General features: G+C 41.0%; 3 protein-coding genes and 1 pseudogene across 3 annotated transcripts; all 4 read right to left on the bottom strand.

Moving 5' to 3' along the window:
* Positions 1-42,536: 42,536 nt before the first annotated feature.
* Positions 42,537-58,455, bottom strand: LOC118855774 (annotated as a pseudogene).
* An 18,845-nt stretch (positions 58,456-77,300) lies between these two features.
* Positions 77,301-93,138, bottom strand: LOC118856626 (triggering receptor expressed on myeloid cells 2-like). Its single transcript, XM_036767028.1, has 6 exons — positions 93,008-93,138; positions 92,025-92,366; positions 90,867-90,990; positions 83,094-83,212; positions 81,289-81,347; positions 77,301-78,397 (listed from the first exon to the last, which is right to left on the bottom strand). The coding sequence occupies exons 1-6, from the start codon at positions 93,057-93,059 to the stop codon at positions 78,200-78,202; spliced, it is 894 nt and encodes a 297-aa protein (XP_036622923.1). The 5' UTR covers positions 93,060-93,138; the 3' UTR covers positions 77,301-78,199.
* Positions 93,139-101,076: 7,938 nt separating this feature from the next.
* On the bottom strand, positions 101,077-117,700 carry LOC118856625 (triggering receptor expressed on myeloid cells 1-like). The gene is made up of 6 exons (XM_036767026.1): positions 117,532-117,700; positions 116,492-116,833; positions 115,337-115,460; positions 107,124-107,242; positions 105,341-105,399; positions 101,077-102,237 (listed from the first exon to the last, which is right to left on the bottom strand). Exons 1-6 carry the CDS (start codon positions 117,581-117,583, stop codon positions 102,040-102,042), a joined length of 894 nt encoding a protein of 297 aa, XP_036622921.1. The 5' UTR covers positions 117,584-117,700; the 3' UTR covers positions 101,077-102,039.
* Positions 117,701-135,034: 17,334 nt separating this feature from the next.
* LOC118856624 (natural cytotoxicity triggering receptor 2-like) lies at positions 135,035-140,500 on the bottom strand. Its single transcript, XM_036767025.1, has 5 exons — positions 140,345-140,500; positions 139,327-139,668; positions 138,153-138,276; positions 136,150-136,271; positions 135,035-135,613 (listed from the first exon to the last, which is right to left on the bottom strand). Exons 1-5 carry the CDS (start codon positions 140,394-140,396, stop codon positions 135,561-135,563), a joined length of 693 nt encoding a protein of 230 aa, XP_036622920.1. The 5' UTR covers positions 140,397-140,500; the 3' UTR covers positions 135,035-135,560.
* Between the last annotated feature and the right edge of the window lie 3,679 nt (positions 140,501-144,179).

Below are 144,179 nucleotides of genomic sequence, written 5' to 3'. Positions count from 1 at the left end.
GGACCATGAAAGGAAAGGAAAGATCTTTTCCCTTAAACTCTGAGGGCAATATGTATTTGAAAGCCCTCTCACCAGTGCAAGCTTTAGATCAGAGGTTCCCAAACTTATTTGGCCTACCACCGCCTTTTCAAAATAAAAATTACTCACTGCTCCGCTAGAAGTCTACTTCCTTTAACCCTTTAAAGGTTTTTTTTCTAAATGAAATTTGCATCATTTCAAAAAAACAAAAGATATTTTTTTAAATGACACATCTTAAATTTAAAATTTTTTTTGTAAATTTGTGTTTTTTTTCCTGCATTGAAATGTTGATGATGCAATATCACCTCATGTAACTGTATAGTACTATATTGTAAACAAGTCATTACACCCCCATTCCTGCTGATGCATGCTAGACTTCCCTACAAGGTATGACACACTTGCCTGCCAACACTTGCTTGTTAAGTTCTGTCAGTAGACTTGACCACTGATCAGTTATAACCTGTATTTTATGTGTTTATTTGGAAATAATATAAATGCTAAAACTTTAACTCTGTTACAGAACAGATGAAACATGTAAAACCAGTTTTCCAAATTTTCCTCTTTCCTTATGCTTCCCCTGCCCCCTTATTTTTATTTACCATTCCCCAATTGCACCTGAGGGTACTACTGCCCCCTTGGATCATTACAGCACCCCAGGGAGTGGTCTCACCTTAGGAACCTCTGTGGAGTTTAGATCTACAAATCAAGTTTAGGCCATTACCCACCTGTCCCACACTGGCTCTGGCTTTTCCTTTTGTCTTCCTTTCTTTATGCACAGAAGAAAATCCCTTTTGTGGTTATTTAGTCTCACTTTAGAGGAATTTGAATTTCACTTCAACTGCCCATTAAAATAATCAAAGGTGACTTTCTCTCACCAACTCTTCCACGCTATAGTTCTGGGCCTTTGGTAAGAATTTGGTAAGAACTGGGTGCTCAAAGAGAAAACTTCTTTCCTGATTCCACCTCCAAAACTCAAAAATTAACCTTTTTAAACAGATAACCTGGGGGGAGTCTCACTCTGGTTTTTCAGTACCTCCACCTAGCAAATGTAGGCTATATCTTAAAGATAAGGACAAAACACAGACAGAATACTCCCACAATTGCCCCAGTTCCAATATTTAACCCTTTAAACAAAACTCTTCAAAGCTCCCTTTGGCAGAACACCATAACTCCTAGAAATTAAAGGCTTTCAATAGAACTCTACCTGCAAGAGACTTTGGACCATGCTTGCTTAATCACAACAAGACTGAAATGCTTCAGGCTTCTGATTCCAAAGCAAATCTAAGCCTAGAAGGAGGCATCTCAATAATATCTGCTGATGAAATTAACAGCAACCCCTCTGCTTTGGGCAAATGGGCTGGCCAATGAAATCATAACGTGTCTGAACATGCATAGAACTTTAAGAAATGCCTCTGGCTTGCATATCCCTGATTATCTCTTCTCCCTGCCCACAGGTATGTTCCTTCTATAAGAATCTCCAGCTTCTCCTGGTTGGTTGTTGTCTCCCTTAAGAAGAAGAGCCCATCAGGTGTGTCACCCCAACTAAACACCTTTACTAGATTTGGAGACAGCCTAAGCTTGAATTCTTTGAGAAGGCACTGTGACACACATGCCTTGCACCTCAACATTTTGGTGCCCCATAAGGGGGACTGTCTCAACCTCTGGCTCTCTCCAACTCAAGGTAAGCCCATTACTTTTACAGCTGTCACCCTAGTCTGGCTGCGGGTAGTTTGTGGGCCTCTGCATCCTGCGGTGAGTCTCTGAGCCCTCTGATAGGTCCCTGCACTCTGTCTGCAGTTCTCTCTAAGCAGATGATGCCCTGCCTGGGAACCCTGTGCTTTTCCCCTCCCTGTGGGATGCCACATGGAGAGGTCTTTCAACAATCTGGCTAGCAGCTTCTGTGGGGGTGTAAGATTCACCCACAGCCAGCACCCAGAAAGCTGCCGGCACGCTGGGAGAGCACAGGTTCTTTTGATCTGCTTAACCAAGGAAAGCAAGGTGAAGGGGTTGACAAGTTTACTTTAATCCAGAATACAGACAGCATTCAGTTAGTTCAGGGGAAAAAGCCAGCACCCTCAACTTCAGAACAAATACAAACAAATTACAAGCATCAACAGACAGACCAAATACAGATTCATTCACTTACTTCAGGGGACGAGACCAGCACCCTGAACTTCAGAACATTCATTTAGTTCAGGGGAAAAATCCGGCATGCTGAACTTCATAACAAAATACAAATAAATTACAAATATCAACAGACAGACCCAATGCAATTCATAGTTACCAACATCTAGGTTCAGCCTGGGAGCTCAAAACAAGGGCTGGCCCAGAGTCACGCGTCACCACTGCTGCCACAAAGAGCTCCAACAGAAAAGGGATCTTCAAGCTGTCTTCTCTCCTCTTATAGAGCTTTTGACATAGTCAAGCATTGTCTGAATGAGTTGGCCCCTCCCCCCAGGACCCTGGGAGGCTCACATCCACATAGATTAGGTCAACACCCAATAGGGCATGGCTCCGGAGTCAACACCTCCCCCTAGCCAGCCCCATCCTGGGCCCACCCCAGTCACCAATCTGCACCCACATAGGTTCTACACCAAATACGGTTCTGGGCCTGGGGCCCAGCACCCAGCAAGGCTCAATGAAATACACCGAGTCACTCAAAGAAAACAAAGGCCATTTTGCTTACCAACACAAGAGGCAGGTGGATTGAAGGGAATGTGAATTATACTGGGCTTATAGCACAATAGGGTAGTCCCCTTCCATACCAAGGGACTCACTGTTAGGCTCTCCTTTACAAAATTGGAAGAAACTCAGCCTTCTGGACCTTCAAAAAAGTAGACTTAAATTCTTTTACAACATAGCCTGGCCTTAAATGATCTAGAGGATTAGAAAAAGTGGCCTATTTTCAAGTCCCTTAACTATAATACTATTTTGCGAGAAGGAGAATCCTCCTTCCTCAGAGTAATAATAGCTTATTTGTGATGGGGATTTCTTTTTTTTCTTTTTTACTATGTTATTTTTTCCCTAGTTACATGTAAAAACATTTTTTGACATTCATTTTTAAAACTTCGAGTTCCAAATTTTCTCCCTTCCTCCGTCACCATGCCCCTTGGGAAGGCAAGCAATTTTGATATAGTTTATATATACGTTGTCATGCAAAACATATCCATAATAGTCATCATGTTGTGAAAGAAAATGGACAAAAACAACTTAAGGAAAAGAGAGCAAAAAAAAGTATGTTTCAATCTGTAACTAGATGCTATCAGTTCTTTCTCTGGGGATGGAGAGCATTTTTCATCCTCGGTCCTTCAGAGTTGTCTTAGATCATTGTACTGCTGAGAATAGCTAAGTCATTCACAGCTGATCACCTTACAATATTCCTGTTACTTTGTACATAGGATATTTCACTTTGCCTCAGCCCATGCAAACATTCCCAGGTTTTTCTGAGAGCTTCCTGCTCATCATTTCTTAGACTACAATAGTATTCCATCAAAATCGCATGCCACAACTGGGCATACACTCAATTTTTAATTCTTTGCCCCCAGAAAAGAGCTGCTATAAAAATTGTTGTACATATAGATTCTTTTTTTTCTTTTTCTTTTTTGGGATACAGACCTAGTAATGTTTTTTGCTAGATCAAAGGGAATGCAGGGTTTTTATAGTGCTTTGGGCATAGATCCAAATTGCTCTACAGAATAGTCAAATCAGTTCACAACTCCACCAACAGTGCATTAATGTCTCATTTTTCCCAAATCCCCTCCAACATTTGCCTTTTACCTTTTCTGTCCTATTAGCCAAGTTAATAGGTATTGTTTTAATTTGCATTTCTCCAATAAATAGTGCATTAGAGTGTTTTTTCTTATGGCCACGCATAACTTTGATTACTTCATCTGAAAACCGATCATATCTTTTGATCATTTATCAATGGGAAATGGTTCTTATTTTCATAACTTTGACTCAGTTCTCTATAGGTTTAAGAAATGAGTCCTTTATCAGAGAAATTTGATTCAAAATTTTTCACAGTTACTATTGCTAACTGCATTTCTCTCCATCCTATTCCCTGCTCCATTCTATTCTCTCTCTCCTTTCACCCTGTCCCTCCTCAAAAGTGTTTTGCTTCTGACTCATGATGGGGATTTCTAAGAAGCCTCTCTGAGTTTTCAGACTACCCATAATCCCTGTCATTATCTGTGCCTCTCTTTGAATTTGTTTTGATGATTTGCTCTATGTTTGTGTCTCTGTGTGTTATAAATATCTGAGTCTGTTACCTTGTAAGATTTAAAATGCAGCCAACCAGAAAAACCTCTAAGTGTTGTAGCTAGAGAAAACACAGAGAGATTAATAAGCTTTCCTGTTATTTTGAGGTCATAGCTGAAAAGTGGGTGGAAGAGAGAGAGAGAGAGAGAGAGAGAGAGAGAGAGAGAGAGAGAGAGAGAGAGAATATTTTTACTTTAGGTTATGATTGGTAAAAGCAGGTAGAGGAGGGTAAGAGAAGGATCAGACTAGGAAAGAAATAAGACATGTCCACTGTTTTTTTTGGAGGGGGGGGCAGGGCAATTGGGGTTAAGTGACTTGCCCAAGGTCACACAGCTAGTAAATGTGTCAACTGTCTGAGGCTGGATTGGAACTTAGGTCCTCCTGACTCAAGGGCTGGTGCTCTACTCACTGTGCCACCTAGCAGCCCCTAAAACATGTCCACTCTTAAAGGGGTTTTAATCGAAGTCCACTAGAGGGATAAGTAGAAAGAAGGAAAGACAAGAAAGTTTAAGCATGTATGAATGAGAGGAGCATGGGTAGGAAGAAAGTATAATCTGTTTGCTTTAACAGTGTGAACAGAGGGTTTGAGAATAGACTGTTTGGAAACTTTTGGAAAGAAAAATTGTTGGTAAAAATTTCTTTCTCTCTCTCTACATTCCTGAACTGTGGCCAGGTTCTAGGATGTCAAAGGACAAACAAGAAAAAAGGAAGGGGGGATCCTTTCCCCTTAGACTTAAGAGAAGAGGGTTGCTTCATTGAGTATAGAGAGCTTTGAGTTGCTTTGAAGTTTGTGGAATCCAGATTTGAACTAAATTAAAACAGCTTTTAATTTTGATAATTGGGGTAGATTAACTCTTAATATTAGACTGCCTGTTTTACAATCTTTGGCAGTGGATTGGTTGGAAATAGTGGAACCCATAATGTAGAATGTTTGGAGTAAATAGCATTTGTGTAAAATAGAATACTACAGTCAGTGTTAAACCATAACACATATTCTGTGTAATACCGTTTGGAGTATACATCTAAGTAAGTGAACTCATTCTGGTCTCATCTGAAGTCAAATATGTCTCTCCTAATTTGATCTTTAAGAAAAGTCAGAGTTTATTATGCCATTTGGCACTGAGACAAAAGGGAAAATGTTTAGCTCTGAAATCTGTTAACTGGGTGACCTTAAACAAGTTACCTCACATCTATTTTCCTCAGTTTACTTCACATGAGTGTAAAGTGTCTAACACAGGCATTGACCTGGCAGAGGGCAGATACTATAAATGTTAACTATTATTATCATTAGTTCCTTAATCAGATTTGACCAGTATATAATGCCAATGGTGATGAGATATCTGATTTTCTGTATAAGGTAATTTGGAAATGTATTCAACAGAATTGGAGTCACCTAATTGGTAATGGTTTGTTCCAAGTTTCAAATATGTAATATTGTTTCAAATTGGTAAACTTTTGTATCAATTATGTTGAGCAACTTTTCATAACTTTGATGTAATTTGAGTATGAACTGAAAGAAATTAAAAGACAGTGCATATTATTTTGTCAGCCCTGGTAACCATGTCTTATAATGTGTTGTAACTGCTGTTTAGAAAACTGTGGATTTCCACTTTTGTCTATAGTTGAGATGAAGTTACAGCTCAAACAATTTGGCTATCACTTATGAAAATTGGAAGAAGGTTAACTACGTTATTTGGGGTCATTGTTTTAATGTCAAAACCCAAAATGGATACTTGATTATTGTGTGTGGAAAGGAGAAGATGAGGTGAAAGCCTTATCTGGATTGGTTCTGCCCATGCAGTCTATTCCACCTTGGAGGAGGGGTGGTGGTGTCAAAGAGCACGGTCCACAGCAACTCTAAGGATAGATGGGGTGGATACCCTTGACTTCCCTCCATTTTTAAGAAGATGGCCAAGGTTGCCTCTGATGTAGAGCTATAACGGGGGATTGGAGGCCCCATATGCCAGTTACCATAGACTTGGATCATAAAAATTAACAAACCATGTCCGCTCTAGGAGATGCCAGTGCAGAATGCATGATGCTATAGGGGAACCCTCAATGATCCTGAGAAGTTGATAGTCTTGGGAGGATATGGGGGAAATTAAGTCAGGGCAAAACAAACTAAATTAAGACTGAAAATAGGGCGCTTGTCATCCAGAAAGTATGTTGTTTACATCAGTCTGGACGAAGAATATCATGGGGTAGACAGGCAGGGGCATCAAAATCAGTCCCTTCTTTGGGGTCCCTGTTGACTCTCCTTATTTTGTAAACTTTCTAGGTTCCTGGAAATCATCTGTGTGGACAAGATCATCAGCCCTGGGAAAACAGCTTGCTTGGATTACGGACTTCCTAAAAAATGAACTTGGCTTGCTGAGAATTTGCAAATTCACATATAATATAGAAATGATTTAGAATAATTGATCTTACACAGGATAAATTTAAACTTGAGAAGGAAAGAAAAAATAAATGAAAGACTTTAAATGAAATCTCTTATGTATGTGAATCCCGGAAAATTTTTATTGCTTATTGCAACTTCATGAGAGTAAAAATAATTGTATCTAGCTCTAAGCTGTGATTAGTGAAACTTGCCATTTGGGATGGTAACTGATTTTATTTTGGTGTTCAAACAGCATCCTCAGATAAGAAGCCAAAAGAGAGTCAAGTCTTCTCAGGAAACTTGACTTAAGGGATTCTACTGAGGCTATCTTTCCCTTCCTGAGTTTGTATGTGAACCCTCTGAATGTTGTTTAATCTATAATTGAAATTAGTTTACCTATAAAGTCTGCTTAAATAGATTGTTTTCTTTAGGAAACACATAAAATTATGACTCTGCTTAACCAAGTTTGTCCAACTTTTATAACATTGAAGGAAGGATGGGATTATGAATCTGTCTTAAAAACAAAAACAAAACTTTTGTAGCCTAAAGGAATGTACAAGATTGCAATGTGCAAAAGAATGAGCTCTCTGCCTCTCTGACATAATTTTCTCTACAAAAACTTTGCAAAAAAAATTCTAATCTCTATTCAGGGGTTATTTTTCTACCCCTCTGAGCCCATTAAGCGTAATAAAACCTAGGCTTTTACCTCTTTAATTTCTGCATTATAGTAGAGGTATTTTGGCAGCAGTTACTTACCACATGAACTCAAAAAGGTGATATTTCTACCCTAACAGAAGCCCCGTTGGACCTCAGTTTATCCTGACTCCAGGCCCAGCAGCCTATCTACTCTGCCATACCACCTAACTCCTAGAGAACATTTTGGATCCTATTTTCCCTCCTCTTTCTGGACTATGGCAGTTCTTAATCCTGTGAGAAATAAGGTTCTAACACATGAGACTTTTCCCTTCAGAAGCCAGAAGGCATTCATTTTAGGAAGAGTGGGAGTATCTGGGACCATGGAGGAAAAAACTGAAGAGGTTCAGTCTTGATGTTATAGCCACATTTAGGCAAGTCGGTGAACTTCTGCAATGTTTCCAGGCTTCCTGTGTCTACTAAGGCATGAGTGACTGACTGAGTTATTTCCCTTTTCTCGTGTTTTTGGAGAAGACTTAAGAAAGCCAACAAAGTTCAGCTTTTCTCTCTCATCAGTAAAGAGGGGCAGGAGAGTAAGCAGAAAGATCAGATTTCACTTTGAACAGGGGTGGAAAACTTGGACTTTAAGGAGTGATGATGCCCCCTGCGGTTTTAGACTATCTAGGTTTGAAACTTAACCCTATCATGTTGATCAAGTCAAATGATTTTGTTTCTTTTACAATATGAAGTTTAAGCAGTTTGTTAAGGGAGGAGGAAGGTTGACAGTAGGCATAGGTAAATTGAGCTAATGAAAATATATTGAATCTGGGTCCCAAACTGAATTCTGAGGGGGAAGGGGTGAGAGTATGTATCTATATGGTGCCTACTATGTGCCAGGCAGTGTGCCAAGTGGGTTTCTTAAATAAAAATTATCTCACATGATTCTCACAACTCTGCAAAGAAAGGTTCTAGTTTTATTCCTATTTCACAGTTGAGGAAACTGAGGCAGAGGGTCAATATCTTGTCTGGGGTCACACTAGCTGGTAAAGGATAAAAAGGGTATAATGAATTGGGTGGGTGTGGCCCTAAGTTTCTGAAAATTCCAGCTTTGTTCCTACCTAACTAAGCTGCTATGCAAGGCAACTGGGTTGCTCAGTATATAGAATATTGTACTAGAAGTCAAGAATAAGGGGGCAGCTAGGTGGCACAGTGAGTAAAGCACCAGCCCTGGAGTCAGGAGGAACTGAGTTCAAATCTGGCCTCAGACACTTGACCCACTTACTAGCTGTGTGACCTTGGGCAAGTCACTTAACCCCAATTGCCCTGCCTTCCCTTCTCCAAAAAAATAAAAAGAAATCAAGAAGTCATCAGTTCAAATCCAGTCTCAGACACTTACTGGCTATGTGACCCTGGACAAATGAGTTAACTTCTGTTTGCCTTGGCATACTCATCTATAATGATAGCACCTAACTCCCGGATTTGTCGTGGGGACCAAAAGGGAGAATAGTTGTGAAGTACCTACCACAGTACCTGCACATGGGTAATTATATATAACTGTAAATTATTATAATTATTAGCTATTATTATTTTTTTAAAAAGATAACAATATCACCTACCTCCCAGGGTTCTTATGAGGATCAAACACAACAATATTTGTAAAGCATTTTGTAAACTTTAAAGTACTGTATAAATGCTAGCTATTATATATATTTATATGTGTGTATATGTGTATATATTTGAATGTCTAAAAACTGCCTGGTAAATTGTTAAGTCATACAAATATAAGGATCACCATTATTACTCTTTCTAAGTAAAATTCATGGGCTTGCCTTTGCAATTTTCTAAGAGAATCCATAATCATTGAGCTATGTGGTCTCTATCTTCTTAGATCCTTACCACTGGTGTTAAGTAGGTTTTTTTGCTTCCCTAGTCATATGATATGGAATTGTGTGGTGGTAAAAATGATTCTCTATGGGGAGACCCTGGAGCTCTCACTGTCTTTGAGGCCACAGCTATAGATAATGTGTGGGGGTAATGTCATAGGAAGGAAGGCAAATATTTCAGGACATATGGTTCCTTGTGGAATTAGAAGACAGAGATTAATAGAGCACAATCACAAGTGTTGGGGTCTATGACAGGCATACAAAGCTAACCCAAAATAGAACATAAAGATATAAGTGGAATATATATGCATAATGCAAATATGAATACAGAATAAAGTATGTGACATGTATTTATGAATCACAGTACATAAATTGGGGTGAGTAGATAATAACAGTAGGAGGAGCTGTGAGATCAGGTGAGGAAGAGGCCATTGAGGGCTTCATGGAGGAAGTAGTGTGTGTGTTGTGTATGGAGAAGTAGCTGTGATGGCAGCAGGTGAAGATGAAGGGGTGTTATGTTAGGCTAGAGCAAAGAGCAAACTCCAAATAAACACTGATTAAAACACCTGCTATATGCCAGGCTCTGTGTTAAGAGTTGGAGTCATAAAGATAAAAGCCAAAAAGTTTCTGACTTTAGGGAGATTACAATCAATCTTGGGAGGCAACAGGTATATACTGCAAACCATATTTAACATTCTATATATAGAGCTTTTCAGGCATAGGTAGGATGGGCAATGCAAAGGCACCAAGGTGGGAAATGTGATGTTGTGCATGGAATAGTTAGATAGATTGACTGTAATATAGAACACATGGAAGAGAGTATGAGTAATAAGCCTGGAAAGGTAGGTTGGGGTCAGGTTTGGAAAGGTGTGAAATGTCAGAGGAATTTATATTTGATCCTAGTGGATCCATTGGAGTTTATTGACTGAGGGCATGAAGTAGTCTTGACTGCTACATAGAAGATAAATTGGAAAGGGATGATACTTGAGGGAGGGAGAACAACTAGGTTACTACAAAAGTCATTCAGTCAGTGACCAAGAATTTATTTAGCACCTACTATGTGTCACAGGTTCTGCTAAGCTCTGGGGATACAAAGAAAGGAAAAAAAGTAGATCCTCCTCTCTAAGAGCTCACAATCTGAAGGAGGAGACAACATGTAACCAACTATATTTGTATGAATAAACAATATATAAACAGAATAAATTGCAGATAATCAAGAGAAGGGAGGCACTAGTATTAAGGAGGACTGGGAAAGGCTTCTTCCAGAAAGTAGAGTTTTAGCTGGGACTTGAAAGAAGCTAGGGAAGTCAGGAGTGAGTCTGAGGCATGGGAATAACCAGTGAAAATGTCCAGAGTGAGAAGATAAAGTATTTTGTGTAAGGAACAGCCAGGAAGCTGTGCCATTGGATCACAGAGTATGTAGGGGTATGTGGGAGTAAGGTGTAAGAAGACTGGAAATACGGGGTGGGGGAACATTGTGAATGGCTTTGAATAAGAGACAGTCTTGTATTTGATTAAGGGGGTAAAAGGGAGTTTATTGAGTAGGAGTTGACACAGATTCATTTAGGAAGATTGCTTTGATAGCTAAGTGGAAAATGGGCCGTAGAATCTAGTGAGGATTCCTAAAGACAGAGAAAACTAAGATTGTTCATAGTCAGTAAAGAAGAAACTAGTGGATAGAAGAGATTGAAAATTAGAGAAATAAAGAGGATGATTGTTAGGGCAATCTTCTGGAGACAATAGGAAGGGATAGGATCAAGGGGTCTTGTAGAAGGGTTGGCCTTGTTAAGAAAAAGGATATTGGCACAAAGTAGGAGAGAATGGTCAATTTGTCCCAGTCCTGAATGGTTAAGAAGGGTCCTAGCATCTGGACAGAGGGATCAGAGATTGTGGTGCTTGGGCTCTTAGCTCAGATGGGAGTGTTTCACTGTTTTTTATGGCCTGGGATGGGTTGGGGACATTGGGAACAAATGGTACTGTTTGGGAATTCACTCTGAAAATGTCCCTTTTCATCTCCTCTGTTCCTGCAATGTCTTCATTGGCTTGAGGAAGGAGGAAAAAATTCAGAAAATGGAAAGACTTTATCCATGACCATGCTACCCACCACATCCAACCCTGCCCCACAGGCCAATAAAATCCTCACCTTTCTTCTTTCAACCTGGTCATCTTTCCTCCCTTCATTCTCTTCCCCTTTCTTTGCCTACATCAGAGGTCCAGGCAAGATCCACAGATCCAGGGAAAGAATGTCACAAGAAGGGAAGGTCTGTCACATTGTGTTCAAGCTATCACCATCCTCTCCCCTGGATACATTCATCCTCCCCTCTTGCTTTTAGAATCCAAGCCCATTGTATCCCATATAGCCCCTATTCTTGTCCCCTTCCACTGGAATTTTTGTCCTCAACCCAGAATTCAGTCCTAGAAACTGTTAATTATGACGATGCCAACACTCCTTTGCGTTTATACATTGTGTCTCCAAAGTCCTAGTGCAGTTTTAAGATTTAATAGCTTAAAGCTACTAAATAGCTCTTAAAGCTATTTAATATAGTGTGTCCCTAAAGTCTTAGTGCAATTGTAAATTTGAATAGCTATTAAAGCTTAAAACTTCACTAAGATTTCGTGAACACTGTATCTCGTTCTAGATTTTTGGAGTGTTCTCCTGCTTTACCTTTAGAATGGTTTTAGGATGGGTGCTTTGGTAACATGGGACTATTTTGTTGGGAGCCTAGGGAGGTGCCTCTATCCAGAGGTTGATAAAGGAATGTTATGGGTCCATTTCAAATTGAGGTCCTCACTTGAGCCCTTACTCACCTGGTGGTACTGCTTCCACAGGACAATAAGCAAGCCCACAAATACTAGGCCCTTAACAAGAAGGAGGCCATAAACTATAGCATCAATGGAAGACATTGGGGTCCTGGGTAGGGAAAACAGACAAGGTGAGATACGACTCCCGTTCCTGTAGAGCCTGTGATGGGATCTTGTTCATATTTTCTGTTTAAGTTTTAAATGACCACAGATCATTAGAAGGGATTCTTGGTTCCCAGTTAAAACCTATCATTCAGTCAACTAGTATTTATTAGAAGACTAATATATTAAAGGGCTACTGCCTGAAAGGGATTAGAGAGGTGACTTCTCTGATTCTTCCAGGGAAGGGAAAAATGACTTTGGAGAAAACAGAGCAAAGGGAAGTTCATACCTTGCAAGGAGGCAGAGGATACTTAGTGAAAGAAAAGAAAAATGAACTTAATATGAGCTACTGATCAGAAAAAAAGGACTACTGGGAGAGCCAGGGGAGGGGGACAGACATAAAGCCAATAGACTGAGGTCCCCATGAACATACCCAGTGAGCTGATCCATAGTCAGCTTTTTCTGGAATCTCCTGACTCAGGAATTTACCAAGGAGGAAGTCTCAGGAGGGTTTCTCATATCCAGAAAAGAGTTCCATGCCCTCTGAAGGGTGGCACTCTCAATCAATCCACTGCTAACTGATTTCAAAAGTCTCTTCATTAAATCTCAATCCAGATCTTTCATGACCTGACTTTCAGGCTGATGAATTTGAGGGCATCACCATGGCTACAGTAACTTCCAGGTTAAATATTCCTGCTATTCTTGGGCAAGGAATCAGGTTCCTTTCCTAAATGAGGATACCTTGACAAATGATTGGATTGGATTCACAATGAACTTGCCCAAGTAGAGATACCTTCTGCAGCATATTTCACATAGCCTCTAAATAGATGGCTAGCCATGGGGAAGCTAAGTCCATGCTGTTAGTGGGAGTCCCACATTGGTTGAATTTCACGACAGGGAGGAATAGCAGGAATAGAATCTCTGCCTAGACAGCATTTAGGTGGGACATTACTGGCCTAATGGTTATCCTTCAACCCACAGGAGTAAAAGGCAGACAAAACCATCCACATTCCTTATTAAACAACTAGATATTAGAGCCACCATTGGTCCAGCCCCTTGCCTTAACTTTATTTCATCCAGCCATCTTCATCTGCCAGTTCAACTGATGCTTCCTAAATGCCAGATGTTAAATATGTAGCTGCTTATACATTCTGGGGACTCAAGCAATTTTATCAGTTAATCAATTAACCAATAAACATTTATTAAGTGCTTACTATGTGCCACCCATTATAGTGAGGACTAAGGATACAATGAGAAAACCAAAACAGGTTTTAACTTCAATTAACCACCTTACATCATAATGGGAGAGATAACATATATACATAGATAGATAGATAGATAGATAGATAATAGGCACATACAGGATACATACAAAATATAGGGGAAAGGATTAATAGCTGGAGGGACCCAGAGAGATCTCCTGAAGAAGGTATCTTTTGAAATGATTCCTTAAGGAAACCACAGATTGGAAGAGATAGCAGTGAAGAGAGAGAGAGAGAGAGAGAGAGAGAGAGAGAGAGAGAGAGAGAGAGAGAGAGAGAGAGAAAGGGAGAGAGAGAGAGAGAAAACATTGAGGAAAGACTGTATAAAATCACATAGACAGGAAATGGAGCATTGTATATGAAGCATGGCATGTAGGTCAGTCTCATTGAATTGTGAAGTATGAGGAAGGGAACAATGTGTGAGAGAACTGGAAAAGTAGGAAGAGTGAGGTAGATGATTGTGATTAGACTCCTATTTCATTCCAATTGGTGTAAATCACTTTGATGTGATGCCACAGGGGTAGTGATTGTAAGTTTTGTATATTAGGACCCTGAGCTGTGAACTTCAGATTTGAAGTTCCCTTGCTTAATCATAGGAGCCTGAGTAGAGCATCCCCACCCTTGTTTTTGCCCTATTGTGTTGATTAAGCACAGTGTGGCAGAGGTGACTTAATGAAGTGAAAAGTTCTCCAGCTATTTTTATTGACCCTCTGTCTCTCTTCATCCCTCTATGCCCAAGAAGGAGAGATGGCCGTGAGCGTTTGGCCAATAAGTGACCAGGTTTGCCTGTCTCTGGCCTGCCTTTCTACTGGTCCATCAGCCTACATGGATGCTTTGACATTTGTTTATCATCCCAGCCCATTGGTCTGCTTGTTGCCTTGGTAAGACATCCTGAAAGGTGAAGATAGGTTTGTCAAGGTCTGCTCATCAGCTTGTCAACCAATGGGATGCTGTATTTTATGTTGTCTCTCTTGGAAGATCACGGTCAATGCCTATCAACCAACAAGACTCTGCATTTTTAGTTTGCCTTATCTGTATCATCGGGGTATCGAGCGCTACAAAAAAACAAGGGTCTGGAAGAAGTGGGTGTCTCAGATAGTGAGGAAGATCTGAGGTCCCCTTCATTGAAGGATCCTTTAATAAAATGTTATTGGCCCAGTACTCTGCCTTAATTTCTTTTATTACAGAGTGGATAATTCTGAACCCCACAGGGAACAGGTAATAAGGAATGTCAAAGGGCAAACACAGGACTTCATATTTGATTCTGGAGACAAAGGGAAGCTAATAAAGATTATTTAGTGGTTGGATGACATGGTCAGAACTGATTCAGTAATTGTTTTATTTTTTGTTCCTCCTTCATTCTCAGAGGACCAATGACATCGAAGGTTGAAGTCTTGACTTGAGAATGAATTAGATTTAAGTGACACAGAGCTGAGCCAAATTGTCAACCTCACTCTCCCCTCCAGAGTCATCAAAGTCTGATGGTGAGACAAAAGTCAAGGTGACTGGTGAAGGCCCTGGATGGAGAGGATGACCTCGGCCTTTCTACATTAAAGTCTTTCCCAGGACTCAGTTTGTTTGAGGCAATGCCCATTCAATGACAAAAGACGGCCTAACTTAAGCTTCAGAAACATATCAGTCTGGGAAGGGAAGACTCTCAAAGTTTCTGACCAAGAGCAGAAAACAATTGCTATTTACACTCTTTTTAAGTGATCAAAACCTAAACAATGAACCATAGGAGGTTGGACTAGGGGCTATTACTGTGCATTCACTGAAAGCCAGAGTGAATTGGGTTTAAAGGCAAAGTCAAGTAGCTCCATTTGAAACATAATAGGCTGGTCCAGAGAATCTCTGGACTCCTTTAAAACCATTTTTAAAAGCCTGTCTGTTTTTGTTTTCAGAGCTATATTTCAAGAAATCATAATGAAAACTTCACAGTACAAACAGCAAATTGTGCATGCTTTTAGAAAAAAATCTGTACCCCAGATTCTAAAATACATTACAAAATATAAACAACCGAAAATTATATTCTTATGGACAGAGTACCCATAAGGATATAGAACCCCAAGTGGAAAGAAGCACCACACATGGTAAAAGGCTGTAGTTATGTGTGGCTGCAAGGGAGGCAGAATAGACATCTCTAGCCTCATGTTCCCCCACCCATCTCCAAGATAGTCTTTCATTCCTGCCAGGTTTTATTCCCCTAGAACTAGTTCTAGTTCTAGAACTTAATAGGGGTCTAGGGGTTTTTAAGCCCTCAGGCCTTCCAAGGTGGCACGATCCAAGCAGAAATGTGGTCACCACTCTCTTGGCCTGTGCTTTGGTCTGTAAGCAACCACAACCGCTCTTCTCTATCTTGGAACTATGATCAGGATCCCTATACCCCAAATATAAAATATGTATAACAATAACACATACCTCCCCGGGTAGAGTGAGTTAGCAGGTGTTACTGAATAGGCTGAAGCTATCAGTGTTCTGCTTGAAGATGTCCAGGTAGGGGAACACACAAAAGAGAACGTCAAGATAAGTAAGAAGGAAACTCTCCTTATATATTCAGGTGTGGTGCTGGAGAAATGAGTTATTGCTAAGGAGACCCCTGCCCCACAGCCCCTGAGAAAACCCCAGTTTGCATAAGAAAGAATGGACTCAGACCTTTTGGCATTTAGCAAATGTCCCTGGGGCTCTGTGACTCCTCCAAGGAATGTCAATAGATAAGATTATCCAACTTAACGATAACCTGTCAGAATCTTTGATCTGTCAGGACCTTTGTTCCTGTTCCCCCAGACTACCCTGTGACCTGGCCCGTAAATTTCAAGAGATAATTAACCACTGCACCCTGTTTTTCCTGTATAAATATGACTTCACCCCAGCTCTGGGCCATTCTGATTTGGGTTGAACCCCGAATGGTCGCCGGCTAATAAATTCTCTATTTAAAACTTATGCTCTGTGGCATGTCTAGCTCGCTCTTAGTATAACATAATGGAGGCCCCAGCGAGATAGAGGCAGTATTCCGTCTTATCGCCCTGAAGACACCCAGAGAATTTCGGACCTCAACAGGGAGCCTCTGCCCCAATCCACCTTCTCTCACTTCGGAGGGCCGGCACCTGGGATTTCCTTTCCTAGGACTCTGATGTTGGGTGACGGCCTTGGGGGATGGGCTCTTTGCTGACTTGTCCTTTTTCAGCCTATGGAGAATCTGGTTTCAGACCTCTAGAGGTAAGGTTTCTGTTCTGGGCTAGCCATCTGGTCTCTGTTAACACGCTACCTGGACGCAGGGACATGCGTGTGCAGACGGTGAGGACGGGACGTTGTCTCTCACTGTGGGTGTGAGAAAGAAAAATAGAAGGCCTTTGTTATCCCTAAAGAGGAAATCTGGTTTATTTTTTCTTTCCTCTGAGGGGACTTGGTTTAGCTTTGAATTCGACTCACACATTTGGTTCTGTTCTGTGTTCTGTATGTTCTGAATTTGTCTGTGTCCGTGTGTCTGTGTCTAAAAAAAATGTGAAATGTCTATATTTTGGTAAAATCTGAAACGCAGGCAGCCAGAGATTTCAGGCTGCAACTAGGGAAACAAAGACTCTTTTCATTGTGCTTCCTTGTCTGGCTAACTTGGAATTACAATGGAAATAGGGTTAATATTTTTGGCAAATTCTAGGTTTTAATCACTAAAAAGTTTGGAAACTGGTTGTTTCCACAATCTGGCTAGCAGCTTCTGTGTGGGGTGTAAGATCCACTCACAGACAGCAGCCAGAAAGCTGCTGGCATGCTGAGAGACCACAGGTTCTTTTGATCTTCTTAACCAAGGAAAGCAAGGTGAAGAGGTTGACAAGTTTACTTTAATCCAGCATACAGACAGCATTCATTTAGTTCAGGGGAAAAAGCAAGCATTCTGAACTTCAGAACAAAATACAAACAAATTACAAATATCAACAGACAGACCCAATACAATTCATAGTTACCAACATCTAGGGTTAGCCCGGGAGCTGAGAACAAGGGCTGGCCCAGAGTCACGCTCGCCACCGCTGCTGCTCCAACCGAAAAGGGATCTTCAAGCTGTCTTCTCTCCTCTTATAGAGTTTTTGACGTCATCAAGCGTCATCTGCATGACCAGAGCCCAGGCTCTGGTGATTGATTCTTGAGTTGGCCCCTCCCCTTAGGACCCTGGGAGGTTCCATCTTGGGCCCCACCGCAGTCACCAATCTGCACCCACATGGGTTCCGCACCTAATAGGGCTCTGGGCCTGGGGCCCAGCACCTAGCAAGGCTCAATGAAATACACTGAGTTACTCAAAGAAAACAAAGGCCATTTTGCTTACCAACACACTGGTTAGTTGGATTTTGGGAGAGAGAACTCCTGAAACTGTAAAATCACTCCAAGAGCTCACTCTTGCTGAAACACCTACTCTCCTCCCAGATCAGATTAGAAGAGAATGCATAAGAACTGTAGGGAAAACTTAAATCACCCTTCCCCACCTGGCAAAAGGAGGACAAGGACAGAAATTCACAGACTGATAGTCAGTCCTGTGCCCCTGGGTAACTTTGTAGCCCATCCTTTTTTGCAAAGCTTGGAAAAGACACCCAGGTCCTATGCATTCTACCCACCCTGTCCCCAGCTGCTGCAAACTGCCCTAGGCTCAGTAACTTCTGCAGTTGTGGGGGAAGGGAAAGATGAATGGATTGGGCCTGTGACTAGCATTTCCTAAGCTCTGCCTCAAAAATTGTCTTCACTGCGAAACCAGCCCCTGCTCTCAGTTCTAGGTAAACTTCACACTTCTTTGTTCCAGTTGCAAAACTGTATTTTCATCTCTATTTGACCTGTTTCCTGATTTGTAAAGGGAAATAATAGTGATGGTTGTTTATATTTTAGACACAACATTATTATTATCTCTCTCTGATTTAATGTAATTGTTAACCTTTGAAGTGATTTTTGAATACCAAAAGTAATAAGCTGAAAATTTTCTATATGTGATAATCTGGAAATGCAATTGGTGTCATCTGAAATTTATTGTTTCTGTATTTCTAAAATTGCATTGTATTTCCAAAATTCTCTTAGATTGTGAAATTTGAGAAAACCGTTGTGTGGTAAGAAATGATGTTATAGCAATTTTAATGAGATTTTGATATATGTCAATTGGGTTTTTAAGGGATGTGAAAAAATTTGACAATTTGGAACTGTTATATGTGATTATAACAAGTGAGTAATTAATAATACTGATATTTAACCATGAGAACAGACTTTCCCTGTGAAAAAGTTTTTATTATGAGAATATATCTGGTGGTTTAAAGTTATAGTTTCAAATGATGAGATGAAAGATTCTCTGTGCATGGAGATTTAGAAATGCGCTCACCTAAATTGATAAATGGGTTGTTTCAAGTTTTTAAAATGCATAATTATGTTTAGGGAATTGTTACATTTCTAAATTGTATAATTTGACAAACAGATGTATCAGCAATATTGAAAAAATGTGGTTTTATAAGCAACAATCTTTTCTTTTACAATGCTAAGTATTGGTCCTTAGAAATTAAAATGTTACCACTAGTGGTTATGAATCCAGATTTGATTTGCTTATCCAACTCAGTTATGATCACTTGATTGGTAATTAATTAGATTCTGTTTCAAGTTTTAAATACATGATAATTGCTTGTGGTGTACTTATATTTCTAAATTTGTTATATTATGCAAATTGGTTAACATTGCATTACGTATGCTATTAGAAAAATAATTCCTCTTACAATCTGGATGTTGTTAGATTAAGAATTGTACTTAATTAAGAAATTGAGGTTGTTAACCATCTAGTCCTGAATTCTTATGAATCTTGTGTAAAGCTTTCTGTGTAGAGGAATTCCTATGAAAAGTCTTTAAAGTTCTCTTAAATTTTGTTATTGTGATAAGGTAAATTTAATTGGGTATGTAATTATAGAAATTATGTGTCCCCTACATTACAACACCTTTTGACTAGGGAACTTTGTAATATCTAGGAATTCTTCGCAATATTTGAGAATGAGGGCATTTTCCACCAACTTAGTTAATGAATTCCAGTGCTTAAGGGTTAATTTGCTTTAAGGAAAGAGAAGGAGATGTCTATCATTCTAAAACCTTCTAAATAATTCTCATCAGAAAGGTTTAGTGAGTATTCCTTTTAACATCAGGATAAAATTTTAAACTGTTTTAAAGAAGGGAAAATACTTTTGAAAAATGTTCTGTTAAATCTTGTAAGGAGGTTCGAAATGGCGGTCTGCATTCCTTACTCCTCCCTGCCCTTAGTTTAGATAAGAAGAAAGAATTTTACCCTAGCCCACCTGTCAGAAGGGAAGGAAGGGGAGGAGCAGCAATTACTGGGATTTGAGTTTTACTGAAAATAAGACAATGGTAAGGGTCAGAAGCCTCCAAACCTGGCTTCTTAAAGTCAACAGAACTGATAAGATTAGACTAAGACTTGAGATGGGTTTGGTTTGGTAGTTTTATTAGTGAAGTCTGCCATCTGATGGAGAAGAACCCACCCTCAGGGGGAGATGAGATGGCAGATCTCTTTAATAAGTGTCCCTTTCCTCCAGAATGAGTTAACACAGAACACAAATCCATCAACCTGTTGAGGTCAGTCAACCTCTTTTGTTTGTTTAAGAAGCTGGAATGGGATTCCAGTATACACAGTCTTGTCAGTAAAAAGTATTAACTTATGAGTTGTTTCGTCTTATGGTTGAAATGTAAAAGAAGACTGAGTAAAGGGTTTGAAAGATTTGGAAAGGTAAATTAAGGTTAGGCAGATAAGAAAGCTTGGGGACAAATGGGAGTTAGCTAAGCCTCTCCTGTCCTGAGAGAATGATAGTTTCAGATGGTTTAAGTAAGTTGGGAAAGAGTGTGAGGAAGTATTTAGAAGATGGAAAAGTTATGTAGCTTGATTTGATAATTATTAGCTCAATGAAATTTGGACAGTCTTATCTGAAGGATATTTATTTGCTATTTAAGATTTCAGGGGACTACAATTTAATATTGTTTTAAGCTCTGATTACAGGAATAGGTCACATGAAGCCAGTAGTAGTATGGCAGCCATTACAAGCTCAGAACTTTAAAGGTGGATGTCTGTGCCTGGGAAAAGTTTTTGAAGATGACCTTGGACACAGCCTAGGTATGATCTTCTTGACTCTATTTCCCAATTCTGCTATTTCCTTTCTGAAAAGGAAAATCCCCACCTGGTTACTCCTAAGCCCTGCTTTCAGCACCTGGTGACTATAAGATTGGCTATCAGATATGACTCATACCTGGAATCAAACAGAGCTAAGGAAGTTCTTTCCTTCTGTTAAGATATATGACATTGTCCCTCTTTTCTTTCATAGCAAATTTATATTATCAAGAAGTTTTGTAAGCACAATGCTAAATCTGTTAGGTAATCGATGAATATTGAAATATCTCTGAGTTATTATAATAGGATGCAGGAATGAATAGCTTACAATTTTAACCTATGTTCGTGGCCAAATAAAAACATTGAAATAATATAGAGATAACATCCTCCAAAAGGAGGAAATGATTAGACAAAGCAATAAGGCAAGGATGTAATGTGAAAAATGTCTAATAAAAGAAAGGGGTGTGGCCAGAATGGCCTTTGTTTTCTTTGAGTGACTCAGCTTACCTCATTGAGCCTCTCTGGGTGCTGGGGCTTCTCTTCTGGGGCAGGAAGCCCAGCGACCATGCCTGGGAACAGAGAACTTCTTGTGTGATGAGTCATGGGGCTGGCTGAGGGGAGGTGTTGACTCCAGAGCCACGCCCTATTGGGTGTTAACCTAGGGGAAGGGGCCAACTGAAGAACCAATCGGCCCTGGTCATTAAGGCGGTGCTTGGTGATGTCAAAAACTCTATAAGAGGGGAGAGGACAGCTTGAAGATTCCTCTTTCCTTTTCCGGTTGGTGTGGGAGCAGCGGCAAGTGTGACTCTGGGCCAGCCCTTGCTCTCGGGCCGAGCCCGGATGTTGGTAACTATGAATTGTATTGGGTCTGTCTGTTGATATTTATAATTTGTTTGTATTTTGGTTTTGAGGTTTGGGATGCTGGTTCATTTCCCCCAAACTAAATGAATGTTCTGAACCTCAGGGTGCTGGTTTTTAGCCCTGAAGTAAGCAAATGAATCTGTATTTGGTCTGTCTCTTGATGCTTGTCTCTTTGCTCCCCTGAACTAACTGAATGCTAACTGAGTGCTGGCATTCTCCCCTGAACTAAATGAATGTTGTCTGTATGCTAACTGAATGCTGGATTAAAGTAAGCTGGTCACCCCCTTCACCGTGCTTTCCTTGTTTAAGCAGATAAAAAGAACCTGTGCTTTCCCAGCATCCCGGCAGCCTCCTGGGTGCCAGCAGCCTCCTGGGTGCCAGCTGTGGGGGGGCAGATCTTACGCCCCCACAGAAGCTGCTTGCTGGGTTGTTAAAACAAGGGGATAGCAAATTTTAAAAAAGGCAATAGGATCAGATTGATTCCCCTAAGAATTATATACAGATGTGTATGATTGGCTCCAAAATTTATCAATCCTGGAAATTCAGGCTGATAAGTATGTTTTGGTAATAAGATCTTAAATTTGGATGTTAGCACAAGAAAATTGTATAAGATAGTAGTACAAGTGAAATTATATCTCCTTTGCAAAGTATCTGTCTGATAATTTTAAAGGAAGATGAGTTCAATTTACGGTTGGACCTTCCTATTTTAAAGGATTCTTGTACCAGGTACAAAATTTAGGTAAGGTTAGAAACAGTAGATGATGTATGAACTGAAATATTCTGAAGTTTCAAAAAAAGGAGAGACAAATTTAAGTGATTGTAGTAAGTTATATTAAGTTAGAATTGTCTGAGAATTTCTAGATCTGAACCAGAGAAGCAAAACTCTCTTTTACTATCTAGGGACCAGATAACTACAATTAGGAATCTGGGATTTAAAAGTGCTGCTTTAAATGGACATTGTGAATATGTAACTGTGATTTAAAGTTACTTTGTATACAAAATGTGCAATTAAGTGCTGGAATGAAATAAGAAACATTTTTAGCTTTGTGGCTGCAGTGAATCCCAGGGATAGCTTTCTACCAGACTCCAGAGGTGGTGATTTCTCTTCCCCAATAGTAGGAGCCCTAACTCACCCTAGAATGATCACATTCCACTTTGCACTTGCTGCCCTGCCTGGTTTTAACTCCATGGAATAAGATTTCCCTGTGCCAGGCAGGTGTCCCATTACCCTCTTCTCTCACCACCCCCCTTTCTTGTCTTCTTTTGAGTGTAGTCTTCCCCTTTGGATTATAAATTGCTAAAGGACAGGGACTATCTTTCTTTGTTTTAATTGTATCCCCAGCGTAGCACATAGTAGGCATTTAATAAATGTTGATTGGATTGGATTAGAATCATAGCGAAGACAGCAGGGAAGAGTTGGGGGAGGCAAAGAGGGAGAGGAGAAAAAGTGAGAGGTAGAAAAGGGGAGGGAGGCAGCTAGGTGGCACAGTGAGTAGAGCACCAGCCCTGGAGTCAGGAGGATCTGAGTTCAAATCCAGCCTCAGATACTTGATACACTTACTAGCTGTGTAACCTTGGGCAAGTCACTTAACCCCAGCTACCCTGCTTCCCCCCCTCCAAAAAAGAAAACAAAATAAAATAAAAATAAACAGAAAAGGGGAGGGGTTATTCCACTACTCCCCCCCCCCCATCCACAGGAATTTCAATTCCCCCAAGAAAGAGTCTTGCACTTAATCCATGTTTAGCAGATGTTTATTGAGTTGAATGGGCTTGAGCTGGAAGGGGACCTGGGGACGCCACTAGGTAGAACCTCCTGAGGATGACTTTTTTCCTCTCAGAAAAGTCTGGACAGCCTGGGCCACCTTGGGCAGGAGATTATCCACTGAGGCAGACTATGTAGGCAACCAGAAATGGCAGATTCAACTTTGACAGGACAGAAAAAATCACTTTTCTTCAAAAGCCCATAGATGAAGCACCTGATATTCTTTACAAAGTAAGGAATAGCCAGCTCAACTTTCTCTCCACCCTTCTGTAGAAATAAAATAAGGATAACTCTTGTTTCCATTCCAACAAATGAAAGTGGAGAAAGGGAGTAAATTATAGCCCCTGAAGTAAAAATGAAGTATATTACCTACCCAATCATGTGACTCTCATTGTGTATGCAAAAAATTTATCAAGGGGGCAGTCAAATTGGGTGCAAGGTGTGCATGTGGTGTGTTGTCATCCTCAAATCATTTGCTCAGACTGTCTCCAAATAAAGTAAAGGCATTTATTCTGTGTAACACGAGCAGGTTCCTCCTTAAGGGAGGTCAAAGCCTCCAAGGGTGGGAGCACCCAAGGGAGACAGCCCCTTAAGGGAGACTGAGAGCACCATAAGCCAGGAGCTAGAGATTCTCACAGAGGGAACATGCCCTGTGGCAGGGAGATGAGGAAATCAGGGACAAGAAGGTGAGGTAACCAGGGACACACAGGTGAACAGAGTTTTGCATATATCTAGGCACACCATTATTCCCATTTGCAAAAGGGTCACTGTCAATTTTGGTATTTTATTGACCAGCCCATTTGAATCTCATTATCTCATTGACCAGTCCATTTGCCTAGCGTGGAGGGCTCCTGTTTTTCTCATCATTTCCAGAAAGGCTTCAGCTAATCTCATCAAAATGATTGGGAAGATGGTGGAAGATTTGCTTTCCTCACTCCCATGACAACCCAAAAGGCTTAGGGGGGAAAAAAAGAATTATTCTCCACATACAGAATAATTGTAGCTGAATCCTCAAGATGAGACAGAATCACCACTAGGTAAAAACCTCATGAATAAGTGAAAGACAACTTTTATGCTTAGAGTTACCATTAAATGTCCCCACTCCAAACTCATTCTGTATGTCCCGTATAATAAGCACAAGCAAACTCATAGATTTGTGACTGAGTCTAGTTGTAAAGATCCCTAGCTGTCCCCTCTCATTTCTCTCCTGGCAGTGATTTGGCCAAAACCCTGATGACTGCAAGAGGTAGAATATGCTGATTCTTACCAGCCACATGAAGGAAAGTGAATAGAAGTGTAGGAAGTCAAAGCAGGGAAGAAGACACACATGGGTGCTCAAGCTATAGGTGAAAGAACCTGATAGAAAGGAGATTGGAAACCCAGATGGGTTCAACTTTTCTCCCAACTCCCCTCCCCTATTTTCTCAGTACAGGCTGACCTCAGCATCTGTTAGTATCCTCATAATGTGAGAGACTTAGCATGCTCTTTGTGGGGAGAGGTCAATGTAAGACGTGAGAGGAGAGGAGCCAAAAGGTGAGAAGGGAATTCTGTAGCAAGGGATTGGGAATACAAGAAAGAAGTGAAAAGATCAAGAGTTTAAGAGGGAAAGCCTGAATAAAAACACAGCCCATAAGCAGATAAACCAGAAGAGAGGATCTTAAAAATAGAAGACTGTAAAATTCAAGGACACAAAAGCACATTGATCAAAAATTAAAATATGAAGTAAAACAGAACCAACCCAATGAAAGAAAACACTGACTGCTTAACGAAAATCTTGGAACAACAGCAGGAAACTTAAGAATGGCTCAAAAGTCAAATATAAGTTTTAAATGAAGAAATTAAGAGTGAATTTAAGTTAAAAATCAGAATTCTCAACGCAAAATTAAAGATGACACATAGAAGAATAAGAAAAAATTGAATGCATATGTAACCCAAGACTGGTCAATAAAATACCAAAATTAACAGGGTCTCTTCTGCAAATGGGCTGAATGATGGAATAATGTTGTGCCTAGATATGTGTATAAGACTGTCTTCATTGATGGGGATTGACTATCCAACTCTCCCTGCCTGATTGAATGACAGAGTTGGTGAGAACTTGGGAGGAAAGAGATCTTAGGTTTCTGGCTTCCAGCTTCGAGAGGGAAGATGCGTTGTTCCAGATTCTCTTCAAATCTTTGCAGAGAGAGAAAGACTCTGGGAAGAAACTGACATGTAGAGAAGCTGGTGCTTTGATTATGTCTTTATCTCCAGCTTATTACACTAGAGTGTTTAGGGAATTTCCTTTTGAGTGAGATCTGAGACTCTGTCTCTGTCTCAGTCTCTCTGTCTCTCTGTCTCTCTGTCTGTCTCTGTCTGTCTCTCTCTGTCTCTGTGTGTGTGTGTGTGTGTGTGTGTGTGCGCGCGCGCGTTTGTGTCTCCCTCTCTCCCCCAGTGGGAGCGCTCATTTGCCCTGTGTATTGTTTTCTTATGTTCTCATCTGTATCCTTCTCTGATTTACAATTGCTATTGACTTAGTTAAATGGATTTATTTGCCACATGACTTCTTTATGAAACTAGTATTTGATGGCTTGAGAGTCAAGCCTTGGGTATTTAATTTAGGGAACTCTTTCCCCTCTAAAGGATAGCAATCAGGAACTCACCTTAAACTTAAATATTTTATCCCCAGACTAATAATATTTAGAGAGGCAGATAGATATAATTTTCAGCTGGCATCCCCTCTCTCGGAGAGGACAGCCTCTGGCCAATTTCCTGCTTTTCCTCTTGGTAGGTACCAAATTCTTCCTTGGAGAACAGTGGGTGGAGAAAACTAAAGATATCTATTCATGCCTCCCTTTGAGCCATATCTAGACAAATCCATGTGTATATAACCCATATGGGCAAGCACACATATTTTCTACATGATAGAAAGATTCTACAAAGAAGTAGAATCCCTGAGAGAGGGAATAATAGATTTGGAAGAAAGTTTAGCTAAAAAGAAAAAAAAAGCAGTAATGTTATATAATGTTACATAATAATTATATGTAAATCAGCGTTACTGATCCTAGGTGGGATGTGCAAATATAAGGGCAATAAGTCTCCAAGAAGAACCTGATTTTTAAAAATCTGTATTTGTAATGCAGAAAGTAACATATGAAAGCTATTCAAAATTTCTAAATATGAACTATAAAGCACTGATTCATCTAAATCAGAGAGCAGTATCAGGGAAAAAAGTTTTTCTTTGTTTTGTAATTTTTAAAATTTTAAACTTAAAGACAAAATAAGAAAGGAAAAAAAGAAACAAAAATACTAAAAACTAAAATAATACAAAATAAGAAAAGAAAAAAAAAAGCATTGCCATGTGCACAGCAGAACATGAAAAAGAATTCAAAATGTACAGCAATAAATTTCCATTTCAAGAAAGCCTATGTAATAAATACTACTCATCGTGTTGAGAGCTGTTCATCTTTTTGCTTTCTTATAAGTTTTCTTTTCTTCTCTGATGGGCATTTTTTATTTTGTTCTTTTTCTCTCTTCTTCTCCCCTGCCCCTGCCCCCTGCTACAATTAAAAGCACACACACACACACACATACACACACACATTCAACAAGGATGAAAATATTATCAAGATCAGCTCCTGAACTGATGGTAAATTATTTAACTTGAAATGACTACAGGCCAACACTATAGTGGAAGCAGAGTTGGTGTAAAGTTTTTTGTTTAAAGATGATTGTGTCCTCAGTGCAGTCTCAGAAGCTGAGATGCAACAGAGTATGGATAGATTCTCTGCTGCTTGTGCTAATTTTGTCTTAACAATTAACACCAAGGAAGCACAGGTTCTCCACCAGCCAACACCACACCATCCATACGTGGAACCATCAGATACAGCAAATGGAGAAATATTGAATGCATTGGATAAATTCACTTACCTTGGCAGTAAACTTTCCAGGGATGTACACATAGATATGAGGTTGACTCAGTGTTTGGGAAACTGAAGGAAAGCATGAGACAGAAGAGGTATTAGACTGCCTATCAAACTAAATGTCTACAGAACTGTTGTGCCGACCTCATTGTTGTATGCCTGTGAAACCTGGACAGTTTACCAGTGCCATGCCAGGAAACTGAGTCTCTTCCTTTTGAATTATCTTAGGAAGATTCTGAAGATCACCTGGCAAGATAAGGTACCTGACCCTGAAGTCACATGGCTATTAAGTATTTACAGCCAGATTTAAACTCAGGTTTTCATGACTCCAGGGTCAGTGCTCTATCAGCTGAACCACCTTGAAGTCCCTAGAGGTGAAAGACGATGTTAACTGCTACAGAAGAATCAAAAAAGATGAGGATTAAGAGAAGACCATTAAATTTCATAATTAAGAGACCAATGGTAACTTTAGAGAGAGCAGTTTCAACAGAATGACTGGGAAGCCAAACTGCAGAGTTGTTGTTGTTATGGTTTTTAAGGTGAGAGGAGAAGCAGCTAATATAAACAACTTTTTAATGGGGTTTTTCAAAAAGGGGAAGGCAGATGACTAGTGGAGGTGGTAGGTCTAAATGAGGGTTTTCAAAAGGATGACAGGGTAATTTTTATAGGCACAAGGGCAGGAACCAGAAGATAGAGTTTGAAGGTTATAGAAAGAGTGGAAATAAAAAAAAAATTTAAAAAAAGAGTGGAAATGATAGTTGAAACCATCTGCTGGAGAAGATAAGAAGGGGTGGGAGGAAGGAAGGAAGCAAGCATTTTTATCTAGGTCCTTTATCTTGATATATGGTATGAGGTTTTAAGCTAAGCCTAATTTCTGTTGGACTACCATCCAGGTTCCCAGCAGTTTCTGTTAAATAGTGAGTCCTTCTTCCAGTAACTGGCAGCCATTTAGCTTTATCAAACCTCTATTTGCTTATAGAATTACTAAACATAAAAAAACCTCATTCAGTAGGACAAATGATGCTGTTCCCTGCCACTACTGATGTCATCGAAACATTGTTTGACAAATCATGTGTAAAGCAACTTCAAATGGCTCCACTTGAAAATAATGTGGTAGGCAAAGGAGTTACCCACATACCTAAATGAGTTTTATGATGATTTGAGAAACTAAAATCTTTCTCTTTTGAATCCCAAGTGGATGAAGCACCAGATGTAACGAAAGATTTGATTATATGTCATACCTACTGTAAAACTGCTACTTTATAAGCCTATGAATAACAATGCCTCATCAATAAGAATTTTCAACATAATTGATAGATTTTAAAAATGAAAATGATGTAATGTGGGAAAATTATATTGATCCTTACACTGACTGAGTTCAGTTGATACGAGAACAAAATACAGGTCTCCAAGCACTGGTTCAAAATAGGCCACCTTATGAAATATGTACACATTGTCTGCTTTGCAGATAATAATTTGCAATCCGAAATATGAATCAGGAACTAAATATTATTTTTTATGTTGCTAGAAAATGAAGCAATCTTATTTTTTGAAAAACAAAACACACATTAAAAGGAAGGCTCTTTGCAAACACAATTTAAAGCATTTATTTATTACTGCAAAACATGATGGCTTCCTCATGCCAAACTACTTTGGAGTGTGTTTATTTATTATAGAACAATAGTACTGATGGAGCAAATTTATCTAATAAGAAAATTTTTCTTCTGAAATGTATATTTTATATGTTGTTTTGAAAACTTAAGTACTCTAAATAAATAAGCGCATTGTTTTAAAGTTCATATGTTTATCTGGAAACGTAAAGTAACTACCTTTATAAAAAAGCACTGAGGATAATAAATATATAAAATAGTATTTTATATGATTCCCAATTTGAAAAAAAGTTCTACAAATGAAATAGAAGGAAGTAAAATATGCATATTAATGACATGATTTGTATATACAAGAAATTGTCATTACATTTCAAAGACCTAGGTATTTATGAATATGAATAAATAAGCAATTAATTTCTCATGGACAACTATGTTATTTGGTCTTCTTTCTGAACAAGAACAACACATAGACTTGTATTGTGGTAGCATGTTGGAAAAAAACTATTAGAATATAAACTTCTTATGCATTTGTTATGAGTGAATAAGTCCTTTGGTTTATCAAACAGAATAATACCAATTTTTATACTTTTCATAATCTTTTTTTGTATGATATGGACTTTCTCATTGTTAATAAGGATAAAGTATCCTTCTGAATTAATGTCTGAAAGGGAATGATGAGTAGCAATATGATCAGGGCCACCATAAAGTCTTCAAAAACTTTGTGCTGAAAGTAGTATCCATCACATTAATTAAATAAAATTTATGGTTATTCTATAAGTTATAAATGTGAACATTGCCAATGATTTTGATCAATCATTAAATATCCTTATATGTCATTTTAATTCTGTTTAAGATTTATCAGTATGTTTTCATAAAACCCTAACAAGTTCTTAATTTTATGTGACTGAAACAAAAGTTAAGAACGTTATTTGGATAAATTGTTTTCTAAAAAGCATGGCATGGGATGCAACATGGTGTTTTGTTTTATTTTTAGGAAAGGGCATGATGCTCCATAAAGTTTGGAAACCAAAGAGAAAAGGAGTCCTTCTCCAAGTAATTTATGTTTGTTTTAAGTACATGGAACACAGGGTCATTGCGTTCCATTGTCTCTGAGTCTTGCTTACCTAGTATGTTCCAATTTTTACTTTGTTTTTGACCTTTACTAAAGTATATTGAGGATCACACTTTTATAATAAGATTTGAAGTCTTGAAGTCCCATCCCCTCATTATTTCTACTTTGTTTCATTATTTCCTTTGAGATTATAAAAATTTTTGTTTCTACCAATAAATTTTGTTATTGCTTTATTTAGCTCTACAATATAATCCTTTCCTTTAGTTGTCTAGATATAGCACTAAGTCTGTCAACACGCATAGGTAATATCATTTATATTGACCATGACCCTGTCATAAACAATGAATAGCTCTCCAATTATTTAACTAATTGTTTATTTCTTTAAAGAGGTTTTGGTTGTTGTACTTTTGTAAGTCTTGTACAGTAGATTAACTCTCAGGCATTTTATTTATTTTGCAGGGTTTTTAAAATGAGATTTCTTTTTTATTCATTTTTTCTTTTGGCCACAGACATGTTAATACTTTTGATAATTTATTTTCTTTATTGCTACTTGTCTTAATTAGTTTCTTTGCTGATTCTCTGAGCTTTTCTACATAAATTCTCATTTAGGCTGCAAATAAGGCTTATTTTGTCTTTTCTTTGTCAATATGCATGACTTGAATTTCTTTATCATTTGATTTCTAGCACAAGCTTTTCTAGTTCAGAGAGGTAGATCTTTGCATTACACTTTTATTTGTTTAGAAAGATTGACTTCTTTGAGTAAAGGAATGCTAGCTTTTTCTTTTTTATTGCATAATTTTCATTTTGTAATATTTCCCTCCCACCTCCTTTACTGGTGAACTGTCCTCTTGTAACAAACGTTTTCTTGTTGTCTTCCACACCCACAACACCCTTTAATCAATGCATTTCTTTTATCACCCTACCTTTGCAACTTTCAGTCAGAGTTCTTCAATTTCATGTGATTGGAACTATTTCTTTTAAATTCCATGAGAGATTTTCTCATTTGATTTGGAATTTTTCCTCTAATCATAGCTGTAAATGTGCCAGATTTCATTCTTCTTTTGGAATTTTTTACAGGTGTGACCTCCAATATTTAGTTCCCATATCCATTATGAGTTTTATGATATATGATATTCATTGGACTTTAATTTTTACCAAACTGCCTTCCAGTGTTTCCAGCTGTTCAGATCCAACAGGGAACTTATCCTCAAGTATTCTATGTCCTGAGGTTTATCAAACACCAGGTTATTGAATCTTATTTTTTGTTTGTTCATATCTAGTATGTTCTGCTGATTATTCTTCTATTTTTAGACAGTACCAAATAGTTTTTTTAATTTTAAAATTTGTTTTAAACTTAAATACAAAATAAGAAAAGAAAAAAAAACGTTGTCATGTGTGCAGGAGAACAAAAGAGAGGATTCAATTTAAAGCTATAAATTTATGATATATGATATCCATTGGACTTTAATTTTTACCAAACTGCCTTCCAGTGTTTTCAGCTGTTCAGATCCAACAGGGAACTTATCCTCAAGTATTCTATGTCCTGAGGTTTATCAAACACCAGGTTATTGAATCTTATTTTTTGTTTGTTCATATCTAGTATGTTCTGCTGATTATTCTTCTATTTTTAGACAGTACCAAATAGTTTTTTTTAATTTTAAAATTTATTTTAAACTTAAATACAAAATAAGAAAAGAAAAAAAAAACGTTGTCATGTGTACAGGAGAACAAAAGAGAGGATTCAATTTAAAGCTATAAATTTCCATTTCAAGAAAACCTAGTAATAAATACTACATTGTTTCCAAAGCTGTCCAGCTTTTTTTTGGTTCCTTGTAGGTTTTCTTTTGTTCTTTGCCATGTACTTTTTTACTTTATTTTTCCCCTCTCCCCCAGGAAGCTACAATTAAGCATGGATACACACACATACATATACATACACATGTATACACAGATACATATATATACACACATACTTATTCACATATGTGTAAGATTGTACTATGATTATTTCCACTTGTCACCTGTTTCTCTGAAGGTGGATAGCATCTTCCTTCATATGACCAAGTCTTTTCATGTTTTTCTTTTTTTTTAATTTAATTTAATTTTAGACTTAAGGGCCAGAACACAAACACAGAATAGAGAAAAGAAACAAAACATATCATAAACTTAAATATTGAAACTTAAATACAAAGAAAGAAAAAAAGGCATGTCGTGTGCATAGCAGAACATAAGAGAGGATTCTAAATATATAACAATAGATTTTCATTTCAAGAAAGTCTATATTATACATGTTGTTTTGAGAATTGTCCATCTTTTCTTTGATTCATTGTGAGTTTTCTTTTGTTCTCTGCTGTGCACTTTTTTACTTTGTTCTTTTTTTTTGGTCCCCCCACCCCACCCCTGAAGGCTACAATAAAGTTTAGATATGTTTCTCTATAGCTATAGATATATACATACACATACACACACATATATAGACATATACTTAATCTTTGTTTTTATATTTGTGCATATCTCTTGTTTCCTATCCCTCCTGATTCCTCTACTTTACTTTACTGACTACCTTGTCCTCCTATTACTTGTCTACCCCCCTCCAAGGACCCCTACCCTATCTTCCCATTCCCATAAATCTAAACATCCTTCTATACCCCCCTTTTACCTATCCCATCATTCTCCCCTCTAAAAATCCCTCCCTTTTCCTCTCCCCCTCACTATACCCCTACCATTTTATTTATTCTAAATTTAGAAGATTTTATACTCTTATAAATATATATGTATTGTTCCCTCTTAAACCCATTCCCAATGAAAGTAGATTACCAGAACTACCAGGTCTTCTCCCCATCTAAATCCTCTGTATCCTTTCCTCTTCTTGCACCTCTTTTGTATAAAATAGTTACTCTTTTTAGACATTTCTAAATAGTTTTACTTTTTAAATTCATATGATATGTTTATCCCCCTCTTTCTTATGAGCTTGACAATTATTAATAAGAGTCTTAGACATACATTTTACATTTTATGTTATATAGAAGGTAAACAGTCTGTCCTTACAAATTCCTTATAATCAGTCTTTGGTATATTGGTTCTTGTATGTTGTGTCTTCTAATAAGTTGAGGATTTTTTAAAACAAAGTCTTGAAAGTCTGAGGGTTTGTCAAATGTCCATTTTTTTTTCATTCAAGATAATATTTAAATTTGAAGAGTATGATATTTTTGGCCAGAGTCCCAGGTCTTTTGCTCTTCAATATATTGTGTTCCAAGACCTGTGTTCCTTTACTGTCTCTGCTGCTAGGTCTTGTGTAATTCTAATTGTGGCACCATCATATTTAAATTGTTTTAATCTTGATGCTTTTAATATTTTATCCTTGAGCTGGGGGTTTTGGAATTTGACTATGATATTCCTACGAGTTTTCCTCATAGGATCTCTTTTAAGTGGTGATTGATGGAATTTTTTTTCTATTTCTACTTCCCTGACTTGTTCTAATGCTTCAAGACAATTTTCTTTAATTATTTCTTGTATTATTGTATTAAGATTCTTTTTTAATAATAACTTTCAGTTACTCTGATTATGCTTATATTTTCTTTTCTTGATCTGTTCTCCAAATCTGTTGTTTTTATTATAAGATGTTTCACTTTTTATTCTATTTTTTTCATTAGTCATGTTTTGTTTAATTATTTATTAATCTCTTATAATTTCCCTGGCTTTACTTTGCCCAATTCTAATTTTCAAGGTGTTATTTTCTTCCTTGAGATTCTGAATCTCATTTTCTAATTGGTTGACTTTCCTTTCACAACCTTCTTGTTTTTCTTGGATTATTTTTATTTTTATTTTTTTTTATTTTTTCCTCCATCTCTGTCATTTGATTTTTAAAGTCTTTTTAAAGATCTCCTATAAATTCTTTTTGGGCAAGTGACCATTTGACCTTACTCTTTGGGGGTTTCTTTACTTCAATATCCTCCTCTGAAGGTGAACTCTGATCATCTGTATTCCCATAATAGGTTTCTATGGTTGGATTCTTTATCCTTTGCCTGTGCATTTTTTTTGTGGTAATAACTTGACTTTTGTAATCACCTCTAGCTCTGGGGTATAGGAAATGGTGCCTCTTGCCCCAGATCTTCCATTCTCCCCTCTAACCTGGAACCAAAGCGAGACCTCCAACCTCCTGTAAGTGCCCACAGCCAGGGGCTTTCTGCCTCCTTGCTTCTGCACTCACCAGGCATGTGCTGGCTCCCTCTCATCCCACCGCTCTTCGCAGCACAGCTGGGTCTGGCTTTCCTCCTCAGCAGAGGTTCCCTCAATCTTCCTGGGCTCAAATGCTTGACTCCCCTTACTATCCTGGGGCAAAAAGTTCCAGTGGCTGGGGCCGAGGCAGCCTCTCAAGCCAACTAACCCCAGGGCTTGCTGCTAGTTGTTTAAGGGGCTTCCCCTGCTTGTTGTTAAACCGGAACCTAGCCTGGAGGTGTTTACTCCTTGCAGAGACCAAACCTGGTCCTGGGATTTTTCTTCAGATCTTCTCAAACTGTCCCAGGAAGATTCTGGTTGTGCCCCTATTCTTATCTCTACCCACACTTTGTTCACTCTGAGGTGCTATTTTAATGCTTGAGGGGGAAAATCTTGAGAGTTTGGAATTTTCTGACCTACTCCACCATCTTCCCAGAATCCTCTCTTTTCATGTTTTTCTAAATCAACAAGCTCATCATTTCTTCCTACACCACTTCCCCCCAATTTTCTATATTTCTTCTATTCTTGGATGCATAGGTTTCATTTATACAAGAAAATTTTAATTTAAAATAATCAAAATTATCCATTTTACACTCAACAATGCTCTTACCTTTTAACATGTTTTAAGGTCTGATATTACTGAATCTGTTTCCTTCACATCTTTTCACCATGGTTTCCTTGAAGTTCCTGACCCTCTGTTCTTCCAAGTGAACCTCATTATTTTTTCCAATTCAATAAGATAATTTTTTGGTAATTTACTTGGAATGGTATTACATAAATAGATTAGTTAGGTAAAATTGTATTTTTTTATTATATTGTCTTTATCTACTTATGAACAATAAATATTACTTCAATTACTTAGATCTGATGGGGTGCTTGGGTGCCTGTGCTTGGACCCTAATTCTAACATCACGTTTCTCCTTAGCCTCTGCTTGGGTGGCTGTGTCTGGACTACAATTCCAAAATCACATCCAGTTCCAAAATCACATCTCTCCCTAGCCTCAAAATACTGCCTGAGATAGTTCCTCTCCAGTTCAAGGGCAGCATGCCTTAGGAAAACACTTACCTATCCTCCTGATACTGTGGCCAGCTGCACATATGGAATTTATTGGTCTGACTCCCTGTGTGTGTGCTAATAGGCTGTGCATTGGGCCATAATGATATTTACTACTTACTGAGCTTACTGATACGTATCCTCGACATAGTCAAATGTATACTCCCTTACATTCATCTTGTCTAACAAGACATTTGATGGAAGTCACCTAGATATTTCCAGTCAGCCCTGACCATTAGTTGACTTAGTGATGTTTCACAGTCAAAACCACACCTCCAGGTCACCTCCACCTGGGCTATTTCTCAGTGACCTCTGAGTAAGATACCTGCTCAGTAGATGCAAAAAGTGCGTGTTTCTTTAAGAACTGACCACCTCTTAACCACTCCCTAATCCCACCACAAAACACCCAATTGACAGGTTTCACCCCCAACTGTTGTATAAAAACTTTCCCTGTAGCCCTGCAAGGTTGCAGGTTCCCTAAGAACTCTTGCCCTCTGTAAAGCATAATAAATCTTTGCCAACTTGACTTAAAGAATGCTTGAGATCATGAATTCATTCCAGACAGTCCTGACTCTCTCCAGTACCTGGGATCTTGAGGGGTACTCCCCCTCAATGACCCCATCTGGGAACTCCATTCCTGGGAACTTGAGTTTTGGGATTCTTGAATCCCTGGTTTTCTCTCCCTCAACAGATCTAACTTTATTTGTTTAAAAAGTGTTTTGTATTTATGTTCGTATAGTTCCTGTGTCTGTTTTGGCAGGTATAGTCTCAGGTTTTTTTACACTGTCTAGTTATTTTAAAAGGTCTAAACCAATATTGAATAGTATGACTGACACATAATGTAGTTTTCCCATTTTTCTCTTATGATTAAATCTATTTTAGCTTTAACTTTGTCTGAAATCATGATTACTACCCCTGCTTTTTCTTACATAAAATTCTACTCCTGACCTTTATTTTATAATTGTGTCTATCTCTCCTTTTTATAGCATTTCCTGAAAGCAACATGTTGTTGAATTCAAATTTTTAACGTGCTATCAGTTTCCATTTTATGGGTAAATTCATACCATACACATTCTAAGCTAAGATTGCTTGTATATTTTCCTCCTCCCTATTTTTCCTCTCTCTCTTTCTCACCCTATTCCTATCCTTCTTCACTCCTCTGCTTTACTTCTACCTGCTACCTTGCCCTCCTATTCTTTAACCTACCCCATCTAAGAATCCTTCCCTTATCCTCTTTTCCCCCACCCCCTTGCCCTCTTGTTTCTTTCTTAATTTAGAAGACTTTTATATCTATATCTATCTACCTATGTTGTTTCCTCTTTAACTTATTTCCATTAATCTACACAACCCTCTATACCTCCCCCATCCTGTTCCCTCACTTTCTTATTTTTTTTAATTTAGAAGACTTATTCCCATCTAAATGTATATGTTGTTCTCTAACTCAGATCTTATGTGAGTAGCATCCAGCACTAACAGCCCTCCTCTCCCATGTGATTCCTCTATCAGTTCTTCCTCTTGCACCTCATTTGTAAGAGATAATTACTCTTTTTATCTTTTCCTGCACCACTTTATTTTTAGAATCACGTCATACACAGCTGTACTCCAATCTTACTTTTGAATTACCCAATTATTAATGACAATTTTATGTATATAGTTGACATTTTCTTGTATAAAAAGTCAATAGTTTGTCCTTATTGAGTCCCTTGTAATTGGTCTTTGATGTTTACCTTATATTTCTCCTGTATCTTATATGTCAAATTTTCTATTAAATTCTGGTCTTTTTGTGAGAAAATCCTGAAAGTCTGTCAATTAATTGAATATCTATTTTTTCCCCTTTCAGGATTATACTTAACTTTCCTGGGTATGATACTTTTGGTCACAACCTCAGTTCTTTTGCTCTTTCATATATAGTGTTCCAAGACCTGTGGTCTTTTAACGTAGCCACTGCTAGGCCTTGTGTAATTCTAATTGTGGCCCTGCCATATTTAAATTGCTTTTTGCTTGTAATATTTTCTCCTTAGCCTGGGGGTTTAAGAATTTGGCTATGATATTCCTGCAGGTTTTCATACTGGGATCTCTTTCAGGTGGTGATCAGTAGCTTTTTTCTGTTTCTAGTTTCCCTTCTTGTTCTAAAACTTCAGGGCAATTTTCTTTAATTATTTCTTGTATTATTGTATCAAGATTTTTTTTGATCATAGCTTTCAGGTAGTACAATTATTCTTACATTTTCTCTTCTTGATTTGTTTTCTAGATCAATTGTTTTTCTCTTCTATTCTCTTCTATTTTTTCATTCTTTAAATTTTTTTTTATTATTATTCATTAGTTTCTTATAACATCATGGGTTTCCCCTTGTCCTATTCTAGTTTTCAAGGAGTTGTTTTCTTCCTTAAGATTCTGGATCTCCCTTTCCAGTTGGTTGACTTTCTTTTCATAAACTTCTTGGTTTTCTTGGAATGTTCTTTTTTAAAAAAAAAATTGCTCAATTTTCCTTATTTGATTTTTAAAGTCTTTTTTGAGTTTCCTAAGAATTCTTTTTCAGCAGGTGACCATTTGACATTATTCTTTGGGGTAGGAGAGGCATTTTTTTTTGCTTCAGTATCCTCCTCTGAAAATGAACCCTGGTCTTCTCTATTTCCATAGTAATTATTTATGGTTGGGTACTTCCTCCTTTGCTTGCTCATTTTTTTTCAGCAGCTTGTTATTATAATCAACTCTAGTCCTGGGGCATGGGGGATGGTGCCTTTGGCCTCAGGTCCTTCTTACTGTTAATTTTTGAGCTTTGTCCAGGGCCCAACCTCTGCACCTCTTTCCCCCTCTGATCCACAGCTAGGGCCCCCCAGCACATTATGCTGGAAATGCTCTCATTCTCTGAGAACCCTCTAGTGTCTATGACCTGCAGTTCTCCCCACTTGCCTGGAACCAAAACCAAGAACTCAATTCTCCTGTAAGTTCCTACAGCCAGCAGCGTCCCTGCCCCACTGCTTCTGCACTCACTGGTAATATGCTGTTTCCTTCTCCCCTGGACCACTTCTCAGCAGCACAGTTGGGCCTGGCATCCCTCAGCAGCAGAGGTTCATTCAATCTTCCCCTTCTCAGATGCCTGACCCCTTATACTGTCTGTGAAGTGAGAATTCCTGTGAGTGAGGCTGAGGTTACCTCTTAACCCAGCTGCCCCCAGGGCTTGTTTCAGCAGAGATAGCCTGGAGGGGTTTACACTTCACTCAGGCATATCTTCTATCCTGGGGTCTTTCTTCAGATCTTTTCCAGTTGTTCCAGTAGTACCACTGTTCTGCCCCAACTTTTGTTTATTTTTGCTGCTCCACATTCACCCTGAGGCACTATTTTGTCTTGTTTGTGGAGGAAATCTGGAGATTTTGGAATTTTCTGACCTATTCTGCCTAGTACCAAATTGTTTTGAAGATTACTATTTTATAATTGCTATTTCCCCTTTGATTCTACTCCCCTCCCATTATCCTTGATATTTTAGCCCGTTTGTTCTTCCAAATGAATTTCATTATTATGTTATCTAGACTTATCGAGTACCCTCATGTGGTTAGCAAAGAGTGATAATTTTGTTCCCTTTTTGCCAATGTACAAGCGTTTAGTTCATTTCACTTGTCTTATTGTTATTGCAAACATTTCTTGAATTATGTCAAAATTCTAGTGTTTCCCCATTACAAATAATGCCATCTTTCAGATTTAGATATATGTCTTCATGATATATGAAAAAATGCCCTTTCTGTTCCTATGATTTGTTACATTTTGAATATAAATAAGTATTGCATTCTGTCAATGGCTTTTATTTTTTACATTTAATGCTATGATCATATAATCTGATGAATTCTTGCTTTTTAATATACTTAACTATGTGGTTTGTTTTCCTAAAGTTGGATCAACCTTGTGTCCCTAGTATGAGCCCAATTTGACCACAGGGAAAAATGCATTTGTATTTTTGTTAACATTTATTTAAATTTATTTTTTTTTCTACCAATAGTCTTTAGGGATGTTGGTCTATAATTCCCACATTTGCCCAAACCATATATTGAAGCATAAACACTGAAGAAGAACATTTTTAATAGATGCTGCCATCCCAAAGACTCATAGTTTCCCAGGAGATCTCTGAGGAGACCAAAGTCGTAGAAGAAAAGTATGAAATACACATCATCACCACCATCCTGTCTAGTCTTGGAGTTCTGTTTAGTGTTCTTTCAGTGAGCCTATAGAGGATGAGCTTTTGTTAATTTATTATCATTATTATTTACTTTCACTCAACTATAAAAGAAGTTATCTTCTCCACTTGAGCAATATTACATATCTTATTGAATACAAAGGAATGACAGTAGATCAGAACCTGTCCCAAGACCATTTCTATCTGACCTACACTGAAAAAGATAAAAGTGAGATAACAGGGCAGCTAGGTGGCACAGTGAGTAGAGTACTGGCCCTGGAGTCAGGAGGACCTGAATTCAAATCCAGCCTCAGACACTTGACACACTTACTAGCTATGTGACCTTGGGCAAGTCACTTAACCCCAATTGCCCCCCTCCAAATAAAACAAGAAAAGTGAGATAACAACAATAAAAATAGTTGAAATTTACATAGCACTTCCAGATTTGCAAAGCACTTCAAATACATTATCTTCCTTGATATTCACAACCACTCTGTGAAGTGGGTGCTATTATGATTATTACTATTTTATGGATGTGGAAATTGAGACTGAACGAAATAAAGTTAATGCCTAGATACTCAATACAGGGTTTTCTGACTCCAAGTTGAATGTCCTAGATGTAATACAATACAAATGAAAGAGGGGTTCCTTACGAATGGCAAAGTCCTTCAAATGTCACTATTTGTGGATGATCTTGTGACTGTCACATCAAGTCTGGAACATAGCATGTTCCTAAGTGACATCCATAATCCTTCAAAGAATTCATCCGAATTATACTAATTAGTGTGTGTGTGTGTGTGTGTGTGTGTGTGTGTGTGAGAGAGAGAGAGAGAGAGAGAGAGAGAGAGAGAGAGAGAGAGAGAGAAGGAGGAGGAGGAGGAGGAAGAAGAAGAAGAAAATGAACAAGAAGAAGAAAATGAAAAAGAAGAAAATAAAGAAGAAGGAGGAGGAGGAAGAGGAGAAGGAGGATGAGGAGGATAAGGAGGAGTTATGGGAAATATTAATTTCTGAAGAATTAAAACTGTATGCCACCCAAAGGGAAATGGAGAAGTACATGATGGGTATGGGTAGGCTGCAGTATCTTTATGTATCTTGCAGAACCACTGTACATGACAATGCTCTTGGTCCAGAATTAAACCAGATGAGGAGTAGGTTGGATTGTTTTGGGGAAATTGCATAGTGTGGCACATTGGTTGACTCTGGCTGAACTTTCTCAGGACCAGGCTTGCTATGTTTTAACCTGCTCTCACACACACCCTGATCTCCAGTACCCTTAGGGGTTTGGGTAGTCTCTCTTCTCTGCTCTTGGCTCAAGCCTCTACCACGTATGTTCTCCACATTTTAGGGCCTCAGTGACTAGCAACCCAAATCTATTTAATTATTTATCATTAGATTAGCTTTTACAAAGGAATATTTACTTCAAAGATTTAGGAAGAACAAACATTCACACATTTCCCTGCAATACCTTGGGGGTAGGCTCACAGTTTAGCTCAGTTTTTATACAATATTAGTCTCATCAAGTTCAAGTCCAAAGTCACTTCAGGCTAGTTTCCTGCACCCTTGTACCCCATCCCCTCTTACCACCCAGGGTTTGCTCTCAGTTTGGAAATTCCAGTTCTGGGACAGAAAAGAATGAAAGAAAATTTCCAAACTTCAGGCCCATTTGTTGAGAGCATATGGCCTAAGACGGTGGGAGAGAGGGAAGAGGAGGCCCCTCGAGTCTTCTCCCATTTACTGCATGGTTCACACATGCAGTTTTAATGCTACTGACAGCCCCAGCTATGTGGTCAGTGGAAAAAAGCTCTTCCTAACCACTTAGCAGTCAAGCAGAGAATGCTCATGTATGTACCAATTAAGCAGGTCCCCAGCATATTCTTCTGGGTGACATCATCTTAGGTGGTCTAGGTATGGACCCAACACCCATTACAAGAGCTTTTATTTAGTTCAGTACTCCCTATCTCACTCAGGCTAGAAGTGTAGTAGCCACTCATTGGCCCAATTTTGATTCTGATTGGCTCAGAAGCTTTTACCTGCTCCATTTTCCTGACATGGGCCAGTTCATACCTTCTCAGGCAACCTAGTGGTTCTGTTTCCAAGGGCTCAACATGTAGGTCCCAGACCAATTGGCTTTAACCCTACTCCAACTCAGAACTCTTGAACTCAAGAAATTCACCAGCTTCACCTTGTGTCATTAATTAGCTTTAATTTCTTCCTGGAAACAAAGGCCCATTTTTAATTAAGATTATTCCAGTGATGATGTTTGACAAGGAGTTCTGGGGAAAAAAATACAATTTCTGAAGAATTGAAACTGAAAACCACCCAAAGGGAAATGAAGAAGGTACATGATGGGTATGAGTAGGCTGCAGTTTATGACCAAACAACTAATGGGCAAAGGAAGTGGTATGAAGTGCGTTGTCACAGAGATTAAGGACCAGAAAAGAAAGTGGGTCGGTCATGTGACAAGAGTGAAGAATAACAAATGGACAACCCACATACTCTGCTGATAAGCACAAAACACTGGGAAACCTAGAAGTCCTCCAGAATGTTGAGTTGACTCCCCACAGAGGACTTTCTGGACAAGAAGGACATGATTGACATAGGATGAAAGGTCATGGATGAGTCGCTATCTGCAACAATGGAGGTACTAGTCAAATTGTTGAGGTTTAGTCTCTGCCCACCTAGGGCCAAAAGCTGTTGCAGTTTCGTGATGTTTTGTGGTGGAACCATCTCAAAGAATTCAGTCAGACCACCTCTAATCCAAGAATAGGCATTTATTGAGATTGACGCCTCTCATGGAGCAGGCTAAGATCCAAGAGGAACCAGCAGCTTCAGAGAATGCAAGATGTATTTTTATAGGGTAAAGATGCAATTACACAACAGAAATTTACATAGAATACGGGAATATGATTAATATTAAAAAGGCAGGAGGAGTTTGTTAAGGGATTAGGTAATGAAGGAGGGCTCCTAGCCTCAGCAGAATTGCACAGGTGCTATCGTAGTGTGGGCCCCTTCTACAGTTTGGTGGTCAAGCATTCTGGTCATGCTGCTCTCCAATTGGCTAGCTATTGTGGTTCTGTCTGGTCAAGATAGATGATGTGGTTGTGACTACACACCTGTTTCATGAGAAAGGGTTTCTGTGGGACAATGCTGGATTTCTGTTTCTGTGGGAACATGCCTGTTGTTCTAGTGAACAGTGAGGCATAAGTTAGGACACTGATGGGGGGAAGGGGTGACAGGTAGGTACAGTGAGTCTCTAATGAAGTTAGAATATTGGGGCTGGGGGCAGCTCTACTAGAACTCCATCAATATCAATGAGATCCTAAATCCGTGAATACACCTCCTCCTTTCTCCCCAATGCCAATCTCTTGCCCATCAGAAACACATACTAGGCTTAGCACAGAGCTTTGTGCAAGGTAAATGCTTAATACATAAAAAGATATTTTATTCATGCTAGGGTTTTTTTACAATGCTACCCCCGCAAAAAACCCTATAGAATCCTCTCCCACAACAAAGAAATATAGCTAAACAAAACAAATCTATACATGGTTCGTGTCTAATAATGTATTTCTCATTTTCATACATTTTTGTTCTACCACTTCTTTTCTGGAGGAGGCATACTTCGCCAATGCTGCTGATAGCGAACTTTCCTAGTCCCTCCACATTGGATTCTGAGGAGCATTTAACCTGGGCAGTTGACATCACTTCTTTGTTACAGTGGCATATTCCACAGCCTCAACAGGAGTATGAGTTTTGACACTGATCAGCTCTCCGGGGCTTCTCTCAGACACAGTGGCATAATGGATGCCCTCAGCATCCTCCTTACTGTCCATTTCCATGGCAGAGCTCTAGAAGCCAGGGGAAGAGAGATTGTATCAAGGTACACTGGGAAGGAAGAAACACTGACATGGTAGGGAGAGGGTGGAAAATTCCTAGTAAGCATCTGTGGGGAATGTCACAGATTCATGTGTGCAATGCCTGAGTTAGAAGAGACCTTTGAAATTATCTAGTCTATCCCTTCATTTTAAACATGAGTAAATTGAGGCCAAGACAAGGAAAGGGACTTGCCAAGATCACACGCAAAGCTAGTGGCAGAAGAGGAACTAGACTTTAGATGCCCTGACTCCCAGTGATCATTGTAAGCTTCTTGGGGGTAGGGACTGGTTTTTGCCCCTTTTTATATCAGAAGCACTTAGCACAGGACCTGGCACTTAGTAGGTGGGGAGGAGTGGTGCAGTGGAGTTCATTGTTAAAATTTACCAGCAAATGCCTCAGAGTGGTACTAGGGAACTCCAATTAAACCAATATTAGAGAATCCAAAATGAGTTACTACAGTCATCCTGTACAACCTTTTTTTTGTTTGGAGGACAGACCAGTTTTATGGCAGACCAGGTCTGTCTGTCCTCTGAACCCAGAAAAGAAAAAAGGGGCCCTCAAAATGCCCTACTGCTCTGCCAACTTGTTTTTATAAGCCAGCAGAGACGGCTACCTCCTCTGACAAGTCTGCCTTCCCCACAGTCCCAACCAGGAAATCACTTTCAAGATAGCTTCAGTTCCTAAATCCCAATTAGGAGTCAGCTCCAGTCCTCTCCATTTGGCACCAACGGCCATGCCCACACTCTCAGTAGGGAGGAGCTCATCCCTTGCCCCAAAGGGTCTCTCGCTGCTCATCACATTGATTGAGGAGATCATCACAGGGATTAGGGAATTCCCCTGATCAACACCCCACTCCACCCCACCCCCATAATATTGATAATTAATAACAACATATTTCAAGAGCATTTGGGGGTTTAACAAAGCACATCCTTCACAGGAAATTTGTAAGGTAGATAGTACAAGTATCCTAATTTTAGAGTTGAGGAAACTGAAACTCCAAGAGGTTTTATAACCCCATTGGCTCATTCAGCTAGGATATGGCAGAGATAGAACTAGAATCAGGCCTCTTAGCTATGAGTCCACTGCTTTTTCCATTATACTAACCAATCTCTAGTGACTAATACATTTTTGAAAATGAGAGATTTTTTTAATGCTTTGATGATTTGTCACAGAGTTCTATATTTGTCCTATCTCACTTGATCAATTAATCAACAAACATTTATTAATCACCTACTATGTGCCAGACATCATGCTAAGCAAGAGGAGTACAAAAGGAAGCAAAAGACAGTTCCTGTCCTCAAGGAGCTAACAATCTAGTGTTCCATTTCTTGCATTTAATAGCTGTTTCTGACTTGCAGTAACTGCTGATCTGACCTTCTCTGAATAAAGGAACCTGCAGAGTTGCTGCTCCCTCTGCCTCGATTATTCAGTGCATTGGCAATTCACAATATAATGGCCTCTGAACATTTTGGGTCTCTACCAAGTCTTCCTCTGATGATGTCTCATTGAGGGATGGCAGGTAACTAACCCTGGGATCTCTCAGACTATGTTAAAAAAGCAGGCCCTGGTAGTTTCTGTTAATCTGGAAAGATTAGAAAGGAGCACGGTGTCTGCTGTCCAAGGACTAGCTCAACCAAGTACAGGGAGTTCATGACCACCAGGTAATGAATTCTTTGGTTATGGCATCCCGTGAAACAAAGATAAAATAAACACATGCATTTGTAACTAGGATGGTATGACTGGGGCTTCATGCCTTGGTGTCCACTGTCTAAGGGGTATGGGAGCATGCTTCTCCTCTGAGCTCATTCTAGCATTTTCTACCTAACTCTGTTGGCCCTACGCTGACACATGCCATATCTTGCTTCATAGATAAGTCACTCTAACCTTCCTCCTACCCTAACTGTATCTTCTTCCTCTTTTCCTCCTCCTAGAGGTTTTCTTCAAGGCTATACTTAATGGGGTACACTATTTTCTATGACTTCTCAACTGCTTCACAAAGTTCCAATTTATTTCCTAAGGCCCATCTTCTGCTAAGAATTTCTACTCCATTCCTATGGGTCTCCACATTTTTCCTTCTTTATTTTACAGGACAGATCTCTGGAAGAGTTTGAGGAAAGAACTATGATAGGACATGTAGATGATATAAAAACAAAAATTGTCAATTAAGATTTAATTAAAAAATATAAGTGGAGTTATAAGTAGGATGGAGTGACTGGGACTTTCTATCTGGCTGCCAATCTTTCAAGGGGCATGGGGGTATACTTCTTCCCTGGCTCCATCCTCACAGTGCTTGGACCTCTGTGGGTCTTATTGCAAAAGACAGCACCTTTCTTGCCTTATAGGCAAGACCCTAATCCTGATTCCCACATGCTTTCTTCCATGTCCTCTTCTTCATGAATTGTCTATTCAAACTGTTGTGCCAATGGTTTGAAATTTCTTTTACATTTCAACCCCTACTTGCACCACAAGGTTCCAGCCATTCTCCTATGGCCCATGAATATATCCACCTCTTCCAAATGACTGTGGCACCAGAACTTGTCACATCCCCTTTCTCTGGTGGGGGTTTCCCACATCCAGCCAAACTTCACTCAACTGGGTAAAATTATCTTCACACCCTTCCTTCCTCCTTTTCCTGCCCACACGCTTCATCTTCTGCCTTCCCACAGTATTGGGTGGGCCAACGCTCTGACTTCTCCAACTCTGACAACATTGCCCCTGGCACCAGAATTTCTAGTTATAGCCCTGCATATAAGGTCATAACTTTATAAAGCTGAAAATGTAGTTTCTCATTTCAAACGCAATCATTATGATCTATGACACAAATTCTGCCCCTTTCTATTTCAAGAGATCTTTTAGACTAGGACAGATAGATCTGCCTATCTGTGCTCTTGAGAGTAGGAAGGGAGAGGAAATTTCCTGTCAAGAGGCAAGGGAATGACTTCTTGGTAAATGGTCTGCATTCTTTTCTGTCGTTGGGCAATGTGTATATCATAGTATAAAGGGCATAGGGTAGGGGATCAGGAAGTCTGGACTGGAATTCCCACTTTGTCACTAACTCACAGTGTAATGTTGGTCAAGTCTCTTGACCTCTGTGGACTTTGGGGTCTTCCCTTGCAAAATGAGTGGGTTGAATTAATCTGTTCCTTTCCACCTCTAATCATCTAGAGCTGGAAAGGAACTTATGCTTATGTGAAGAGTAATAAAAACTCTACCCTGTCCTCAACACAGGGCTGTGGTGTGGGTCAGATGACATTACACAGGTGCATTATAGATAAAAGATAAGAAGTCTTACTCACCTTTGGCTTCTCTCCCTGGGTCTCAGAGTCATCACCTGTCAAAAGAGACACTCTTAGAGGAGTGAACCCCCTACATGGAAGTTAATAGAGGGATATTGCCCCAGTTGCCCAGCTCTGCTCTTCTCTACTCCCAGCTTAAGGTTTATCACCATGGATAGGGTTCCATTCCTTATCCTCTTTCCTGCTACCCCAACACAACTCAAAATGTAGCTACCATGAGTTCCATTCCACTTCTGGGACTTGAAATGGCTACTTACTGGAGGATTTAAGAGGAATCAATGAGGGAAGCTTCCTGGTATAGATATTTGTGCATTCATGGTTATAAGTTATTTAGCCTGGCATTTGAAGCTCTGTGGAAATTGATTCCACATGATCTTCCCAGATTCATCTCTTACCGCTCCCTCTCATTTATTCTATGTTCCAGCCCAACTGTATTCTTTCCTACTCTATGCCCAGAATAGCATTTCACGGCCGCAGCCCCATCTCCATTTGCTGTGGTCTCTCCCTTGTTTTAAGCCCCAAGTCAGGCATTCTCCATTCCTACTCCCACCTCTTGAGCCCAGCTGAAAGAGATCTCTCCTCCCTCACACTCGTCATAGCGCTATGCCAGGGCCAGTTTTGTACTCATCTCATTCTCTCATAAAACTTATTTACGTACAAATCCCCCACCCCTTCTCCTTTAGTTTGTAGTCTCCTTGAAAGCAATGTCTGTGTCACATCTGTTTCTGTGTTCCCCAGCACCTAACACTGTCTTGCTCACCATATGTGTTTAACAAATCTCTATTGAAATAAATTGAATTGAATGGAAAATTCAGTTGAATTATGGTCAGTGACATAGAGAAAAGAAGAGAGAGAAACATTCATCTCCAAGCATCCATTCGTTCAGGGTACATTTGTTGAACACCTACTATGTGCAAGACCCCTTTTACTGAGAGAATAGAGGAAGGAGTTACAAAGATGAATAAAACAAAGTCCCTGCCCCCACGAAGCTCATGATTGACTAGGGCGATTGGAACATATATAGTAGAATGAGATGTGCCATAGAGGAGAGAATAGAAGGGGATTAGGCAGCAACCTGGTACCATAGTGTTCAAAGGGTATGTAGAATCCTGAACTCTCTTTTGCTAGCCTGAGATCACAATGTTACAGAGGTAGGAGATCAGGGAGATTGGGAGCACGATGGAATGTATAAAAGGGTAAAGATACCCCATTTCTCACCTTCCCCTGCTTTCTGGTAGATCTTCCTGGCACAAATGATGCCCACAACAAGAAGCACTGATAGGAGAAGGCAAGAAAGGACCACACCCAAAGTGCTGAATTTCTTCTCTGAGGAACTTAGAGGAAAAGAGATGTGAGATATGAGAGAAAGTGGGTGGGGTGGGAAGAAGTAAACCACCCTGGGGACCTGATTTGCTCTGTGCCTAATGTAATAAAATGGAGGGCATTTTGGCAGCAAAATTTGGCAACAAAACCTCAGAAGTTTTTGAGTATTAGGACTCAGGAAGAGGGTAATTTAACAGTAGCACTTTCAGCCAGATATTAGGCTGCCGAATCATTTGTATCCACCAGCTTTTTCCCAATATTTGAGGATGTGGTAAGATAAAGGGAAGACTTAAATTGTTGCACTGATCAATTGGAGCAAGAGGTCAATTTGTACACTCTATAATTCTCTGTAACGATTTTCACATTTATAGGTTCATAGGATACCTGGAAGACACCTTAGTGATCATCTTGTCTAATACCTCCAGTTTTCATATGAGAAACTGAGGTTGCACCAGACATTATTTAAAGTGTCGGGACTAGGTCAGATCCTCTTTAAGGAGGATTGGATTTAATCTTGTTTATATCTCTGAAATGAGAACAATGAAATTTAGAACACTTACCCTTGACCAAGTGGTGTAGTGGATAAAGTGCTAGACCTGAAATTAGAAAACCTGAGTTCAAATCCAGCCTCAGACACTTGCTAGGTGTGTGACCCTGGGCAAGTCACTTAAACTATTTACCTCAGTTTCCTCATCTATAAAATGGGGATAATAATAGCATCCCAAGGGTTTTGTGAGGATCAAATGAGAGGATAATTGGGTTTACTCTTATTTATATCTCTGCCCATCTAGAAAATGATAACAACGAAATCTGTAACACTTACCCTTCATCAAGTGGTGTAGTGGATAAAGTGCTAGACCTGAAATTAGAAGACATGAGTTCAAATCCAGCCTCAGACACTCACTATGTGTGTGACCCTGGGCAAGTCACTTAAACTGTTTGCCTCAGTCTTGTCATCTATGAAATGGGAATCATACTAGCATCTACCTCCCAGGGGTTTTGTGGGGATCAAATGAGATGGTAATTGGGGGGGGCAGAGCCAAGATGGCTGCTTGAAAACAGCATCTTTCCAGAGCTCTCTCACAAATTCTGTCAGATATCTCTAAAAAAGTGAATCCGAGCAGATTTGAGAGAGTTAGAAGCCACTAGTAGACTGAGTGGGGCAGGAACGCCAGGCATGTGGGGTGGCAGCAGACCGCACCAAATGGGAGCAGCTGCAGAACCCAGCCAGAGCACTGGGCTGGGAGAGCGCTGGGTGTGCAAAACACAGGAGCAGGAGCAGGCCCAGGGCTAAAATACTGGCTACAGTGGTGATACCCAGGCCTCCTAGCCCAGGATGGGATTCTACAGGAGACGCCAGCCCAGTGCCTGTGGCCATGGGAGCAGCTATCCCTGAGGCCTCCAGCCCACAGTCTAAAGGTTTGAAAATCACCTTCTTGACCACGTAAAATGGCTCTCATCCCTCCCTTCCTCACTGAGATAATACTCCCTTGGGAAAAACCCTGAAATAGAGGAGCTGGAAGTGGGGCTGCAGTAGCCTTTTAGCTTGGGAAATTGGGGAGAGGGCCCTTCCTGTGGTGGTGGAGGGAGACTAGTGCAGGAAGAGAGGTGTCACAACAGGCCCCACCTCAGCAGAACAGTGGGAGTTCCTGAGCCCCAGGGGGTGGAGCCAGCAAACTTCAGCACCAGGACCCCAGATGTGCCTTTGAACAGCCAGAGGAAGTGGCAAACACCAGCACAGACAACAGCTGAGACCACCCAGGCTGTGGCCCAGCCCCAGGGGAAGAGATTTCCAGCAGTCAGACCACCCCTCCCCCACACCTCACAAAAACCAGAGGCCACAGCACATAAAGCCAATGAGCAGGCTCACAGTTCCCAGCACAAGAAGCTTGGGACAGAGCCCCCTGAGCCCCAGAAGCAGAGATCCACTTTAGAAGCCAGGAAAAAAAGCACCATGAAAAACAGACCAGAAAACCAAAGACTATTGATTCCTATTACAGAGACAGGGAAGATCAAAATACTCATTCAGAAGAGGGCAGCATTGGCACTATACCCACATCAGAAATCTGAATGTGAGCTGGTCTCCAGCCCAAAAAGCATTCCTGGAAGAACTCAAGGGGGATTTTAAAAACCAAATTAGAGAGGTAAAAGAAAAGAACAAATCTTTGGAAAGTAAACTTGGCAAAATGGTTAAGGAGGTTCAGAATATAAATGGAGAGAATGGCTCCTTAAAAAGTAAAACTAATCAAATGGAAAAGAGATACAGAAGCTAAACGAAGAAAACAATGTGTTAAAAATTAGAATTGGGCAAGTAGAAGCTAATGACTCTATGAGACATCAAGAATCAGTCAAGCAAAATCTAAAGAATAAAAAAATAGAAGCAAATGTGATATGTCTGACTGAGAAAACAACTGACCTGGAAAATAGATCCAGGAGAGATAATATAAGAATTACTGGTCTACCTGAAAGCCATGATGAAAAAAAGAACCTGGACAGTATCTTCCAAGAAATCATGAAGGACAGTTGTCCCAAGGTCCTAGAACCAGAAGGTAAAATAGTCATCGAAAGAATCCACCAATCATTCCCTCAAAGAGATCCCCAATTGAAAACTCCAAGGAATATTGCAGCTAAATTCCAGAATTATCAGTTCAAGGAGAAAATACTGCAAGCAGCCAGAAAGAAACAAGTCAAATATAGCAGAACTACAGTCAGGATCACACAGCATCTTGCAGTGTCTACAATAAAAGACAGGAGAAATTGGAATATGATATTCTGAAAGGCAAAGGAGCTTGGCCTACAACCAAGGATCAACTACCCAGCAAAACTGAGCATCATTTTTCAGGCAAGGAGATGGACATTCAATGAAATAGGGGAAAATTCGATCTTCAAATACAAAACTTAAGGGACACAAAAAAGGTAAACTGGGGGAAAAAACAAAACAAAAAAAAGAGAAACTATATTCTTCAATAAGGGAAAATTGTTTACATTCTTATATAGGATTATATTGATTTATATATGTGATTGATATATATATGTATATATATATATATATATGTCAATCTTGAGAACGGTACAGTTATTACGACAACTGAAAGGCATATACATAGACTGAGGGTGTCAGTATAAGGTAACTGATGTAATGATAAAGAACATAATTAAGGGGTGAAAAGGGGTTGTTCTGGGAGAAGAGGTGAGGAGGAGGTAGAAAAGGGTAAATTATGTCACATGAAGAGGCACAAAAAGAGATAGAAAGAGAAATTCCATTTAAAGTTACTGCAGACATTTTTTTGGTAGTCTGTTTGGGAGTCTATCTGCCAAGACAAACCCAGGGCCTACATGAACACAATTATGAAACGCATTTCACACAAATAAAGTCAGATCTAAATAAATGGAAAAACATCACTTGCTCATGGCTAGGCTGAGCTAATACAATAAAAATGACAATTTTATATAAATTAATTTATTTATTCAGTACCATACCAATTGAACTACCAAAAAATTATTTTACAGAGCTTGATAAAATAATAACAAAATTAATCTGGAAGAACAAAAGGTACAGAATATCAAGAGAATTAATGAAAAGAAATGCTAGGGAAGGTGGCCTAGCCATACCAGATATTAAACTGTACTATAAAGCAGCAGTCATCAGAACTGCTTGGTAGTGGCTAAGAAACAGTGTGGTGGATCAGTGGAACAGGTTAAGTACACAAGATACAGTAGTCAACCACTATAGCAATCTAGTCTTTGATAAACCCAAAGAACCCAGTTTCTGGGCTAAGAATTCACTATTTCACAAAAATTGCTGGGAAAATTGGCAAATGGTAGGGCAGAAACTGGGCATAGACCAATATCTTAACACTGTATACCAAAATAAAGTCGAAATGGGTTCATGATTTAGGAATAAATGCTGATACCATAAGCAATTTGGGAGAGCAAGGAATAGTTTACCTGTCAGATTAATGGGAAAGGGAAGAATTCATGACCCAACAAGAGATAGAGAGCATTACAAAATGTAAAATGGATAATTGTGACTATGTTAAATTGAAAAATTTTTGTATAAGCAAAGCCAATGCAACAAAGATTAGGAAGGAAGTAGAAAAATGGGAGAAAATCTTTACAACCATTGTCTCTGATAAAAGCCTCATATCTAAAATTTACTGGGAACTTAGCCAAATTTATAGGAATACAAGTCATTCCCCAATTGAGAAATGGTCAAAGGATATGAACAGGCAGTTTTCAAAGGAAGAAATTAAAGATATCTGTAGTCACATAAAAATGCTCTAAATCACTATTGATTAGAGAAGTGCAAATCAAAACAACTCTTAGGTACCACATCTCTCCTGTCAGATTGGCTAACATGACAAAACAGGAAAATGATAAGTGCTGGGGAGGATGTGGAAAAATTGGAACATTGTTACATTGTTGGTGGAATTGTGAACTAATCCAGCCATTCTGGAGAGCAATTTGGAAATATGCCCAAAGGGCTATAAAAATATGCATACCCTTTGGCCCAGCAATACCACTTCCAGGGCTATATCCCAAAGAGATCATACAAGTGGGAAATAGACCTGTATATACAATAATATTTGTAGCAGCTTTTTGTGGTGGCAAAGAATTGGAAATCAAGGGGATGCCCATCAATTGGGGAATGGCTAAAGAAATTGTGGTATATGAATGTAATGGAATACTGTTGTGCTATAAAAATGAGGAGCAGATGGACTTCATTATAACATGGAACAACTTATATGAACTGATGCTGGGTGAGAGGAGCAGAACCAGGAGATCATTATACATGATTACAGAGACACTGTATCTGTAAGGACCAACTTTGATAGACTTGACTCCTTTCATCAATGCAAGATTCAAAGACAGCTCCAAAGGACTCATGATGGAAAAAGCTATGCACATCCAGAGAAAGAATTATGGAATCTGAATGCAGATTGAGGCAAACTTTTTGCTATCTTTTTTCCTTCTTTTTTTGGTTTCATTTCTCCTTTCTCATGATTCATTCCATTGGTTATAACTCTTCTTTGCAACTGGACTGTGATGTAAATAAGTTCAATGTGAAGGTATATGTAGAACCTATATCAGATGACATTCTGTCTTGGGGAGGAGGGGGAGGAGAGGGAGGAAGAGAAAATTTGGAACCCCAAAACTTGTGGAACTGAGTGTTGTAAAGTAAAAATAATAAAATAAATTTATTTTTAAAAATGAGATGGTAATTGTGAAGGTCTTGCCATAGTGCCTGGCCCATAGTAAGTACTATATAAATGTTAGCTGTTCTTATAGTTGTTATGATAGTATACCATGTGATGTGATAACAAAAGCACTGGCCTGAGAGGCAAGAGATCTGGGTCCTTAAACTGGTTTTTCCATTATCCCCTAGGAACTAGGTTAGCTCCTTGGTAAGGTATAAGATCTTGCATTCAATCTTGTTTTTAACCTTTGTCCATCTAGAAAATAATAACAATGACATCTGTACATAACACTTACCTCTCAGCAGGTGGTGAAGTGGATGAAATGCTTGGCCTGAAATGAGAGGACTTGAGTTCAAATGCAGCCTCAGACACTTACTAGCTGTGTGACCCTGGGCAAGTCATTTGAGGATGTGCTAAGAAGAGTGGAGTGTTGTACCAGTTAGCTGTGTTAACAGGTTCACTTGTATACTCTGATTCTCTATAACAGTTGTCACCTTTAGAGGCACATAGGATACCTGGAAGATATTTTGGTGATCATCTTGTCTAATACCTCCATTTTACATGTGAGGAAACTGAGCAAATTATTTGAAGTGTTAAGCAAAATTATTTGAGGTGTTAAGTCTAGGTTGGCTCCTCTATAGAGTGTAAGGTCTTGCATTTAATCTTGTTTTTAACCTTTGTGCATCTAGAAAATTATAACAATGAAATCTATAACACTTACCTCTCAGCAGGTGGTGAAGTGGATATAGAGCTAAACCTGGAATTAGAAAGACCTGAGTTCAAATCCAGCCTCAGACACTTACTAGCTGTGTGATGTGGCCAAGTCATTTAACCTGCCTCGGTTTCCCAATCTGTACAATAGATACAACAATTGCACTTAGCTGCCAGCATTGCTATGAGGTTAAAATGAGAATATTGATAATAGCTATTGTTAATATTTACGGTTTCTTTCTAGACACTTTTCCCTCGTAGTGATTGCTCAAGGAACATCAAGCCCTTGGATTTCAATGAAGTTTCTTTAGCCAAGGTTTAATAGGAATGTAATTCTATGAGAATATCATGAACTTTAGAGATCTTAGGCATGATACAGCTCAACTCCCTCATTTCACGGATAAGGAAATTGAGCCCCAGAGGGAGATAACTGTTGAGAGGACTACAGATCCCAGTGATGAAGAGAACCTGGAACAGCATCCCCAGGAGTAGTCATGGCTTTAGATCTACTTTCCTGGATCCCAGGATTTAGAGCTAGATAAGGCCTCCTATGTCATTAAATTCGACAATTTTATTTTATAGATGGGAAATTGAAGCTGAAAGATGGAAATGACACGCCTGTGTTCAGACAGATAAATATGAAGCAATGCAGAAATTAAAATTCAGGTCCTCTCTTGAATGCCATGGTCTTGATAGCTTCTAGGGTTTTTCCATCTCATGGGGCCATGTTGATGTGGTTCCCATTTAGAGGTCTGAGAACCCCTTGGGAATTCAAGATGAGAGTCCAAGAAGTTAGTGCTAAAATTTTTTAAATGCCCCCCTAGCAGTAATCAATTACAGATTATGAGTAGTATATTAAATTTCCCTAGGGTTTCACAACACATATTTTTTGTTGTTGAATGGGGTTCATAGAATAAAAGAAGTTGGGAACCACTGAGATAGAGAAATAAAGAGTGCTATGAGGACACTGAATGCCATGTAGGCACAAAACAGAGTATAGTTTTGGAAGGCAAAATTGTGAAGTTCAGAAAATTTGCCTTTGGTAACCCTATGCCTCTTCTCCTTGTACACTATTTTGTACTTTCCATCAACTCATCTTTTGCTAAGCTTTGGCATATTGAAGTTTGGGGGAAATCACCTTTTGGTGGATCAAGGCCCTCCTTGAGACAAGAAGGCAGTGTAGGGGCTCCCCGGCTTGGCCAAGAGAGAAGCTCTTTTGTCCCAGGTGGTTAACTAGTGACCAGCTCCACAGCTCAGCTGACTCTGGTCTATGTGTAATATTTCTCAAGATTAGGAAGATTGATATGCAGATAGTTGGAGGAGAAATGGGGAGAGGAAACGTCAAACGAACCACACCGGCTAGGGCTAAAGGATTTCAGATCTTAGGCCACAGTAAGCATAAATTTGAGAGAAAGTGAATTTATCCTAGGCCCACTGCAGCCCTGGGCTCCCCGTGGAAAAGGTCAGTGAATCTTGGAACATGGTCAGTGCATACTAAGGTTTGGAGACGTTTAGATGTAACACACAGACTTCTGGGAGAGAGAAGGAAGTTTTTGGAAAGTAGAGGTACCTGTTGGTGGCCGGGTTGCTGGAAGTGACCTCTGAAGTAGTTTGCATGTCTTCAGTGGGGCTCTGTTCTTGTACTGCAAAGAGAAGAAATTGAGGGAAATGTGTACTTGCTATCTCCTGATACTACCCAGGAGCTGCCAGCACAGGAATGCTGGCCCTGTAAGGGAATAGCACTTTAAAAAATACAATGCCTTGTGTGAATATAATTTATGATACATCTTATGTGCTGTATCAGGTACCATTCAATATATAGTCTCTAGGATTCTATCCTACTGTTCTTGCTGCTGTCATTCTGTGGCACCTCAGGGGTCCTTCCTCTGCCAGGCCATTAACAACATAGTATAGTATGTCTTATAGGCTGTTCTTTCCTCAGGAGAAGGCTAGAGCTGTTGTCACATGAAAACAAAACTTCATCTTCTCCTCCCCTAGCTCCAAGTGTGCCACTGAAGCTTCCTATATAGAAAGGATACAGAGACTACAGGAATAAAAAGAACAAATTTTTGTCCATGTACTGTTGTGGGTAAGTGTACGCACATATGTGTATATGTATAAATGAGCCTGTGTCCCTGTATGAGTATTTGAGACACCCCATGAGTATGTGGGTCTCCATGATCTCCGGGGGTAGCTTCTTCCCAGTCTTGGGAAGAGGTCATTTACCTTCCCCAGGGACAGGAAACCTAACACAGGCAGCTAGGTGGTACACTGGGTAGAGTATGGGGTGTGGAGATGTAAGTTCAGATCTGGCCTCAGACCCTTACTAACTGTGGCAAGTCACTCAATGTCTGTGTTCAATTACTTTGTATTATAAAATCCAATGACTTTTTCTCAATCCTCATTCTCCTTGACCTCTCTGTAGCCTTTGACACTATTGATCGTTCTCTTTCCCTTGGTACTCTCTCTTTTCTAGGTTTTCATGACCCTGCTCTCTCCTTGTTCACCTCCTACCTATCCGACCATTCCATCTCAATCTTCTTTGCTGGATCCTCATCTACGTCATGCCTTGATACCCTAGGTATCTCTCAGAGGCCCTCTTCTCTGCTACTTCACTTGGTGACCTCATCACCTCCCATGGTTGGAATCATTTTCTTTATGTTATTGATTCTCAAATTCATCTATCCTGCCCTAACTTCTCTGCTGACCTCCAGTCTCCCATCTCCTACTGCCTTTCAGACATCTCAAACTGGATGTCCAGTAAACATCTAAAGTTTAGCATGTCAAAAACTGAACTGATTATCTTTCCACCTAAACTCTTCCCACCTCCAAATTTTCCCATTACTGACTAACACAACATAATCCTTCCAGTTTTCTGGCCTTCGTCATCTTTGAATCCTCCCTGTGTCTCTCTTCCCATATCCAATCAGTTGCTAAAGCCTGTTGATTTTACCTTTGCAACATTTCTCAAATGTGATCCCTTCTCTCTGCTGATCCTGCCACCATCTTGGTGCAGGTCTTCACTCCCTCACACTGTAATAGACTGCTGGTGGATCTGCGTGCCTCCTCTCTTTGCCTCCTCAATCCATCCTCCGTTCAGCTACCAAAGTGGCTGGACACAGACCCAACTTTATCACTCCTCTACTCAGCAAACTCCAATTGTTCTCTATTGCCTCCAGGAGCTAATACAAAATTCCTAGTTTGTCAGCTTAGCCCCCTGCACCACCTTTCCAGTCTTCTTACACCTTAAACCCCAACAGATGCTCTTAGATCCAGTGAAACTGGACTCCTTTCTTTTCCTCAAACAAGATACTCCATCTCTTGGCTCCAGGCATTTTCTTTGGCTGTCACTCATACCTGGAATGCTCTCTCTTGTTATCTCTGCTCCCCGGCTTCCTTCAAGTCCCAACCAAAATCTCACCTTGTACTGGAAGCCTTTCCCAACCCCTCTTTCTTCCATTTGTTCATTATTTCCTATTTAACCTTTATATAACTCATTGTATATATTTGTTTGCTTTTTGTCTTCCCCATCAGATCGTGAGATCCTTGAGGGTAGTTAGAATCTTTTGGTTCTTTTTGTATCTGTAGGGCTTAATGTTTAACATAGTGTTAGGGACCTGGCACATAGTAGGAGATTCATAAATGTTTATTGACTCACTATGTGCCTGCGTTTCCTCAGCTGTAAAACAGGGATAATAATAACACTTACCTCCCAGGGTTGTCACAAGAATAGAATGAGACAATAGCTATAAAGTGCTTAGGACAATGCCTGGCACATACTAAATCCTTAATAAATGCTTATTCATTATTCTTAACTCAGCTTAGAACACGAGTTCTTAACACAGGCCTCAATGACTCCCAAGGGGTGCATGAGTAGATCTCAAGTGAATTTAGATGCAGAGAAAAAACACATTTCTTTTTACTAACCTCATACTGAAATTCAACACTCCTTTCAATTATTTAAAAGCATTATTCTGAGGTGGGATCCATAGGCTTCACTAGACTGGTGTAAGGTCCATTACAGAGAGAAGGTCAAAAACCCCTGATGAAAGAGTGAGTGTGGGGAGTGGGGAAGAGCTGAGGGGAATAAAAGGAGGGACTAGAAAGGATGAAGGGCTGTCCGGAGATCCTGAGGAGGTCCACTGTCCCCTTGCAGGGGCCTTCACTTAAGTATGTGATTAACAAATGTGTTGAATTGAACCTGCTCTACTCTACCTGGAAGGGACGTACCTGGCCACACCTTGAGGCGGAGTCTCCTGAGGACTTTTGACCTTGTAGATTCCAGAGGGATCACACACTAGTAGTCACCTGAATCATTTGCCCTGAGCTTAAACGTGATAGTGATGGTGATGGTGCCATTATCATTTCGGTAAGAAGAGAAGTATTTATTGTCTGACACAAAAAACGTGGAGTTTGTTTCTGAGGGTGGTGTATTACAAGCTACTTCATTCTCTTGCTTTTTACACCAATACATCCATCTGTTTTCATGTTCCTGGGCCTTGTAGGAGCAGTTCACACTGAATGTCTCCCCTTCCTGTCCTCCGTGCTGTTCCTCAGCCCAGTCTTCTTGTCCCTTGGAGCCTGGAGATGTTGACCTCACCTCCTCATATTGGGAATCCAAAGTTCTCCCTGGCTTGCCTGGGGGATAAGAGCTTGAGTGGGAACCTGGTCTCCTCAGACGGCAGCCTCCTCTGCCCTCCCATAGACAGAATATGCCATAAAGAAGCAGTTCAGGGAGCCTCCCTCTCTTCCCCATCCCTGGACACCCCATGGTCTCCAGCTCTTCCCCACTCCTGAGCCTTCTCTCCTATCCCTCCCCTGTTTCTCATTATCATTCACCCTCCCTCAGCCCTTCCCTCCTCATGCTCAGCTTTCTCCCCTCCCCCATCCCATCCTTACCCCACCTGAGTTGCCCAGTGATAGCAGCAACAACAGCTGTAGGATTTCTGGGGCCATGCTGGTCCTCTCTTGTTACTCAGAGGGAGACAATAGAGGGAGCTGCCAACCCTCCGTCTGGCCCCCAGGGAGATAGGAGGGGCAGGGCCCTGATGCTGCTCTTCCTCCCTCTGAGCCTCTATGAGGGAAGAAGAACTAAATGTGGGGGATGGGGGAAGGGCCCCAAGGGGGCAAGTGGAGGGCAGTAGAAGGAAACACAGAGCTCAGAGGGGAAGGGCAAGAGAGCCTTTCCACGGCGGTTCTCACCCACTCAGATTTGTGCTAAACCAATCTGACTTTTACACATACCCGCACTACGGGAATTGCTAGTCAATTTTGCTCCTCACTCTGAATTTTAGAATTGAAAATGTCACTTGTCAAACCTCTGAGCCCTAAGAAGGTTCCAGGATCCCTCCTACTGAGCAGCTAAAGTCCTAAGAGGATGTGGTCGGACTTACCACTTCTTAGTCCACCAGGGTTTCTCCCACTGAACAGTTTAAGCCATAAGAGGATGTGGCTGCTGTTTGTCATGTCTTAGTCCATCCACGTTGTGTTCTCATACCACAGTATCCCCAATATATGGACACCCAGGATGGCAGGGGAGGAGGGTACCAGTTATAAAGCTTCGGGTTGAAGTTCAGGCAATTCTTGGGAGCCTCAGACTATGTCTCCTGTGAGATGTGTAACTTCAGACCCTTAGCACAGTCTGGGGGTGGGAGGGCAGAGGGATAAGAAAGGGTTCAAGGAGAACCTTCTTACCGTCACCTGCCCTTTTCTCTGAGTCTTTCCCTATGGCTAAGAAGCACCAAAGATGCACTGAGATCCCCCTCTTTCTTTTCTAGAATATAGAGAAGCAGAGACTTTGAAAGTCGTCAGTTGTATTGCTTCATTTTATAACTGAGGAAAGCAAGGCCCAGAAAGGAGAAGTTACTTATCCCCAATAATATAAATAGGAATCTTCCTCATGATATTTCTAGGTTCTCATCCACGCTTAGTCTGTCTAGTGTCAAGGGACAGGTTTGCCTGAAGGAGGTAGGGAAGAGGGAATAGATCAGTATAGGATGGATAGTCCTAGGAAATGGTTAAGGGTGCTTCCCTGGTACCCCATGTTATTTAAGGGGTTAGGGGTGTTAAACCTGAAAATTTGGTTGAAGGAAACAACAGAGTTAGGTGATAGAAAAATCCATGTTGTTTATTATTTTCCCTTAAAGCATAGCGCAGCTAGCTTACTTGTACGTACAAGGAGTCAGAGTATAAACTCTGGCTGCCTGAACAAAGCAATGAGAAAACTTATATACGTTATTTTAGCAGAGCTAGCAAGCCTGTATGACCTCATTTTTATGACCCCCATGTATGTTTAACCATGATACAAGAAGAGGATTTTCCTTAATGGAATAGATTGTAAATACAACAAATTAGATAGTTGACAAAGTGTCAATTGGAATTACAACTCAGGATCTCTGTCTCCAACTTTTGCCATAACTCTTGAAGCTAGGAAGGCTCAAGATATGGTAAAAGTCATATAATTCAAGATAATGTCTAGGGTCAAGGCTTCCATCCTTAATGGCCATGGACAGACTGAGAGATGTTTTAGCTCAGTCTTGTTGATATAAGATAGAGACATCTCTGAGCTTACTCAGAGAACAAAGAAACTGTTAGGATCAGGCTTTTCTTCTGGTTAAGTAGTTCAGGCCCTGAGCCTTATTGAAATTACAAAAATGATATAAAATAGTATAATATTTTCCACATTTCCTCCTTTTGGTCAAAGGTAAGCTGAAAGCTTCACCTGAAGACCAATTAAGGTATGGAAAAACCTCTATCTTAAAAGTTCTAAAAATCCTTATCTAAGTGGATTCAGGTTTTTTTTTTTCTGTGTTTGGACATCCCCAGAGATGCACAGTAATTATAAACCACTTGTAAACAAGCAGGGGGAGCAAGTTGCAAGGGGTATCAGTAGGGAGCACAATGGGGAAACTAGAACACCTAAGTAAAATAAGCTAAAGACACCAAAGGTACAAGTAAACAGTCTTGGGAACGCAACAGACTCAGAAAGGGAAAGAGCAGTTCTTCGTTCAGGTTCTTGTCCGGGCTCTTGGGAAGGTTGCCTGCGTCTGATGCTGTCCCCTTCAGGCTCTTTGAAACTGGAGGGCAAGGTGTCCTATGGGCTCAGATGTCTACTCAGGATCAAGGGCAATCATCAGATGTGATAGAAGGATCAAGGAGTCCATATCCACATGTTGGCAGCTATAGAAGTAATCAGATCTGACAGAAGCTCCCAGAACACATGTGATTTGATAACTGAGAGAAAAACAGCACAACATAGGTCCCAGCCATGCAGGGCTAAGTTCAAACAGTAAAAATACAATAAATGGTTCCGTATCCCAGTTACATATTTCCAATATCCATTTAAAGTGGCACTTTTTTCCTGAATCCCAGATGCCTGATTGTAGTTATCTGGTCCCTAGGTAGTAAAAGAGAATTCTGCTTCTCTGGTTCAGATCTAGAAATCCTCAGACAATTCTAACTTAATATAACTTAATCACTTAAATTTGGCTCTCCTTCTTTTAACTTCAGAGTATTTCAGTTCATATATCATCTACTGTTTCTAACCTTACCTAAAATTTGTACCTGGTATGAGAGTCCTTTAAAATATAAAGGTCCAACCATAAATTGAACTCATCTTCCTTTTAAAATCATCAGACAGATACTTTACAAAGGAGATATAATTTCACCTGTACCACTATCTTATACAATTTTCTTGTACAAAAATCCACAATTAAGATCTTATTACCAAAACACACTTATTAGCTTGAATTTCCATGACTGATAAATTTTGGAGCCACATCATTATATACACATCTGTATATAATTCTTAGAGGAATCAATTTGATCCTATTGCTTTTTCTCAAAATTTGCTATCCTATTTAATTAGACATTTATCACATTACTTTGTCTAATCATTTCCTTCTTTTGGAGGATGTTATCTCTATGTCCTTCTAATCTTTATTTGGTCATGAACATAGGTTAAAATTGTAAGCTATTCATTCCTGTATCCTATTATAATAACTCAGATATTCCAATATTCATCTATTACCTAATAGATTTAGCATTGTGCTTACAAAACTTTCTGATAATATAAATTTGCTATGAAGAAAAGAGGGACAATTTCATATATCTTATCAGAAGGAAAGAACTTCCTTAGCTCTGTTTGATTCCAGGCATGAGTCACATCTGTTAGCCAATCATATAGCCATTAGATGCTGAAAGCAGGGCTTAGGAGTAACCAGGTGGGGATTTTCCTTTTCAGAAAGGAAATAGCAGAATTGGGAAATAGAGTCAGGAAGATCCTACCTAGGCTGTGTCCAAGGTCACCTTCAAGACTTTTTCCCAGGCACAGACCTTTCAAGTTCTCAGCTTGCAATGCCTGCCATACTACTACTGGCTTCACATGATGTAAACCTGTAATCAGAGCTTAAAACAATACTAAATTGTAGTCCCATAAAATCTTAAATAGCAAATAAATATCCTTCAGATAGGACTGTCCCAAATTTCATTGAGCTAATAATTAACAAGTCAAGCTACATAACATTTCCAGCTTCTAAATACTTCCTCACACTCTTTTCCAACTTGCTAAAACCATCTGAAACTATCATTCTCAGGACAGGGGAGGCTTAGCTAACTTCCATTTGTCCCCTAACTTTCTCATCTGCCTTTTGTATCCCCTCAAGCTTTTATTTACCTTTCCAACCTATTACTCAGTGTCCCTTTACATTTCAACCATAACACAAAACAACTCATAAGTTAGTACTTTTTACTGACATAACTGTGTACACTGGAATCCCATTCCAGCTTCTTAAACAAACAAAAGAGGTTAATGACTGACCTCACAAGTTGATGGATTGTCCCTGTTAACTCATTCTGGAGGGAAAAAAAGAACACTTTAGGAATTAAGTCTTTTACACATTGTTAAGCTCTAACTCTCGCTTAAAATCACAAAAACATTTTCCAAAATACTTCTAGAATTGTTTACCTAAACTGAAGATGTCTCTGATTTAGTCACAGTAATTAATTACACTATTTGTGTCAATACCTAATTGCTGTTATATCACTTCACAACATCCAAGAACTCTATCTCGCATAAATACAATACAACTTTAAAATCCCAGCCCTAGTCCATGGGATAATGATTCAACCCTACATCATAAAACTTCTCTTCCCTTTCTAATTATTCTCATTAACACTTCAGAAACCATATTATCTTTCATTTGACTATACAAGAGTACCAATATAACCAGTCATTTGATTAAAACAACAAGATTTTACATATTTGCATTTATCCAATTTCCCATTTTTTTAAAAACAATTTCTTTCACAATGGTAACAGATTCTGGCAGATAACTTCCCTTTTGTCACTACCTGCTTATTTCTGATTAAAGAGATCTGCCACATCATCTCCCCCTGAGGGTGGGTTCTTTCCCATCAGATGGCAAGCTTCACTAATAAGAACTGTATCCTTAAGACCCACATCCTCCTCGAAACCCAATCTTATCCTAAAAACGCATCACTTTTGCTGACTTTAAAAAGCCAGGTTTTTTTAGGCTTCTGACCCCTACTGTTCTTTCTCTCAGCAAAAACTCAAATCCCAGTAATTGTTGTCCCTCCCCTTTCCTTCCCCCCTGACAGGTGGGCTAAGGTGAATCTTCTTATCTAAACTAAGGGTGGGGAGGAGTAAGGAATTCAGACTGTTGTTTCCAACCTCCTTACTCACAAAAGAACCTTGAATAAGACATTGAATGGGCGCTTCTATAGATAAGCATTAATTCTAATAATTCTAATTAGGTTCTCACCCAGAAACTGCGAGAACTCACAATAGTTTTGAACTGCAACCAATTGGCTTACAGGTGGAAATTCAGCGGGCCTTCTAAAATTATACAAAAAGATTTTACAGAACATTTTCCAAAAGTACTATCCTTAAAGCAAATTAATCGTTAAATGCTGGAATTCATTAACTAAGTTGGTACCAAATGTCCTCATTCTCAAATATTGCTCAGAATTCCTAGATATTACAAGTTCCTTAGTCAAAAAGTGTTATAATGTGGAGGACACTTAGTTTCTATAATTACATACCCAATTAATTAGCCTTATCACAATAATAACTTTTATGAGGACTTTAAAAAGCTTTTTCCAGAGTAATTCCTCTACACAGAAAACCACACAAGATTGATAAGAATTCATGACTAGATGGTTTCAAAAGTTCTTGTTTCAGTTAAAAACCTCAATTTCTTAATTAACTACAATTCTTAATCTAACAACATCCAGATTATAAGAGGAATTATTTTAATCACTAGTGGTAACATTTTAATTTCTAAGGCCCAATACTCTTAGCATTGTAAAAGATTACCACATTTTTCAATATTGCTGATACATATGTTTGTCAAATTACACAATTTAGAAATGTAACAGCGCCCTAAACGTAATCATGCATTTTAAAACTTGAAACAACCCATTTATCAGTTAGGTGAACATATTCCTAAATCTTCATGCACAGAGAATCTTCATCTCATCATTTGAAACTATAACTTTAAATCACCAGACATATTCTCATAATAGAAAACTTTTTCACACAGGAAGTCTGTTCTCATGGTTAAATATCAGTATTATTAATTATTTACTTGTTATAACCACATATAACAGTTCCAAATTTTATCACATCCCTTTGAAAACCCAATTCACATATATCAAAATCAGATTAAAATTGCTATAATATCATTTCTTACCCCACAATGGTCTTCTCAAATTCCACAATCTAAGAGAATTTTTGGGAACACAATGCAAGTTTAGAAACACAGAAACAATAATTTTCAGATGACGTCTATTGCATTTCAAGATTACCACATATAGAAATTATTCAGCTTATTGCTTTTGGTATTTAAAAACCACTTCAAAAGTTAACAGTTACATTAAATCAGAGAGAGATAATAATAATGTTGTATTTATCATATACCAGACTTTATGTTACGCATTTTACAATCATTATCATTTTGATCCCGTAACAACCATCATTACTACTTTCCCTTTAAAACTCAGGAAACAGGTCAAACAGAGATTAAAATACAGTTTTGCAATTGTAACAAGAAGTGTGAAATTACCTAGAGAAGTTACCTAGAGCAGAAACTAGTATTCCAGTGGTGACAATTCTGGGAGGCAGAAAGCCCAAATCCATCTACCTCACCCTTCCCCCACAACTGCAGAAGTTACTGAGCCTAGGGAGGTTTGCAGCTGCTGAGGACAGAGTGGGCAGAATGCATAGGACCTGGGTGACAATTCCAAACTTTGCCAAAAAGGATGGGCTACAAAGGTACCCATGGGCACAGGACTGTTAGAATACTGTCAGTCTGTGAATTTCTGTCCTTCTCCTCCTTTTGCCAGGTGGGGAAAGGTGATTTGAGTTTTCCCTACAGTTCTCCTGCATTCTCTTCTCCTAATCTGATCTGGGAGGAGAGAGGTTTGTTTTAGCTACTCTAACTTTTACTGCAGCTCTGGCTTGGTCAGAGACAGGACAATGGTGAAAGATCTCAATGATTGTAACTCAAGTAACTTCACCCAAGTGATCAGCATTGGGAGGGTGTTTTAGCAAGAGTGAGCTCCTGGAGGGATTTTACAGTCTCAGGAGTTCTGTCCCAAAATCCAACTAACCAATTTCCAAACTTTTAATGAATAATCAGTCCCAGAATATGCTAAAATGTTTCAGCTCTATTTTTTTCTTCAAGTTCGGCTGGCCAGGCCAAACATTGAAAAAGGAAATAGAGTCTCTGTTTCCCTAACTGCAGCCTTAGAATTCTCTGGCTACCTGCATTTCAGATTTTACCAAAGTATACACATTTCACAGCACACGCTCTCACACAGACAGTTAACAGACAATTAACAAAACAAATACAGAACAAATACAGACTGAGCTCAGAGTTTAAACAACAGAGAATTAGAAGCTTTCATGAGTTAGCTATTAGCACCCCTATGGTCTTTGGGGAAGCCTTGGCGTTCTTGATTTTTCTGACTCTCCATATCCTATCCCTTAGGGAGGGGGAAAGGGGAGATGGAGGAAGCAGAACAGAGTTACCTCCTTCAGGATCAGAGCCCTTCCTGAGAGGCAGAAGGGGAGGGAAAAAGCAAAGTGCAGTGTTTCTCCCCAGGACCAGAGCCTCCAAGCGAAGGAAGAGAGGGAGTGGAGGAACAGTTGGACTTCTAATTCTAGTTTTTGACTGATCCATAGTTAATTTTCTAGATCAATCAGTGTTTCCAGGGGATCTATGTGCCTTTGTCTGCAGATCTGTGTTTTACCACAGATTTGATCCCTGCCCCCAGAGCTAGCTTAAAGGGAATTTTTAGACTTCAACCAATTTTGTGGGAGTTCTTTTTGGAAGCTGGGAAGAGAGACAACTTACCCCACCTTGTCAAGGCCAAAATTCCAGGAAAAGTTAATCCTATGGCGCCCAAAAGCATTGGCAAGGTTGGGCTGCTTGTCCCGTTTCCATCATTTTCATCCGAGTCACGGCACCATAACTGTTAAACCTGAAAATTTGGTTGAAGGACACAACAGAGCTAGGTGATAGAAAAATCCATGTTGTTTATTATTTTCCCTTAAAGCACAGCGGAGCTAGCTTACTTGTACATACAAGGAGTCAGAGTATAAACTCTGGCTGCCTGAACAAAGCAATGAGAAAACTTATATACGTTATTTTAGCAGAGCTAGCAAGCCTGTATGACCTCATTTTTATGACCCCCATGTATGTTTAACCATGATACAAGAAGAGGATTTTCCTTAATGGAATAGATTGTAAATACAACAAATTAGATAGTTGACAAAGTGTCAATTGGAATTACAACCCAGTATCTCTGTCTCCAACTTTTGCCATAACTCTTGAAGCTAGGAAGGCTCAAGATATGGTAAAAGTCATATAATTCAAGATAATGTCTAGGGTCAAGGCTTCCATCCTTAATGGCCATGGACAGACTGAGAGATGTTTTAGCTCAGTCTTGTTGATATAAGATAGAAACATCTCTGAGCTTACTCAGAGAACAAAGAAACTGTTAGGATCAGGCTTTTCTTCTGGTTAAGTAGTTCAGGCCCTGAGTCTTATTGAAATTACAAAAATGATATAAAATAGTATAATATTTTCCACAGGGGATAAAGCTAGAACTTCCTCCTAAGGATTCTATGGGTTTATCAAATATAAAATGTTGTCAAGAAGCCCAGACTTGGCCTCAGCATACCTGACTTCAAACCCTAGCTTTAATCTTTCCTACCTATGTGAATTTGGGTAAGTCAATTAACCTTTTAGGCCTCATTTTTTTCATCTGTAAAGTAGCTGGTTTCTCCCAATGTTTCCCTCTGGATAGCTGCCTATCTCATAGCAGTCCTCCAGTCAGGTGGGAGCTTTGGACCTTTGGCACCACTGCCAAATGAAGTGATTAATTAGTGGTCTTGGATCTAAATGGTCTTGTTTATTTCCATACTTTAAATAGATAAGAAGCCCAGCTCAGTGGCTCGGAGCCATGGTATGGAATGTGTGTGCCTAATGGGCCACCATTTGTAAACTGAACTGGCATTGTAGAATGAACCCAACACTGGGCAAAGGACCTTGATGCTGATGCTCATTAGTCCCCTGAGGAGATGCAAATATTGTGTTATCACCAGTTGTCTTTGACCTTCATCTTGGTACTGGAATTTGATGACTTTAGGGGGAAGGTGGGACTGGCAACTGTATAGCAATGCTGTCGTATTCATCAATTTCACATGCAAGTAATGATATCACCTTGTGATGTCACTGGTCCTCTTTGAAGGACAAACAGTAGTAAAATGAGGGCATTGGATGAGATGATCTCTAAGGCTCTTCCAATTCTAAATCCATTATCTCAGGATTTATCCCAAGGCCATCTAATCCGACTTCCAGTATAACAAGAATTCTTTCCACAACCTGCTCAGTGCCCTGTTTCTCACCTTTGTCACATGGGAATAAAAATGACTCAGAAGTGTTGTTTTCAAGAATAAACCCCAAAGTCTGAAATAGCTTTAGAAAGAAATTTATTAGGTCATTTGGTAGAGGACAGCAAGCCACAAAGGAAGTGTGGCTCCCTCTCCTAGGCTGTGCAAAGTTTATGTTACCTAGAATCTAGACAAGAATATCCACACCTGAACCATACATACATAGTCAATTTTGTAGAGAGGACAACTTGAAAGCAAGGTTGATTGAAATGGATATGAGTAAATGTAAACATTCCGTGAAATTTGGGCAAAGCCAAAACTCAAAGAGAACATAAAACACAAGCTGGGGTGAACTGAAAATAAGACCTATGTGTGGTGACCCAAAACAAAAACATTTTGGGTGGGTTCAAGACCTGGGAGGCCCCTAGATTCCTTGTATCCATCTTCAGCATTCCTAGAAAGTGACTGAGCTCAGGGTGACATTCTGGGTTCAAACAACTCTAGTAACAAAAGTTAGATTTATACAGTATAATAATTAATAGTTTTCTGAATAATATAATAAAAGACAAATAATAATTCACAGAAGAATGAACTGATGGGCTTTTCCCAGAAATGGAGATGATGAAATCATTTTTCTAATTACTAATCCTTTAAATAGAACTGCCTTTTCCTTCCAACTGGGGCCTACATTTAGAATCTTCTTCCCCCTTGTTTCTAAGGCTTGCACAAGTTATAGGAGGTGGTCCAATGGATGGTGCTGAGGCTCGAGTCAGGAAGATCTGTGTTCAAATCTGGTCTCAGACAACTTCCTAGTTCTCTGAGCATGGGCAAGTCATTTAATTCTTTCTGCTTCAGTTTCCTCATCTGTAAAATGGAGATAATACCTCCCTCCCAGGGTTGTTGTGAGGAACAAATGAGATAATATTTGAAAAGTGCTTTGCCAGCCTTAAAACACTATATAAATGCCAGCTGTTATCATTACAGGAATACTGATATTTGATTTGTCAGAAAGAAAATAGGGGTTGAACATTACTATCACACACAGAGTCCAAGTTCTAGAGTTTTTCACATCTATATACAATCATCATCAACACACACACACACACACACACACACACAAACAGACTTGGGGCTTAAGGCAGACTTGAAGTTAAGAAGGAAAGAAAAAAATAATAATACACATTTAATTTATTTTTCAACTGGTCATTTCACCTTTCACCTAAAAGCAAGAATAATGGGGAAGACAACTTTCATTCCAATAATCTAAAACAGATCAGAGCCAATTTATAGTCCTAGATGTGAAAAAAATGAACAAATTGGCAAATCAGTCATGACATTCCCATCCTATAAGCAAAATATCAACCAGGGAAGAAAAATTTAATTAGTGAAGGAGTAGAAAAATTAATTTCCATTCAGTAAAATTGTATAACTTTTTTAATTGGTGAAAGAGAACCTAACTGGCTGTTAGGTGTTGTTTTTGTTCAGTTGTGTCCAACTTTTTGTGATTCCATGGACCATAGCATGCCAAAGCTATCCATGAGATTTTCTTGGCAAAGATACTGGAGTGGTTTCCCATTGTCTCCTCCAGAGGATTAAGGCAAACAGAGACTAAATGACTTGCCTAGGGTCACATAGCTAGTAAGTATCTGAGGCTGGATTTGAATTCAAGTCTTCCTGACTTCAGGCTGGGCACTCTGTCCACTGTGCCACCTAGCAGCTCTAGAAAGAAGTTCAGAAGGTGACAAAACCAAACAGGGCAATGTTGGAACTAAAGTGCTAACTTTGAATTATAAGCTGGAGAATTGTGAGCTGGAGAAGGAAATGGCATAACACTCCAGTATCTTTGCCAAGAAAATCCCAAATAAGGTCACAAAGAGCTGGATGTGACTGAAAAAAACCAATTGCACAACAACATGCAAAACAAATCCATACACTGCCTATGTCTGAAAATATATGTCTTACTTTGCATTTCTAGTTCATTGTCTCTATGACAGCAAGTAGGAAGATGATTCATTGTCAGTCTTTCAGAGAGTCATAATTGGTAGTTCCTTTTTGTTTGTTGGCATTTAATTTTTTTCAGTGAACGAAAATCTTATTAGCCACCACAACTGTCACCCATACAGGGGATCTTACACTCATTTCTTCTACTTGAGCAAGAATGTCCTTCTCTTTGGTGGTGTGTCTCCTGAAACCACAAACAAAAACAATGCACCCAATAGGAGCCCATTAGAATGATAGTTACTTGGCTGTCAGTGTCCAGCAGCCAAATACATATTCAGTGCCAGTCCTTTCTCCAGGCCATTGAGGTTAGGCATATGGCCTCTGAACCCCTCATGGTTCTACAGCTATTATGCTTTCAGTCTCCAGAACAACTCAGGCTTGGGTGTAGGGAGTCTGATTACTACAAGGGATAGGAGTTTTAAGAGTAAACTTGAGTGGGGCCCAAAGACTTTTACTAACTCAATCCAAGATGTCATGATTCAGTTTTATTTACACCCTCATAGCTTAGTGATCAATTGCTTCCTTATCAAACCCACGTTTGAGAAGCCATGCCCAAAGTTCCCTTTAGGAAAGAATTTTATTAACCTCTGCCTACCTAGGAGGGCAACAGGCACTATGCTTCCTCCCTCCAGGTTGAGAGAACTGATTTGCCTGAAGAACCACATTTTTCTGGACTGTTGCTGCTGGCCCTGTCTCTAGCCTTAATTTCACCAGCTGATCTACCCACACATATATGGTAGAATGGTAAGATTAAGCCTACACCTAAAGCCTGAGGCCATTGGAGTGGGGCTTCATCCAGAAGGTGGGATTTAATTATCCTCCACATAAATTGTAAATAGGCTGGGATATATAATCCATTTTACTAAATTTGTCTCTTTTAGGAACTTTACCTCCTTTGCAGACTTCCAGGGAAGAGCTGGCTGCAATTGGGTTTCATCTTTATGGGTCCAGGGATGTGTAATTCCCTCTCCTCACCGCCTATAAAGGAACAAAAAACGGTTCCCAACTGGAGCCTCTAACTGATTTAAGTGACTTTGCAAAAGTAAATCTTAAAGCTCCCCAAGTTAATGAAATTGTATTGTAAAAAGGACCTTAAAAATTGTCTGCACTAGACCACACCCTGATCAGGGATTGTCATCAAATTGCTATTTAGTCGTTTTCTACAATCTCCTTAATTCCTTAGTGGTGAGATTTTATCTTCTTCTCACCCTACTGAGGAGGAAATTGTGCTTTACAGGATAGTAATCAGTTAAGTGCAAGGCTTTCTTGTGACATGATATTTCCTAACTCCTACCCTTCATCCCAATTTCATTCTCTTTCTTTACAGCCATTATCTCATTGAGATTTAGCACATTTTTAACAAAACTTCCAGGTTGGATACCATACTTGCCACCTTTGACCTGTCATTTCTTGCCCATGACCTGGATATTCCCATTCCCATTAGCCTTGCCTCTTTCACTTGTGCTGTTACCAAGTCCCTTCAGTTGCCCTCATGGTGAAGTCCTTCAAAATCCAGATCTGTCTCTAGTTGCTATTAGGCCAAATTATTCTAATTATTCTTATGAGAGTAATACAATTTCTCTAGGGCCATTAATGATAACTAGAAAATGCTTGAACTGGTGCTATTTTTTTCCTCCTTCTTGATGAGGTCAGGGAACCATGCTTTTAGGAATGCTCGAGACCCCAAAATAGCAACACGGCAGATTTTGCTCGAATGAATTTAGACTCTAGTCTTCTCACAGCCAAAGAGGAACAAAGTTTATTACAGATTCCCCGTATTGGGTTGTCTTAAGAAATCTCACCATTTGTAATGCTCATTTTCACAAGTGGACCAGATTCCATCTGCGGTAGATGGAATCTGAGCACCTTTATGTTGGCAAGATGAAACTTTTATACCCAAAGATTGTGGGAGGATCTAGGGTGGTCCTGGGCTGATGGGAGGAGGGGTTTAGGGAGGGCCTTGAGGAGGAGTCTGAAGAGGAGCTTGATGGGACTGGGGTGAGGTCAGACTCCAGGAACCAAGAGAATGGGATTAAGGGTGGGAAGTAGCTGAAGGCTACCTGGAGATAACAGACAATGTAGGGCTAGACTAGTTTAAGGGTAACAGATTTAGGCATAGACACTTGGATAGGATCAAGGATGGAAACCAACCAGACAATGGAGGGCTTGGCTAGGTTAAGAGTAATCTAGGCTAGAGATTTGGGTCTAGTGATAATGAAAGGCTTATGGCCTCAGGCAAGTGCCTCCTCTAGTGGGAAGATTCAAGGAGAGCTCAAGGGGGCTTCCACAGTCTAAACCCCATCATTTTCTTCTTTTCAGTCTTCTTTACCCTACTATACAACCCTACAAGGGAAAAAATGGATTTTTAATGAAATGGGGGACTTCTAAGAATTCCTGATAAAATGACCATAGTTGATTAGAAATTTTGAAGTTCGAAGACAAGAGTTAAGAAAAACAAACAAAAAAGGAAACATGAATGAATAATAAAAAGGGACTAAACAAGGATAAACATATCCTAATGTGGGCAGATATACATGTGACACCTCTGAACTCTATCATCTTCAGACCTGAGAGAAGGAGCCTAATTAAACAAGGCCTGGATATGTCTTGGAGATCTTAAGTGAAGGATGGAAAGACAGGGAAGAGGAATACACTAGGCAGGGTAGGAAAGGAAGGTTAGAGAAAATTATCTCACATAGTTATTGTGCACAAGAAGATACTATGAAAATAAAGCTAAGGGTATGTGGGGACTAGTTGGCACTTGAACCTTATTCTCCTCTGAACTGGTAAAAAGAGGGAAGAATACACACACACACACACACACACACACAAACACAAAGAATTGGGGTACAGAAATACATTTCACTCAATGGGGAAATAGAAGAGAAAGAGGATTAAATAGAAAGAAGAATGGGGGAGTTATGGGAGGGATAGATTAAGGATTACTCCTAAGTAAAACAAACTGTAAAGATGTACAAAAATACAGCTCCTTTTGAGAGGTCAAAGAATGGGAATCTGAGGGAGTACTCATCCACTGGGGAATGGCTAAACAAGTTATGGTATATAAATGTGCTGTAAGAAGTGATGAAAGGGATGGTTTCAGAGAAATTTAGGAAGACTTGTATGAAATGATAACTGATACAGAGTAGAGTGAACAAACATACAAGGAGATCAATTTATACAAGGACAACAATACGGTAAAGACAAACAACTTTGAAAAAAATCAAGTACTCTGATTAGCATAATGACAACTATGATGCCAGAGGACTAATGGTGAAACATGCTGCCCATTCCCTCAAAGAGAAATGAAGCACTGTGAGTGCAGAATGAAGCATTTTTTTTTGATGTGGCTAATGTGGAAACTTGTTTTACTTGACTATTCATGTTTGTAACAGGGTTTTTGTTTTCCATTTGTTCTCAATCATGGTAGAATGGGGAGGTTAGGGTAAAAGCAAGAGAAGAAATTTTTGTTCAGTAAAAATAATAAACTATAATTTTTAAAAAAGAACAAGTATGAAGCCAGGAAATAAAACATTGTGTGTGAGGAGCAGCAAGGTCAATGTCACTGGATAATAGAGAACAGGAAGGGGAAGTATAAAAGGACAAAAAGTAGAAGTAAGCCAGGATGTGAAATGCTTTAGAAGTCAAAGAGAGGATTTCATATTTGATCCTGGTAGTAGAGTCGGATGATAATGATGTTAGGTCTGTACATTAGGAAAATCTCTTTGGCAGATAAGTGTAGGATGGACTGGACTGGGGAGAGATATGAGGTCAGAAGAATAATCAGGCTGTTGCAATTATCTTGACATGGGCTGGTGAGGACCTGTACCTGCATAGCAATGGTAAAAAATGGAGAAAAGGAGAAGCATAGGAAAGATTTTGTGAAGAACTGAGCAATTGGAAGCTAATGACACTATGAAACATCAAGAAACAATAAAACAAAATCAGAAGAATGCAAAAATAGAAGACAATGTGAAATGTCTCATCAGAAAACCAACTGATCTGGAAAACAGATTGAGGAGAGATAATTTAAGAATTATTGAACTACCTGGAAACCATAATCAAAAGAACATAGACATCATATTTCAAGAAATTATACTGCCCTAATATCTTAGATCTAGTGGGTAAAATAGAAATTGAAAGAGTTCACTGATCAGCTCTTGAAAGAGATCCCAAAATGAAAATTTCCAGGAATATTACAGTCAAATTCCAGAGCTTCAGGTCAGAGAAAACACTTCAAGCAGCCACAAAGAAATAATTCAAATATCTTGGAGCCACAGTGAGGATCACACATAATTTAATGGCTTCTACTTTAAAGGATTGGAGGGGTTGGAATATGATATTATGGAAGGAGAAGGATCTGCAATTTCTTATTTTAAATTATTCATTTAATACTTTATTTTTCCTCAATTACATGTAAAATTTTTACATTTGTTTTTAAAATTTTGCATTCTAAATGCTCTTCCTCTCTCCCTCCCTGCCTCCCTCATTGAGAAGACAAGCAACTTAATATATACATGTTAGGTTATACATGTATACATACATATTTCCATACTGGTCATGTTGTAAAAGAAAACATAGACCAAAAAAAAGAAACCAAGAAAAATAAAGAAAGTTTAAACAAAAGTATGCTTTGATCTGTGTTCTGACTCAAACAGTTCTTTCTCTGGGGATGGATAGCATTTTTCATAATAAGTCCTTCAGAGTTGTCTCAAATCAATGTATTTCTGAGAATAGCTAAGTCATTCATAGTTCTTCATCATACAATATTGCTGTTACTGTGTGCAATGTTCTGGATCTTCTCTGGTTCTTCACTCTATATCAGTTCATGTAAGTCTTTCCAGATTTTTCTGAGAGCATGCTGTTCATCATTTCTTATAGCAACAATAGTATTCTATCACAATTAGATACCACAGTTTGTTTAGCCATTCACCAATTGATGGGCATTCCCTAATTTCTAATTTTTGCCAGTAGAAAAAAAGGTGCTAGAAATATGCACAGATCCTTTTCCTTTTTATTTTTTTATCTCTTTTGGGATACAGACCTAATCGTGGTATTGCTGGGTCAATGGGTATACAGGGTTTTCTATTCCTTTGGGTATAGTTCCAAATTGTTCTCCAGAATAACTGAACCAGTTACAACTCCACCAACAGTGCATTAGTGTCTCAATTTTCCCACATCCCCTCCAACATTTGTCATTTTCCTTTTCTCTCCTATTAGCCTATGTAATAGATGTGAGGTTAGTACCTCAGAGTTGTTTTAGTTTGCATTTCTCTAATCAATAGTGATTTGGAGCATTTTTTTTCATATGGTTATGGACAGCTTTGATTATTTCATCTGAAAACTGACTCTTCATATCTTTTGACCATTTATCAATTGGGAGCTGGCTTTTATTTTTATAAATTTGACTGAATTGTCCACATATTGAGAAATTAGGCCTTTAACAGAGGAACGTGCTTCAAAATTTTTTGTAGTTATGATTGCTAACTGTATTTCTCTCCATCCTATTTCACCTCATTTATTATGTTCTCATTCTCTTTTCATGCTGTCCCTCCTCAAAAGTGTTTGCTTCTGACTACCCACTGCCCCAATCTCCCCTCCCTTCTATCAGTTCTATATCCCTTGTTTTATCCCCTTCCACTCCTACTTTCCTGCAGGCTAACATAGCTTTTTCTCTGCCATCTTGGCTCTATGTGCCTCTCCTACCCAACCTCCAGGAGCTAGGATTTCAACCAAAAATTGACTACCCATCAAATTTAAATGTAATTCTTCAGGGAAATAATAGATAGTTAATGTGGATTTTTAGATATTTAATTATGGATTTTCAAAGATTCCTGATGAAAAGATTAGAGCTAGATAGAAAGTTTGACATTCAAACACAAGAGCCAAGGGAAGCATCAAAAAGTAAACATGAAAAAGTAATCATAATGGACTTATTAAAATTAAACTGTTTACATTCTTATATGGAGGATGAGAAAGAGGGATCTCAAAGTTACTTATAATCATGAAAAAATGCTCTAAATCACTATTGATTAGAGAAATGCCAATTAAAGCAACTCCGAGGTACCATGTCACAACTTTTAGAAATGACAAATGCTGGAGGGGATGAGGGGAAAATAGGTACACTAATGAACTGCTGGTGGAGTAGTGAACTGGTTCAACTATTCTGCTCTTTACCCAGGAAGGGCAGGGACCAAGGGGTCTCATGTAGCCACAAGTGCTACCACTCCTCTTTGCTTTGAAACCATTCTAGAGAGAAGGGGGAAGAGAGAAATAGAATGGGGAAATTTTTTCATATATTAGAGGAAGCATTTTCAAGTGGAAGGGGAAATGGAGGAGGAGTTGTGGACAGTGCTTGAACATCACTCTTATCAAAGTTAGTTCAAAGAGGAAAGAATATATGCACACACTCAGTTGTATATAGAAATGTAACTTACCCAATAGGGAAATAGGAGGGTAAGGGAATAAGAGAAAGGTGGAACATGACAAAAGAGAGGGGAAATTAAGAGAGGCAGTAGTTAGAAACAAAAAAAACTTTTGGTTGTGGGCTCCTTCAGTACAGGGGTTGTCTTTTGCCTTTCTTTGTATCCCTAGTGCTTACCACTACACCTGGCCCATAGTAGGTGCTCGATAAATGCTAGTTGACTTGAGTTTTCCTACCCATTTTTCCCTTTGGAAAGGTCTCTGATGTGGACTATCTATGTGTTCTTGGACAAGTAAATTACCCTCCTCAACCTTATTTGCTCTCTCAATAAAATAAGGAAGGGTAGGTGAGTTGTATCTGGACTATGGTTTCTGAGGTTCCATATAGCTGTGACATTTTATGGGAGTATAACATAAGGGGGTTGAGGACTATTTTTGGATTTAATTTGCATAATTGTTACTAGAAACTGAAGAGAATGAACTGAGGAGCAAATGAGGTGTCTGGAATTGTGTTTTTCCCAGTACCGAGGCATGTAGGAGGTGCTTAATAAATATTTATTGACTGATTGACTGGAAGCCCTTGGAGAAATAGGATCTAGTCTCTTGGACAATACTTCATCTTCTTCCCAGAAGGGTTGGAAGGATGGGCTCAAGGCTAGGATGTGACCTAGGTCATAAAGGGTCAGAGTGTGTGGCATGATAAATGGAGGCAAGATTAGAGTAATCTTAAGAAGAGAAGATGCTCTAGAGATGGGACTCTAAGGGGAGTAATGGGTATCATTCTGTGGGAGTGGCACAAAAGCCCGTTCCAGGATGAGTTGGGAGAATGTGGAAGATCTTAAAGGAAGACATCACCTTCTTCTGCTGGTGACACTGAGAGGCACCCACTAGGAGCAAACCAGGAGGGAGGTGAAGAGAGTGTGTGCTAGAACTATAAGTGGCAATGGAAATCCTTATTGGGAAGTCTTTGGGATTTGGAATTATTATAAAATTTTTGCTGCAGACTATATGATTCTTTGAACAAATAATAAAACCTAGTTCTGATATTCTTATCCAGTGTGCTTGCAAGTGATTTCCCATCACTCTCCTGATTCCTATGGTCCTAGGGACCTCAGACATCATAATGAGAGCACACCTGCCATGGGGATGTGAAGCAATTGGTTGTTCAAACTCTCAGTGACACAGGGACATATTCACTGTGAAGTATTTGGATTGGAGGTTATTTTTACTTATTGCAAATTACAAGATGCTTAATGTTCTCTTTTTAATGTAATGAACTCAATCACGTATAGTTATTAGCCAGTGTGCTTGCCCATGAGGTATTCACACCACCATTTTGTCTTCTCCAGGGAAGAGATTTCCTTGGGGTTGTGGGTAGGGATTCACACAGAAGGAAGGATAACATTACCCCAAATTTTACTTGGTTCTGGTATAATAACAAACACTTCGGACACAAGGGTTACATAAAATTCCCATTTATAATATGTCTCTCCTCCAGATTAGCTTAAAAACATTTTGGTATAAATTGCTTTCTGAGGTATCTTAACTTGCCAAAAGATGTGTTTCAGGGAGATTCTGGAGGGGACAATTGTCTGGTTTGATGTCACAGACAACTGTCTAGGTCTGAAATCTGGAACTCTCTATTTGAAATCATATCCTCCAATTCAACTCATTCCCTTCCTCTGACACTTCTTCCAATTCACTAAGAGCTGGGAAGAACCCCTCTTGTTATTTGAATCTGCCATTCTCTTCCCCTCTGCTCTAAGGCTCTCAGATATTGGAAAAATACTGTCATCCTCTTAGTGCCTTCTCCCTTCCTCTGTACCAACACCCTCATCCTTCTCTCCTCCATATACGGTAACTGCTTCACAGAGGGTCCTTGTTCTCACTTCCAGGAGTTCAAGTTTTCTCACATGATACTGATTAATCCTTGAGGGTGGTGGGGATAGGGAACAGTAAATAGGCCTGCTGAGTAAGAATCCTTCATATAGGAAGGGATAGATTGAGGAAGGAAGAATTGGTAAGCAGCAAAGAAGGCCCATCTGGGGTTATACACCATCAATTTGTGGTGGGTAAATCAGCCCATTAACATGTTAATATGGGGAAATCAGTCCATAATATATAAGATAATCAATCCATTAATATATTGATATGTGGATTTTTCAATCATCCTTAAATTATTTCCTGCCTTAGTGTCCCCGGTGAAACTATTAGAACCTGAATGGCAGGGACTAGGTCTCCTCATGCTTTCTTTCCTATGCCTCCCAAGTCTCCTATCCCCCCAAAATTTGAGGTTCTATACTTAGTAGATCTTTCAATGACCACCCAGTCCCTCACCACTGCCTCCTGAGGGGAAACTTATTTGGGAAGCTGACGTCCAGTTCTTGCAATGCTGGCATATTCCACAGGCTCACTGTGGATAGGAGTGGAACAAGGGTTGTGACCCATCTGTGGGTTGGCATAGATTGAATCTCCAAGGCTGAGCTGGGCTCTGTGGATCAGTGAGGCATATTGGATGACTTCAGAACCATCTTCTTGCATTTCTATGGTGATGTCCTAGGAGCCAGAGAGAGAAGGAGATCATCAACCAGAAAGGAGAGATCAGGGTCGGGGAAGCTGCTAGTGCCAACTTTGGTGTCCTGATGGTGGAGGCAGGGGGAGAGGATAGAGGAGAGGGAAGTGAGACACTACAATGGGGGAGAGGAACATGCTTAGGAAACATCCCTGGAAATGTCATAGATTGACATATAAGATATTAGAGCTATCTAGTACATTTCCCTCCATTTATGCAAGAGAATACTGAGGCCAAGTGAGGGGAGATGCCTTTCCTAACACATAAAGTTAGTGTTATAGCCAAAACTAGATGTTCCAGTCACATTCATTCAACAAGATTTATTAAGAGTGTTATTTGTCTGGCACCATGCCAGTTGCTTTCTTATTCAGTCAATAAACATTCACCAAGTGGCTCCCATATGCTAGGTACTGTGGTAGGTTCACTTGTCTAAATTGGATGTTGGGGAATTATACAGCATAGCTTATGAAGCAATAGGAAGCATACAAGGGAATTCAGATCAAGTCCAAACTAAGCAATCCACAGTGAATTCTTCAGCTGCCAGACACAATGGAAGTAGTTTATTAGGTTCAATCATGCAGCACACTATTTACAATGAGCATTTGGACCTCTGCTTCAATCCTAGACCTCTCAGGAACCTTTGACACCATCGATCACCCCATTTCCTGATATTCTCTTTTCTCTAGGTCCCTATGACATTATCTTATTCTCCTCCTTCCTGTCAAACCATTCCTTCTCATTCACTTCTGCTGGGTCTTCATCCAGGTTACATTCACTAATAGTGAGCATTCCCTAGGACTTTATCCCAGACTCTCTTCATTTTTCCTTTTCTACTATTTCACTTGGTGATCTCATCAGCTCCCATGGATTTGTCATCTCTATGCTAATGATTCTGAGATCAACTTACCCAACCCTTACTTCTCTCCCAGCCTCCAGATTCAAATACTGCCTATTGGAAAACTTGGACTGGATATGCATAGATATCTCAAACTCAAAATGTCTAAAACTGAATTCATTGTCCTTCTCCATAAATCCTTTCTTCTTCCAAACTTCCCCATTACCATATAGGGCACTACCACCACCCTCCAGTAACAGAAGCTCATAACCTACATATCATCCTTAATTCTCATTCTCTCTCTTTCCCCCTCTCTCCCCCCCTCTCTCCTGCCCTCTCTTTCTCTCTCTCCCCCCCTCCCTCCCTCTCTCTCCCTCCGTCTCCCTCCCTTTTTGTCTCTCCCTCTCTTTCTCTCCCTTCCCTCCCCCCCTCTCTCTCCTCCCATGCCTAATCTGTTACCAAGGCCCCTGTTAATTTTACCTTCACAATATCTCTTTCTTATAGCCCTTTGTCTCTTTCGACACTGCCACCACCCTAATGTAGTCCCTTATCAACTAATTGTTGTTGTTCAGTTGTTTTACAGTCATGTCCCACTCCTCGTTGCTGATCCAGGGTTTTCTTGGCAAAGATTTGAGTGATTTGTCATTTCCTTCTCCAGCTTATTTGACAGATGAGAAAACTGAGGCAAACAGAATTAAGTGACTTGCCCAGGGTTAATAAAGTATCTGAAACTGGGTTTGAACTCATGAAGACAAGTCATTCTGATTCCAAGCCCAGTGCTCTGTCCACTATACCACCTAGCTACCTGAACTCCTGGGCTATTACAATAACATGCTGGTTTGTTTCCTGCCCCAAGACTTGCCCCATTGCAATTCATCCTTCATTCAGCTGTCAAAGTGATCTTACTAAAGCTCAGGTTTGATTATGTCGCCCCATCCCACCGTCCTCTAAATTCAATCAATTCTAGTTGTTCCTCATCAAGTCCAGGACAAAATATACCATCCTGTGCCATTCAAACCCCTTCACAATCTGGTCCCTCTACCTTTTAGTCTTCTTACTTCTTATTCCTCCCAACCCTGAAGTACTCTGTGACCCAATGACACTGGCTTCCTTGCAGGAGAGAGTCTTTTCCAATCGTCCCTTATGCTAGTGCCTTCCCTCTGTTGATTATCTCTAGAGAGCCAGTAAAGAAGAACTTATGAAGCACCTACTATGTGCTAGGCATGGAGGATACAAAGGCAAACAAAAGACTGATTGTCCTTCCTCTCAAGGAATTCACAGTCTACTGAAGGAAACAAAATAAAACAACTTTGTATAAGCAAGCTATAGAGAGGTTAAATTGGAAAGAATCAACAGAGGGAAGGCACTAACCTATAATTTATCCTGTCTAGATCTAGAGCCAGAAGGGACCATGAAGGTCACTAAACCCAACCTTCCCCAACCCCATTTTACAGATGAAGAAATTGGCAAGGGGAGTTACCTTGTGACTTACCTAAGACCACACAACCAGGATATATCTGTGGTGAAGTTCAAACCTACATCTTTCTCACTCCAAGTCTAGTCATCTAGTAGTCATCATTCTAACTTGCTGTGTGATTGGAAAAGCAAATTAACCACTGTCGATCTCGGGTTCCTTATTTCCAAAATGAGAGGGCTGGATCAGATAATCCCTAAATTCTTTTCCCTTTCTAGTCCCTCTCATCCTGTGATTTGCTTGGAGGTGTTTTTTTTTCCTTTTTGGTCCAGAATGATGATTTCACTGGGGAAATCCAAAGGAGGAAACTCCCTTTGCCAGTGCAGATCAGCCACTGTTTTGTAACTTGCTGTCTTAAGAGCATTGGTCCTCCCAAGAGGATAAATGGTTTTCCCAGGGTCACCCACCCAGTATGTGTCAGAGGCAGCACTTGAAACTAGGTCTTCTCTCCCCAGTGGCCAGTTCTCTACACACTGGGTCATGCTCAATGAAATAAGGCATGTGAAGTTGCACTGAAAGGTACAATGCTCTGTGGAGACATGTAAAGGATGATTAGTGTTACTTACCCTGGTCTTTTGCTTCTGCTCCTCAAGGTCATCATAGACATGATGGCAATGATCATCACCTGTCAAAGCACATGCCTTTAGAGGACTTGCCCTTTAGGAGGGAGCTGAGATCTACTCCATTCCTCTCCCCTCCCCAACACTGGGACCTATCCACTAAAAGGAGTGTTGGCTATGTGTCATGATACTTTTCACCATTCCCCCAATCAAAACTTACCTTGTTTGTTTTCTGCTTCTACCTAGTGCCCCAAAGAGTGTGCGTATGTGTATGTTTGTGTGTGAAGGAGAGAGACAGACAGAGATGAAGAAAGAGAGAGACGGAGGCAAAGAAAGACAGAAAGAGACAGAAACATAGAGAAAAAAGAGAAACAGAGAGACAGAAAGTCAGACAGAAAGAAAAAAGAAAAGTAAGGAAGAGAGAGAAAGAAAAGAAAAAGAAAGAAAGGAAGGAAGAAGGCAGAGAGACAAACTTACAAAATCAAAGACAGAGAGAGACAATGATAGAGGTAGACAGAGGTAGAGATAGAGAAAGAGAAACAAAGACAGAAAGAGAGAGGAGGGTTGGGAGAGACTGACAGAGACAAAAAAAGAAAGAGACAGAGGTAGAGAAAGAGAAAATCAGAGAGGGAGAAATCAAGTTTCTTCTCTATTCAGAAACCTTCAGTGGCTCCCCACTATCTCTTGAATAAGGTATAAACTTCTAGCTTGGCACCAAGGCATTCTACAGTATAATTCTCAACTACCTTGTCAGTCCTTATTTCCTATTAATCATCATTGACTCTACCCCGCCTTGCTCATCACAATGGTTCCTGTTTCCATGCCTGTGCTTATGACACCTCCTGGGCCTAGACTTAGACTTCTCATCCCTCAAACCCATCTTACCCTATTGAAGCTCCTCTATTCCTGGCTTGTTTAGGCCAGGTGACACCTGCCCTATGAAGTATTTCTTGATGCCCTCACACTCGGGCCCCTAATTTGGCTCAAAGTGATCTCTTCCTTTTCAAAGTTCCATTTTGCCTAAACCTTGGCCGTGACTATCTTTCACTTTCTCTCATTTGATCCTTACATATAAGCAAGTCTTTCCCTCCATTACAAGGAGAAATCAAATGTAAGCTCCTAGAGGGCTTTGGGTCATGACTTTCTTTGTATCCCCCACACCTGCTATAGTGTCTTGTATACTGGAAGTCCTTAATAAATGTTTGTGGCTTTAAACTGAATTGTGATGAATGGGATAGAAAAAAAAGAGGGAAAGGGAAAAATTCTTTTCATAGGAAACTTATTTACTTGAGATTTCTAGCAATTCATTCATTCATTTTATATACAGTGGTTGATTATCTTTTGTATGCAAAGCACTTTGCTAGGCTCTGAGAATGAGGGAGGAGGAAGAAAGGGGAAAGGAATAAGCACTGATATAGTCCCTACTATGTACCAGGCTTTGTGCTAAGAGCTTTACAAATATTACCTCACTCAGTGCTTACAACAAACCCGTGAGATAGGTGCCTGAATGGAAGAAAGATGAAAAAGAAGACAAGACAGTATCAGGCCCTGGGAAGCTTCCAGTGTGTTAGGGGGCAGATAAGAAAAGTACACACTAACCAGAACAAAAATTAGAATGACTTGATCATCATAGAGGAGAAGCAAAGAGGATCAGCAGGGTAGTGTCCACAGGCTATGTGGAGCCTTGGGCTCATCTTCCCTCTGCCCCTGAGTCAGCAATGCTAGAGGGGCTTGAGAGGGCAGGAAGGGAGGGAGGGTAGGAGGGAGCTGAGGATTCTTGGGAAGAGGCCAAGTGACCACCTGTGTCTTACCTGTCCCTGGTTTTCTGGAGATCTTCACGATGTACACGATGCCCGCACTGAGGAGCCCGACAAGGAGCAAAGAGGCCAGCACAGAGCCCCAGATGATGAATTTCTCATTGTCTCTTGGACTAATTGGGAGGGAGACCAGTCAGGTGAGACAATATCAAACAAAACAAGATCACTGTGGTTTAGGCAGTTGGCCCTGTGCCTGAGTTAATAGAAGAACAGAGTTTTGTCTTTCGGGCATCTTACTGCCCTTCTCTACAGGTGCCCACAGGAAACCTCAAGATCCTTCTACCTACCTGATGCAGGGTCTGACTTCAGCTAAATTCAAGCAGGGCCCCATATTCCATATCTTTCCCAGAATTCTCCCCTGTCAAACAGATGATATTTGTGAAGCACTTAGCCTGGTGCCTGGTACATAGTAGATGGGCTTTCAAAAAATACATGTTCCCTTCCCTCCTTCCCTCACCAAAAGTTAACTGTTCTTAGTGTTATGTCTCACTCCCATCCTAGGATATTTCAGACTGGATGTCCTGTACTCTCAATCTCAAACCTGACATGACCAAAACAAAGTCCCCATCTTCTTCCAAATTCCCACAAACATCAGCATAATACTTCAGCATATATTATACTCCTTATATTCCCACCTGTATTAGCAATTTTGATTTGAAGATCTTTCCCACCCATTAATAGACCATGTGACCTGCTTACATCACAGGTGGAAGGAGCTTCCTGACAGGAAAAGGAACTTATGTTACAGAAAATGCTGAGAGAGAGAGAGAAAGGGAGGGAGGGAGGGAGAGAGAGAGATGTTATAGCTGCTGGTGGCTGCTAATGGCTACCCTTGTGATTGTTAGAACTGAACAGTCTGACTTAGTTGTACTGTGAGTAAGTTTTGGGGAAGACTCCAGCAGGGGGTTGGAGAGGTTTTGAGATGGCCAGGCTCCAGGTCGTGATATTGTGGGTAGAATGTTTTACTGCTGTGGTATACTGGATAATTGGCTTGTCGATCTGGTTCTCCGGTGTCTGAATAAATGGTTTACTTCTTCTACCTTCTACGTGGAGAGTCTTATATACTTTGCAATACAGAGCTACACAGGCATATTCACGATTATCATTGACGTTGTATTTATTGCCTTACTGTTTCATTTGGCAACTAGCAGGATGGGATCACAAGGTATAAGATCTCTATTTAGAGGTAGAAGGGCTTCAGAAGAAGAAATGGTTGTCACAGGATGGGAGGATGTAACTTATTGCTCCTTTGCAAAGGAATGGTCTAAGCGCACTGGCCTCTGTGAGAACTGGAAGCAGAAGCTACAGGGTGGAAGATCTAAAGATTTGGGGAGATGCCTCAGAGAGGTTACTGTTGAGCCAGGAATGGGGATCCCAAGAGCTATCTCTAGATGAGGGTGGATTTTACTCACAGCCTGTCATATTGTATGTGAACACAGAGACAGACTATTAGGAGAGAGAGCTCAAGCTCAGACAGTTGCTGAAAGACCTGAAAATACTCAGCCTATACCACAGCAGGATGGAGAAACTCAGGTGGCAGAACAGTAGGGAGCCTTGTTGTAAATTCAGCTAGAAGGCAGAAGGAGCCAAGGAGGTCAAGAGTGCACCTCAGTTCAGCTGAGGTAGAATCTAGCAGTTGGTCTGGTTACCGTGGTAATAGGGGCCTAGACTCTGGACAGGAGGGTACAATGTCAAAACCTCCCGGTATAAAGCAATACTTTGTTGCATGCTACTCCTGAACTGCCATTGAGTGTTACTATATCACACCAGACTTCTCAAAGAGAAGCGTGCCCCATAGAGTGGAGGAGGCAGGAAACAGAAGGTGACAATACTCAGTTTAGGCTGGTTTTAGAGGATTTTACACAGCAGGAAATCACAGATATCTTGAATAGGTTCACCTAGAGATTGGGAGAATCATTAATATCTTTATGGTGAGAATCAGTGATGAAGGAACCACAGGAGTGTCTGTAGATTCTGTGGATTTTATGAGATTTCATAAGTATTGGTCAGAACTCTTTTGTGCAGCAAGCTTTTAGGGATTATCATTTGCAAAGAACTAATCAAGCAACTAATTTGTTGGCTTTGGCTGTGACAGTCTGTAAAGAAGAATATCCTGCTGATACCATGTGGCCTTTCGCAAATAGACCCTGGTATTCAGTTAGGGACTGTACAAGAAAGTTAAAGGAGGAGGTAATGAAGACTGCTATTATGTTGGGGAATGCCAAAGTTTATTATGAAATTCCCTGGGGAGTCTCTCAAAGGAAGTTGATCATTAAGATGGCACACCTCATTTATAAATATGTGATTCTGACTCTGCTGATTGAAGAAGTAGGGAACCCTCTTTCAGAGGTGCTAGATAAGATTTCGTGGTTAAATGACTTAGGAGACTTGGGGAAGAGATCAGTTTCCTCAGGAAAGAAGGGTACACAGCCAACAGACTCAATGTCCACCAAATAGAATAACAAGAAGAAATGTTTACTGCTCTGTTGAAAGCAGGGGTAGATTTTAGAAGAATAGATGGTATTACAACTAATGAGCTATACAAAATGTACCAAGATAAGAGGCTTAATAGCAAACAGAATAGAGAAGTAAGAACTGCCCCTACAAATCCTACAGATCTTGAACCCTTGTATCCAGGTGAGTCTTAAAGGAGACTAGGGAATAGGCAGAGCCCCAGCACAGATTAAAGAAACACACAGACAGGATTACAGACCCCATATTAATCTGAATATATATTGGAAGAATGGATCAGATACTATAACTACAGAAGAATTGATTGACACTGGGGCAGAGGCCAGCTTGATTTATGGAAACCCTGACAAATTTAAGCATGGAACACCTATTACCATCACAGGACTAGGAGGGACTGAAATATCAGCCAAACAAGTGAAACTGATGATGAAAATTGGACAATTGCCTATGCAAGAATGTATCGTGGTCATTGTACCCATTGCTGAATACATCATTGGAATAGATATATTGAAAGGCACGACTCTGAATTTGCCTGAGGGGAGATATCAATTTGCAGCAAGGAAGACAGGAATTAATACAGTATTGGTGAGAAAAGTAAAGATGGACCCAATCACTTTACCTGAACCTTCTAAAGTAATTACTTTGAAGCAGTATTGTGTGCCAGGTGGGCAAAATGAAATTGTCAATACTATAAAGGAATATGTTGAAGCAGGAGTGTTAGTCCTTACAACCACTCAATGGAATGATCCTGTATGGCCAGTATGAAAGTCAGATGGAAAGTGGAGAATGACAGTGGTTTATAGACAATTGAATAAAGTGACTCCTCCCTTGCATGCTGTTGTTCCAGATACTGTTACCTTAATAGAAAGGATCCAGAAATATGATGGGACTTGGTACGCAGTTATTAATTTGGCCAATGCTTTCTTTATGATACCAATAGTCTCTAAACAGTGGGACCAGTTTGATTTCATACAGCAGAGCTGACAATTATATTTTTACATGCTTGCCACAAGGATTTCTGCACAGCCCAAATATTTGTCACAGAATTGTGGCTGAACATTTGGATGAATTGAAGTTACCTGGTGTTCAGCTTACCCACTACATAGATGATACTTTGATACAGGGATAAAATGTAAAAGAAGTGGAGAAGAGTGTGATACTTTTAATTGAGCATATGAAAAGCAAAGGATGGGAAAGACAATACTGTAACAGTAGTCTACAGGAGAAAATGGTTATGAAACCTATGACACCTTTGACTCATGTATTCTATTGTGAATGAGGCTATGATAGTGTCTTTGTTTCTTTTTGACTTTTGTCTATTAAATTTGTTTGTGAGATTTGTTCCTGCAGAATTGGTACCAAATCTTAGTGTTCAAATCTGATCTTAGATACTTACTAGCTGCACGACTGTGGGCAAGTCCTTAACCCTTTTTACCACAGTTTCCTCATTTGTAAAATGATCTGGAGAAAGAAATGGCAAACCACTCCATTATCTTTGCCAAGAAAACACTGAATGGGGTCATGAAGAGTTGGACTCTACTGAAAACAACTGAACAACAAACAACAAAAGGCACAACAGATAGAGTGCTAGTTTGGGATTGAAAAAGACTTGAGTTCAAATCCAACTGCAGATACTTACTAGTTATGTGACTCATTAACCTCTGTCTGTTTCTTCATCTGTGAAATGGAGATAATAGCCTCTACCTCCCAGGATTATTGTGAGGATCCAATGAGATAGAATTGTAAAGCACTTAGCACAGTGCCTGGCACATAGGAGGGAATATAGAAATGTTAACTATTGGCATTGTTTTATCAAGTCCAGAATTCTATTCACCATTCTGAGTCCATCACCAAGAATTTATCAAGTGCCTGCCTTGGGAAGACAAGCACTATGCTAGACTCAAGGGATATAAAGACAAAAATGAAAGTATTGCTGTCCTCAAGAAGCTTCCATTTTATTGAAGGGAATCAAAATGCACACAGACAAGTAAATACAAAATGCATTCAAAGCAATACATGAGGGGAATGCACTAAAAACTGAAGGGAAAAGTAAAGAAAAGGCTCATTTTAGTGGGTCATATGTGAGCTAAAGGGAGCAGCTATGGCTCAGTGGATAGAGAGCCAGGCCTAGAGTCAGGAAGATCTGAGTTCCCATCCAGCTTTAGACACTTACTAGCTGCGTGACCCTGAGCAAGTCACTTAACCCCTTTTTGCCTCAGTTCCTCATCTGAGGACACTCTTGAGAATGAAATGGCAAACCACTCCAGTATATTTGCCAAGAAAACCTCAAATGGGTCAAGAGTCTGGTGCAACTCAATAACTGAACAACAAGAATGAGACCTAAGCCCAGAAGGAAACTAGTGATTGTTAGAGAGATAGGTGACAAGGTAGGACATGTCAGGCATGACAGATAGCCAACGCGAAGGGAGGCAATGAAGTGCCGTGTAAGAAAAATAGCAAGGAAGCCCGTATTGCCATGGGACAATACAGAGCATGAAGGGGAACAATGCACTATTAACTTAGAAAGGTAGGTGTGACCCACGTTCTGAAGACCTCTAGATGCCAACATAGGAGCCTGTATTATATCCTGAAGGCAATAGGGCCCCCCTGGATTTTCCTGAGGGACATGGTCAAACCTATGGCACTGGAGTACCAACTGGTAGATCGATGGAGGATGGATTAGAAAAGAGAGGCTGGAATCAGGGAGAGCAATTAGGAAGCTTTTGTAACAGTCCAACAAGGGATGCCAAGGGTTTGAACCTCAAATTCGTCTGCAGAAAGCCTTTCCTGGTCCTCTTACACGCACACACACACACACACACACACACACACACACACACACAGACACACACACACTGTTAATACCTTCAGTCTGGGAATACCTTCCATTTATATTTTATGTTAATATATTTTATACAGTTATTTTGTTATGTTGTCTCTCCCCATTAGAATATGAGCCTCTCAAGGGCAAGGACCAGTGTTTTTGCTTTCTCTTGTATACCCAGGGTTTAGCACAGTGTGACCCCCTCCAATCCCCCATAATCAATGCTTAACAAATGCTTATTGACTATGTCAAAATATTTTGGAGATACCTTGTTTTCTAGAGCTAAGTCCTGACAAATAGGTTGTGCTCTGAGCTTGGCATAACAATAGTCCTTTGTGCTCCTGATGATATAACCCTCTGGCAAAGTGTATTGCTTTCACCAGCACCAGGTGTTCACTGAGAGATTTAACTCCTTCTGTTTCCCAGGGCCATCCATCACATGATCACAATCCCTGTTCCTTGTCACCAACAGGTACTGTACTCCTGTTCCTATCACTGAACTCTGGTTTGCTACCTGGCAGGGTGGCCATGACCCCTGAGATCTGAGGCAATGACTATTTCCACAGGAAGTAAGAATGACTATATTGTCCCAAGAAATGCCAACCTTGAGAACTATCTCAAGATCTAATAATGCTTGTGTTGTGGGACAACCCCTTTCATGTATATAAGTGGCCCAAGCCTTAGCAGCCTTAAGCCCTCCTTCTTAGGAGGCAAAGCTTCCATATGTTTATATCATTTTCCTCACTCTGAATTGAATTAAACTTTTCTTTGTATCCTGACTCTCCTGTCTCTAGCCTGCTTTGTTTGTCTGGCTCCAGTCACCCACAGGTTAGAGGCCAGTTCTAGTCCAGTTGACAATAACTAGCTGCATCAGAGTGGGGGCTATTTGGGTGGAAAAGGGAAGACAGGCCAAAGAAAGACTGTGAAGGTAAAATGAGTAAATTGGGTATCTGATGGATCAGGAGAATGAGGGAGAGTGAAGAATCAAGGCAGACTCTGAAGTTGCCAACCTGGCTGAAAAGAAGGATTGAAAGCCTTTAATAGAAATGGAAAAGTTGGAGAAGGATTGGTTTGGAATCAGAGGGGCTAAGAGGGGTTGGGGAAGATGGTGAGTTCCATTTTGGTCCTGTTGTGTTGGATTTGCCTACATGAAATCTAATTTAGATATACAATAGCTATTTGGTGATGTGTGATGAGGGCTCAGGAGAGAATATGGCACAACATATATGTATACATATATACATGTAGATACATATATATGTGTATGTATATGAATATATGTGTGTATATAAATGTCGTCTGAACAGACAACATAATTCAATCACAAAAATTAATTATCTGTTGCATCTTCTAGATAAAGGGTTCTCAACACTTTTTGTGTCCCAGAGTTCTTAGTCCGGCAAAGTCTATGGACCCTTTCTCAAAACTGTTTTTAAATGCATAAAGTAAAATACTAAGGATTAGAAAAAAACCACTGGTATAGCAATAGAGTTAATAAAATATACCAAGTTCATGGACCACAGGTTTAGAATCTTTGACCTAAAGACAGTATAGAGAGAGGAAAAGCAGGATCAGATTAGATCAGGAACATTCCCACAGAAGGGGCAGACATGAATGAGAACCCAGGAGAGAAATCTGAGAAGGAGCTGAGAGGGGCTGAGAGGGGCTGAGAGGCCTGAGAAAGCAGTTTCATGAAGACTCAAGAAAGAGTTTCCAAGAAAAAGGGAGGTGGGGGTGGGGTAGGGGTCATCAGCAGAGTCAGATACTACAGAGATGTCCAGAAGGATGAGTGTTAAGTAAAGGCCAGTTAAGACATCCTTGGTAAACTTGAAGAGAACAGTTTCAGTTGAGTGATGAGTCAGAAGTAAGGGACTGAGAAATGAGTAAGAGGAGAAGTGGCAGCAACAAAAATATTTCTCTTGGCAGGCATGTTCTAAGCAATCTTTTTTGGAAGGTAAATTTTCCTTGGTTCACAATTTTACCTGGTTCATTCATCTCTAAGAGGAGAGGGAGGGAAAGGTAATCAGCCATGAGGGAATGATGCCCAGCTTTTCAAGAAGAGAGACTTGTTTAACAGAGAAGAATTTGTGGATATGTTTGGTTTCTGTGAAGATGAGGAAGTGTGATAAATGATATGCATTGTCAAAAATGTAGTGGTGCAGGATGGGAATGACTTAGCATATGACACAAGGAAGTATGGATTCAGGACTCAAAAATGCCAGGCCAGGGATAAACAAAATCTGATTTCAAGGCATCCTAGACATGGAAATGAGGGAAAGGGGGAAAGCTAGTAAGTACAGTTTCACTAGGCCCAAAGGAACCCTCATCTCCCTGTTTGCCCTTTTGTTCTCACTTCCAGAATGGAAGACTGGAAAGAGGTGACCTTAGCCCAAGAGTCTGGGGCAGCACAGTGAGACCCATATTGACTGCTGAGATTGGGAGCTCTTGAGACACAATGAATTTGTAAAAACCTGCTGGTGGCCAATGGGGTGGCAGAGGTGGTGAAAGATGTCTCAGTGGTCGTTTGATAACGTTTGGTGATGAAATTTGTCTCAGTGGTAGGTCGAAAATGTTTGATGGTCTTCAATGTTGTGGCTGAAAGAAGAACAGAAGAAGGAAACACTTGGCCCTTGACCTGACAACCTCACATGCCTCCTCTTTCCTGGAGGGGCCAGAACACTAGACTGCTGGCCCCAGTGAGCGCAAGGCCTTGAAACATCATATTAGGCATCTTATGCAGGCATGCTGCAGTCTAATATCATATCCCATTCATTATGTATTCTAGGGTATAGTTTCTACTGCTAATGTCACCATCAGACTCCTTTGCCACCTCAAGGCACTCTGATGGCCTGACCAAAGATATTCGTAAGGGATGCTTTCTTTATTCCCAGGAGTTGGGTGTGGTTGGTTTCCGGAATGAAGGCAATGCCAGACATTCCCAGATGCAGAGCATTTATAATTCACAAAAAGTATTTCCCCCACTCATTGTTACAATTGTACCCTTCCCTCCCCACCCCCATTTTACAAATGAGGAACTAAGCCTAAGAGAGGTGGAATGATCTCTCAGGGTCACAAGATAATCAGTTTCACCATGAAGACTTGACCCTATGTCTATGCTCTTCCATTAGAACCTGCCAGGATTTGCTCCAACAATATCTCTGGTGGAACCACCCCCTCCCTTGTCTCCTGGGGCCTCCTGGGTCCAGAGCTTCAGGCATCCTAGATCAGTGAGACACAACTCTGTGAGTCTGTGTATATGTTGGGAGTTCCCTGTGTTTGTCTATGTCTGTGTAAGACACAAGTGCATTTGTATGAATGACTGTGAGTGTGTGACACTGGACACCCAAGACTTAGAAGCCCCAGAACAAATGTCTGCCCTGCATGGGCATGAGACCAGAGGAAGAAATGCCTCACCTTTCCCAGTGACCAGAAGATCTATGGTGTGGAAAGAAGTCAGTAAGGGATGGAAAGGGAGGGGCAGAAAGCTGAAGGACTGAAAGAAGCTGAGCAGCTTCTCTCTGGACACCCCAAGGAGGCCTAAGGTCACATCCTAAATCAGGGTCATGATCATACCAGGTATTTCCTAAAATCTGCTTGAACTGAAAGGGATTGAGTTGTCAGGGACTTACCTGGTGAAACCTTCACCCTGACTGTCCTGATAATGTCTATAGTGTTGCTTATATAGTCATAGATTCCACACCAATAGATGCCTGAGTCCTCCACCCTGAGTTTAGACATGGTGATGATGATGGTACCAGTGCGGGTGTCATCCTGCAGGGAGGCTCGTGGGTCCAAATGTTGCTGTATGTAGTCTGAGTTCTTGGTAATTAGTCTGTCACACACCTCTCCATGCTCTCTCACTTTACACCAGGTTTTCCACCTCTTCTCAGCTCTCTGAAGATAGTAGCCACACCTCACTCTGAGTGTCTGCCCCTCCTGGTACTTCAGTTGGGACACTTGTCCCTGTGAACCTGAAAAAGAGATTATCAGGTCAGGGGGATCCCAGCTGGGCCTCCCTTGACTCCCCTCCCTTCCTTGACTGAAGAATATGAACAAGATAAGGGGGCACTCATCTCCTTTAATAACCTCTTCTTCTAAGAAAACATGCCTCAAAGAGCCAGCCCCTCACACAGGGGTGCCTCCCAATCAGTAGTGTGCTAGTAAACAATTAAGGACCAGTTCTCTCAGTATTTCTCTTTCCCTACCTCTGACCCTCTTCCTCTTCTTCCCTCCCCTTCTTCTTTCTTTCCTTCTCTCTTCTCTCTCATTTTACATATATAAACATATTTATTTATATGTACATATTCTTGACCCACTTTAAAGTTTAATTTGCATTAACATTCCCACTGTCCCTTTTTAAAGCTAAGTCAATCAATAAAACTATAAATCACCTGTTCCTTTGTTTGCAAGGTTTGCCTATTTTCACAGTGTAAATACTCTCATTGGAAATTGAACAATCAGCTCTTCCAAGCCAGTGTGAGCTGGCTCCAGCACACCACTGTTCCCATTCCTCCCCAGGACCTCATAACCGTACAACATTGAACTGCCTCCCTTCTACTCCCTATCAGTCCTCACCTCTACCCTTCCCTAACCTCCCCCTACCACCAGATACCCATTAACAGCAAAGGCAGCAGCAGTAGCAGTGGGGCTTCCTGGGCCATCATGCCTCCATGGGTCCATAGGCTGGAGACATGGGAGGTGGTCTCTTCATGCTGTCCCTGGGCTCATGGATGGCAGCTGATTCTCCACTGCCTGCTTCTGAGCCTCTGAGAGGAAAGAAGAAGTAAGAAAGAGTGAGAGAAACTATGGTTGGGGAAGTGGGAGGAGTGGAAGGAGCAGAAGTACTGACCTCATACAAGAGAGGTGAGAGCACTTATGTCTGCATGATTCCATTGGTCAGGGCTCTGACCCTGAGGATGACATAGAGACTTCCTTCTGGTAGAGTCTTGGCCCTTATAACCTCTACTGGAACTTGTGTTACACTATAGGCTTCCTGATCTCACACATATCTATCTCATGTTTAGGGATCTAAAGAGCCTGGGCATGGGGCGATGGTAAGGAGAACTGGACCTAGCACTTTATCAGGATTCAGGCAAATGGAAATGGAGCTGTCTGGTCTGAGAGGATAACTTCAGATGGATGGCAGCTGCTGGAGGGTCTATATTGGGGGGTCTGTTTAGGAACAACATCCAGGAGAGAAGGATGCCACCTCCTCGCTACCTCTTTCATTATTCTCTCCCTATAGCCAAGAGAAATCAATGGGACACAGAGGGACTCTTCCTCTTCTTCCTGGTCACTCTACATCCTTTCTACCCACCATTCTCTGTCTTTTCTCCATCCCCCCAGAAGTCATTTGGTTAAAGGGAGTTGGGAGAATGAGGAGGAGTGACTGCTGGACATAAAGTCTTGTGGTCTAATCAGAAATTATTGTCTATCCTTCCCTTGAGGAGTGAGGGGGATATATCTATCCATGTAAGTTATGTCATGGGACCATAGAGCATAAGTCCATAGTGAAAAGAAACCTCAGAAATTATTTAATCCAGCAGTTCTCAGTGGACCAATGACTTCTGGAAGAGGGGAGGGAGTGCATAAGCATTATATGGTACCTACTATATGCAGGCACTATGCTAAGTGCTTTTTGCAAATATTATCTCATTGATTCTCACAATAACTCAGGGAAGTAGGTATTTTTGTTGTCTCTCATTTTAAAGATGAGGAAAATCAAAGAAAAAGTGAGTTGCCCAGGGTCACACAACTAAGTATCTGAGCTGGATTTGAACCCAGCTCTAATTGGCTCCATGCCCAGAGCTTTATCCACTGCACAATGAGGTGCCTCTCACTCCCCAACCCTTTTTTACAGGATCTTCTTAGGTCACAACTATTTACATAATTGTACTAAGTCTCTATTTGCCTCTTAAGATATACCTCGCTCTTCTGACTGTGTATCTATGTGAGTCCAGATTGTTTTATGTATTTCAGCTAAAATAAAAGTTTGCAACAGATTGGATGGAGAGCAGATATGAGAATCCAGCTTTGTCCTGTTAAGCCAGATACTGAATAGATTTCCCCGGTTATGTATAACAGTGACTTCTCACTGATATTTAAAAAAATTGTTTTAAATTTTGATTTAACATGGAACATGTTTATTATCATTATTTTAATTGAATCAATTAATAGTTGATTCAAATTTATCAGTTTTAATTTCTAATGTGACAAATACCAATAGATTTAATTCATAAACAAAATCATTTTGGGATTCTCAGTAATTTTTAAGAATATATTTGGGTCCTGGACCAAAACGTTCAGAACCACTGTTGTTAGAGTTCACTTGGGAGAATGTTCTGAGTATGAATTCCTTTGGTAACCTGTATATTTTTAAAGTTTTCCTGCAAAAATTCCTGTGAAGATGGTGAGACTGTATGTGCAGTCCTGACTTTTGGAACTTGACCAGCACACAAAGGTGTTTAGGTTTGCAACTGAGCTCAGGGAGCAGTGAGAACATCCATTGTTCCTGAAGATGATAAAAACCGAAGGTGAGGTGAAGTAGTATGATCCACAGCCATGTCTAATGCCATGTGGTAGAAGAAGGAAATCTTGGCATTGGCCACACTCATCTTCAGGAGACAAGAGATACCAGGAACCTGCACAGAAGCAGACAGCATGAGGATCCACAAATGCTTCTGCTAGCCTAACTTCATAGTGTTATCACTGGGTTAATACAAACTACTGTCCTGTGGATTAATTTACTGTAACATAAACTAAGTGATTATGTCAAGAATGACTTGTTCAATACCTTAGATCTGCCTGCTACCAGAAATGGGAGGAACCTTTGGTGAGATTGCCTTCTGGGAGGAGTGGGGATGGAATCTATTGAATTTATTTTCAAAGTTTTGAGCTCAGGTGACATAAATGCTTCTAAAGTTAGTTCCTTGGTGGAATTCCTCATACTGATATTCCCAGGGTCTACCATTCATTAGTGGGGGAGGGGAGGAAGTACAATTAAGCACAGAAGGGAAAGTCATCCTAAAGGGTCTCTTGACCTCCCTCCTATTAGTAGGCTATGTTTGATATAAGAGCTATATGTGTGTTGGAGATATGTTATTTAGTCCATGGAAAATATATGAGTCGAATTTTGTTGGTTAAATTTTCTTAAACTACTGAGTCCCTTGATGAGATAAATCTCTTGCAGTAGTTGCTGGTCTCTAGAGTGTACAAGTGGAAAATGATCTAATTTCATCTTCCTCTTTTGAAAGATGAGGAAATAGAGGTGCAGAGGAGTCAAGTAACATTTCTAAACCAAATAAGAGCAGATGTGGGGCTAGCACTGAGGTCTCTGGGTTCCCAGGACAATGCTCCTTCTAACACACCATAGTTCCCCCACTTAAAGACCTAGGATGGTATTTCTTGCACATTCTTCGTGGAAGGTTTATGGTCTTCTATAAAAAAAGGTGTAACATCATTGCCCCTAGCAAATGGGGCCTTTGGTGACTCATGGTGGGACAAAACCCCTTTAACAGAATAGAGCAGTTTTCATTGGTTCTACTCTGGAATAAGAGGCAGAGCCAAGGCCTGGGACAAATCCTGTGAGATGGAGGAAAGGACTGTTATGAGGGAATAAATGAGGAATGAGGTGTCAGTTAGTAAGTCAGTTGGCAAACATTTATTATAAATGTAGTTCATAAATATTTATTTATAAACATCTATTCAATTACAATTCAATTCAATAAAGATGTAAGTGATTACTATGTGCCAGGCACTGTGCTAAGCACTGGGGATATGAATAAGAAAAAGAGACAATTCCTGCCCACAAGGAGCTTATAATCTAATGGGGGAAGGCAACTCAGAAAAGAAAGCAGAAGGGAGGGAAGGGGCTGCTGCTAGCAAATGGACTTACCTTCTGTAAAGGAAGGCTTTGGGAGGAGCTTAGTGCTCACGCTTCCATACCCTCAATTAATGGATAGAGTCAACTGAAGGTGAGTTGAGAAGGTGTAGACTATCAAACCTTAGTCATCCTTTGTGGTGATGAAATCTCAGGTGTCGCCTTTTCCTGATGGGGAGGGGATGTGAGGGGATGTTGTTCCCTGGAGTGGGAGCCAAGCAGAGCTGCTGACCCAAGTTTTTAATAAGTAAAAAGACTGTAATTGTGGAGTGGCAATGGGGGTGGTTATGGGGACCTTTGAATGTCAATGAAAATTTGAATATTGGATCTTAGAGGTGAGAGAGAACCACTGGAATTTATTGAGTGAAAGGTGAAATGGCTAGGTCTATGCTTTAGGAAGAGAAGATTGATAGCTGAGAGGAAAATGGATTGTAGTGGTGTCAGACTTGAGGCAGCGAGACCAACCAGCAAATCATTTAACACGATTTCCAAGAAAGAAAGAAAGGAAGAAAAAAAGAAAGGAAGGAAGCAAGGAAGGAAGGAAGGAAGGAGTCATTATTATAAAGACAATAATAATTACTGAGAGTTTGAGAAGGTACCACACACCTTGTAAATATCTGGGTAGTTCTTTGGAGACCTGTTAATTTTTCAGTCTCCTCTGTCTTCAGATTTGGCAAGGTCATAAATATTTTTTGGCTCTGTGAAAGAAGTTACTGAAAGAATGCTGAGAAGTTCTAAAATCATGCAGTTGTTTAATAAGAAACTAGGACCTCTCACGGCAGAAGTAAAGGGATTTACGAGCTTATTTTGTAGAGTGATTTTTATCTGATAGATTGTTTAGCCATTGCTTATGAAAATTAAGAAAGTGCACCTGGGAAAGTATGTATTGAAGTGACATATTTGACCCAACTTAAAATATCAACAGGCTCCAGATTTAAAGATTTTATTTTTGATTTAGAAGTTAAAAGGCAATATAGTAAGATATGGATATCTGTCAGCCTAGAAACTGACAGGGGACAGTGTTTCTCTGGGTACTAAGAGAACTACCACGTATTCATTATGTGTGTAAAACTCCAGAATGTGATCATTTTCTTAATATCCAAGGACTGATTCCTACTCCGGCGGGGGTGGGGGGGTGGTGGTGGGGAGGGCAAACTGGAAAGGATGACTAATATCAGGTCATGTGTGTGCTTATTAACTGTTTTGCAACAACATGATGAAAATGATACTAATAGCTGCAACTAACTGTAATTAGTGGAACTTACTATTTGAGGCAAAAATCTCCTGAGACTAATTTGACATTGCTCTGAGTTTTGGTTTTAGGTATGATTATCTGAATTGTCATTAAGCTGATAATTCGCTATTTAAGGAAAATGTAATGTGCTGCTCAAAGGGAGTGCAATGTGACTAGTGCTACAGGCAGATTCAGTACCTGGGAAGGTTGAGCAGACAACCTCTGCAAGTGCAATGTTAAGAGCTGCTTGACTCATTTTCTCCATTGTGGTATTTACTTTCTGAACAGGAAATTTTCACACCTGACTAATTCTGAGCCTTGCTGTGATACCATATGAATTATGTGAAGTTTTACTGCTTAATTGGCTATTGAAAGAAAAGTTAACTACATGGAATCAAACAGAATTAAGGAAGCTCTGTTTGTTATGCTTGTGTCAGGTCAATCTGTGTCTGTGAAGGGATAGTCTTGGTGTTGTTATAACCATGTCCCAAAGGGTATACCCACACATACACATACATACTTACGTGTGTGTGTGTGTGTGTGTGTGTGTGTGTATGATGAATCTTGTTGCATTATTCGAAACAGCTCTGAATTACTAATGGGGGAAGGCAACACAGAAAAGAAAGCAGAAAGGAGGGAAGGGGCTGCTGATAGCAAATGGACTTACTTTCTGTAAAGGAAGGCTTTGGGAGGAGCTTAGTGCTCAGCCTTCCAGACCCTCAATTAATGGATAGAGTCAATTGAAGGTGAGTTGAGAAGGTGCAGACTATCAAATCTTAGTCATCCTACATGCACGTATGAAAGAGCTTACTGTTTTTAATTTTTCTATTCTGAATTTGTGGTTATTAATAATTATATGTTCACATATAAGATTATGTTCTTAAAGAATCACATTCTTTTTGGATGAGGTGAAAATTATATATATAATATATATACATATATATTACATATATGTATTATATATATATTTATATATATATATATCCCCTCAAAGGGGACATAGGACAATTGGCACAAAAATATGTTGTGATAAAGATGTAAATGAGATTTTATTGAATTACTTTGAGAAAAAAACAAAACTAGATTGTTTTCTCTAGATATACATATATATATATATATATGCACATATATATATGCCTGTGTGTCTATATACATATGTGTGCGTGTGGCTTTCAAATATTTCTACCAAGAACAATGACAAAAAAGCAAGTATAAGTTTGAATCTATAAGGTTAGAACTGGTTTTCACCACATAAACTAGTTACTGGAAGACTGCGTTTAAGAACATCTCTGTGAAAACGAAAACACTAATGCACTATTGGGGAAGCTGTATGCTAATCCAACCATTCTGGAGAGCAACTTGGGACTTTGCCAAAAGGGACTGTACATACTTTTTGACCAAGCAATATCAATGCTAGGTCTGCATCCCAGAGAGATAAGAAACAAAAAGGAAAGAGACTTACATGTACAAAAATATTCATAGCAGCTCTTTTAGTGATGGCAAAGAATTGGAAATTGAGGGGATGTGCTGCCAGCGGCTGTGGCGCCAAAATGGCCGGAGATGGCTGATTGCTGCAGAGGGTGAAAAGAATACACGGGCCAGGCAGGAGAGTACAGCACAGCTCCATTTATGAAGCTGAAGAAAAGGGCTTATATACCTTTTTAGGCAAGCAGATCAAGAGGTTCACATGTGAGATATTTGTTACATCGCGTGACTTCCTTGTGCTTTGTTCCCCTTTTTGCCATAAACAATATTGTGTTAATAGCCCACAGGTAGTGTTTAGCATGTTCCTTTTCTGAAAATTGGGTAATGTTTCTTCTTTTCCATTTCTGCTGCACTTCATGTGTTCCCTATGAGCTTTCTAACATCCCTCACACAATGGCTCAATAATCAAATCTATTAGCTCTTTAGGTATCATTGGATATCAGATTCATCCAGACCCAGTGAATTGAACTCATTGAGGACAGGTAGGTGTTCTCTTATCATATCCTGACTTGGGTTGGAAGTGAAAAACAGGAATCACCAACCTTGCGTTTCCTACATTTGGCGGACACCTTCTAGTACCCCTGTGCCAAAGGAGAGAAAACAGGGCCAGCTCCAAGCAAAAATGGGAAATTGGAAAATTTATCTTTGGGGTCCCTCAGACTCCTTACTTCTCACACAGGAAACCCTTGGCTCTGTGTTTTCACTAGCTGTCTCCCATGCCTGGAATTCTCTCCCTCCTGAGGATTCCCTGATTTCTTTCAGGTCCCCAGATATCTATATCTTCTTTGTATATAGTTGTTTGCATGTTCTCTCTTCCATTAGATTGAAGGTTCCTTCAGTACGATGGATGTCTTTTTCGTTTCTGTGTATCTCCAGTGCTTAGCACAGTGCCTGGCCCATAGTAGGGGCTGAATAAATGCCATTTGAGTTGAGATTTTCTGCCCTTCCCCTTTGACAAGGTCTCTGCATGGACTACGTGTTCTTGGACAAGTAAATTACCCTCCTGGATCTTAGTTGCTCTCTCAATAAAATAGGGATGGGCAGATGAGTTGCATAGGGACTACAGCTTCTGAAGTTCCATAGAGATGTATCATTTTATGAGAGTATGACATAAGGTGGTTATTAGTACTACTTCTGGTTTAATTTGCATAATTTTTACTAGAACCTCAAGAGAATGAACTGAGGAGCAAATGAGGTGTCTGGAATTGTGTTTCTCCCAGTATCCAGACATGTAGGAGATGCTTAATAAATATTTATTGACTGACTGGAAGACACTGGAAAAATAGGGTCTAGTCTCTTGAACAATATTTCATCTTCTTCCCAGCAGGCCTGGAAGGATGTGCTTAAGGCTAGGATGTAGCCCAGGTCATCTTAACTAAATAAATGTTCAGAGTGTGTGGTATGATAAGTGGAGGCAAGATTAATCTTAGGAAGAGAAGATGCTCTAGAGATGTAAATCTAAAGAGAGTGAGGTATGTCATTCTATGGCAGTGGCATAAAAGCCTAATTCTAGGATGAGTTGTGAGAATGTGGAAGAATGTCTTAGAAGAAGACATCACCTTCTTCTTCTGGCGACACTGAGAGCCACCTAGAAGGAGCAAACCAGGAGGGAGGTGAAGAGACTGGGTGCTAGAACTATAAGTGGCAATGGAAATGCTTATTGGGAAATCTTTGGAATTATAAGTTTTTTTACTGTACACTACATAATTCTTTAAACAAAATTCTGATATCTCTTATCCATTGTGCTTGCAAGTGATTTGACATCACTCTCCTACTCCCCATGGTCCTAGGGACCTCAGGCATCATAATGAGAGGATACCTACCATGGAGATATGGAGAGATTGGTTGTTCAAACTGTCAGTGACACAGGGAAATAATCGCTGTGAAATATTTGAATTGGAGGTTATTTTTAATTATTTCACATTACATGAAGCTTAATGTTCCCTTTTTAATGTAATGAACTCAATCATGGATAGTTATTAACCAGTGTGATTGCCCATAAGGTACTCATACCACCATTTTGTCTTCTCCAGGGAAGAGATTTCCCTGGGGCTTTGGGTAGGGAATGAAACAGAAGGAAGGATAACATTATCCCAAACTTTACTTGGTTCTGGTATAACAAATATTTATGACACAAGGGATACAGAAAACTCTCATTTATAATATGTCTCTCCTCCAGATTAGCTCAAGAACACTTTGGTATAAGTTGTTTTCTGAGCTTTATTGACTTAGTTCTTTCCAAAAGATATGTTTCAGGGAAATTCTTGGTAGAGTTATCCCGTTTGATGCCACAGACAGCTGTCTAGGTCTGGAATCTGAAACCCTCCCTATCTGAACCTGTATCCTACCATTCAATTTCTTCCCTTTTTCTGACTCTTCTTCCATTTCACTAAGTGCTGGGAAGAACATCTCTTGTTACTTGTCTCTGCCATTCTCCTTCCCTCTGCTCTAAGGCTCTCAGATGTTGGAAAAAAAAACTGTCTTCTTAGTACCCTGTCCCTTCCTCTGTACCAACACCCTCATCATTCTCTCCTCCATATACAGTAACTCTGCTTCACAGAGTGTCCTTGTTCTCACTTCTAAGGATTCAAGGTTTCACATGGGACTGATTAATCCTTGGGAGTGGTAGGGGTAGGGAAGGGGTAAGTGGGTCTACTGAGTCAGAATCCCTCATATAGGGAGGGATAGATTGAGGAAGGAAGAATTGATGGAGCATCAGAGAAGACCCAACTGTGGTTATGCACCATCAATTTGTGGTGGGTAAATTAGCCCATTAACATATTAATATGGGGAAATCAGTCCATAATGTATAAGATAGTCAGTCCATTAATATATTAATATATTGAATTTTCAGTTATTCTCAAATCATTTCCTGCCTTAGTGTCCCCAATGAACCTATTAGAACCTCAATGACAAGAACTAGGTCTCCTCATGCTTTCCCTCCTATGCCTCCCAAGTCCCCTATCCCTTAAAAACCTGAGGTTTTTTATTATGTAGGTCCTTCAATGACCACCCAGTCCCTCACCACTGCCTCTTGAGGGGAAACTTATTTGGGAAGCTGATGTCCAGTTCTTGCGATGCTGGCATATTCCACAGGCTCACTGGGGATAGGAGTTGGACCAGGGTTGTGCCCCATCTGTGTATTGGCATAGATTGAATCTCCAAGGCTGAGCTGGGTTCCATGAATCACCGAGGCATATTGGATGACTTCAGAACCCTCTTCTTGCATTTCTATGGTGCTATCCTAGGAGCCAGAGAGAGAGGGAGACCATCAACCAGAAGGGAGAGATCAGGGTGGGGGAAGCTGCTGGTCCCAACTTTGGTGTCCTGATTGCAGTGGGGCAGAGTAGAGGAGAGGGAAGTGAGACACTACAATGGGGGAGGGGAAACATGCCTAGGAAACATACCTGGGAATGTCATAGAATTACATATAAAATATTGGAGCTATCTAGTGCCTTTCCCTCACTTTATACAAGAGAATACTGAGGCCAAGTGAGGGGAGATGCCTTTCCTATCACATGGAGGTAGTGGTATGGCCAGAACTAGATCCAAGATGTCCAGCCACATTCATTCAACAAGCATTTATTAAGTGACGATTATGAGTCTGGCACCATACTAGTTGCTTTCTTAGTCAGTCAATAAATATTCACCAAGTAGCTCCCATGTGCTAGGTACTGTGCTAAGTTCAGTTGTCTTAATTGGATGTTGGGGAATTACATGGCATAGCTTATGATGCATTAGGAATCATACAAGGGAATTCAGATCAAGTCCAAACTAAGCAATCCACAGTGAATTCTGTAGCTGCCAGACACAATGGAAGTAGCTTATGAGGTTCAATCATGCAGCACACTGTTTACAATGAGCATTTGGACCTCTGCTTCAGTCCTAGACCTCTCAGGAACCTTTGACACCATCCATCACTCCATTTCCTGATACTCTCTTTTCTCTAGGTTCCTATGATGTTATCTTATTCTCCTCCTTCCTGTCAAACCATTCCTTCTCACTCACTTCTGCTGGATCTTCATCCAGGTTATATTCACTTATGGTGAACATTCCCTAGGTCTTTATCCCAGACTCTCTTCATTTCTCCTTTTCTACTATGTCACTTGATCTCATCAGCTCCCATGCATTTGTCATCTCTATGCTAATGACTCTGAGATCTACTTATCCAACCCTTACTTCTCTCCCAGCCTCCAGACTCAAATCTCCAACTCCCTACTGGACTTTTCAAATTGGATATCCATAGATACTGTATTTCACCACATAATCCTTACATCCTCTTGTTTTCAGTCCAGAAACTGGTTTATACCCTTTCATTGTGTAATCGTCACATGGTATAATTCTGGTGGTCATGCCACTTAAAAGGTGAACAGAGCAGCATAATGGTCACACCCCACTTTTTTGCAAAATAAAATTGGCACAAAATCTATGACAATTATGTATTGAAATACAGTATTTCAAATCAATATGTCTAAAACTGAATTAATTGTTTTTCTCCCCAAACCCTCCTGTCTCTCTGTCTCTCTGTCTCACACAGACACCTTCTATACCCAATCTGTTACCAAGGCCCCCATTAATATGACTTTCTAACAACTCTCCCACATACCCCTTTCTCTCTTTTCGCACTGCCACCATTCTAATGTAGTCCCTGATCAAGTAGTTGTTGCCATTCAGTTGGTTTTCAGTCGTCTGACTCTTTTTTCAGTCATCTGACCAAGTCTGACTCTTCATGTTCCACTTGGGGTTTTCCTGGCAAAGACACTGGAATGGTTTGCTATTTCCTTCTCCAGCTCACTTGACAGATGAGGAAACTGAGGCAAACAGGACTAGGTGACTTGCCCAGGGTCTCACAGCTAGTAAGTATCTGAGGCTGGATTTGAACTCATGGAGGTGAGTCCTCTGATTCCAATCCTAGTGCTCTATCCACTGAGCCAACTAGCTGCCTGAACTCCTGGGATATTACAATGGCCTGCTGGTTGGTCATCCTGCCTGAAGACTTTCTCCATTCTGCTTCATCCTTCACTCAGTTGTCAAAGTGATCTTACTAAATCTCAAGCCTGATTATATCACCCACCCCCACCCTCTTCCAAATTCAATCAACTCCAGAGGCTCCTTATCACCTTCAGGGCAAAATATACCATCCTTTGCCATTCAAAGCCCTTCACAATCTGGTCCCTCTACCTTTTTCATCTTTACTCTTAACTTCCCCCACCCCTGAAGTATTCTGTGATCCAATGACACTGGCTTACTTGAACAAAACAGTGTATCTCTTGCTTGGGTACATTTGTTGCTGGCTCTTTTGCATGCCTGGAATTCCCTCCCTCCTCATCCCCAACATTTGGCTTTCCTGTCTTCCTTCAAGTCTGAGCAAAAATCTCGTCTTCTACATGAAGTCTTCCCCAATCTCCCTGTATGCTAGTGCCTCCCTATGTTGATTATCTCTAGAAAGCCAGTCAAGAAGCATTTATGAAGCACCAACTATGTGCTAGGCATGGAGGACACAAAGGAAAACAAAAGACTGACTGTCCTTCCTCTCAAGGAATTCAGTCTAAAGGAGAAAACAATATACAAATAACTGAGTACAAGCAAACTATAGAGAAGTTAAATTGGAAAGAATCAACAGAGGGAAGGCACTGAACTCTAATTTATCCTGTCTAGATTTAGAGCCAGAAGGAACCATGGAGGTCACTGAGTCCAACCCTCCCCAACCCCATTTTACACATGAAGAAATTGGCAAAGGGAGTGACCTTGTGACTTACTCAAGACCACACAGCCAGGACATATTTGTAGTGAGGTTCAAAACTACATCTTTGTCACTCCAAGTCTAGTCATCTAGTGGTCATCATTCTAACTTGCTGTGTGACTGGAAAAGTCAATTAACCTCTGTAGATCTCTGGTTCCTTATTTCTAATATGAGAGGGTTGGACCAGATAATCCATAAATCCTTTTCTTTTCTAGTCCCTCTCATCCTGTGATTTGCTTGGAGGTGTTTTTTTTTTTCCTTTTTGGTCCAGAATGATGATTTCACTGAGGAACTCCAAAGAAGGAAACTCCCTTTGCCAGTGCAGATCAGCCACTGTTTTGTAACTTACTGTCTTAAGAGCATTACTTGTCTTGGGCAATCACCCACCCAGTGTGTGTCAGAGGAAGGACTTGAAACTAGGTCTCCTCTCCCCAATGGCCAGTTCTCTATCCACTGGGTCATGTTGTTCTATGCCACGGAGAGAACACTCTCTCAGTCCAGGTCATAGGACTGTTGTCAGGGACAAATGAGATAAGGTATATAAAGTTATATTGAAATGTAAATGCTCTGCAGATACATGTGAAGGATGATTAGTATTACTTACCCTGGCCTTTTTCTTCTGTTCCTCAAGGTCATCATAGACATGGTGGCAGTCATCATCACCTGTTAGAGCACGTGCCTTTAGATGACCTACCCTTTAGGAGGGAGCTGACATCTACTCCATTCCCCTCCCCTCCCCAACACTGGGACGTATCCACTGAAAGAGGTATTGGCTCTGTTTCATGATACTTTTCACCATTCCCCCAATCAAAACTTACCTGGTTTGTTTTCCACCTCTACTTAGTGTCAAAAAGATTGTGTGTGTGTATGCCTGTGTATAAAAGAAACAGACCGAGATGAAGACAGAGAGTGACAGAGCCAAAGAAAGACAGAAAGAGACAGAAACAGAGAAAAAGAGATAGAAACAGGGAGACAGAGATGGACAGAAAGAAAAAGAAAGAAAGACAGAAAGAAAGAAGAAAGAAAGAAAGAAAGAAAGAAAGAAAGAAAGAAAGAAAGAAAGAAAGAAAGAAAAAGAAAGAAAGAAAGGAAGAAAAGAAAGAAAGGAAGAAAGAACAAAAAAGAAACAGACTTACAAAGTCAAAGACAAAGGAAGTGAGAGACAATGATAAAAGTAAACAGAGGTAGAGATAGAGAAAGACATAGAGAGAAAGGGGGTGGGGAGAGGCTGACAGAGACAAAAAGAGAAAGAGACAGAGGTAGAGAAAGTGAAAATTAGAGAGGGAGAAATCAAGTTTTTTCTCTATTCGAAAGCCCTCAGTGGCTCCCCATTGCCTCTTGAATAGCTTATAAACTAGCTTGGCATCAAGGCATTCTATATTCTAATTTTCAACTATCTTTTCCATCCTTATTTCATATTATTCATCATTGACTCTACCCCACCTTTCTCATCTTGACAGACTAGAATCTAGAATCTAGAAGTCTAGAATCAGACTTCTCATCCCTTATACCCATCTTACCCATTTGAAGCTCCTCTATTCCTGGCTTGCTTAGGCCAGGTGCCACCTGCCCTATGAAGTCTTTCTTGATTCCCTCACACTCAGCCCCCTAATTTGGCTTAAAGTGATCTCTTCCTTTTCAAAGTTCCATTTTTGCTGAACCTTGGCCATGACTGTCTTTCACTTCCTCCATTTGATCCTTAAGTATAAGCAAGTCTTTCCCTCTATTACAAGAATTTGAATGTAAGCTCCTGGAAGGTAGGTTTTGGATCATGTCTTTCTTTGTATCCCTCATACCTGCTATAGTGCCTTGTAAATTGGAAGTCCTTAATAAATGCTTTTGGCTTTGAAATGAATTGTGAAGGATGAGACAGAAAAAAAGGAAAAGGGAAAAAATTGTTTTCATAGAAAAGTTTTATTTCCTTGAGGTTTCTAGCAATTCAGTGTGCAAAGCACTTGGCTAGGCTCTTAGGATAAGGGGGAGGAAAGGAATAAGCATGATATGGTGTCTACTATGTGCCAGGCTTTGTGCTAAGAACTTTATAAATATTACCTCACTTGATGCTTACAATAAACCTGTGAGATAGGTGCCTGAATAGAAGAAAGATAAAAAAGAAGACAAGACAGTATCAGTCCCTGGGAAGCTCCCAGTGTGTCGGGGGCAGATAAGAGAAGTACACACTAACCAGAAGAAAAATTAGAATGACTTGATCATCATAGAGGAGAAGTAAAGAGGATCAGCAGGGTAGTGTCCACAGGCTATATGGAGCCTTGGGCTCATCTTCCCTCAGCCCCTGAGTCAGCAATGCTAGAGGGGCATGAGAGGGAAGGAAAGGAAGGAGGGTAGGAGGGAGCTGGGAAGAGGCCAAGTGACCACCTGTGTCTTACCTGTCCCTGGTTTTCTGGAGATTTTCACGATGTACACGATGCCCACACTGAGGAGCCCGACAAGGAGCAAAGAGGCCAGCACAGAGCCCCAAATGATGAATTTCTCTTTGTCTCTTGGACTAATGGGGAGGGAGACCAGTCAGGTGAGACAATATCAAACAAAACAAGATCACTCTGGTTTAGGCAGTTGGCCCTGTGCCTGAGGTACTAGAAGAACTGAGTTTTGTCTTTGGGGCTTCTTACTGCCCTTCTCCACAGGTGCCCACAGGAAACCTCAAGATCCTTCTACCTACTCAGCACCCTGATGCAGGGCCTGACTTCAACTAAATCCAAGCAGGGCCCCATCTCCCCTATCAAACAGATGATATTTGTAAAGCACTTAGCCCAGTGCCTGGTACATTGTAGGTGGGCTCTAAAAGAAAATACATGTTCCCTTCCTCCTTCCCTCACCAAAAGGTAACTATCCTTATTATTACGTCTCACTCCCATCCTAGGATATGTCAAACTGGGTGTCCTGTGCTTTTAATCTCAAATCTGACATGTCCAAAACAAACTCATTGTCTTCTTCCAAACTCCTATAAAGCTCAGCCTTATACTTCAGCATACATTGTGTTGTACCAGAAGCGAGGGAGACACACCACAGAGTGTAAGTTTTAAGTGGAGAATTTATTACCCGGCGGCCATCGGGGTACGGCACCACAAATCAATGGCAATGTGTTGAAGCAAAAGGGTAGTTTATATAGGATATGGGGGTACAGAGTGGGGGGGAGAGAGGAACAAAGGTCCTGGATGATCAAAAGATTCAGTCAGGTTATCGTACTAGTGGGATAATCTCATTTACATTCCTTGGTGGAGTCACAGAGTCCCAGGGATATCTGCTAGAAAGGGTCTGTCAAGTTATCTCTCAGTGGGATGGTCCTATCTATTGACATTCCAGGGAGGAGCAGCCACAGAGGCCCAGGGGGTTTGCTAAATACCAAAGATATCTGAGTCCATTCTTTCTGGGGGTGCTTGTCAGTAGCTAGGGGTTTCTCAGGGGTTCCTAATTTTCCTTGTATTACATTGTACTCCTCATATTCTCCCCCCACCCACATCCAATCAGCTGTCAAATCTTTCCATTTCTATGTCATATCAAACAATATATATCATTTACCTTATATCAATAAATCAGCAAGCATTTATTAAACAACTACTATGTGCCACATGCTGTAAGGATACAAAGTACTGAGGTATAAATGATGAGACAATCCTTACTCTCAAGAAGCTTATATTCTATTGAGGTGAGAACACATTCATGTCTAAATTTATTCAGAAGAAATACAAAATAAATGCAAAATATTTAAATGCAGGGGTAGTTAGAGAGAGAAGGCACTAGTATTTGGGGGGATCAGGAAAGGCTTCTTATAGAAGATGGCTCTTCAGCTTTGTCTTGAGGGAAGACAAAGCATTCCTGTGAGGCACAGATGAGGAGGGGATGCACTCTAGGCACCGGGGACAACTCATGCAAATGCATGGAACTGGGAGATGGGCTATTGTGTGCAAGAAACAGAGAGAAGACCAATTTGGTTGGCCTGTAAAGAAAGAGAAGAGGTTTAACATATAATTAGCCTGAAAAGATAGAATGAGCCCAAGTTGGGAAGAGGTTTAAACTACAAGGAGAAGAGATTATTATATTTCATTCTAGAGTTAATAAGGAGGCAGTGGAGTTTACTGAGTCAGGGTGTGATATGGCCAGATCTGCACTAAAGGAATGTTTCTTTGGCAGCCTTATGGAGGGGAGAGACTTCAGGGAGACAAAAATGAAAGTACTGCTGTCCAGGAAGCTTGCGTTTTATTGAAGAAAATCAACCTATACAAAGACAAGTAAATACAAAATGCATTCAAGGCAATATATGTGGGGAAGGCATTAAATACTGAAGGGAAAAGGGAAGGCAAGGGCTCTTCAGAGGGTGGTATGTGAGCTAAAAAGGCACCTAGGTGGTTAGGGACAGCACAGCAGCTCAGTGGATAGAGAGCCAGGCCTGGAGTCAGGAATATCAGAGCTCCAATCCAGCTTTAGGTACACACACACACACACACACACACACACGCACACACGCGCGCACACGCACGCACACATGCACCCATATACACACACAGGTTATCTCAAAAGTCCTAGTGAAATTTTAAGCTTCAGTACCTTCAGAAGAATACATGTTATAAATGTATTCTTTAAAATCTGAAAGTTACCTATTTAAATTTTAATGTATTATATGTTTAGTAGATTTTAGAACGTTTAATAAACTTTCATCACCCGCTGCTCAGCAGCTAAAATTATTGTAATACCTAGTCTCGAAATCATCCAAAAGCATCCAGTTTCAATGCATGCCTAACAGTTGGATGTGACCCCACAAGAAAAACTCTGATGGCGATAGATTAGGTAACTGAAGCTGTTAAGCAAGAATTCTTCTACCATCTACTAGTCTGAGAATTGACTTCAAGAAACTTTGGCACATGAAATGCACAATGCAAAGTCTTATTTAAATTAAAATTATTTTATTTAAAATTCACAAAATGAATTAACTGTAAAATAATTAGGCTGTCAAAAAACTATTTGCAATTTAGTAGCATATAAACTTCTGAAGTTACATAAGTGTAAAACAACCAGCCTTTTGGGGTCATGCTAGATTTACCCATGCATAGGTGTACATGCACACACACACACACACACACACATATATGTATATCTTTATATATATACATATATGCATAAATACAGAGACATACATGGTTTTCTCCTCTGAGAGAGCACAAGCTCCATGAAAGCAAGAATTATTTCATTTTTCTCTTTGTATCCCTGGGCTTAGCATAGCACATAGTAGGGGCTTGGTGAATGTTTATTGAATGATGAAATCACAATTTTAGAGCTAGGGACCCTAGAGGCCATGGGTATTGAGTCCATCCTCATTTTAAAGAGGACAAAACTGGCGTTCAGAGAGGTTGAGTCACTTGCCCAGGGTTGCACAACCAATTAAAGTCAAAGGCAGGATTTGAATCCATTGGGCACATAGGTGACTCAGTGGATAGAGTGCTGGGCCTGGAGCCTAGAAGACTTCCTGAGTTCAAATGTGACGTCAGACACTTAGTAGCTGTGTGACCGTGGGCGAGTCACTTAAGCCTGTTTCCTTCAGTTTCCTCATTTTTAAAATGATCTGGAGAAGGAAATGACAAACCATGCCATTCTCTTTACCAAGAAAACTCCAAATGGGGTCGTGAAGAGTCGGACACAGATGAAAATAACTGAACAGCACCAAGTAGCACAATGGATAGAGGGCTGGGCTGAGCTTGAGGAAGACTTGAGTTCTAATCCATCCTCAGGTACTCAGTGGCTGTGTGACTCAGGTCAGTCATTAACCTTTGTTTGCCTCAGTTTCCTCACCTGTGAAATGGAGATAATAGCCCCTCCCTCCCAAGGTTATTGTGCCAATCAAAGAGGTAATAATTGTAAAGCGCTTAGCACAGTGTCTGGCACAAAGGAGGCAATATAGGAATGTTACCTGGTATTGCTATTGTTTCTATTTCAAGTCCAGAATTCTGCTCGCTTCTCTGAATCGATCACCAAAGATTTATTAAGGGCCTGCTGGGGAAGACAAGCTCCATGCTAGGCTCCAGTATGAGAAAGACAAAAAGGAAAGTATTGGTGTCCTCAGGAAGTTTACCTTTTATTGAAGGGAATCAACCTACACACAGCCAAGTAAATACAAACTGCATTCAAAGGAATATATGAGGGGAAGGCACTAAAAACTGAAGGGAATAGGGAAGGCACACTCTCCTTTAGAGGGTCATATGTGAGGTAAAATGGGCAGCTAGGGGGCTCAGTGGATAGAGAGCCAGGCCTGGAGTCAGGAAGATCTGAGTTCCCATCCAACTTTAGACGCTTAATAGCTGTGTGACCCTGGGCAAGTCACTTAACCCCGTTTTGCCTCAGTTCCTCATCTGAGGACACTCTTGAGAAAGAAATGGCAAACCACTCCAGTATTTTTGCCAAGAAAACCCCAAATGGGTCACAAAGAGTCAGACACAACTCAACAGCTGAACAACAACAACAAAAGCCAAGCCCAGAAAGAAAATATTGATTCTTAGAGATATAGGTGATGAGGAAGGGCATTTCAGGCATGAAAAATAGCGAATGGAAAGGCAGGTGACTGAATACCGCTTAAGAAGAATCGTTAAGTAGGTCTGTTTTGCCAGCAGAATATACAGAGCATGAAGGGGAACAATGTACAATTAACGTAGAAAGGTAGGTGTGACCCACATTCTGAAGACCTTTAGATGCCAACATCGGAGCCTGTATTATATCCAGAAGGCAATAAGGCCCCACTGGATTTTCCTGAGGGACATGGTCAAGCCTATGCCACTGGAGTACCAACTGGTAGGTCCATGGAAGATGGATTAGAAAAGAGAGGCTGGAATCAGGGAGAGCAATTAGGAAGCTTTTGTAACAGTCCCACAAGGGATGACAAGGGTTTGAACCTCAAATTCGTCTGCAGAAAGCCTTTCCTCATCCTCTTACACACACACACACACACACACACACACACACACACACACACACACTGTTAATACCTTCACCCTGCGAATACCTTCCATTTACATTTTATGTTAATATATTTTATATAAGTTTTTTTTATTATGTTGTCTCTCCCCATTAGAATATGAGCCTCTTGGGGGCAAGGACCAGTGTTTTTGCTTTCTCTTGTATGCTCAGGGTTTAGCATGGTGTCCACCCCCCATCCCTCCATAATCAGTGCTTAACAAATGCTTATTGAGAATGTCAAATTAGGGGCGGAGCCAAGATGGCGGCTGGAAAGCAGGGACCAGCCTGAGCTCCCTGCCGAGCCCCTCCAAAAACCTATAAAAATGGCTCTGAACCAATTCTAGAAAGGCAGAACCCACAGAACAGCAGAGGGAAGCAGGGCTCCAACCCAGGACAGCCTGAATGGTCTCTGGGTGAGGTCTATCCCACACGGAGCTTGGAGCTGGGAACTGGGAACGGAGTGGAGCAGAGCCCAGCCTGAGCGACTTGGACCATCCAGAGCAGAAGCCGGGCGGAGGGGGCCCTAGCGCCCTGATTCAGTGAGCTGCGGCAGTTACGAGACTTCTCAACCCACAAACACCAAAGACTGCTGAGAAGGTTAGTGGGAAAAGCTGCGGGAGTGGAAGGAGTTCGCAGTTCGGCTTCCAGCCCCTGGGGCAGCGGAGGTGGGGCAGCTACGGCTGCTGCTGCTTCTGGCTCCAGGCCCACCTGGTGGGAGGAATTAAGTGGCGGATCAGAGCAGGGGTGCACAGCCTGCCGAAGATCTGAGCCCAGTTCGGGTTGGGGGTCCTTGGGGAAGGAGCAGTGCTGGTGCGGCAGAGCTGGCACCTCCCCCCCAAACGTGGAACATAGAATTCTGTAGTCTACAAGCAGTCATACCCCACTGAAAAACTCAAAGGTCAAGTTAGTTGGCTGGGATTATGGCCAGGCAGTGAAAACGCACCGAGATTCAGTCTCAGACTCTGCATTCTTTCTTTGCTGACAAAGAAGACCAAAACATACAGACAGAAGAAATTAATAAAGTCAAAGAGCCTACAACAGAAACCTCCAAGAAAAACATGAACTGGTCCCAGGCCATGGAAGAGCTCAAAAAGGATTTGGAAAAGCAAGTTAGAGAAGTAGAGGAAAAATTGGGAAGAGAAATGAGAAGGATGCGAGAAAACCATGAAAAACAGGTCAATGACTTGCTAAAGGAGACCCAAAAAAATACTGAAAAATACACTGAAGAAAACAACACCTTAAAAAACAGATTAACTCAAATGGCAAAAGAGCTCCAAAAAGCCAATGAGGAGAAGAATGCCTTGAAAGGCAGAATTAGCCAAATGGAAAAGGAGGTCCAAAAGACCACTGAAGAAAATACTACTTTAAAAATTAGATTGGAGCAAGTGGAAGCTAGTGACTTTATGAGAAATCAGGATATTATAAAACAGAACCAAAGGAATGAAAAAATGGAAGACAATGAGAATGTCAAATTATTTTGGAGATAGCCCATTTTCTAGAGCTAAGGAGCATCAAATAGGTTGTGCTCTGAGCTTGGCATAAAAAGAGTCCGTTGTGCTCCTGCTGTTATCACCATCTGGCAAAGTGTATTGCTTGCACCAGCACCAGGTGTTCACTGAGGGATTTAGCCCCTTCTATTTCCCAGGGCCATCCATCATATGTTCCCAATCCCTGTTCCCTGTCACTGACACCTGTTCCTATCACAGAACTCTGGTTTTATACCTGGAAGGGTGGCCATGACCTGTAAGACTTGAGACAATGACCATTCCCATGGGATGCAAGACTGCCTGTATTGTCCCAAGAAATGCCAACCCTGAGAACTATCTTAAGACTTTAGAATGATTGCATTGTGGGCCAACCCCTTAGCAGCTTTAAGCCTTCCTTCTTAGGAGAGGAGGCTTCCATGTGCATACATCATTTTCCTCACTCTGAATTAATTAAACTTTTCTTTGTATCCTGACTCTCCTGGCTCTAGCCCGCTTTGTTTGTCTGGCTGCAGTCACCCACAGGTTAGAGGCCAGTTCTAGTTCACTTGACAACTAACTAGCTGCATCAGAGTGGGGGCTATTTGGGTAGAAAAGAGAAGACAGGCCAAAGAAAGACTATGGAGGTAAAATGAGTAAATTGGGTATCTGATGGATCAGGAGAATGAGGGATAGTGAAGAATCGAGGCAGACTCTGAGGTTGCCAACCTGGCTGAATAGAAGGATTGGAAGCCTTTAATAGAAATGGAAAAGTTGGAGAAGGATTGGTTTGGAATCAGAGGGGCTAAGAGGGAAGATGACAAGTTTCATTTTGGGCCTGTTGAGTTGGAATTGCCTACATGAAATCCAATTTAGATATACAATAACTACTTGGTGATGTGTGATGAGGGCTCAGGAGACGCTATAGCAGAATATATATGTATACATATGCACATGTAGATGCACACATATGTGTATGTATATACATGTGTATATATATACATACATGTCATCTGAACAGACAACATAATTCAATCACTGAAATTATCTGTTACATCTCCTAGATGAAGGGTTCTGAACAGTTTTTGTGTCCTGGAGTCATTGGTCAGTCTGGTAAAGCCTTTGGACCCTTTCTCAAAACAATGTTTTTAAATGCATAATGTAAAATACTTGGGATTAGAAAGAAAGCCATTGGTATAGCAATAGAGTTAATAAAAATATTATACCAAATTCACTGACCACAAGTATAGAATCTTTGACCTAGACACAGTATAGTGGGAGGAAAAGCAGGATCAGATTAGATCAGGAACATTCCCACAGAAGGGACAGAATGAATGAGAACTGAGAAGAGGAATATGAGAAGATCTGAGAGGGACTGAGAAACCTGAGAAAGCAGTTCCATGAAAACCCAAGAGAAAGGGAGGTAGGGGATGGGGCAGGGGTCATCAGTAGAGTCAGATACTACAGAGATTTCCAGAAGGATGAGTGTTAAGTAAGGACCAGTTAAGACAACCTTGGTAAACTTGAACAGAACCGTTTCAGTTGAGTGATGACATCACAAGTAAGTGGAGAAATGAATGAGAGCAGAAGTGGCAGCAACAAGAATATTTCTCTGGGCAGGCATGTTCTAAGCCATCCTTTTTGGAAGGTAAATTTTCCTTGGTTCACAATTTTACCTAGTTCATTCACCTCTAAGAGGAGAGGGAGGGAAAGGCAATCAGCCATGAGGGAATGATGCCCAGTTTTTCAAAAAGGGAGACTTGTTTAAGAAAGAAGAATTTGTGGATCTGTTTGGTTTATGTGGAGATGAGGAAGTGTGATAAATGATACCCACTGTCAAAAATGTAGTGGTGCAGGATGGGAAGGGGTTAGCATATGACAGAAGGGAGTATGGATTCAGGACTGAAAAATGCCAGGCTAGGCAGAAAGGAAATCAGCTTTCAAGCCATCTTAAACTTGGAAATGAACAAAAAGGGGGAAGCTAGTAAGTACAGTTTCACTAGGCACAAGGGGACCTTCATCTCCCTTTTTGCCCATTTGTTCTCACTTCCAAAAGGGAATACTGGAAAGAGGTGACCTTATACTGAAAGTCTGGGGCAGTACAAGTGAGCCTCATGTTAACTGCTGAGGTTTGGAGCTCTTAAGACAAATGAATTTGCAGAAAAGAGTTGTACCTGCTGGTAGCCAAGGGGGTGGCAGAGGTGGTGAAAGTTATCTCAGTGGTAGTTTGAAGATGTTTGGTGCTGAGAGGTATCTCAGTGGTAGGCCGAGAACACTTGGTGGTCATCAATATTGTGGCTGAAAAAAGAACAGAGGAATGAAACATTTGGCCCTTGACCTGACAAACTCACCTGCCTGCCCTTCCCTGGAGGGTCTAGAACACTAGACTGCTGGCTTCAGGGATGTGTTGGGCCTTGAAACATCATTAGGCACCACAAGTAGGCATGCTATGGGCTAATACAATATAATAAATCATATCTCATTACTTATGTATTGTCAAGTACTCTAGCCTATACTTTGTACTGCTAATGTCACCATCAGACTCCTCTGCCACCCCTAGGCCCTCTGACAGGATATTCCTAAGGGATGCTTCTTCTATCCCCAGGAGTGGAGTGTGGTTCTTGTCCAGAATGAAGGCAATCTTAATAATTCTCAGATGCAGAGCATTTGTAATTCACAAAGAGTATTTCCCCCACATCATACCCTGCCTTCCCCACCTCCATTTTACATATGAGGAAATAAGCCTAAGAGAGGTGAAATGACCTCTCAGGGTCACAATATAAGGCAATTTGATAGCTGAGATGACTCTGTGTCTCTGCTCTTTCATTAGAACCTGCCAGGATCTGCTTCAACAATACGTCTGGTGGAACTACTCCCCCTTGTCTCCTGGGGCCAGAGATTCAGGCATCCTCAATCAATGAGACAAATTTCTGTGTCTGTGTATACGTTGTGAGAAACCTGTGTGTTTCTGTGCCTGTGTAAGCCAGAAGTGCATTTGTGTGAATGACTGTGAGTGTGGCTCAGGAGACCCAAGAAGTAGAAGCTCCAGGACAAATATCTGCCCTACATGGAAATGAGACCAGAGAAGAAAATACCTCACCTTCCCCAAGGATGAAAAGAACTACCATCAAAACCATGGTGTGGAAAGAAGTGAAGAGAGGGTGGGAAAGAGGAGGGGCAGGAAGCTGGAGGACTGAAAGAGGCTGAGCAGCTTCTTCCTAGACACCCCAGGTAGGCCTAAGGTCACATCCTAGCCCTGGGTCATGTCCACACTAGGTACCTAAAAATCTCTGCTTGAAAGGAAGGGGATTGAGTTGGCAGGGACTTACCTGAAGAAACCTCTAAGCTGATTGTCCGGGTATCATAAATAATGTTGTTGACAGAGTCATAGATTCCACACAGATAGGTTCCTGAGTCCTTCACCTTGAGGTTAGACATGGTGATGGTGATGGTACCAAAGGAGGGGTCATCCTTCAGGGAGACTCGTAGGTCATTTAGTTCCCAAGTGAAGAATGACTTTGCAGTAATCAGTCTATCACACGATTTTCCATTCCCTCTCACTTTACACCAGGTTTTCCACCTGTTCTCAGCTGTCTGGGGATCATAGATACAACTCACTCTGAGTGTCTGCCCCTCCTGGTACTTCAATTGGGTCACTTGTCCCTGTGAACCTGAAAAAGAGATTATCAGGTCAGGGGGAGCCCAGCTGAGTCTCCCTTGACTCCCCTCCCTTCCTTGACTGAAGAATATGAAAGAGGTAAGGGCGCTGGTCTCCTCAAGTAGCCTCTTCTTCTAAGAAAATATGCCTCAAAGAGCCAGCCGCTCACACAGGGGAGCCTCCTGATCAGTGGTGTGCTAGTAAACAATGAACAAGCAGTTCTCTCAATCTTTCTCTTTCCCTCCCTCTGTCCCTCTTCCTCTTCTTCCCTCCCCCTCCTCTGTCTTTCCTTATCTCACTATATATGTACACACCTACACACACACACCCACACACATGCACACACACACACACACACACATACCCGTGTACATATATGGGTTTGATATATTTTAAAATTTAATATGCATTATTAATATCCTCACCATCACTTTTTTAAGCCAAGTCAATATAAAACAATAAATCAACTCTTCATTTGTATGCAGTCTTTGCCAATTTTCAAGGTGGAAATGCTCTTGCTGAAAATTTAACAGCCGGCTCTTCCAAGCCAGAGTGAGCTGGCTCCAGCACACCACTAATCCTATCCCTCCTCAGGCCCTCCTAGCCATACAACATTGTACTCCCTCCCTTCTGTCACTCTCCTCTCTCTTCTCTGCTCCCTGTCAGTCACCAACTCTAGCCTTCCCTAACCTCCACCACTCCCCCAAATACCCATTAATAGAAAAGGCAGCAGCAGTAGTAGTGGGGCTGCCTCAGCCATCATGCATCCGTGGGTCCAGACACACGGGACATTGGAGGTGGTGTCTTCATGTTGTCCCTGGGCTCATGGATGGCACGAGGGTGTTGGGGTTGATTCTCCACTGCCTAATTCTGAGCCTCTGAGAGGAAAGAAGAAGTAAAGGGCTAAAGGGCGGGGGGTGGGGTGGGCGGGAAACGATGCTTGGGGAAGTGGGAGGAGTGGAAGGAGCAGAAGTGCTGACCTCATACAAGGGAGGTGAGAGCACTTATGTCTGAGGGATTCCATTGGTCAGGGCTCTGACCCCCAGGATGACCTAGGCAGCCTCCTCAAGAAGAGTTTTGGCCCTTACACCCACAAATGGAGCTTATGTTATACCATAGGCTTCCTGATCTCAGATACATCTGTCCCATGTTTAGGGATCCAAAGAGCCTGGGCATGGGGGAGAGGGTGAAGGTAAGGAGAACTGGGCCTAGCACTTCATCAGGATTCAGGCAAATGGAAATGGAGGTGTCTGATCTGAGAGGATAACTTCAGATGGATGGTGGCTGTTGGGGACATGGGAGTCTGTTTAGTCAGAACATCCAGGACAGGAGGATGTCATCTTCTCACGGCCACTTCCCTTGTCCTCTCCCTATGGCCAAGAGGAATCAGTGGTTCACAGAGAGAGTCTTCCTCCTCTTCCTGGTCACACTAAGTCCTTGCCACCCAGCATTCTCTGTCCTTTCTCCTTCCCCAGGGAAGTGATTAGGGTTAAGGGGGCTGGGAGAATGGGGAGCAGAGACTGCTGGACAGAGAGTTCTGTGGTCTAATCAGAAATTATCATCCATTATTCTACTGGGGGAGAGGGAGATATATATCTAGGATTGCCATCCATGTAAGCTATGTCAAGGCCCATAGAGCAGAAATCCATAGCCTAGGGAAACCTTAGACACCATTTAATCCAAGGGTTCTCAGTAGTCCAAGGACCTCTTGAAGAGGGTACAGAGGAAATAGCATTATATGGTGCCTACTATGTGCCAGGCACTATGCTAAGTGATATTTGCAAATATTATCTCATTGATCCACACAATAACTCAGGTTGTTGTACCTCATTTTACTGTTGAGGAATCTGAGGCAAAAAGAGGGTAAGTCACTTCCCTAGGGTCACACAACTAAGTATCTGAGGCTGGATTTGGAGCCAGCTCTGACTCTTTCCCCAGAACTCTCTTCACTGCACTACCAGGTACCTCTCAGTCTCCAATCCTCATTTAGGGGTTCTTCATAGGTCATGACTATTTGCATAATTGTAATGAGTGTCTCTTTGGCTCTTTAAGAATACCTTTCTTTTCCAACTATCTGTCAGTGTGAGTCCAGACTTTTTTTATATACTTCAGCTAAAACAACAGATTGCAACAGATCAAATGGGAGCAGATATGAGAATCTGGCTTTGTCCTATGAAGCCAGAGAGTGAAGAGATTTCCACAGTTACATAAAACAAGAACTCTTCTCACTGATATTTTAAAAAAAATAACTTTTTAACTTTGAACATTTTATAAATATGTAACAGCTTCATTGCTATTATTTTAATTGTCAGTGAATGGTTGATTCAATTAATTTCTAGTATGGTAAGTATCAATAGATATATATCATATACAAAAGCATGTTGGGATTCTCAGTGATTTTTTAGACTGTATTTTAATCCTGAAACCAAACATTTCAAGAACCACTGGTTTAAGAGTTCAGTTGGGAGAATGTTCTCAGTATGAACCCCTTTGGTAACCCGTACATTTTTAGAGCTTTTCCTGAATAAATTCCTGACAAAATGCTGAGAGCTACCCCTCTGCATGTGCAGTCTCCTGACCTTTGGAATCTGACCTGCTCACAGGGATCTCTAGGTTTGAGAGTGAGCTCAGGGAGCAGTAAGAACATCCATTGCTTTTAAAGATGATAAAAACCTAAGGTGAGGAGAGGTAGTATGATCCTCAGCCATGTCCTGCCCTATGTGAGAGAAGAAAGAAAGCTCGGTCCTGGCCATCTTCATGAGACAAGAGAGACCAGGGACTTGCATAGCTGCAGGGACTTGCAGGGACTTGCATAGCTGCAAGTGGACTATGAGGGTCCATGAATGCCAGAGCTAGCCTAACTTCACAGTGATATCGTTGGATTAATACATCCTGTTGTCTTGTGGATTAATTTAAAGGAACATAAAGTAATTGATTGTGTCAAGGGTGACTTATTCAGTATCTCAGATCTGCCCACTATCAGCAATGGTAGAAATCCATGGTGAGATTACCTTCTGGGAAGAGCAAGGAAGGAATCATTTGACTTTCTTTTCAAAGTTTTGAGCTAAACTCACATAAATGCTTATAACAGGAGTCAATAGCTACCCTTGGAGGAATTACTGATACTACTTCCAGCATCTGTCATTTCTTAGTGGAGGAGGAATTTATGACCAAACAAGAGGTAGAGAACATTATGAAATGCAAAGTGGATAATTTGATTACATTATAGCGAAACGTTTTTTGCTCCAATGAAGACAATGCGACCAAGATTAGAAGGGAAGCAAAAAACTGGGAAACAATTTTTATAGCCAGTGTCACTGATAAAGGTCTCATTTCTAATATATATGGGGAATTGAATCAAATTTGTAACAGATCTGCTTCTGACTGGTTTGGAAATATTGCTTGGCTCCTCTGAACCTCTGTTGGTCACCAAGTGAAATAATAATTGAGACAGAAGAGAAGATGGCAGAGGGCAGAGGGCAGAGCCCTGTGGAAGACCCACTTTTAACTGGTATGACCTGGATAAAGAGAAAGCAAAGATGACTGGAAAGGATCAGCCAGATAGTTGGGAGGAAACATAGGACAGAGTAGAATCACAAAAACCTAGAGAGAAGGTAATTTCAAGGGGAAGAGGATTATAGATAGTGCCAGAGGCTGCAGAGGGGTCAAGAAGGATGAGGATTGGAAATAGACCATTAGACCTTTTCTTCTGCCTTCATTGCCCCAAACAGCCCCTGCCCAGCTTAGGGAGATCTCCTTGGTGAGTCAAGCCTGCAGCTGGAGGATGTGGCAGGAGGGGTTGCTCCCCCTTCCTGGGAAGAGAGAAAGTTGTTGGAGTGTGGATGACCCCATTTTGGACCCCCTCAGTCAACCCCTCAAATTCCAGTGGTATGTCATGGAGGAGGACTTAGAGGACAGCAGTGTTTGAAAGACTTTCAACTCCTAGAGTGATGAGAAGAAACTCTCCTAAGTGGAGGAAGAAAAGGAGGATGAGGAGGCTGGGGGACTGCAGTGTTTCTAGCTAGCCTCTGTCTTGGGGAAGTCCCCAGGCCACCACCTTCTCCTCATCCTGTTCTTCATGACCCTCATCATCCTCTTCACTGCCTGAAGCATCAAAGGAAGGCCAAGGGGGGAAGGAGTAGGGTGGGCAGGCACTGCAATCCCTATCCCTGTCTCTGGCCCAAACCTCTCACCCCACTTTAACTGTGGTTTGGGAGGGAGTAGCCAACAGAGGCGTTCTGGGATGGGAGATGGAAGAATTGGGGATGTTCCAAGGGGAGCTGGCCTTCAGGGCCAATTTCCTGGGAAAGTGTCTTTCATCCTCAAATAACCTCCAACACAAGATGAAGGATTCAATGTCCTGGAAAAGATACAAGTTAACAGGTGACTACTAAATGAGGAAACAAGGTGAAATTTTGAAATTCTTTTGAAGACATAAAAGTACTTCTATCTGGGAAGTAAATGGGAGTTAGGGTCAGGGTAAAATATTGAGACTGGTTTAGTGGGAGGGGATTTTGAATGACTCTAGAGAAAAGACTTCGTGTCCTATCGTAGGAAATAACTAGAATTATTGGGGGTCGGAGGAAAGAGAATAAAAATAGAGTCGATAAAATACAAACGAGAACTAGCAGCCTGACGCCTCCCCGCTTCCTGAATCCAGCCCTTCCCTTCTCCACTCTTTGCATTGTCTCCTCTAAGGCTCCAGGGCTGCATCTCCAAGCTCCACACTTTTCCAAGGTTTCCTAGCAGCTATCACCACCCCCTTCCTCACTTCCTATTTCCACAGGCTAAAGATGCCTCATTCTCTGGAGAAGGCTCTCTGGACACTGGGAGTCCCTAAAAGTCGGCTGCTTTGGGGAGGAGGTCAGGAGAAAAAGGAGGAAGGAGGAGGGAGAAGAGGAGGTTAAGCTTGTCCAGCTCTGCCTGACATGAAGGGAAGGAGAAGAATGAGAAGGGGCGAGGGGCTCACTCTGTTTGTGGGAATGATAACGGAGCGGGGAATTTTGTCCTCAATTTGGGGATTGGAAGGCTGGCTCTCCACTTCAACCTCACTTCTCACCCTGGAAAGAGGCAGAAGCCCCTCCCCAGTCTGGGCATGGTTAGTGCTGAATATTCTGAGGGGGAGGGGTCTCACCTACGGTCCTCCCCAAGGTGAGCAGGGAGGGGAACTGGAAGAGTAATGGGGAGAGAGAGGGAGGTAAGCCCAGACTCTCAGGCACCCCTCTAACTCTGGCAGCAGCTCCTTGTTCTCCTTTTCGCCACCTGATGGACTTAGTGCTTCCCCGCCTCTCCTCTGGCTCATGGTTTTTCAGCTTAGTAACAACTACCGCCACCTCCTTAGCTTCCACCACCACTACCTTTTCCCTTTCCTTCTTTCCCTCCCCCTCTTCCCTCCCCCATCCCTCCTTCCCATTCTCTCCTCTTTCCTCCCCTCCTTCCTCCCCTCCTCTCCCCTCCCACTAGCCCCAAGTACAGAAGGATTAAAGCAGCAGGATGTGAAATTTGCCTCGTTCAGAATGTTGTTCACTAGCCCTCAGCATCCTCTGTGCACCTGCCAGGAAGGGGATGGAGCAGATGGGATCATGGTCAGAGGATATTCTCACTCCCCCATCTGGAGCCTAAGGTGAGGCAAGTGCAGTAGAAAGTGAGAGTCTGGGCGGGGAGGGGTGGGGCGGAGCCAAGATGGTGGCTGGAAAGCAAGGACTAGTATGAGCTCCCGGTAGAGTCCCTCGGAAAAACCTATAAAAAATGCCTCTGAACCAATTCTAGAACTGCAGAACCCACAAAAGAGCAGAGGGAAGCAGGGCTGCAGCCCAGGACAGCCTGGATGGTCTCTGGGTGAGGTCTCTCACACACGGAGCTGGGAACTGAGCAGAGTGGAACAGAGCAGAGCCCAGTGGGGGCCACACGGACCAACCATACCAGGAGCCGGGCAAAGCATGCCCTAGCGCCCTGAATCAGTGAGCTGCAGCAGTGACAAGACTTTTCAACCCACAAACATCAAAGACAACAGAGATGGTTAGCGGGAAAAGCTGCAGGAGTGGAAGGAGTTTGCAGTTTGGCTACCGCCCTGGGGGCAGTGGAGGTGGGGCAGCTATAGAACTACAGCTGCAGTTGCTTCTGCCCCCAGGCCCACCTGGTGGAAGGAATTAAGTGGCAGATCTGAGCAGGAGTGAAGAGCCTGCTGAAGATCTAAGTCCAGTCCATGTTGGGGGTTCTTGGGGAAGGAGGAGGGCTGGTGTGGCAGAGCTGGCGCATCCCCCCAAGCTTGGAACATAGTTCTCTTAACTCTACAAGCAGTCATACCCCTCTGGAAAACTCAAGGGTCAAGTTAGTTGGCTGGGAACATGGCCAGGCAGCAAAAACACACCCAGATTCAGTCTCAGACTTTGGAATCCTTCTTTGGTGGCAAAGAAGACCAAAACATACAACCAGAAGAAGTCAATAAAGTCAAAGAGCCTACAATAAAAGCCTCCAAGAAAAACATGAACTGGTTCATGGAAGAGCTCAAAAAGGATTTGGAAAAGCAAGTCAGAGAAGTAGAGGAAAAATTGAGAAGAGAAATGAGAAGGATGCAAGAAAACCATGAAAAACAAGTCAATGACTTGCTAAAGGAGACCCCAAAAAATACTGAAAAATGCACTGAAGGAAACAACACCTTAAAAAATAGACTAACTCAAATGACAAAAGAGCTCCAAAAAGCCAACGAGGAGAAGAATGCCTTGAAAGGCAGAATTAGCCAAATGGAAAAGGAGGTCCAAAAGACCACCAAAGAAAATACTACTTTAAAAATTAGATTGGAGCAAGTGGAAGCTAGTGACTTTATGAGAAATCAAGATATTATAAAACAGAACCAAAAGAATGAAAAAATGGAAGACAATGTCAAATATCTCCTTGGAAAAACCACTGACCTGGAAAATAGATCCAGGAGAGATAATTTAAAAATTATTGGACTACCTGAAAGCCATGATCAAAAAAAGAGCCTAGATATCTTCTTTCAAGAAATTATAAAGGAGTACTGCCCTGATATTCTAGAGCCACAGGGCAAAATAGAAATTGAAAGAATCCACCGATTGCCTCCTCAAATAGATCCCAAAAAGAAATCTCCTAGAAATATTGTCGCCAAATTCCAGAGCTCCCAGATCAAGGAGAAAATACTGCAAGCAGCCAGAAAGAAGTTATTTGAGTATTGTGGAAACACAATTAGAATAACCCAAGATCTAGCAGCTTCTACATTAAGAGATCGAAGGGCTTGGAATACGACATTCCAGAGGTCAATGGAGCTAGGATTAAAACCTAGAATCACCTACCCAGCAAAACTGAGTATCATGTTCCAAGGCAAAATATGGACATTCAACAAAATAGAGGACTTTCAAGCTTTCTCAGTGAAAAGACCAGAGCTGAATCAAAAATTTGACTTTCAAACACAAGAATCAAGAGAATCATGAAAAGGTAGTCAAGAAAAAGAACAAGAAAAAGAAATTTGCAAGGGACTTACTAAAGTTGAACTGTTTTGTTTACATTCCTACTTGGAAAGATGATGTGTATGATTCATGAGACCTCAGTATTAGGGTAGCTGAAGGGAATGTGCATATATATATATATATATATATATATATACACATATATATATGTTTATGTGTATATATATGTATATGTGAGTGTGTATGTATGTATATACGTATGTGTATATATTTTTATATATATATATATATATATATATATATATATATATATATAGAGAGAGAGAGAGAGAGAGAGAGAGAGAGAGAGAGAGAGCAGGGACAGGGTGAGTTGAAAATCTTGGTCTCCTCAGATTTGACCTGAGGAGGGAATACCATACATACTCAATTGAGTATCTTACCCCACAGGAAAAAAGGAGGAAGAAGATAAAAAAAGGGGGGGATGACAGAAGGGAGGGCAGATGGGGGTGGAGGTAATCAAAAACAAACACTTTCGAAAAGGGACAGGGTCAAGGGAGAAAATTCATTAAAGGGGGATAGGTTAGGAAGGAGCAAAATATAGTGAGTCTTTCACAACATGAGTATTGTGGAAGGGTTATACATAATGATATGCATGTGGCTTATGTTGAATTGCTTGACTTCTTAGGGAGGGTGGGTGGGAAGGGAAGAGGGGAGAGAATTTGGAACTCAAAGTTTTAAAAACAGATGTTCAAAAAAAAGTTTTTTCATGCAACTAGAAAATAAGCTACACAGGCAATGGGGCATAGAAATTTATCTTGCCCTACAAGAAAGGAAGGGAAAAGGGGATGGGAGGGGAATGGGGAGGCTGACTGGGGAACAGGGCAACCAGAATATATGCCATCTTGGAGTGGGGGGGAGAGTAGAAATGAGGAGAAAATTTGTAATTCAAACTCTTGTGAAAATCAATGCTGAAAACTAAACATATTAAATAAAAAAATTAATTTAATTAATTAATTAAAGAAAAGAAAGTGGGAGTCTGGAAGTCGGGGGAAGTCCCATGTTTGGGGCAGAGGCCCCTTGTGTCTTACCTTCAAGGACACACCAAGCAGGAGATGGAAGGGGCTCAGTCAGTAAAGAAGGATATATTAAGGCTCTGTGCTAATTTTTGGGATACAAAGCAAGGCAAAAACCAGTCCCTAAAAAACTCACAGTCTAGTGGCAAGCCAACATGCGAAAAATCGTGTGCAAGCATGCTACATACACCTTGAATTTGGACTAATGAACAGAAGGCAGGAACATGAATTAAAGGCCAATGAAAACAGCTTCCTTTAGGAGCTGGGATTTTAGGTGAGGGAAGCCAAAAGGCAGAAATGGGGAAGGAGACCATTGCATGCATGGAGTTCAGCCACGGAAAATATCCGAAGTCAGGAGACAGAAAGGACAGGCCACTGGATCCTGAGTGTGTAGGTGGAGGGAGGGTGAGGATGGGGGTCTGTGGGCAGAGTGGGGGGTGTAAAATGTAAGAAGATTGGAAGGATGAGGGGAGAGGGCTTTGAATGTAATAGTATCATATATTTGCTCCCTAAGGTGATGGGGAGCTCCCAGAGTATATTGATTAGGCGTTGGGCATGGTGAGACCTATGCTTTAGGAAGGTCACATTTGTCACTGAGAGTAAGATAAAGCAGGCCTCAGGCACCAAGCAGGTTATTACAGTAGTATAGGTGTGTGTCCAAGGACATCTGCAGCAGGGTGGTGGCAGTGTCAGAGGAGAGTAAGGGATGGATGAGAGAGATAGTATGGAGTTAAAATTGATAAGCCATGCCAGCAGATTGGGTATGGGAGCATGGCATTGGTGGTACTGGTGAGTCAGAGTGAGGAGTCCAGGTATCACTATGCTTACCTGCCTGGGTGACTGAGAGGATGATTCTGGGATCCTGAGTGTAGTAGCCTGGTATTCTAAATCTTTCTTTTTGGGTGCTTACAATTTTTTTTCTTTCATTTGAACTGGACTTGGGCTGTTATGTTCCTGAGTTTGTAATTTGGTGTTTCTTTTATAAAGGAAGTGGTGGATTCTATCTTCATTTTACCATCTGGAAGGCTTTGCTGGTTCATAGGGACAGAACTATGGGCTGTTATCCATGCCCTGGTTATTCCTCTGCAGGCTAGGTTAGTTGCTGGAACTGAGACCTGAATCACACTTTTGATCCTTGTTTTTGAACTTCTTTCTAAGTAGGGCAAGACATTGTCTGGGGCCTCCCTACCCAGGGACACCAACTTCATGGGTAGGACTACTTCCCTGTCTGCCCTGGATCCATGACACAGAAGTGGGCAAATGGGCAACAAAGCTATCAGTTGGCACCTGTATCCACTAAAGTGACCTGGTCTTGGTCTCACATGCTTTGGTTTGGTTATAGGCCATCCTCTTGACCTGGGGCTCATCATGTTCCTGGGCACTGGAGTATTCTGGTCCAGTCCCATCTGCACTGTTCACAGGCCTCTCTGTCTCTCTGTCCTAAACTGAGCTGAACAAATGACTCAATGGGACTTGCTCTGGATTTCCCCATCAGGATTCAGTCTGCTCCCTTTTCTAGGTCTTTTTGGAGAAGTTTTGTGGAGGTGAGCTTGTCTGTCTGGCTTTCTGCTAGTCTGCCATCTTGGTTCTACCTCCCTTAGTCCTGAGGCTGACCTAGAGCTCCTGCCTGGGTCTGGGGAAGGACAGACCTACAAGTGCGGCCTGTCTTATTGCACTGATTTCTGTTCTCATACCCATGAACCCTGTGTTGAGGACCCCAAAGAGTGTGGGGTTTGAGAAGTAAGTGAGGGGCAAAGATGTTGGGCCTGAGATTCAACCAGGGCTCAGACAAATGGAAATGGAGTCATTTGGCCTGAGAGAGAGCACTTCAGATGGACAGCAGCTACTATGGATATGGGGGTATATACTTAAGGAAGGACATTTGGACATAAGCAGATGGGGACTCATAGATCTCTCACTATCTCTTCCATTATCCTCTCCTTATTGCCAGGAAGGGCCAGTGGCAAATGAGAGACTATTCCTTCTCTTCTTCTGTCTAGTCACACTAGATCTTACCCACCCAGCCTTATCAGTCCTTTTTCCAGCTCCAGGGAAGGGATTTGGCTAAGGAGGGATACAAATAAAGGGACAATTGAATGTTGAACATAAAATCCTGGAATCTAACCAGGAATCATTCCAAGTCCATTCATCCCCTTGGGGTCCAGAAAGCAATCACTATATTAGTTATAAAGGCAAACCAACTAGGTCTTTAGGTCTTAAACCGTACCTCAGTACCTGAAGGAAACCTCACACCTTATCTAATCCAGGGGTTCTCAACAAATGGTTGAAGAACCTTTTAGGGTCCCTGAGACCTTTTCAAAATATCTGCTAGATTGATACTATTTTCATTATAATACCAAAATTCGGTGTCTTAAAATCCTTATTCCCTTCCTTGTATGAGGCCAGATTTTCTCCATATACTCCAACACACACAACCGACTAAATGCAGAATCAGATAGGACTGTCTCTTGTTCTCCAACTATCTCTGATTAATTCTGGCATTGAAGAGTACCATTCTTCTCACTATTTTTGTTTTGTTTTAGAAAACACTTTTCATTAAAAATACTTTTTAAACATGTAATAGGTTTATTATTCTTCTTTAAAATGAATCAATAAAGATTTGAAAATTTTACCAATTCTCATTTATAATACGATAAACGCTGATAAATAGAGCCCCCATAAACAAAAGCTCTTTGGTGTACTCAATAATTTTGATTAGTGTAAATAGGTGTTGTGACCAAAAAGTTTCAGAACTTTTGGCATAGGAATTCAGCTAGGGAATGCTCAAAGCTTGAACCCACTGTGTGATTTGGCAATCCAACTATTCTTTAAGTTGTTTCTACATCAGGTCTTGGGACTGTGGTGAGAACTAACCCTTTGCACATGCAGTCTCATGAACTTTGGAACCTGGTCAGCACATGCAAGTATGAGACTGAATTTGGAGACCAGTCATACGCTCTATTTCACTTACCGATGCTAAATACTCAGGCTGGGAAAAGGTGTTCAGATCTTCAGTCTCCGTAAGCCCCACCAAGTGGGAACCATTACCTGGGGGGCCTGGTTATGTTCATCTCTTTGGGATAAGAGAGACCCAGCAGCTAAACAGTGAAAGACACTGAGAGGCACCATGAGTGCTCCTTCCGGCTTAGCTCCTCAGTGATATCGTTGACCACCGTCCTATAGATTGAATGTCCATAACCTAAACCAACCAACTGTGCACAAGGTTACTTGTTGAGTGCTGTGGACCTGCCTACTGCCTGAAATGGGAGCAATCTATGGTGAGATTTTCCCTCAGAGAGGTAGAACTTTGATACATCCCCCCTTGTGCTGTACCCTGGTGTTTGGGATGGTGAGCAAGGGAGAAAAGGACTCTCACAGAGACTGTGTCATCCCCAAGTGTCTATCCCTTCTATTTTGTCATGTTTCCCCAGAAGTTGCCCAGAGAGCTCAGCCTGTGTTTCATAGACTTGTCTGCGCTGTCCTAGCCCTACTCCTGCTTGGTAAGGAATGCTCCAATCCAAACTCCTGCACTAGGCTTCCTAATCCATTGATCCCCCTGAAGAACCAAACCCAACATCACCACCCTATTTTTTTTACTTTTTATCTCCATTACCCTACAGTGGGATAGTCTCTTCTTTATTATTGCTTGTGTTAACTCCCAAGTGCCCTCAAAAAATCTGTATATTATAGACATTTCTCCTTTGGGAGAGAAAGGGAAAAAGCCTTGATGAAATACCCCAAAGATGGAACATTTTCTCAGTTGGGATTCAATGGAAGATGTCTTGTGAATGTCCTTGTACCAGAGAGCCCAGTGCTCAAGAACTACTAGTCTGGTTACCCTGAGGGAGCATTTCTGCTGCATAGCAAGAGGCTGTAGAAATAAATGAATCTATAAATACATACATACATACATACATGCATGCATGTGTGTGTGTGTATGTGTGTGTGTATATGTACCTGGGTGCTAAGACTACTGGAGTTTTCCAAGGTAATAGATTCTGCTTACTCAACAGATGTGTGAGATCCACAATTCTGTGTTTATTTTTGACTTGTCCTAAATCTTCCCCACTTTTTATCAAAAGACATGTTTCATAACATTACCCAATTCAGGCATGATAACTTGACCAAACAGGAGATCACTAAGTCATGCTGAGATTCCTAAATTCTCAAAGCCCCTCTCTAGGTACATGAGGAGCACCTGTTCCCTGGTCAGATCTCTCTTTCTTAGAAGTCCTTATTCTGTTTCTTTTATTCAAATTTAAAAAATTCCAGGGAATAACATACTTTTTAAAAAATATATATATTAACTTCTTTTTAGTTTACAACATTCAGTTCCACAAGCTTTTGAGTTTTAAATTTTCTCTCTCCCTCCCTCCCCTTCACCTGCCCATGAAGGCATGCAATGTGATAAAGCCTCTACATATACATTCATATTGAACGTTTTCACGTTAGTCATGTTGTAAAGAAGAATTATAACCAATGGAATGAACCACGAGAAAGAAGAAACAAAACAAAAAAGAGAGAGACCAAATAGTATGTTTTGATCTGCATTGAGACACTGTATTTCATTCTCTGGATGTGGATAGCATTTTCCATCATAATTTTTTTAAGTAACCAAAATCTATGTCTTATTCTTCCTGTCTGCTTTCCACTGTCTCCCCACACCTGACCTCACTCTTTTGGCAAGAAGAAAAAAACCCACTGGAATGAATAGTTTGCAGTCATTCTGCAGTCATGTCCTACTCTTTGTGACCCCATTTGGGGTTTTCTTGGTAAAGATACAGTAGTGGTCTACCATTTACTACATCAGCTCATTTTACAGATGAGAAAACTGAGGGACACAGGGTTAAGTGACTTGCCCAGGGTCACAAAGCTAGTAAGTGTCTGAAGCCAGATTTGAACTCAGCCAGATGAGTCTTCCTGACTCCAAGTTCAGTGCTCTTTTCACCTAGCTGCCTGAAAAACAATTATATTGAAACTCTTTTGCAAAACATTTATAGAAAAATGTCACATACCCAGGTTGAAATGCCCCAGTCTATAAGAACCCACCTCAGGAAAGTACACATTGGAAAGGAAAGGAAAAATACAATGTTGTAGGTTTCCAAGAAGACAGGGGAGAGGGGTTCAAATCTGGTTGGGGGATCACACAGGTCTTCAAGGAGTTAGGATTTCATTTTTTTTTTTTGTTGGCAGAGAAAGGCATTTTATTACGCTCCTTGAGAGAGCGGGGTGTAGTGCTCACGGGAACACTCACACTGATACAGCTGCAGGAGCAGGGGTAACCATTCTCTCCACTCCTGCTAGAGTCATGGTTAGTTTACAATCTTTGTTTTTTTACATTGTTTTCCTAGGTTATACAATTTATATAAATAGGATAATAAGGATACAGAAGCAAAAGTGAAGTTAATTAGATTTTCCTTGTCTTAGTTTAGGATTAAACTATATTCTTTTACTTCCCCTACTTTCCCTCTTTAACATATGCAAATTATGCAAATCAGTTGGCCTGGATTCTTGACCAAGACTAGACCCTAGATAAGCTTGAACTGGTTCAAGTGGGTTTGGCCTCTAATTCCCCAGACTGCCTTCTCAAAAAGCATTCAAATGCATACAAGCCTCTGACCTCTCACTTGACGGTCCTTGAGGCCTGGTTTTTGCTAAAGCTGGGGTGAGGGAGGGCGGGGAAGCACACCTTTAGTTTTGTGGAAACAAAACTCCTCCTCCCATTTCTTACAATTTCCCCCTCTTCTTTTATTCAAATTTTTGTTTCCACATTTTTAATATTCCCTCACTCTCTTTCTCATCTGAATTTTTCTCCTTAATCATCACCCCCTTAAATATGGGAAGGATTGATCGACGTATTGATAAATCAAAGGGGGCAGTCCTCTTTGTAAATACAGATACAGAGACCCAAAAGAAAACGATAATGCAACTGTCCCTTTAAGATTCAAAAGTCTCTTCCCATAAGCTGTCTGGCAGGGAACATCAGTGAAGTCTTCTGGTCCTTGGTATTTGTTCCAGCTATCTCCAGAATCTTCTTCTTGCCTTCTTGTAGGAACCAGCTTTCTTTCCATTCTCCTACAAAAGTTACCTTGGCACAATTTTCTAATCCTTATACCCTGATCATTTTTCAAATTCAAAGTTGGAACTTTGGCCAATTGCCATGTTTAAGAAATTTTACATCAGAACCCAGTTCCTCATACTTTACATTAACTCTTTACATACTTTACTTAACATGCTTTACATTAACGTTTCCTCACCAGGAGGATGATAAAGGAATTAACTAAGGAATTAACAGCAGACTCCAGCATATACATAAATACATTAGATAACCAATTCTTAACACAGTACATATAATATCATAAACTTTTAGTCATGCCATGTTTCTTTGATGGCATTTACAAAATAAACCACAAGTCATTCTTCTTTTAACATTACTAATTGTAACAAAGCTTTAGACAAGCATGATATTAACCAAATAATAAAATATTCTCACAAGCCCTTGACCTAATCATCTCCACACCATTTCCAAGAAAAAAATCTAACTTAACACTAATCCCAGTCCTAGAGAAATCTAAGATTTTCCATAATCAATTATTTTAATAGATTTACAAAACCTTCTGATTATAGAAATTTGCCACCAAGAGAGTAGGGACTTAGAGTAAGGGGACCATATTTTCCCCAGCTTCCTGTCAACTCCAGGCAGAGGCTGTGTCAAACTGCAAGCTGCATTGCGCCAGGCTTAGTCTGCCAGGTTTCAGTTGAGGCATCAGATCAAGACAGTCCCACCTCAGCACATGCTGAACAGTTGCCCCCTCAACTTTGCCAAGAAATCATACCTGCAGCTCATGCCTGCCCTCCCACAGGGCTGCTGGCATCTTGGGTCAGCCTTCCTTGATACTCACACCTGGAGTTAGACTCAGAAAAACAGTCAGTTAACAGTCCAAGTCTTTGAACGGCAAGTTCCAATGATCAGTGACTATTGCCTAAGGAACATCCTTAAAGCTAACTCTAAATAGCTTGCATGCATTTCCTCCCTTGTTCATTAAATCTTCCCATTAAGTTACTGCTCTAACACATTTGCATCAGTTTCTCCTCTATTTTTTCTATTCTTCTCTAATTATACCTGATCTGAAAGAATTGAACCATATGATTTTTATCTTTATGCTTTAGATGATGGAATGAATTCATATCCACATTTAACTTTTTCCATCAACACAATTCTACAACTTATTTCTCTTAAAGAGACTTACATTGAAATTCCTTTCCCCAAACTGAAAATGTCTCTGATTTAGTTCCAGTGATTAATTACACTATTTGTATCAATACCTAATTGCTGTTATATCACTTTAGAACATCTAAGGACCCTATCCCACAAAGATACAATATAACTTTATATCCCAGCCTTAGTCTATGGGATAATGATTCAATAATATTATCTCATAAAACTTCTTCCCCCCCTCTTTTCAGGTTTTTGCTCCCACACTTCTTATTCACTCCTATTCTCAATTTGTTTTAACATTAATTCACATTCTTCATCATCTTCCCCATCAACTGTTTTTACAATCAACATTTTTACCCTCCCTCCTTCATTAAAATATACCACCCCCATTCCCTGAACGGCACTCTGTACAGTTTTGGTAACCAATTGTATAATACAGGGTATACATAGAGGTAACAAGAATAGGCCACATAATGCTAGCAGGAAGACTCCAATAATTTGTTTCCACCAGGAACCCTTGAACCAATAAAACCAAGAAGGATTGAATGGACTGGTCCATGTCTGAACTGGGACATGTGCTAGTTTCCTGATACTGTTAGTAATTTCTTTTACAGCCTGTCCATTATCATCTATTTTTATGCAACAACTAGGGAGATTGAGTTTCCCACGAACACCTCCCTCTTCTGCTAGCAAATAATAAGATAGCCTCTCTGGTTTGGGTGGCCTGATCAACCAGTAGGTCCAATGCCTCGGCAGTCTGGTTGGTGATAATCTTTATCACAAATTTTGAACAATTCTTTGTGGGTGCCACTCATCTCCCCACCCATTGGCATCCCTGGTGACTGTTAGGGAAGTACCTATCCCCCACTTGAAGCTCTCACTTGGGGGCACTAGATCATCATATAGCTGTATTCCCAATTTGTTCCCTTCTTGTCCTGCTAAAAAGAAAAATTTTGATCTCACCAACCCCACATAGCACACCCCTGTCCAATTTAAAGGGAGATGGGTACAGGCCGTATGGCCACAAATCCAATAATGTCCTTTTAGGGCTGGTTGCTCTGTCTTGTGTATTTTGGAAGCATTCCAAAGAAAGGGATAATATTGCTTATCTTGGAACCCCAAGGGCCCTCCTTGGTAAGACCGCGTTCCATTCCTTCGATATTGGCACCTCCACAGCTGCTCTGTCCTTCTCCACTCACACTTTTCTACCCGGGGGCTATTTGTTTTGTTACTTTTACTCCAAAAAGTATCAAAATGTCCAAAATAAGAACCATTATCCCATCCCCACTGTCTATAAGGATCCAGGAGTATTCCACTAGTTTTTCTTTCTGCTTGACACCTTGCTATAGCTACCGAGTGCCAGAAATTCTGACCTATATTACCCTTACTCATAAGCCTTATACCACAAGAGGTCATTAGGTCTGGTATGGAAGAGACCGATTACTAAGGATCCAGGCCGGACTCAGAGGTACAGGTACCCAGGGCCAATTTTCAAGTTGTTGTGGACCCCTACAGATCCAACAATTGGTTACATTAAAAGTTCTGGCAATGACTTCCATCAGTTGAGTAAACTTATTCTCCTCCTTCCATGGAGGGGAGATAGGGGCTCCGATGGTCAGAGCCATCCAAGTAACCAGTCCAATAGGCGTGGATCTGGATTTCTTGCCTAATTTTTACCTTAAGTTACCTAACTTTACTAATTTTTAGCTCTCTTTTACCTTTTCCAGAAGAAATAAGCTTGTGCTTTCCCTTATGCCTCCCCCCTTATTCTGATGGAGCTCAGTAAGCAGGACCTTAGAAACAGGGAGAATAGGAAGGAGTAAGGCAGGCAGGTGAACATGACCCTGTGTGACGGCAACCACACTGGCACACCCAGGATGGCTGCTGACACAGGTTCTTAGATCTGCTTTGCTAGGAAAGACAGCTGTTTCAGTGGTCAACAATCCTTTTAATCACATAAAATACAGACAGAAGAAATACAGAGAAGAAAAATAAAGACCAACAGACAGGGCTCCACAACCTGAATGAAAGCTTTACATCCATCGCTGAATCGAGAGAGCCTTTACCTCTGAGCAGTCAGTGAGTTTGGAACATATGTCCACCAGAGTCTTGACCAGGGAATCATATCTTTCTCATAAGCCATCTCCCAAAGCAAAAGCTAACCTCTCCGAATATATACTATTTCAGCTAATAGGCTCAGAGCCAGAAGGTTTCACAGTTCTCCTGATTCAGTGCCTAATTAGCAAAAGATGTGTAAGCCTTCCTACAAGCAAGCAAGCTTCCCTTAATGGGATCCACATGAGTCCTATTGGTGGGCAGGGAACATCTTATTCTCCATTAACCTTACACCCTGTTCTAGAGCAGATGTGTCCAAACACAACATGTGGGCTGCACAATGCACACAATGTTACCAAGGGCAGCCTGAACCAGATTGAGACATAATTGGGAAATAGGTAAGAAAATGAATAAATATATAATATAATGCAGATGATATTAATAAGTGTTTTTTATAAGTCAAATGTAACATACAGGGATCCTTATGTACAGGTTACTGGCCCCCATTTATACTTGAGTTTTATATGATGTTCCAGAGAATGTGAAGAACCCAAAGTGGCCATAGGGGAGAGTCTCTGCAGGGAAATGGTGAGAAAGGATCAATAATTGAGTGCCACAATATGAAAGCTCTTGAGGACCAGGAATTTGAATTTCATATCAAATGCAATGAGGAGCCATTTGAAGGCCTCAAGGGAAAGAGACTGACCCATATACAGAGCAAAAAGAATGTCAGGAAGAAACATGGGGTGCTTCTCATCACAAGAGAAAAAAAGAGGGGAGCTCTGAGGTCCACTCAGAGCAGAAAGGGCAGGCAAAGAGTTTCAAGAATCTGGGCAGGGAATCAACATGGTGGTGGCAGCTGGATTCCCTGTTCTGATAGGGAAATCCCCATAGTGCCTGTAGCCTGGGCCAAGTTCAGGATGACAGGAACAAGCCTCAGGTTGGGAGGTACATTGAAATGAATTCATTTCATTTTAGGTCATTTTGATCCTGAGAAATCTCAAATTGGCTCCTTCCTTTTCCTGAGGAAAAATGAGAAAGTTCAGTTAATAAATCTTTCCCCTTCTCCTTTAGTCTGAAATTCTTACTTTTTTTTCCTCTAAGTCTGACTCAAATCCACCCAGGCCTGAGGTCCTGGTAGAGACCCAGACCTAGGATCAGAATCAATGGCAGAAAAAAAAAACAAAGCAAAAACCAAACAAGCCACCATTGTCACTTTCTCCTTACTCCATATCCTTCCTTCTCATTTGGAACACAAGCAGGGTGGCTCTCTTACTAGACATCCCCATGACCTCCAGTTGACCACCTCCAGGCCAATGCCAGAAACAGCCACTTCTATTCAGGTTGACATTTCCTCCTCTTTGTTTATCACTGTTGGCTTTTTCAAGGAATTCTCAACCATACCACCTCCAGGTGTAGCCCTAAGAATGAGACTCTTAGAAATGCCTGGGCATCTTTCCTTCAGAGCTTGGGGCTGGGGGAACTGTTTCTGTCTGGTGTATGAAAAGGCCCATGCTTCCAGAATTGCAATGAAGTCAGATCCAGGGTCCCCACTTACCTGGGCCCCTGCACCTGCCCAGCAGAACAACCAGAGCTGTGAAGACTAGGCCTTTGGTCACGATGAGCCCACATAGCACTTGGATAACCAGGGAACTGGAGAAAATGGAAGAGTGTGGTGGGCTATGGGAGAAAGGAAAAGAAGAAAAGTGAGATACAGCCACAGGGAAAGTGGTGTGATAGTGGGATGAGTGACCTTAGGTCTGGGCCTCAGCCTAACCTGTGGAGGTTTCCTACATTTTCTCTGTTGATTATCTCCTGTGTGTGTTATCTCCTGTATACTTTGTCCTGCACATAGATTGTTCTACAGAATTGTTTGCAAATTGTCTCCCCCGTTTTTCTGTGAGTTCCTTTAGACAAGAGATGATCTTGTTTTCCTTCTTTCTCAGATCTTAGCAGAGTACTCAGCACACAGTAGGCACTTAGTAAATTCTAGCTAACTTATTGGCTGACTTACTGTTGGAATCCTCTTCAGGCGCTGTTTACATTTGGTGCATAGTTTGTCCATTTTAAAGGATTAATGGCTTGAGGGTGAAGAAGAGGAGGCTTCCCTGGCTCCCCAAGGGAACACCAACAGGCTGGAAGCTTCAGAGAATAAAAGAAGAAGGAAGGCATTCAATGTGAGACACCAAGGAGGAGAAAGGGAAGAGATAGTAAAAACCACACATGCTTTAGTAGGAAACCTGCTCATCACTTATCCTCACTTTGTGACTTCAGGATGTAGGAAGATTTGATTTTTGTTTCTTTTTCTCTTGTCCCAGGGGCCCAAAGTAGGACTGAGGTCTCTGAATGAATCCAGGAGCATTTATGAATTAAGAGCCTACCCAGAGCCAGGAGCTGCCCTACATGGGGGGGAGAGAGGACAGAAAGAAAGAGATTTCATCCTGCAAGGAGCTCCAGGTGTTCTGGGTGAATGACAACACATCCAGCATTAGGTGGATACAACATTCTAACCAGATAAATACAAAGGAATATTTAGGGAACTCACTGGCAATTAAGGGGAATGAAGAAAGTCTCTTGTAGAGGGAGGTGCTCCAGTTGAGCCTTGAAGGAAGCTGCAGACAATTAAAGGTGGAGGTGAGGAGGGATTGCATTGGAGGCAGGGGACAGAGTCAGTGCAGGCATGGAAATGAGAACTGGCATGTGGTGTGTGAGGAAAAGCAAGGAAGACAGTTTGACTGAAGCAGTGAGGGTGTGGAACACAGGAAGGTTCTAGAAATCTAGAAAAGTTTACTGGAGTCAGAGTCTGAAGAGTGTCAGATGGAAGCCAGGAATTTGGATTATGTTATTTAAGTAATAGCGATCCACTAGAGGTTCTGGGGTGACATCTGCCCTCTCAGCATGAGAGACCTCTGCCCATCAGCATGAGAGAATTCTGCCCACTGTATCAAGAAGAGAGAGTCGTTTAACAGAAAGGAATTTTGGGATTTGTCTGGTTTATCTGGAGGTGAGGAAGTGGAGGAAACAATAGCCACTGTCCAAAATGTAGTAGTGCAGGAGGGGAAGGGCTCAGCACAGGGATGGGGAACCTTGGGCTTTATAGGTCTGTAAGTTCAACCCTTTGACTAAATCCAAATTTTACAGAAAAAAATCCTTTTATTTTTATAATTGCATTTTTGTTCCTCTTCGATATTTTTTTATTACACCTAAATATTAATGCAGCCTTCCAAAGTGAAAATGTTCTCCAAACCTGGCTTAGCATATGACACAAGGCAGAGTGGGTTCAGGACTGAAAAATGCCAGACTAGGCAGAAAAGAAACCAGATTTCAAGCCATCTTCAACTTGGAAATGAACAAAAAGGGGGAAGCTTGTAAGAACAATCCCACTAGGCCCAAGGAAAGCATCATCTCCCTGTGTTTGCCCTTTTCTTCTCCCATCCAGAAGGGAAGGTTGGAAAGAGGTCACTTTGGACTAAGAGTCTGGGGCAACACAAGTGAGCCACACATTAACTGCTGAGGCTGGGAGCTCTTGAAACACACTGGATTTCCATGAAGGGGTTTTACCTGCTGGTGGCCAAGGGGGTGGCAGAGGTGCTGAGAGGTGTCTCAGTGGTACTTTGAGAATGTTTGGTGCTAAGAGGTGTCTCAGTGATAGGTCGAGAAAGCTTGGTGGTCTTCAATGTTGTGGCTGAAAAAAGAACAGGAATGAAACATTTGGCCCTTGACCCAACAAATGCACTTGCCTGCTCTTCCCTGGAGGGGCCAGAACACTAGGCTGCTGGTCCCAGTGAGGTGTTGGGCCTTGAAAATACATTAGGCATCATACGCAGGCATGCTGTGGGCTAATATATTATATTATGTCATATCCCATTCATTATGTACTGTTGAGTACTCTAGCCTATAGTTTCTACTGCTAATGTCACCATCAGACTCCTCTGCCATGCCCAGGCCCTCTGACAGCCTGACCCAGGATACTCCTAAGGGATGCTTCCTCTATCCCCAGGGGTGTGGTGTGGTTCTTGTCCAGAATGAAGGCAATATTAATAATCCTCAGATGCAGAGCATTTGTAATTCACAAAGTGAATTTCCCCCATTCATTGTTACCATTGTACTCTTCCCTCGCCACCTAAATTTTACAAATGAGGAACTAAGCCTAAGAGAGGTGGAATGACCTCTCAGGGTCACAATATAAGGCAGTTTGATAGCTAAGATGACTCTGTGTCTATGCTCTTTCGTTAGAACCTGCCAGGATCTGCTTCAACAATACCTCTAGTGGAATCACTCCCCCTTGTCTCCTGGGGCTAGAGCATCAGGCATCCTCAATCCATGAGACACAATTCTGTGTCTGTGTGTATGTTGGAGAAACCTTATGTGTGTCTGTGCCTGTGTAAGCCACAAGTGCATTTGTATGAATGAGTGTGAGTGTGACTCAGGATACCCAAGATGTAGATGCTCCAGGAGAAACATCTGCGGTGCATGGAAATGAGACCAGAGAAGAAAATGCCTCACCTTCCCCAGGGATGAAAAGAACTACCACCAAAACAGTGGTGTGGAAAGAAGTGAAGAGAGGGTGAGAAAGGGGAGGGGCAGGAAGCTGGAGGAGTGAAAGAGGCTGAGCAGCTTCTCCCTGGAGACCCCAGAGAGGCCTAAGGTCACATCCTAGCCCTGGGTCATGTCCACACTAGGTACCTAATAATCTCTGCTTGAAAGGAAGGGGATTGAGTTGGCAGGGACTTACCTGAAGAAATCTCTAAGCTGATTGTCCGGGTATCATAAATAATGTTGTTGACAGAGTCATAGATTCCACACAGATAGATTCCTGAGTCCTTCACCTTGAGGTTAGACATGGTGATGGTGATGGTACCAAAGGAGGGGTCATCCTTCAGGGAGACTCGTAGGTCATTAAGTTCCCAAGTTAAGAATGACTTTGCAGTAATCAGTCTATCACACGATTTTCCATTCTCTCTCACTTTACACCAGGCTTTCCACCTGTTCTCAGCTGTCTGGGGTTCGTAGCTACAAATCACTCTGAGTGTCTGCCCCTCCTGGTACTTCAATTGGGTCACTTGTCCCTGTGAACCTGAAAAAGAGATTATCAGGTCAGGGGGAGCCCAGCTGAGTCTCCCTTGACTCCCCTCCCTTCCTTGACTGAAGAATATGAAAGAGGTAAGGGCGCTGGTCTCCTCAAGTAGCCTCTTCTTCTAAGAAAATATGCCTCAAAGAGCCAGCCGCTCACACAGGGGAGCCTCCTGATCAGTGGTGTGCTAGTAAACAATTAACAAGCAGTTCTCTCAATCTTTCTCTTTCCCTCCCTCTGTCCCTCTTCCTATTCTTCCCTCCCCCTCCTCTGTCTTTTCTTCTCTCACTATATATGTACATACATACATACACATACACACACACACACACCCATGTACATATATGGATATGATATATATTAAAATTTAATATGCATTATTAACATCCTCACCATCACTTTTTTAAGCCAAGTCAATATAAAACAATAAATCAACTCTTCATTTGTATGCAGTCTTTGCCAATTTTCAAGGTGGAAATGCTCTTGCTGAAAATTTAACAGCCAGCTCTTCCAAGCCAGCGTGAGCTGGCTCCAGCACACCACTACTCCCAGCCCTCCTCAGGCCCTCCTAGCCATACAACATTGTACTCCCTCCCTTCTGTCACTCTCCTCTCTCTTCTCTGCTCCCTGTCAGTCACCAACTCTAACCTTCCCTAACCTCCACCGCTCCCCCAAATACCCATTAATAGAATAGGCAGCAGCAGTAGTAGTGGGGCTGCTTGGGCCATCATGCATCCATGGGTCCAGAAACACGGGACATTGGAGGTGATGTCTTCATGCTGTCTCTGGGCTCATGGATGGCAGGAGGGTGTTGGGGCTGATTCTCCACTGCCTGATTTTGAGCCTCTGAGAGGAAAGAAGAAGTAAGAGAGAGTAGGGGAAACTATGCTTGGGGAAGTGGGAGGAATGGAAGGAGCAGAAGTGCTGACCTCATACAAGGGAAGTAAGAGCACGTACGTCTGAGGGATTCCATTGGTCAGGGCTCTGACCCCCAGGATGACCTAGGCAGCCTCCTCAAGAAGAGTTTTGGCCCTTAAAACCACTAATGGAGTGTGTGTTACACCACAGGCTTCCTGATCTCAGATACATCTGTCCCATGTTTAGGGATCCAAAGAGCCTGGGCATGGGGGAGAGGGTGAAGGTAAGGAGAACTGGGCCTAGCACTTCATCAGGATTCAGGCAAAAAGAAATGGAGGTGTCTGATCTGAGAGGATGACTTCAGATGGATGGTGGCTGCTAGGGACATGGGGGTCTGTTTAGGCAGAACTTCCAGGACAGGAGGATGTCACCTTCTCACTGCCACTTCCCTTGTCCTCTCCCTATGGCCAAGAGGAATCAGTGGTTCACTGATTCCTGGTGGCACTAAGTCCTTGCCACCCAGCATTCTCTGTCCTTTCTCCTTCCCCAAGGAAGTGATTAGGGTTGAAGGAGTGTGTTGGCAATCAAAACAGGCTCTTAGCACTCAGTTCAACCAAGTGCCCTTAAAGAGTTTGGTTTATGTTTCCTTGATTAGATTGAGAGTCCTTGGTGACTGCCTTGCCTCAGGGGAGGGCCTAGTTTACATGGGTTTGAGTGGCATGTTTCTGACATCAGAGGCTTTTAGACCACGTGGGTTTAAATCTCCTCTTTGTGATAATTTGAGGTCACGTGGGAAAGTCGCATGTGTGACTCACCCTTGACCCTGAAAAAGATATACAACCAGGGTTTGGCTTTCTCTTTTTTGTAGCTCTTACCCATAGCCATGGTGTGGTGCATGACTCTGGGCCAGTACTTGTTAGGAGCTCCCAGGCTGAACCTAGATGTTGGTAACTATGAATCTGTATTGGGTCTGTCTGTCAATGTTTGTAATTTGTTTGTATTTGCTCTGAAGTTCAGGGAGCTGGCTTTTTCCCCTGAACTAACTGAGTGGTATTTGTATGCTGAATTAAAGTAAACTTGTTAACCCCATTACATTCCTTTCCTTACTGAAGCAGATCAAAAGAAGCTGGGCTTTGGTAGCATTCTTGTTGTTGGGCTTGTGTTGGTCTTTCACCCCCACAACAGCTGCTAGCCAGATTGTTAAAACAGGGAGTTAGGAGAATGGGAGCAGACACAGAGAGTTCTGTGGTCTAATCAGAAATTATTGTCCATTATTCGGCTGGGGGGAGGAAAGGATACATCTAGGATTGCCATTCATGTAAGCTATGTCAACACCCATAGAGCATAAATACATAGCCTAGGGAAACCTTAGACACCATTTAATCCAAGGGTTCTCACCAGTCCAAGGACCTCTTGAAGAGGGTACAGAGGAAATAGCATTATATGGTTGCCTGCTATGTGCCAGGCACTATGCTAAGTGATATTTGCAAATATTATCTCATTGATCCACACAATAACTCAGGCTGTTGTACCTCATTTTACTGTTGAGGAATCTGAGGCAAAAAGAGGGTAAGTCACTTCCCTAGGGTCACACAACTAAGTATCTGAGGCTGGATTTGGAGCCAGCTCTGACTCTTTCCCCAGAACTCTCTTCACTGCACTACCAGGTACCTCTCAGTCTCCAATCCTCATTTAGGGGTTCTTCATAGGTCATGACTATTTGCATAATTGTAATGAGTCTCTCTTTGGCTCTTTAAAAATACCTCTCTTTTCCAACTATCTAGCAGTGTGGCTCCAGATTTTTTTTATATACTTCAGCTAAAACAACAGATTGCAACAGATCAAATGGGAGCAGATATGAGAATCTGGCTTTGTCCTATGAAGCCAGAGAGTGAAGAGATTTCCACAGTTACATAAAACAAGAACTCTTCTCACTGATATTTTAAAAAAATAACTTTTTAACTTTGAACATTTTATAAATATGTAACAGCTTCATTGTTATTATTTTAATTGTCAGTGAATGGTTGATTCAATTAATTTCTAGTATGGTAAGTATCAATAGATATATATCATATACAAAAGCATGTTGGGATTCTCAGTGATTTTTTAGACTGTATTTTAATCCTGAAACCAAACATTTCAAGAACCACTGGTTTAAGAGTTCAGTTGAGAGAATGTTCTCAGTATGAACCCATTTGCTAACCCTTACATTTTTAGAGCTTTTCCTGAATAAATTCCCAATAAGGTGTTGAGAGCTACCCCTCTGCATGTGCAATCTCCTGACCTTTGGAATCTGACCTGCTCACAGAGATCCCTAGGTTTGAGAGTGAGCTCAGGGAGCAGTAAGAACATCCATTGCTCTTAAAGATGTTAAAAACCCAAGGAGAGGAGAGGTAGTATGATCCTCAGCCATGTCCTGTCCTATATGAGAGAAGAAAGAAAGCTCAGCCCTGGCCATGTGATCTTCATGAAACAAGAGAGACCAGGGACTTGCATAGCAGCAGATACTATGAGGGCCTACGAATGCCAGAACTAGCCTAACTTCACAGTGATATCATTGGATTAATACATCCTGTGGTCTTGCGGATTAATTTAAAGGAACATAAAGTAATTGATCGAGTCAAGGGTGACTTATTCAGTATCTCAGATCTGCCCACTATCAGAAATGGGAGAAATCTATGGTGAGATTACCTTCTGGGAAGAATGAGGAAAGAATGGCTCGACTTTCTTTTCAAAGTTTTGAGCTAAACTAACATAAATGCTTATAACAGAAGTTAATAGCTACCCTTGGAGGAATTCCTGATACTACTTCCAGCATCTATCATTTATTAGTGCAGGAGAGGAGGGAGTGCAATTAGCCACAAAAGGCAATGTCACCCAAAAAACTATCCTGACCTTACTCCTATTAGCAGGACATGTCTGATACAAGAGCTATGTGTGTGTTGGAGACATAGTACTGATTCACTCTACAGAAAATATGTGAGATATTTGTATTTTATTTTTCCTCTGAATTCTTTATTGAGATGGATCTATTGCAATAATTGCTTGGTTCCACATATAGCCTACAAATGGAAAATGGCTAATCTAGTTCAGCTCCCTCATTTAAAAGATAAGGAAACAAAGGTTCAGAGGAGCCAAGCAACATTTCCAAACCAGTCAGAAGCAGATCTGGGGCTAGACCTGAGGTCTCCTGGCTCTCAGGAGAATGCTCTTGACCAACAACAATCAGGTACTTGCCATGGCAAGTGCTTATTCAATTTCAACTTCACTAATAAACATTTATTAAGTACCTACTATGTGCAGGGTAATATGATAAGAGCTGGTACTACAAATAAGGAAAATAGACAGTCCCTGCCCCTAAGGATTTTGTTGGAATTCATTGACTGGGGGATGACAGGTTCCCAGATACAAAAGCAATGCAACAGGAGGCTGCTCCTGGCACACTCTTCATGGCAGGGTTATGGTCTTTAAGAAAAGATAGAGGTAACTTTTTGGTCCCTTACAAATGGGGCTGTTGGTGATTTGTGGATAGGGTAGAATCCCTTTAGTAGAATAGAGTAGCTGTCATTGATTCTGCTCCAGAATAGCAGGCAGAGTCAGACCCGGGGTAGATCCTGTGGAATCAGAGGAGAGCCCCCTTGTGAAGGAATGGAAGA

The sequence above is a fragment of the Trichosurus vulpecula genome, chromosome 7, assembly GCF_011100635.1.
Source record: "Trichosurus vulpecula isolate mTriVul1 chromosome 7, mTriVul1.pri, whole genome shotgun sequence".
Lineage (NCBI taxonomy): Eukaryota > Metazoa > Chordata > Mammalia > Diprotodontia > Phalangeridae > Trichosurus > Trichosurus vulpecula.
Note: the sequence above shows the minus strand (reverse complement) of the source record. Positions and strands in the feature narration are given on the sequence as shown.

Bases quoted from the DNA above. Each gene is read 5' to 3' on its own strand.
- LOC118856626 (XM_036767028.1), bottom strand. From the start codon at position 93,059: ATGATGGCCCAGGAAGCCCCACTGCTACTGCTGCTGCCTTTGCTGTTA. The intron at 92,367-93,007 runs GTATCTGGTGGT...TCTCTTTTTCAG, and splicing joins GCTGCCTTTGCTGTTAATGG to GTTCACAGGGACAAGTGTCC. The intron at 83,213-90,866 runs GTTTTTACAAAT...CCTCCCAATTAG, and splicing joins ACCCCATTGGCCACCAGCAG to TCCAAGAGACAATGAGAAAT.
- LOC118856625 (XM_036767026.1), bottom strand. From the start codon at position 117,583: ATGATGGCTGAGGCAGCCCCACTACTACTGCTGCTGCCTTTTCTATTA. The intron at 107,243-115,336 runs GTACAACTCTTT...CCTCCCCATTAG, and splicing joins ACCCCCTTGGCTACCAGCAG to TCCAAGAGACAAAGAGAAAT. The intron at 102,238-105,340 runs GTAAGTAATACT...TCTGGCTCCTAG, and splicing joins AACAGAAGAAAAAGGCCAGG to GATAGCACCATAGAAATGCA.
- LOC118856624 (XM_036767025.1), bottom strand. From the start codon at position 140,396: ATGATGGCCCAAGCAGCCCCACTACTACTGCTGCTGCCTATTCTATTA. The intron at 138,277-139,326 runs GTAAGTCCCTGC...TTCTTTTTTCAG, and splicing joins CAGCTTAGAGATTTCTTCAG to CCACAACATTGAAGACCACC. The intron at 136,272-138,152 runs GTAAAACCCCTT...TTTCTCCCATAG, and splicing joins ACCCCCTTGGCCACCAGCAG to CCCACCACACTCTTCCATTT.